This window comes from Pinus tabuliformis, chromosome Q (assembly GCF_031772625.1).
Source record: "Pinus tabuliformis cultivar Carrire ecotype Pingquan chromosome Q, CPIR1, whole genome shotgun sequence".
Classification (NCBI taxonomy): Eukaryota; Viridiplantae; Streptophyta; class Pinopsida; order Pinales; family Pinaceae; genus Pinus; species Pinus tabuliformis.
This window is the reverse complement of record NC_142296.1, coordinates 1,297,659,340-1,297,803,518: the sequence shown is the minus strand read 5'-3', so window position 1 is coordinate 1,297,803,518 and position 144,179 is coordinate 1,297,659,340. Positions and strand designations below refer to the sequence as shown.

Genomic DNA, 144,179 nt, shown 5'->3' with positions numbered 1-144,179 from the left:
TGTACCTATAGATGGATATGCCTGATCTTGTCTACACACTTTTTAGCCCTTAAGGCGTCTCTTGTAAGATATTCCCTCACTACTTCTTGTTGTCAATATGCAATGTCCAAAGGTGAAGGCAACAAATATCCAAAATAGGTTTCAAATGGGGACTTTCTTATAGAAGTGTGGACTGCTCCATTGTAAGAATGTTGTATATATACCATATTTTCATCCCAGGTCTTCAAATGCTTCTAGTTGTATCGCCTCAGAAGTTGTACCAAAGTCTTATTGACTACTTATGTCTGTGCATCTATCTGTGGATGGAATGTTATAGATCTCCTGAAATATGTGTCCATATTCTCCCACAATGTGGTCCAAAATGCATTCACAAATATCATATCCCTATCTAAAATGATGCTCCTTGGTATCCCAAACTGCACCCAGACCTGTCCAAAGAACAAGTTAGCTACTTCTTGCCCATTAATGGTATTTCTACAGCGTATCACAACGCACATCTTGTTGAACATGTCAACTAACACAAATAGGTACTCATGGCCCATCCTGGTTGTTGGTAAACCTCCCACAAAGTCCATGGAAATGCTTGCCCAAGGATAAGTGGGTACAGGTAAGGGATGATATAGAACATGTTTCTTATTTCTAGGCTTGTTGGTACACAAAGAATGCATCCTCTTATGAATCTAGCTACTTGTTCTTGCATCTTGGGCCAATACACATACCTCGACAAGTTGGCCATGATCTTCCCTACACCACAATTCCCTACAACCTTGGAGGTGTGAGCCTCTCTAATTAGTTGCAATCACTCACCTTTAGGAACACATATCTTATCCAACCTGTAGAGTAACCTATCCTGGAGATGGTAGTCAATGGTGTTGTCACCATTGTGCATATTACTCTGACTCTACAAATGTTGAAACACCTCCTTGAAGTCCTCATCCTCTGAATATGCCTCTTTGCATACATCATGGGTGAGTGGAACCATGTGCATAAGAGTTCCCAAAGTTATGATATTTGGTGTGAGTGGCCTTGAAATCATGTCATCCAACTTGTTTGTGCTTCCCTTCTTGTACTTGATCACCAAATGAAACTACCATAGGAACTCCATCCACTTGTAATTCTCGCTATGTTGTAGCTTACTCTAGGTCTACAAGTACTATAGTGGCTGGTGACTTGTGTGGATTATTGTCTCCTTTCCCATTAGATAGTGCTTCCAATTCTTTATAGTTTGCACCAGGGCATATATCTCCCTTTCGTAGGTAGGGAAGTTAAAAAATTACCTATGAAATACTTCGCAATGGTAGGAAACAAACTTCCCTCCTTGCATCAAGACCGATCCCATAGCATACCCACTCACATTTGTCTCCACTTCAAAGGGCCGTTGTACGTTTGGTAATGCTAGAACTAGTTCTTCATTGATTGTCTTCTTTAGCTCCTAAAAATCCCTTTGTTGACCCTTTCCCCACTAGAAACTCTTGCCACTTGTTGTTATGACGTGGAGCAGCGCTGCTACCATTGAAAATGATGTTATGAATTTCCTCAAGTATTATGCTACCCCCAAGAAACTCATGACCTCAGAAACATTATTAAGTACCAACAATTTCATAATGGCCTCCATCTTGGTAGGATCTATCTTCAACTCTCCTCCACCTATCACATTCTCTAGATACATCAAAGAGTATTATACAAACTCACATTTCTTGAGATTTGCTAGCAGTTGGTGCTTCTTTAATGTCTCCAATGCCTGCGTCAAATGTGAGATGTACTCTTAGAAGGTAGCAATGTATACCATTATATCATCCAAATAGATAATAAGAAATGAATCTATAAAAGGGCACAATACATCATTCATTAATCTCATAAACGTAGTTGGTGCATTATATAGGCCAAATGGCATGACTAACCACTCATATAAACCTTACCTGGTTTTGAAGGCGGTCTTCCAGGTATCTTCTTATTTGACTCGTACTTGGTGATATACAAACTTCAAGTCAAGTTTGGTGAAGTATTTTTCTTACTACAACTGATCCAATAGATCATCTATCCTGGGCAGGGCGTATATGTTCTTGAGCATGATTTTCTTCAACACCTTGTAATATATACGCATCCACCAAGTCCCATCCTTCTTTGGCATAATGATTATGGGTGACCCACATGGTGATGTACTTGGTTGAATGATACCCTATTTTAGTAGTTGTTGCTATTGTTTCTTCACCTCACTTTCTTTTATAATAGAACACCTGTACAACCCAATGTTTGGTAATGGGGAATCTAGCAAAAGTCTCATGCTCCACTTCCCTCTTAGGTGGCAGTCATTTAGGCTCTCGAAACACATCATTGTATGCATGTTGAAGCTCTTCCAATTTATGTTTATGTAGTACAACCCTCCAGGGATGTATTTCCTCTTATTAACTCTTCTACAAACTGGTTTTCTCTTAAAAACAATAAAACATACTTCTTGTTGGAACTAATCAATTTCTTGGCTTGGTTGGCACTTACCAACAAAAATGTTGACTTGATTTTGTGTTCATTGATGTTGAATGATTTTCCAACCTTGACGATTCGATACTGGTTGGATCTCTGCATGAATATTCCATCTCACATGTACACGTAGGGACTCCAAAACATGACTCCACATGCATCAAGGGGAACCACATCTAGTTCTACTTCATCAATAACATCAACATTGATGGTCAATCTAATTTTGAATTATTTTGTTACATTCAGCTCTGCATCCTTATTTACCCATCCCAGTGGATATGGGTTTGGATGATCACGGACTTCCAATCCCAGCTTCGTGACCAGCTATGTTGTAATGAGATTCACCTATGATCCTGAGTTAAACAGAGCATCAATCTCTGTCTTTTTGACTTCTATCTTTATATGGAAGAGTTTGCCCATTTCTTTCTCTTCCTGTTGTTGAATGTTACTCGGTTTCACCTCCTTCTACACTAACGTACAAAGGATCTTCTCATCCACGTCCAAACTGCTTTCAACTTGGTTACTCGAATCTATGGCCATGAGATTTTTTTTCTTTTTTTTTTTTTTGCAGGTTTAACTCTAGATTCAATTTGCAACACTTCTCCTCTATATGGCCATTGTAGTGGTTGCTTGGATCTTTTCACTGGTGTGTTGTGGCTTCTGCCTTTTATCTTTCCTCCTCTTTGCTTCTTCTTCCCCTCCTTAAAAGCATCGTATTGCTACTTATTCTTTGATCCACTTGATTGCACTCTCTCCAGGCCTATGTTCTCCAAGTATTATGCCTGTACACAAGCCTCGTCCATTAATTTGGGCTTGAACAACATCACTTGCTCCTGTAAATGGCAGTGTAGACATCTTAAATAATTGAGGAGTACAACTGGGTTTTTTAGGGAAATACTCAGCATTATGGCCATCTTTCTTAACTTTGTGGTGTACTCCTGCATTCTTTGCCTTGACTTTTGCCTAAAGTAGTGCCACTAGATCCACTAGTCCTCTATGTACCCAATAGGGTAAAAATGTGACTTAATGAGGGTTGTGAAGTCCTCCCACTTAGTCGTTGGAGGCTCTCCCTCCAACCTCAGGGTCGTCATGTGGCTTTGCTACCAAGTCGGGGCATGGTCCTCTAATTTCATTAATGCAAATGATATATTTTGTTCTTTATCAATTTGATAGACATTGAAATACACTTCTAGTTGTTTCAACCAATGATTCAACTTTAGAGTGTCGATCTCACCATGGTATTCCTTATTGACTTTTCCTTGCATTTTAAACAGGGGTTGAGATTGATTCACGGTACTCGAATTGGGTTGATCTTTTTTGGGTTCTTTCTTTAGCTAGTTCTTCGTTTCTTCCCGATCTCCTGATCCCCCCTCTCATTTTTCTTATGCGTTTGAATCCCCATCTTCTTTGAATGTCCCATTATTATCATTCAGGGTTTCCATGAGGAGATTTACATTACAGATTATATCTATGAATTGTTGTTCCAACCACAAAAACATATCCTCTGCATGATCATGAGGGTTATTCACAGTTTTGTCACTGATGATTAGGGGTTTTCCAAATTTTCTCCTAACTGATATAGATCCCCGCAAATCTACACAAAATGCCTAAAGAAACCTAATTTGATATGTAAATTGTCATGGATATTCCACTAACAATTCGTCACAACAGATCTAATAATATTATATTTAAAATATGAAATTCTATACGATTACAATTTTATTAGATTTTTGGATCTATAGATTTATTGCTAATAGTGCATGCATGTGAATGAAAGTTATGCAGAAAATAGAGAAAACAAAATAAAATACCACACACAAAGTTAACATAAGGTATGCTCTAGGAAATCCTTTCGGGAGAAAAAACCAGCTAGAAGGTGAGGTCGCTTTGCTTTCTTTCTCTAAATGGAAATATGGCTATGATTACAAAGAAGTATAGCCTGTGGCACGTGGGCTACTACAGTGCACAAATCCTCTCTGTTTGCTCTACCTCCCATCTCTCTTAGTTATTTTTGCTCAGCTATGGAACGAATGCACTCGAAATAAAGGAACCCCCTTTCCTCCTAGTGGCCCACTTATAACATAGCCTGACTACCTCCTATAATGCTTGAATACTTGTCATCATTTGATCTTTGAGTTTCAAATTTACTGTTAACAAATATAACTGTAATACATCTAGTTTTTTCATCAATTGAGTTACTTTCTCATTGCAGTTGCAATTGCAATGCCATGTACTTCAGTTGGTGCTCGTTGTGCTAGTTTGGCCTCTCCACATGGTGTTTTCCATTCGCTTCACCTTGTCCCTCAAAGTTGACAACCCTTCGGGTTCTTTCTCCTTGTAAATGAGAGTTCAAACTAGGTCTTAACTCCATGTATCCCAGAGAGGACATTTACCAATCCCCTTGTCCGGCATGTAGATCGTAATAACACTCACTTCAGGGAAACAAATTCCCTCCAAAGTAATTGTTGGTCTGCACAGATTGGGAAGTTTCTGGCACAATTGATTCAAACCAGCCTATAAGCAAGATCCTATATTTGCAACAATAGTTATCAAGCATAGCCAAAGGACTTTATTGATCCTACCTTCAACAAAATTTGAGCCTGGAGGTCACACGAAAGGCCAAGCCCAATCGGTAGTTTGAATTGACACTCCATAGGTTATTGATCAATAGTGAGAGGTTGATCGACCTCCAATCCTATATTTTTGCAAACATCCTTGCTGTTGATTTCTAGTTCATTGCCAAAGGTTGAATTTACCTTGAAATTGGACCTATCTTCAATGGACTGGGTGTCTCTAGACTTGAAATTGCTTGCTCTCCATGGGATAAACCATAGTTGACATTGTTTTTCCCCAAAATGGAGATCGATTGTGAAAGTCCCATTGAGCATTTTTCAATGAATTTCCATTGATTTATTTCCCTTTCCTCCAATCCCACATATAAGCACGATTAAATTGGCATTAACCTTCATAATGACGTGCAATTAAAGTTGGATGTGAAGGTCTTGAATTGAGACTATACTTTGACCATCAAAGCGTGCCTCGTCCTTACCATGACATCCTAATTACATTAGTTGCATGGTGTGAATGAAATCAGGGCGCCACGATAGAAGTTTAGCCCCCATCCCAATTTTGCTGAGAATTCCTTAGTATAATTTTAATCCTTTGTTGATCACCCCTTTGGTTATGAGTTATGATTTTTATGTAAGTCGTAGGGCCTAACTTGATCATATTGAATTCAATGGGGTTACGAGAGTGGCCACCACCCCAAATAGCCATTGATTTGTAATTGCACGGCCTGGAGTTGATATGATCTATTCACACTTCAATATGTCTTTAGATTTTTACTTTTGAAAATATGGAAGAAGGTCTTTGGTGGAATTTTGTTTAGTATCCCTTCTATTCTCTTCATAATATTCTCTAGGTGATTATATCTCGACCAAGTTCCTTTTTTAAAATATTAAATAGTTATGAGAGAGTCCCCCAAAATAGTGATGTATGTTACTTGTATGGTTTTGGCCAGGAGAAATTCTTGTAACAAACCCAACATTTCTGCCTGATTATTGTTCATGTGGCCGAGACCCTGTTCATACCTTTTTATCAAATTTCTCTTCAGAATATCCTCTAGGTGATTATCTCTCGACCAAGCTCCTTTGTTCAAATATCAAATAGTGATGAGAGAGTCCCATAGAATAGTGATGTTTGTTACTTGTATGGTTTTGTCCAGTAGCAATCCTTGTAACAAAACCCACATTAATGCTTGCTTATTGGTCATGTGGCCCGGACCATAGGCATGCATTTTTATCAATTTTCCATTAGGGCTATACAAGACCCCTCCCCCTTCTGCCACCCCTTTAATGTAGTATTTTTTCAAACATACACAAAACCTCCTTTTTTGTGGTTAGGAGTTATTAAATGCAATGAATAAAAATTGTAAGTTTGTTTTTCAAGCATAAATAACATGGTTATAAAGATCCAAAATCCAATTCATTTGATGATTACCATGACTTTTTTTACTTTATTAAGCTTTTTTTGTTTACTAAGTTGTGTGAATCCTAAGATGACTGCAAGCTTAACCTTTGACTTGTGAAACCGCAACCCAAGGGCATGTACGTCATCATAATCACTCGGGGATCGCACCTGGCTTGGGCCCCAATGACCCTTAACATGGATGGATTTTAGCCCACAGAGTTTCTAACCAATGACCTTCACATCACTGAGTAGCTTAACAGTACACCCATTCACTGGCTATTATACGCCCAATGGTCTTTTACTTTCTTAAATTTAAATAATGCTTTTTTGTGATAATATTTTAATGAATAAGTTAATAAGTAAATAGCTTTAATTTTTAATAAAAATAAATTAAAATGAAATAAGTTTTGTTTTGTTTTTTTTTTAATAATTTTATAATTAATCAAAATTTTATACTCTAAATGTAACACCCCAATTACTTATTCTCATGGATGCAATGTAAATATTTTTATAAATTAAAAGGCTGAGAGAGGGATACATATTTCATTGCTTAAGGTAGGATATTACTTTAGGGAATTGTTGTTTTAAATATTAGTTCTTGGTTGATTGAGTTGTTTTAAATGGAGTTGACTATGCCATAAATGAACTGAAAGAGAAAAGACAAAGGCAAGTGTCCTTAAGATTCCATGACAAGCAAGAATAGGAAGAGACATAAGGGCAGTAGGGGTTGCGATGTCCAAGGGGGAATCATACATGCACTCGGGAGGAGGTCAATCAAGAAGAAGAAGAGAGGGAGTGGTCAAAAAGAAGACAGGGAGGCACACATCGAGGAGAACAAGAGAGAGAGGGGAAATCTCTTGGCAAGTAGAGGTAGAAAAATCAAGAACAGAGCTACATTGCAAAGCTCTTAGGAGAGCAATAAACTAGATAAAGGCCCTACTGAAACTTTCATAGCATAAGTACTACAATGAGGTTTGTGACTTGCCTTAGGAATGAAGGCAGGTGTCCTAGTGTATTATGTTTAGTGATATAGTTGTTGAAGTCTTCCCTTTGAAATCACTCCACCTCAAGCTTTGGAATTTGGCTCGAGAGTGACAACTACAAGTAATAGTGGTTGTAGCTTGTCTATGGTTGGGTGGAGAGTTAGAATCCCACTCTCAGTTGGAACACTTTTGTATTGTTAAGATAAGTGATCTTATTCTTCTTACTCACAAATAAATGTATGTACATCCTGTTTGAAATAATGTTTTGAGTGCATTAGACATGTCTATGGTTACCATTACATAAAGTGGATTAATGTGTTGCATTAATGGTTGAAGGAGCTGAGATATTACATGAGAATAATAGTTAAACAAAAAACTACTCACATTAGCACTTTCTTTCTTATTGCAGAATGTTGGTTATATGGGTTACATGTTTGCATTCCATTGTTGTGTTACAGTGTAGCAAAATGGAAGATTTCCTATTTTGCTCTTATTGACCTGTATGTGGGTCTTATCCAAGCCTTGTAAATGTAGACTCTGGTGTGGGTCAACACATTCATTTTATTCAGATCTCATACCAACAGATCTATATTTTATGTTATGTAAGGCACAACCTCATTAGATAGAGCAACTCAAATTTATATTCATGCACTTCACACAATATTTCACCTATATTATGCATTCTTTACTATGAACCTCAAATGGTTAAGATCCATATCTATCACTATGTTTATGATTGTTATGTAAGAGAACATTTGTGCACAGACATGTGTGCATATGGTCATTGAGTGGCTGCAATACACGTCGAGTAGCATTGCAGCGTACAGTATGAGTATTAGAGGCTCTTCAGGAGTCACAAAGCCTACGGTGGATGACAACCATTGGTGCAAATATGCGTGGGACTCCCTATCCCTACAACAAGAGTTTTCAAAATTCCACCATCTTATCCACCACATGCATGCATATAAGCTTGATTCTTGAAGTCAAACTCAAGGGAAGGACTCCCTATTTCCTTAAGGAATGCCAATCTTCGTGTGGACCTTTTGGCATCATGAGCTTCATGGTGGCTATTATAAGCTTGCGGCGCTTAGTTGATCCTTGATGGAGATCTAAAAATTTCCAGGCCAAGATCTATATGATCTCAGGAGGACGCAAAGGACCTAAGGGACCATAAAACCATAAGGGACACAATTGACAAGTCTCTTATTTGAATGGACAAGTCCATGACCAATGTTCTTTGATATAAGCATTGTGAATTGAGAGAAGGAAGCTCTATTCTATCTAAAAAAGGATAGCACTAGTGGGTACCTTAGTAAACTTTAATGGTCATGGCGAGTTTTTGGCGCAAGTCTAGGCGTTTAAAGAACCACTGTAACCGAGCCAAGGTAGAGTTCTTTTAGGAGCGGTGCATGGTGCAGGAAGGGAGCAAGCTATTATGAAAACCACCAGATTCAAGTTCGAGTGTATGCTTGTGATCTAGTATGACCCCATAAGCAGGCCATGGAAAAGCTTTTGCGGTGATCTAGGTTGTAGCAAAGGCAGGTTAAGGCTCAATCTTATGGCCTTAGCAAAACATACCTTATCCAACAGTCTGATGAAAACCTTGTTGTGGAATTCCTGGATTGGATGCCTATATTTTGCCTTATTGTAATTAGGTGAATGGTGGGGTGACATGGCTCAAAGGCCACACCTCGGTGTAAGTTTTAACCCCGTACAGAAATTACCTACATACGAATTCTAAAACACAAAAAATAAATAATGCGAGAGCATAACACATAAAACACATATGCACAGAGATTTTCCCTTGGATCCCAAAACCGGGACTACCAGCGTGATTTTTCATTATTTTCATTTCAATATTACAATACATATTTATACATGCCGAAGCATCCAATACCATGGACCAAAAATCATCGTGTCCAAAACCATGGACTGAAAACCATCAAATCCAAAAGCATGTGCAAAAATCATGCACAAAACCATAGGTGGGTCTGCCCAACCTAACATAGGTTCCAAAACCAAAATTTTCCGAGCCGGCGCAACGAAGGGGGGGCTCTGCCCCCGCTCTAACCCCCCGATTAACTACGTGGGCTAATCGTGGAAAGAATATAACACAACCCAAAATTCTCCCACTTGTTGTTTTCTTTCCACAGGGGGCCACAAGAGAGCTTAGTCATTTATCTAGCCCTGCAACGCCCATTGTTTCTCTACACCAAGAGAACTTCTCAAAGCTCATAGATTTTGTTAATGCATCTGCAGTATTCTTCAAAGTGTCCACCTTTACCAGCAACACCTTTTTGTCTTCTATCATATCCCTCACAAAGTGATACTGAACATCAATGTGCTTTGTCTTTGAATGATATGCAGGGTTCTTTGCCAGGAAAATTGCACTTTGGCTGTCACAGTCTATCCTTATAGCTTCATGTACTAACCCCATACTTGAACACAATATCTGCAACTAGACTACTTCCTTGCTTGCATGAGTGGCTTCCATGTATTCTGCCTCTGTAATTGATAGTGCCACTACAGATTGTTTCTTACTCATCCAACTGACTGCACCTCCAAATAGGTTAAACACATACCCACTTGTAGATCTTCTCTAATCCAGATCTCCAGCCCAGTCTGCATCAACAAAGCCATGAATGTCCAACACTCTGTCCAATCTTGGTCTTCCTTGGTAGCATAAACCATAATCACGAGTGCCACGCAAATACCTAAAAACTTGCTTCACTGCTATCCAATGCTCCTTTCCTGGTTTTGACATAAACCTGCTCAATACTCCCACTACATGTGCAATGTCTAGTCTAGTACAGACCATTGCATACATCAGGGTACCGACTGCACTTGCATATGGAACACGGGACATGTCCTCTTCCTCTTCTTGTGTCTTGGGACACTGTTCAGCAGATAACTTTACACCTACAGGAATAGGAACCTTCACCGGTTTACTATCCTCCATATTAAATCTCTGCAATATTGTCTCGACATACTTCCTCTAGTTTAACCATAGCTTCCTCTTTGCCCGATCTCTTTTAATTTCCATGCCCAAAATATAGTTTGTAGCACCAAGATCTTTCATGTCGAATTTGGAGGACAATTGGGTCTTCAAATCCTGGATAATTTCTTTGTCATTTCCAACCAGCAACATATCATCCACATACAAGACCAAATAAATAACACGGTCACCAGTTAATTTAAAATACACACATTGATATGCTTTGCTTCTGGTGAAGCCAAGTCCCCGTATAAATGTATCAAATTTTTGATACCACATACTTGGTGACTATTTTAACCCATACAGAGACTTCTTTAACTTGCATACCAGTTCTTTCTTACCCTTCACGACAAAGCCTTCAGGTTGCTTCATGTAGATTTCCTCTTCCAAATCCCCGTGAAGAAATGTTGTCTTCACATCCATCTGTTCTACCTCAAAATCAAAAGCATCAACAACGGATAAAAGTAATCTAACAGAAGTTACCTTGGCAACAGGAGAAAAAATATCACCAAAATCAATTCCCGACACCGGGGAATAACCTTTTTCTACCAACCGAGTTTTATATTTCTCCATCTTTCCTTCTACATTCGTCTTCTTCTTGAACACCCATTTTCTGCCAATGGGTTTCCTTCCAGCTGGAAACTCCACCAGATCCCAAGCCTCATTTTTGTGCAAAGATGCCATTTCATCAACCATGGCCTCTTTCCAGAGTTTTACATCCTCTGAATCTACTGCTTCCTTCACAGCTCTGGGATCATCATCAGTAATAGATAAAGCAAAATTTGAATAGAAAGCATATGGACTATACCTTTCTGGCTGCCTTCTTTCTCAAATTGATCTTCTCACACTCGGAGTTTGTGGCTCTTCATCTTTTGATTCCTCCTCTGCTGTAGAGTCTGATTCTCCCTCCTTTAGCTCAAACTCTATCTTCTCAGGTTCCTTTGGTTGGACTTCATGTTTAATAACATCTTTCACCTCTATGAACACCACATCTCGGCTGTACACAACCTTCCTTGTTATTGGGTTCCAAAGCTTATAACCCTTTAAACCATCCTTATACCCAATAAAGATGCACTTTTGAGATTTATTATCCAACTTGGTTTGTTTCTCCTTTGGAACATGCACATATGCATCACATCCAAATACCCTTAGATGTGAAAGAAAGGGTTTCTTACCAATCTGTACCTATTGGGGAGTTTTATCCACCAACGCTGATGAAGGTGATCTATTGACCAGGTAACATGCTGTCTCCACCACCTCTGCCCATAATTCTTGTCCTAACCCAGCACCACTGAGCATGCTTCTTGCCCTTTCCATCATCTTGTTCATTCTTTCTGCAACTCCATTTTGCTGAGGTATATATGGAGTAGTCTTCTCTCGTGCTATACCATACTTCTTACAGAATTATTCAAATTCCTTAGTGCAAAACTCTCCACCGTTATCTGTCCTTAGCACCTTTATCTTCTTCTCTATCTGGTTTTCCAAAAGAGCCTTGAATTCTTTAAACCTGTCAAAGACTTCATATTTCTTCTTAAGGAAATATATCCATGTATTCCTTTAGAAGTTATCTATAAACAATACATAGTACACAAACTTACGCAGTGATGGAACCTTCACAGGTCCAAACACATCACTATGCACAAGCTCTAATATATGTTTCGCCCTCTTACCACCAGAGGGGAAACTCACCCGATTCTGCTTCCCATATACACAATTTTCACAAAAATCAAAATCTAGAGAGCTATTACTCATACCTTCTACCATACCTTTACCATGAAGTATTCGAAGGCCCTTCTCTCCAATATGTCTAAGCCTTTGATGCCACAGCATGGTCTTCTCTCCAAAGACCACTAGATTTTATGCTCCACTTTCAGGAACCACAAAACTGTTGCACCTATCAACAATTGTGCTACCTTGCAGCTTGTACAGAGTTCCAATCCGAATTCCCCGCGTTAATACCAGTGCTCCCTGAACCATCTTGCATGTATCCTTATCGAACACTATTTTTACACCTGCATCATCCAACTTGCTTACAAAAATTAGATTTCTGGCCAATGCAGGAATATGCAGAACACCCGGAAGTGTTCTAACCCTTCCACCTTGCAACTTCAACTTTACTTTTCCGCGACCAATGATTCTAGCCTTCCTATCATCCCCTAAGAAGACATCACCACCATCGTATTTCTCATACTCGCGGAACTACTCTCTATGGGGAGTGAATTGAAAGGATGCACCTGAGTCAATCAACCATGCCTCATGATCTACATGTGTATTTGAAGAAGCCAAGTACACATCCCCACCTTCATCTGAGGTGGTTTTCGCCTCTACAGAAGGAGCATCATCAGATCCCTTTCCTTTATCAGGAGCTTTAGATTTACAGTCCCTTTTGTAGTGCCCTTCCTTTCCGCATTTCTAGCACACCACCTTTACAGGTTTTCCTGGAGATTTAGATCTCCCTCTAGATTTAGATCTCCCACTCGATGACTTATTTTTGTTTCTGTTCTGGGACCGTCCTCATACAGACAAGGCATCACCATTCTGGCTCTCCATATTTTTTTGTCTCATCTCCTCCGTCAGCAAGGATGAAACTATTTCATCAAACTGCAAGGCAGTTGCATTGCTACCTATTGCAATAACCAGACTATCCCATGAATCTGGTAGAGAACACAACAAACTGATGCACTTATCTTCATCTAAAATTTTAATATCAACATATGCTAACTGACTTACCATAGTATTAAATGAATTCAAATTCTCTGTCACCAAGTCTCCATCTTTCATCCTCAGGTTATACAGTTTTTTCCGCAGGAACAATTTATTCACTAGAGACTTAGATTGGTACAAAGTCCCTAACTTGTCCCACAAAGCCTTCGACGTAGCTTCCCCTGATAAATTTAGCAATACTTAATCTGAGACACACAATCGTATTGTGCTTTTTTATTTTCGATCTAACTTCTTCCATTCTTCATCGGACACTCCCATTGGTTTAGTACCCGGATCTACCGCGATCCACTAATCTTTATCCACCAATAGATCCTCCATCTTGAGTTTCCACAACTCAAAACTATGACCATTAAATTTCTTGATCTCTATCTTTCCACTGCTCGCCATCTTCTTTTACCACTAGAAACGATCTCGCAGATCTCCCACTGAACAATGTCTACCACAAGCTGGAGCAAAACCCATCAGCAACAAAGGCGTCCCCTTGAAGCCAAAACAGCTTTAATACCAAATGTAGGTTTTAACCCTGTATAGAAATTACCTGCATACGAATTCTAAAACATAGAAAATAAACAATGCGAGAGCATAACACATAAAACACATATACACAGAGATTTTAACTTGGATGCCAAAACCGAGACTACCACCTTGATTTTTCATTATTTTCCTTTCAATATTACAATACATATTTATACATGCCGAAGCATCCAATACCATGGACCAAAAACCATCGCGTCCAAAACCATGGACCGAAAACCATCGCATCCAGAAACATGTGCGAAAATCATGCACAAAACCATAGGTGGGTCCACCCAACCTAACATAGGTTCCAAAACCAAAATTACCCCATAGAGTGGGGTTACTTTCACCCCTCAAACCCCCTGTGACCCCCCCCCCCCCCCTCCCCGCTACGCAATCGACACAATGAAGGGGGGGCTATGACCCCCCTCTAACCCCCTGGTTAACTACGTGGGCTAGTCGTGGAAAGAATATAACACAACCCAACACTCGCAAGCTTTCATTAGTAGCACAAAGGAATGACAAGTCTAATGAGGCGTCAGCTCGGCTAGGCTCACAATGCAGAGACAAAGAGCATTACCATTAGCTAGAGATGGAGCCCATATGATAACTTATCCCAAAGGATTATATCCCGTAAGTTTGAAGGGGAATTTTCTTCGAAGGAGCAATATGACGTGGGGTCGGGACATGGTGGCCTCCACATGATCCCAATTTCAACCACATTTGTGCAGGGCAGGCCTTGAGATAAGTCATCCTGTGAGAGTTCTCTTTGAGGTTAAATAAGAGGTGCTCGAGGAAAATCCGAGAGAACAAGACTTAGATGACTCAACGCAAGCTGTCATGGTGGAGTAAAACAGTGGACCAATCGGAACTGAGGCCACCCGAAGGAGTGGCCCACTTAGGCACCTAAGCCCATAAGTTGTTTCCAGAAGGAGTAAGGCAAGACCCCGACAACGTAGTTGCAAGGAAGCTTAAGAAATGTTAGGATGGTGTCAATGCGGGCTGACATGTCCCAAAGATTCCTTCTTGGAGGATTAATGGGTAGCAATCGAGGGAAATTGCCAGGATGGCAAGGACTAGGATGATGTGTCCCAGAAGCTTCATTCTTAGAAGGTTGAGAAGATCATTGTCGCCAATGTATCTTGGTGACATGTAATAATGGGTGTCATGTAAGGGTGTGTCAAGTGGCATAAAGAGAGTGGACCTCAGGTTTTCAACTCATTCCATGTCGGAGTTGAGTCGAAGAATTTGGTGACCTTGCAGGCCCCATCTTGTCGTGAAGCATGTTTCAACAAACCCATAAGTGGGTTTGGAAACCTAATACCGCCAACTTTGACACCCCCTACAATGATTTCAAAAAAGGTGAAGGAGGGTGTCAAAATTGGTCCTAGTCATAGATCTAGAGATGAATGGTTTTGATAAACCGCTTAATGTTCCACCCCTGCTCTTGTTAACATCTGTGCATGTTGATCCATCGGAATTCATTGATATGGAGAACGAGCATCACGGGTTGTTGATGTATTTTATATGGTTATTTCATTTATATGTATATATAGCTATAGTGGAGGGGCATCAAGTGGGAGCCACTGCGTCGATTAGATGGTGGTGAATCACAATTGGAAATCGACGACATACACATTGCCAATGTGCAATAATTATATTTGTTGGTAATGTGCAGTGCTGGCATAGGCAATTATACACACACAATTAATGAGGTATATATATATATATAACCGAGTCATAATACTTTGGTGTAGATGAAGGGTGTTAAACTTAATTAAATAATCCAAACCCTTGAAAGGAGAATTGATAAGGGAAAATGGACGTAAGAGTAAAAAAATAATATTATCCCATTTTTCTAACATTACAAGAGAAACTAGATTTGTAAGTAAACATTCTACTGAGGCAAGTGGGGTGTTTACATAGTGGTATTAGAGCATCCAGGTTCAACACTTGGACTGGATGGGTTCTATCATGGATGAGTGATGGCAGGGCTCCTGCAAAGAGGTTCATTCTAATTTTAGAAAATTAACTGAATAAGTGTTTCGATGTTAAATTTGGTCGGTGACTAACTGACTATATGCATGATTGACATGATAATGCATGAAATGATTTCAATGTATTGAAGGGTTTCTAATTAATTTCCTTAAGATTGCAGATGTCCCGGTTATTAACTTCGGTATAGAGAAAGAATTTGAATTGTTGTTTTGGTCTCGGTACAAAGACTGAGTGAAATTAATGAGTTGATATGTGCTCGTGCATGTAGAAATTCTGGTTTTAGAAAAATTATGTTGAGATGTTTATGTGCTGGGTTTTGAGACGTGTGCAGTTGTATGGCAGCATGCTTGGCATAACAGGGAAAAGAAACTGGTATATTTGTTTATATCTATTAATAAACTACCAACTGAGTGTATGTGGCAGCACATAACAAGACTCAGTGGCAGCAAAAGAAAACATGCATTGTGGCATGATGCAACATGATAGGTACCAAGTGTTAAGAAATCTAGGGCATACAATTAGGGTGTTTTATTAGATTGATTCTCTGTAATTCTTGACATTCTCTTGTGATCTATATTATAGAATTAGAATTATTATTTAGTTTTGTTCATCATCAAGACAAATTCCAATAATAATATCACAATGCAAACATAAGAACACCAGATGTAGGTTGCAAACCGGGGCCAAAACCTCTCTTAGAGAGGAAAACACACGAAAATATTTTCTTAAGAATTTCAATGAAGATTTCCAAGACCTTGACCTTAACCTTGACCAAACCCCAAGTGATGAGCCATCCAAAACCTTAAAGAATATCTTTGCACAACAAGATTGAGGAAACTCTAGTTCCTCAATCAAAAACTTGCATGTGTGAGATGGCAGATCCTGAATTTGCTTCCTTTCTTCTTTCACTGGATTCCACAAAATTTCACTCCTCCTTCCCTTCTTTGTTGGATCAAATCTCCTCTAAGTCTCTCATTGGGTCATAGATATATTACTTGTTGAATTTATATCCAAATGAGGAGCTCTTCTTGAGGATGAATTGGGTCACCTTGGGCCAACTTGAAGAAGGTTGGTTGAATCATCACTTGGAGGCTTCTAGATAATACAATTTATATTTATTATTTTTATTTCTTGATATATGAGCTCTCCAAGGGCTAGGACATCATGACATTGACCTTTTGACTTGTCAATAAGACCCCTATGGCACTCAATGGGTACTTTGACCCAAGACCACGACATGATGGGAAATAAATCCATTTCAATAATAATAATTTACTTTTACAATTAATTTTCCTTTTCCTTTTCTTTTTCTTTTGACAAGTACATCAATAATTATATCAAGTCATGACTCAAGTACAAATTATGAAGAATGACACTAGTTACATTTCAACACTCCCTCTTAACTAGGGAGGTATTCATAATTGACCATGGGTACAAGGACAATACTTCCATTGAAATATTCTCATAAGAAGATTCAGATTGGTAATCCATCTTAAGCATCAACATTATGATCAATATACAACCAGCATTGTCAACATAGCAAGGCCTTGAATAACACGCTCTATCTCTCAATAGATCATAGCACAATGTTGGGAGGTTTTATGTGGGACACCACACTACCTCTTAAGGCACATACCCCATCCAGATGTTCACAAGGTATGTCCTTATATGACTATTCCTATCTTGGATTTACACATCATCAAGGAATTTCCTCTTCGACTACTCTTACCTATTGAATTCCCTACCTCATCCTCAAAGAGTATCAGTCACCAGCATACTTCCTATTTCGGATTCCAAATCCTCAAGGAGTATCTGTCTCAAATGCTTACCCAATCCTCCGGACGCCATTCCCTCCTCATGGCCTTCACTAAGACTTATGGTTGTTAGTCCTGGTCTAGTGCATGACACATGAAGCAATGAACTATATCTGTCACTCCCTCTCAACTAGGGAAAAGATTCAATCATCAGCTACTATAGTAGCTCTCATGACTCTATTGTCATCATCACATGTGTGAGTTTTCTTTGAATCTTATAGAGCCCAACATTATCATGTTATAAATAAACTTAAAATTCTTCATTATGGAGCCATTCTTCTTCATAACCTTTTTCATACGGCATAGGCCATCTTCTACATCACTTCCCTTCAACAAACCATAATGTTGATCCAACAACCATGTCATCATTTTTATTCCTCGGAAAGTGATATTTTAGTTCACATCTAGTTATCCTTCATACAACTACCTCTTTCAAGTCATTCTTCTTTCGGGATCTTCCATCCAATCACATGAGTACTAGTTGTAGGTGAATTTCTACAACCCTCTTTCGGTAGCCCTGATTCAACTCAACCAAATGAGTTAAAAAATAAAAATGAACATCAAATTAAAGTTACCTCTTTATGATGGCTTGTTTTCATGAGCTTATCATCATCGAGTTTGAACATGATCATTAAATCATCTGAAACCTGCTATTATATCTGTCATCATGGTGTATTAAGCTCCTCAAACCAAGTAACAAGACAACAACCCATTCATATCCTTCTTAAGGAAAATATTCTTCATATAGAAGGATCATGTAGAACCTAACAATACATCATGGTCTTCCTTCAATCTTTATTAGAGTGTATAACGAAACACATCTCAACCAGTCTTCTAGTCCTGCTCCTCATTTCTAGAATGAGATTCATTGTGTTGTGACTAAACCAACAAGCTTCTTAAGAGGCCTGCTCCGAAAACATAAGGAATGGATAACAATCATCATGGTCGTTCTTCGGAGCTAAAGAATTCACCCCATGACCTTACAAAGGAGGATCCAAAAATGATCCTTATTATTTGCTTCCAACAAAATATTTATATTGGCTAGTTGATTGTTATATCATGTTTATGAATTCTATCGCACGCTGCTACTAATTCTTTTCAGGCATCCACAGTCCCATGATTATACCATGAATATATCAGAGTGCCCAAGGATCCAAGGGTCCTTACAGCTCCCCTCTTTCCATCATGCTTACCAAAACACAAGATCTACTCATCCTTCTTTCTTTACTTCTTGTACTTGCAACATTCATTGACAAGTACACCCAAGCAAAGTATACAATAAAAAAAAAACATGATGTCGATATGTAAATCTAGGGTTACCATGAGACTTAGAGGTTGAATTCCTAGGGTTTTCAAGTGTCAACCTTAGCCCAAGGGCTCCATATATAACTTATCAGCCTTATCCATGCCTACTTTACGAAGCCCTATATTGTACGCAAACCTTAAATACCAAGGGTTAGGGTTTCTTTGAGGGAACAAAGTTAGGATTTTCACATGACTATGGTTTTGCTTATGCTTTTGAAGGTTATCATATATCAATTCTCGTACTAATAATCTTAACAACGAACCATAATACCACTAACCCCACAATAGATCATGTTGGACCCTTAACAAAAATATACCATTCATACCTCAAGATTACATACCTATGTTGAAGTGACCTGCAATTTTGGATGCCATGATTTCTTCATCATATTTCCTCAAGGTGTGCATCTCATTGTTTTTATTTGCTCATATTTTCCCATGAACTTTTATAAGTTTCCAAAATGTTGACAATGACTGTCAACCAAACTTATCTCTTACTGTCAGCAATTGATGTAACAAGAACCTTCCTCCAAAGAGATGATTGTCATAACATCGTGACTTGCTTCTGGAATACTATCTTTGAGAAGTAAATAAACCTTTCCTTCTCTGTTGGCCACTTTGATATACTCAGGTTTCATAGAACCGACGGCTATAGTTGCAGCAATATTCTAAAAAGTCATTTTCAAAAATATTGACTTGCAATGCTTGTCAACAATGCAAAATTACCTTATACTAATGGTGCCACAGTCACAGTAATGTGACCTTACCTACTGTTAGAGCCAGTGTTTGCATACTGCAATTAGTGAACTAAACTCCTCTTTTATATCATATTACGGTCCCATTCTGAATATTTTGTCATTCCACCTAGGTCCTCATTCAAAAATTTACTCACTGATGGTAACCCTATGTCAAAAGCCCTACTCTCTATCAAAAATCAATATTTCTTGGCCCACCTTCATGTGTCTTATTGAGCATACATTGACATTAAAGGCTCATTTCATCATGTTTTGTGTCAGTCAAGTCCACATGGAGTCTGCTCATTCAAGGTCCCATTAGGTCACTAGGTTTCATTCTTTCAAGGTCCAATAATACTCCATTTCACTGCATAAGGCCAACAAAAAGTATGAGAGTGAACAAAATAATATAACTTTTTCATTTAAAGAGGATTTGCAAACATGTGACTATGCTTGCCCAAGTTCTAATTTTTATTTCAAGTATTAGTTCTATTTCAGATTGTAATTTTATTTCAAAGAACAGAGATGTAATATTTTTTCCCAATTTATTTAATTTTATGTTCATTTTTTTTTCCCTTAAGGAAAAAGTCGTAATTTCTATTAATAAGAAGAAATTACATTTTGTAGATGCTGGTCGCATATTCATTTGTGGCCAATGGCCAGTCTAGATACAAAAAAATTATTGAATGATCAGGACCTCCACGTAGGGAGTCTTGAAGCTTTGGCTGGATAAAAACCAACAGTTTTTATATCAAAATCCTGCTCTGCGCAAAGAGCACTATTATAGACAGTTTACTGAAAATAAAACTATACAATATGAGTACGTGTATCAAAATTGACTAAAATAGCTGTGACTGTTTATATGCGGGTCTGGGACCCATTTTTATTAAGGTCCACAAAAGGCCTGTGATAGAATTGATGGAAAGTTCCATCAATCTCCTCCTGGATCAGCCATTGATCTAGTTGGCTGTGCGCTGCTTCTTTGGAAAGTTGGTCCGCATCTGTATTCTGTTCCCTGTAAATATGACGACAGACAAAAGATTCAAAAGATGAGATCAGTCTTTTGGCTTCGTCAAGAATATGTCTCAAAGAGAAAGCATAACAATGAGATGCAGAATTCAGCCAATTGCAAACAATCTGTGAGTCTCCAAATAATTGAAGGTGTCTGCATTGTTTTTGGTGTGCAAAATGAATGATGTGTTTTGCTGTGCATAATTCAGCAAAACTGTTGGTGCCATTTTCAAGTTTGATCTGGATCTTATAGCAATGAGACTCATTGATATATAATACTACTCCACCGCCACAGCCCTCTTCTTGTGCGAAGCCATCAAAGTAGGCCCAGGGCTTTGACTTATCAATGGTAATAGGATTAATACTGCGGGTTGGGGTGTTGTAGTCTGTCTCAGGAAGCAGATTGTAATCAGCAATGGTATGACTCAGAATAGAAGGTCAGTGGGGAGCCTTATTGTTAAATATGATTTGGTTCCGAGCTATCCAGATAGCCCAGCATACCAGGAGCGGCATATTGATGGGTTTCCCAGAGTGTTCTCGTGTCCAACAGCTCCAAGCATCCAGTATGTTCGTCCCTTGCCATGCTTTAAGGGAGGTATAATAAGATGATATGCTGTGCCAGAAATCTTTAGTAGCTGAACAGAGTAAGAAAAGGTGATCTGTGCTCTCCTCATCATTACAACAGAGATGACATCTGAAAGGTCCGTGGAAAGATCTTTTCAAGAGATTTTTCCCGGTGGGAATCTTGTCAAAAATGATGTTCCACATTAACAGTCGACAGCGAGGGGCAGCTTGAAGCTTCTAGATATTTTTCCAGAGAGGGAGAATATTCGGGGGTTTATGTGGTTCCATTAACTTCAGGTACCCCATTTTAGGAGAGAATAAACCATGCTTAGCAATGGCCCAGATAAGCTCATTCGATCCTTCAGTCAATCTGATATGTGCCTGGGTGAGCGCGTCAGTAAAGCAGCGCCATTCTAACTGCCATTGTTCAGGAATTTCCAGGGTCTCCGACGAAATCCAAGCCTGTTGAAGAAAAGTGGAGTTATCACTGTCTCCAATTTGGTTTATATGTGAGATGCCCCTGCTATGTAGATGTCTGATAAGGCCTTCCGAAAGTCTGTGCATGTTACCACATCCTACCCATGGGTCCATCCCGATTCTAACATCTTGCCCACTCTTAATGCGCCAGGTAATACCATCCCACAAAAGAGGAAGGGAGAGCAAAATTGCCTTCCATATATTGGATATATAATGCCCAGGCTCATGTTGCTGACGGAACCAGTCCATGAGGTGAGATGGTCTGATGTATTATGCTTGGGCTACGCGAGACCAAAGGTTGTCTGTGGTCAGTAGCTGCCATCCGAGCTTTGCTGCTAATGCTTTTGCAAAAATATCAAGCCTCTTTATTCCCCAGCCTCCCCAACTTTTTGGTCTAGCTATGGTATCCCATTTCACCCATGCAAATATCTTCCCAGAGTGATGTCCATTCCATAGAAATCTGGAACATATACTCTGAATTCTGCTTAATACGCCACGGGGTAGCCAAGCCAGAGTCATCCAGTAGACAGGCGTAGCTTCAATGACAACTTTGATGAGAATCAGTCGACCCGCTCGAGAGAGGTATTTGTGATACCAAACCTGAAGTCTTTTCTCCACCTTGGCGATTAGCCATGTCCAGTCTGCAATTTTGTAACCGAGAGGTTTTAACCTGTACCCCAGATATTTGATACCGTCATCGAGAGTAGATGAGGTGAAGGGAAAGCGCTGAGTAGCATAAGCAGATTCATGACATGAGCAACCAACAGTCATGATAGTTGATTTACTATCATTTACCATCATCCCCGTAGCCTGCTGAAATAGTAGAAAAATATTGTGGAGAGCAGTGACTTCGCCAATGCCTCCATTTAGGAAAATGAGAATATCATCCACAAACAATAAATGCGAGAGGAAAAAATTATCTGAGATGTTAATGCCAGTTATCTGATTCCTATCCCTAGAAGAAATGATAAGTCTGCTTAGCCCTTCCATGACGAGGAGGAATAGGAGAGGGGATAGAGGGCAGCCCTGTCTGAGCCCTCTTTCCGAAGTGAAAAAAGATGTGGCCTCCCCGTTTAAAAGAACACTGTATGATACCTCCGATATACAACTCATAACCCATTTAATGAAATCGAAGGGGAAGCCAAGGTGAGTCAGGAGCAATCTGATGTAGAGCCAATTGACTCTATCAAAGGCTTTGGATAGGTCCACCTTTAGTATCATACCTTTTTGTTTTTTAATGTGGAGGGAATGAAGGAGTTCCTGAGCAGTAGCTATGGCTTCATGAATCTGACGATGATTTAGGAAAGCAAATTGTTCTGATGAAATGTGGCGAGATAAAAGAGGCTTCAGACGGTTGGCAATAATTTTAGCAATGATTTTGTATAGACAATTGCAGAGAGATATGGGTCTGAAGTCATTGAAAGATGCAGGGTGGTCAGCTTTTGGGATGAGAGCGATGAAAGTAGATTTAATGGCCGAGGAGACTCTACCGTTCTGCCTGCAAAGTTCGATAACCTTCAGGAGATCGTTTGCCAGAATGTCAAAAAAAGCAATGTAAAACTCGATGGTCCAACCATCCGGGCCAGGGCTTTTATCTTTCTTAAACCATTTGATGGTCACTTCTAGCTCTTCCATGGTCACTTCCTTAGTGAGTTCGTCATATTCCTCTTGTGAGACAAATCTGGGGAATTTTTCGGCCACCCTCATTATTTCAAGAATGTTGACCTCACGGGGAGCCTTGTAGATGCTTTTGAAATGATCAGTCGCTAGCTTAGCAAGGTGCCTCTGAGATGTAACGATATGTTCCTGATCATCCTTTAATTCCCAGATTGTGTTAATAGCCTTTCTCCCATTGGCAAATTTGTGATAGAATTTGGTGTTGTCGTCCCCCTCTGTGAGCCATATAGCTCTGCTCCGCAGCCTCCAACTTTCTTCTCTTTCTTTCAGGATCTGTGACCGCTTGGCAATAAGGGAAGTGTAAAGATCTTTTCTTTCCTGAGAAGGGAAGATGCCTCCTGCATCTTCCTCATGTGATGCTATTATCCTTTCAGCCTCCCTCAATGTGTGATCATCACGGAGTCGCTTCTGATGGGCCCAGAGCTTTGAGATTCTTTTGAGCTCCGATAATTTCCTGGTGAAGCCTTCGGTAAAGTTTTCATTGTCTCTCATAGGGTTTCTCTGCCAATACTCAGTGACCATCTGAACGTAGGAGGGGTCCTTTAACCAGGAGGAATTAAACTTGAAAGGGCTCTTAATTTTGTTGTAGATGTCAGAGATCTCCAAAAAGATTGGACGATGATCAGAAATGCCTCAGGATCCAACCCATTGCCTTATACGAGCAATTCTATTGTGGAGGGATTCTTTGATCAAAAATCTGTCTAGTCTCCTGGCTAAGCTCTGTTCACCACATCGATTGTTTGACCAGGTATGTTGTAGTTTTGCCATGGGAGTGTCTACCCAGTGGTGCTCTTCCAGCAGAGTAGATATAGTCTCCGAGAAGGGGTCAACCCGGGCCGCATGTCCCCAAGATTCACAGAATCCCATGGTGAAATTTAAGTCTCCTCCAAGTATGATGTTATCCTCTTGTAAAAGAACTGATCCCAGTAAGGAACTCCAGAAGGATGCCCTATCAGAGCAAGGGCCATATACGTTGATGAGCCGAAGATCTAAGTCCATAGAGATAACATAAGCGTCTAGACCAATAAACCCTCTTCCACCCCAAGTATTCTTAATCCTCAGCGCTCTATTATTGATCCCTATAGCCAAACCGCCAGATCTCCCGGAAGCATCTAGAGCGTGAAAGGTCCAGTTGGGCAACCAGGCCTTAAGAGTAGGAATAAGGGTATCAGCAGGACAAAGGGTCTCTTGCAGAAAAATTAAATCCGATTGTGAGAGGGAGAGTAATCTCCTGAGAGCTAGTTTCTAGGGTGTACTAGCAAACCCTCTGCAGTTATAGGATAGAATCTTCATGACGGATGGGAGGCAGGGCCTTTCTGCGCTCTAAGGGTGGTGGGCTCCAGTATTGTAGCAATAATGCTACAACTCCTGGAGCTTCCTATCTCTAATTTTATCAACCCGGTAGTTCGTACAAACTTGGAAGCGACGGTGCTGTATGCACAAGTACTAGCTCTTGTCGCAGCTGTCACTTGATCAGCTGGCACAAGTCCGCTAGGGCTCAAGCCAACTTCTATAGGCTCACAGAAGAAGCTTTATGAATGATGGACGAAATCTAACTGAAAGAAGACTAATCTAGTTGCAGAAAGGAACTGAAAGTCAACAAAGCATGAAAACCCTAGTAAACCCTAATTTGACTAGGCTAGACCCTAACTATGCAAAACTGTGGATGAAACTACTACCACTAATGCCATTACTTGCAGTGAACTGAAATACATGCATCTAAGCTACTTGCATCTGAAAAATCATGTTTTTGTATTTTTTCATTAAGTGGTTGGATTGATTGTGATGATGCTTTTGATTAGGGTTTGGTTATGCAGGAGCGGTTGGAATGGAAGGAAAGCATGAGCAAGGTCAGGATGGCTAAGGGAGGTCCCAGAGGGTCTCCAGCATCAGTCCACAGAAGCCTACCACGTTCGGATGCTCAGCAACCGAGTTTGCAGGTTTCTATAGGAAGTCTGCAGGGGATCCTACAGGGAACTCAGGGGTTTCTACAGGAAGTCTGTGCAATTCTACAGCATGTTGGCCGTGGAAGGTTTTGGTAGATGGTGAAGTGTTGGAGTGGTGTGGAAGGATAGATGAGATGGAGATGGAGCTGGTGATGGCTCAGGAGCAGAGAAATCAGATGGAGGAAGAGTGCATGTAGTGGTTTGATGGTTGGAAGGATGGGATCAACGAAAGTGTAAGTAAATGGAGCTAAGTGATTAATGGATGAGTTGGAGGGTAGATGAGTTAGACAGAGGCTGAGTAGGTGGATTGAGGAGAGATCAAGAAGAAGAAGAAGAAAGTGGAATGATAAGGAGCAGCGTAAATGAAACAAATGACTTATGCACCCAAAAACGAGAAATTCATTAACCTATGATAACTGTGCTATGAAACCTAAGAACAGCAATGGAAAACCAAGAAATGAAACTCGTGCATGGAAGTGAAATGTAGAAGTATGGTTCAATGTCAAAAGTGCATGGATGGATCTTCAACGAAAATGTCTATGTTGCAGCTTGCATGGAAGTGAGAAGAACTGCGTTTCTTTTTGGTGGTTGGTTATGGGCTGCACCCCAATCCCTAAGAGAGATGGCAGTGAGCCTTAACAACCTTTTGCTGGAGCTCCAATAATTTATAACTATCCTCCTATCGAATCTAAGCAACTGAAACAAATTCACCATAAACTAATCCTATCTAAGCTCATGAAAAAGACTAAATTAACAAACTGTAAATTCGAATTGCATGTTAAAGTAAAACTCAAAGTGCTGGAACGAAATGCAAACACATTACAACACCGAGGAGATCTATTGCTCTCAGGTTGGGCCCTAACCTGAGAGCTATAGCTCCCTTAGAAACTCAGAATGAGATCAAAATCTGCCTGCCTTTATTCATAAACGAAAGTCTGATGACATGCCAAAATTGGCTTACAAAACCGAGCTGTAGCTCGTACTTCCAAATTACAAGAGCAATACAAAAGTTCAAAAAGCTTCTATCCAAGGCTACGGCCTCAGTATTTATGCAAAATGATCATCCAACAGGTGTCCTTGATTTGAGGAGCTCGGCTGTCCAACTGAAGTTTAAACTGCTGATCCTGTAGGGCAGTCATAACTGTTGTTCCTGTAGAACAGTTATAACTGCTGTTCCTGTAGAACAGTTGGCTGCTTCTAAGCTCGGTGGGGAGATGGATTGGAGCTCGGAGCTATGGTGGGAATCACGAGGAAGGTCCCCAAGACCGTGGACATCCTCTCCTAAAAACCAGCAGTGCCACCTCATTGTCTCCTTGTCTCCTTTCTCGTGGTCTTTTCTCCCTTTTAATGCCAAAAACCTGAAAGCATCATGCATTAGTCACGTAGATAGAATGCCTACCCTTCTTCCTACAAACAACATGAATAAACCAAGAAATGAATGCATAAGCAATAAAAAATGAATGGTTTGAGCAGAGCAAGTAGGCCAAATGAGCCCAAATTGTACCAAAAATTGGGGCTCATCATCACCCCCCAGCTAAACTATTTGCTCATCCTTGAGCAACTTTGCCCTGGCTCCTCGTCTTTGGCCGAGAACTAGAGCCCGGAGCATGCTTTTCCTTTCCTGTTTTTGGTGGCCTTGCCTTTTCTACCGAGGGTGGCGCTTCTTCCTTTCCCGTTTTTGGCGGCCCTGCCTTTGCTGCCCCTGGTGGTGACGAAGGTGATGCTTCTTCCCCCTTTCCTATTTCCTTGAGCCGGGCTTCGGAAGGCGATTGGCCTATTTTTCGTGTCCAGGAAGTTATCTTTGGGCTCCCCTTCTCGGGGGTGGCTGCTGCTTTAGAGGGGGTTCTTGCACTGGGTGAAGTAGGGACATCCCCTAAAATGGTTTGGCTGCCGGGTGGAGGTTGTGGCTCGCCCGTGGTTATCCTCTTGCTTCTCCTGGCTTCAGATGGCAGAGGGGTCTCCCTCTCTCTCTTTTCCTTTGGCTTTGGAGGTGTACTGAGAGCGGCCAGCGCCGCTGCTGCCTCCTTTTCTAGAATACCAGCCTTCTCTTTCTTGCGTTTTGCTCTCTCAGAGCTCCTTGTAGAGGGCCCCTCCTTTTCAGATTTCGGGCTTCCTGTAGAAGCCCCTGCTTTGCCCACTTCCGGGCCTCCTATAGGAGATTCTTTCTTTCCCTCTTTTGGGCTTCCTGTAGAAGACCCGGCTTTAGCCACTCCCGGGCTTCCTGTGGAAGGCCCTCTCTCTGTCTTCAGGCTTCCTGTAGGAGGTTGTTTCTTAATGACTTTCGGGCTTCTTGTAGAAGCCCCTTTTTCCAATTTCGGGCTTCCTGTAGAAGCCCTTGTCTCTGTCTTCGGGCTTCCTGTAGAAGCCTGTTTTTGCAATTTCGGGCTTCCTGTAGAAGCCTTTGTCTCCGTTTTTGGGCTTCCTGTAGAAGCCTGTTCTCCAACGATTTTCGGGCTTCCTGTAGAAGCCTTGGTCTTTGCTTTTGGGCTTCCTGTAGAAGCCTTTGTCTTTGTTTTTGGGCTTCCTGTAGAAGCCTGTTTTTGCTTTCCTGTAGACACAGGTGTCTCCACCTCTGCTTGCTTGCCTGCCTGAGTTTTACTTTTTACTGTAGTTGCAGGTGCTGTTGAGGTACTTGGGCTAACGTGGACCACCTCAGCTTTGTCCATTCTGCTCTTCATCCTCTTTTCCCTTGCTGACAAGATAGGTGTGCCACCTTTTTCTTTGTCCTCCTTTTCCTCATGCTTCTTCCTTTGTTCCTTCTTCTGTACTGTTGTCGGGGTCTCTTGGCCTTCTTCTTCCTGTTCCTCGGCCACTGCTTCTTGTTCCTCACTGCTGGAGGAACCCGTTTCTTCGATCAACATTTTAATGTCCCCATCTTTTGTCAAATTCCGGAAGGATTCCCATGAGAGGGGTACCTTATATGAATGCAATGCATCCTCCACCAGAAGCTTGATCAACCCATGGTGGGCTATCTGATCTGGTATTCCCTCTTTCAGCTTTGTAGCACACTCCATTAGAGACTGCAGGAGGTAATAAGGGATGCTCAGTTTTTGTTCTACAGGAAGGTCAATTCGGTGCCTCAACTCAGTGAGCAGCCGAAAGTGATATGCATACACGATGCTGAAACGACCTTCACAAGTAATATATTTCATGATTTGCAAACTGACTTCATTCCAAGGTGGCAACAGGCTCGTTCTTCGCACCCCATTTTTGTCCTCCGAGAATTCTTCCTCGGGTGGAAAGAATTCTTTCTTTGCCTGCTGACTCAGCTTTCTCTCCTCTTTGTCCCACGGCAGACCCATAGGAAGTTCTGTGATCCGACTGATATGTTCTGGGGTGAGCTTGAGGCTTAGACCTCTGAAGTTCACTGTGGCCAGTGTCTGAGATTTAGGCTTCGGAGCCTGCAAGAATTCTTCGGCCACTTCATCATCGTAGCCCTGCAGCTTATCACAAAAGGGCATCCATTGTGCTCTGGTGAAGAGCTCTACCACTACCGGGTTTCTCCTTAGTTTAGTGGAATTAGTGGGTTCCCGTCTTATAAACCCACCCGGCATGATGAACACGGTCGTTTTGATTAAAGGTGGCAAATGCAAAAGAGATTTGGTCTATTAAGGCAGAGCATGCATATAATCCACAAAATTCAACACAGTCTACTTATACCGACATCCTGTAGAACGACAGCATAGGCACAGCAAACAACAATTCCACCAATATCTTTATGACCCGACTGTGGACGATGGTCTTGCCACTACTACTAACCAGTTGCATGAGAGTTCAGGGTTACCTCTTTAATTGGCCACCTTTTTCGTGAGGCACCCGCTTCCCTGTAGAAGACTGCGTTCCTGTAGACTGCGTTCCTGTAGAACTGCGTTCCTGTAGAAGCAGTGCGCAATTCTCGGGGAGGACTGTAGTTGGCCCGCACTTGAGGTGTGCTTTACCGGCGTTCTGGTAGCCAACAACTCGGCGTATCAAAGTGCAGAGGAGATCAGAATAGCCACCCGAGTTTGAAGTGTTGGATGATAAATGCATGCGCATGATCTAGCCGATTAGATTTTGAATCGGCGCAATCCGTGGCGCGGGGGATGAGCTGTCCCCGCCGGACCGTTGGGCGACGTCATCCATCATCCGCCTGCGTATTCACTTGCTGCCACATCCATTCCCACAGATTTGCCGCCGCCTTTTCCTGTTAAACTCATGCTCTGACGAGAGTGTTCTCACGTGCGTGCCGTTCATTCTCTTTGTCGTGGCCGCCACCCAAACATCCAATTACACTTTAACTAGCCGACGTGGCCAGTCGACTGGCCATACGGCCGCTCAACCATTTAATTTTACGCTATGCAAACAATTTCAAAGTAAGATTCATGCGATTCGATGGAAGGAAGGGTTGAGACACTTACCTGCGTGGCTGCACACGATTTTTCCAGTTCTTGGACGATGGTGAGTGGATCTACCTGCTGCATGCGACTTACACAGACCCGGAGGCTCGTGGTTACAGGCTGCCAACGATGGAGTGGATGTTTTGCTTGCATGCGCCCGCGTTTCATTTCAGATGGCGGTGCTGTGAATGGTATCCACTCGAGCAGGTTGAACTGTTACAGGATTCCCGCGAGGTGTCTCGTAACAGTCCTTTCTCCTTGGGTGCATGCTGCACGATGGAGGTTTTGGCTTTTCAATCACGATCCCGGAGCTCTTGATGCATGTGGTATGAGATCCCAGCATTTGTTTAACTTTGGAAATGGCTTTCCCGCGAGAACTCATCGATCTTCTTTGTTTGTGCAGGGACTTGGTCGCATGTCGACAAGGATGGTGGAGCATGGTGACAGCAACGTGCAAGGATGCCAACAGAGGCTTGCATGCATCCAAACCAATCCATAGTCGCTAAATCTCCTTTTAAGATGAATTCTGGCCGTCCAAAACTCCTACAGAAAGTTTCCTGTAGAACACAGAGCTTCCTGTAGAAAGTTCGGCCTTCCTGTAGAAAGTCTGCACTTTCCTGTAGAAAATCCGCGCCTTCCTGTAGAAAGACTGCACCTTCCTGTAGAAAGACAGCATCTTCCTGTAGAAGATTCAGACCATGATAAAATTGCACATACCTTGAAAAAAACATGGGTACTCTTGGAGGAGGTGTTGGTGAGGTTCCTTGACAGCATGATAAGGACCCTTGGCTGTGAGTTGAAGGGCTTCCTCTTCTCCATAGAGCATCTGCAACCTGCATGCAATTTTACCATATTTTGCTTATTGTGTTTTATTTTTTTCTTTTTTCCTTTTTTTTGAAAGATAACAGGGGCGCCTCAAAGAGGTTTTCACCCGTGCCATCTGCCCTGAGCGCCTCAGAGAGGTTTTCACTCAAGGATCTTTTTCAACCTTTTCTCTTTTTTTTTGAAAGACAATAGGGGCGCCTCAATGAGGTTTTCACCCCTACTACCTGCCTTGGGCGCCTCAGAGAGGTTTTCACCCAAGGATCTTTATTTATTTTTTATTTTTTTTTATTTTTTTTTTCATATCCCTCAGGGTATGCCAAAAGCAGAGGCAGAACCCTTCTCTATGACCAATACAGATTTCTCCATAGTTTTGATGAACTCTTGTCTTGAGAGAGGTCTCCTGTAGATCTTCAAACGATGCCCATTGACAAGTATGGGAATGGCTTCCTCATCAATGGTTCGAATGAGGACAGATCCATTGTCATGGCATTTCTCCACTGCATATGGTCCTAGCCATCTGGTTCTCAGCTTCCCCTTGAAATCTTTGTATCTTGAGTCATACAACAAAGCCCAATCTCCCGGCTGAAATTGCTTGTCATGGAGATGTTGGTCATGCCACACCTTTCTCTGAAGTTGAACCACCTCTGAGTGAAGGAGGGCCTGCATTCTGTGCTCATCCAGGCCATTCAGCTGCAGTAGCCTTTCTTGTTGTGCATGGCTGAGATCTAGATCCAGCTGAGCTGCCATCCTCAATGTGTTGTACTCAAACTCAATGGACAGCAAAGCTTTCTTCCCATAGACCAGCTCATACGGTGTGAAGCCGGTGGTGGTCTTCCAAGTGGTGTTGTAAGCCCATGTGGCTTCAACCAGGCGATCTGCCCAGTCCTTTCTGCTGCTGCTCACCACCTTAGTCAAGATCCCTTCTAATGCTCTATTGGTGACTTCCACCTGCCCATTTGCTTGAGGGTGATAAGGGGTGGAAGTCCTATGCTTGATCTTGTGATGAGCCAGGAGATCTTCAACCAGGTTGGAGGTGAACTGGCTCCCTTGATCGGTGACCAGCTCTCTTGGATAGCCAAACTTGTAGAAGATGTTTTCTCTTAGGAACTCGGCCACCTTTTCTTCTGTTGCTGCTTTGATTGCTTTGGTCTCTGCCCACTTTGTCAAATAGTCAGTACACACAATGATGTAAGTCCTTTGCCTCGAAGAGGGGTTGATTGGGCCCACAAAGTCCATGCCCCACTTCTCAAATGGCTCAAGAGTCACTTGAGGTTGGAGAGGCATCTCATCCCTTTGGGTCGGTTTCCCCATCCTTTGGCATTGGTCACACTGACTGACATATCTTCTGACATCTTGATGAAGTGTGGGCCAATAGTAGCCCGCACTGCAGGATCTTGAAGGCAGTTCTCTTTGCTGCAAAATGTCCTCCACAAGGCCCATCATGACAAGTGAGGAGGATATCAAAGACTTCCTCCTCCCTTACAAAACGCCTTAAGATCTGATCGGGGCCAAGCTTGAACAGATTGCCCCCGATCCAAGTAAATGAGGCACTTTTTCTGATGATTCTACTCTTCTCTCTGGAAGATAGGTGTGGACGGAACTGTGCTGAAACAAGATAGTTTGCTATATCAGCAAACCATGGAGAGAGTACTGAAATAGCAAACAGATGTTCATCAGGCATCTGGTCGTCCATTGTTCCATCCTCATCTGCAGACAAATCCAATCTAGACAAAAAGTCAGCAACAACATTTTCTCTACCTGGTTTGTCAACAATGGTCAAATCAAACTGCTGCAATAAAAGTAACCATCTAATAATACGAGCATTCACATCTGGTTTATTCATTAAATATCTAATAGCAGCATGGTCAGTATGTACAAAGGTCTGGTAACCCGTAATATAATGTCGGAACTTGTTCAAGGCATGGACCACAGCCAAGAATTCTTTCTCGGTTACAATGTAGTTCAGCTCAACTTTGGACAAGTTTTTGCTAACAAAGTAAATGGCATATGGAAGTTTCTGCTCAACTTGTCCTAAAGCTGCACCTATAGCTTTGTTCGAGGCATTAGTGTGGATGTGGAAAGGTAGGGCCCAGTTTGGACCTCTCAGGATTGGGGTTGACACCAACTTGTCCTTTAATTCATTTAAAGCCCTCTGACAATCGTCAGTCCAATTAAACTCCACATCTTTTGCCAACAAGGCAAACAATGGCGAGGCTAGCTTGCTGAAATCTTTAATGAATCTCCGATAGTATCCTGCTAATCCCAAGAAACTCCGGACATCCCTGACCTTTTGAGGAGGTGGAACCCTCTTGATGAGAGCAATTTTGTTAGGATCCACCTGCAATCCTTGGCAAGAAATGGTATGGCCTAGCACGGTCCCTTCAGTCATTAGGAATTCACATTTTTCAGGACTAAGGGACAAGTTCATCTCGGTGCATTTGGTTAGGACTTTTCCCAGGTTGGACAATGCTTCCTGGAAGTTGGCCCCATAAGGAGTAAAGTCATCCATATAGATTTCTACTGCATCATGGACCAGCTCCGAGAAGATGCTCAGAACAGCTCTCTGAAAGGTAGCAGGAGCATTGCATAGCCCAAAGGGAAGGACTCGATAGGCAAAGGTACCCCAAGGACAAGTGAAGGTGGTCTTATCTTGGTCTTCCGGGCTGATTTGGATTTGGTTGTACCCGCTAAACCCATCCAGGAAAGAGAAGAACTTCTTTCCTGCCAGTCCATCCAACACTTGATCTATGAAAGGTAGAGGGAAATGGTCCTTCTTGGTAGCTTTGTTCAGTTCTCGGTAGTCCACACAGATCCTCCATTTCCCATTCTTCTTGGGAACCAACACCAGAGGGGACACCCATTCACTATCTGAGATGGGGTAGATGAATCCGGCATCCAACAGTTTTTGCAATTCTTCCTTGACAATGTCCTTAAGGGCTGGATTCATTCTCCTCTAAGGTTGCCTAACCGGTTTACAGTCCTCTTTGATGTATATATGATGGGTACAGACCGAAGGATGGACTCCTTTCATCTCCTTATAGCTCCAGGCAAAAGCATCTAGGTGGTTGGCCAACAGACTACACAGCTCCTTTTCCTGGGAAGGAGATAGGGAGGAGCTGATCTTCAATGCTTTCTCAGGGCCGAACTCCACATTCTTGACTCTGGGAGTAACAGGGTTGGTTGTACAAAGATCCACTATGGTGCTAGCTTGGGCATCCTCCACCAATTTCTCTAAGGGTAATGCACTGGAAGGTGGATTCTGGATCAAGGTCTCGATCAAGTCATCCTCGGTTGGGGGGTCTCTTCTAGTGGTATCTAAGGTGCACAAAGGTGCTGAGTACACCTCGTCTTCCTCTCCTTCTTCCAACCAGAGTGGTAAGTCATGCTCTAAGGAGGGTTGGGCAGGAGGGTATAGGACTAGCTGCTTGGACATGGGACCATTTTTGATGGTCATGTTTCCCGCACGACAACTGATGTAAGCATCTGCAGTAGCTAACCAAGGCCTTCCCAAAATGAGAGGATATCCAGTGAGCTTGGCCTTTGGTTGCAGAACCAGGAAGTCTGCAGGGTATTCCCAAGAGTCAATAGAGACCAAGACATCCTCCACAATCCCTTCGGGAGTCACGGTGGAGCGATCTGCTAATTGCAGTACTGTCGAGGTCTTCCTCAAGGAACCCTGAAGATTAAGCTTAAGCATGGTATCCCTGGTCATCACATTAATGGCAGCCCCCATATCAATCAAGGTGTGAGGTATAATGGTGCCATTGATGTGAACATCTACTACAGGACTTCCAGGATCTAGGTACTTTGGGCAGATGACTTGTCCTAACATAAGGTCAGACAGTTGTCCTATGACATTGATAGTAGAGGCATCTTTCTTCCGTCTGCCTGGGTGTTTGAAACACTTCTCCTTAACCAGTTTGTTGTATATTGGCACATCCTTGATGGCTTGGAGAAGCGATATTTTTACACACAACTGCTTGAGCTCACCCAGAAGCTCATCCTCCTCTGGGTTGGGTTGTGTGGTGGCTGTTAGTCTCTCAGGAAAGGGTGGAATAGCCTTTGGTTCACTTTCCTGTTTATCTTCCTCATCCTCTGGGGGAGGAGGTTGGCGATCTGGTAGAGTCTTTCCAGATCGAAGATTGATCTCCTGGATCTCCACAGCATAGGTAGGGCATGAGGTTTCCCCAGTGTATACCTGCTGGGCCTGTCTATTGTTGGGGTTCGGGTTCGGTTGAGCAGGCATTTGAGGTTGCCTTGGAGGAGCAGGAGGTAATGGTTGAGGTTGAACTGGTGGTGGAGGCAAGATGGCAGGAGGAGTGTTGTATTGGGGCCTCCACCCCGACTGAGGTGCATTCCATTGAGGCTGTGGCTGGGCATGTGAGTGATATGAATGAGAAGTAGGTTGAGTGGGGTACTGAGGTGGATAAGACCATGGAGGAGGCATGGACCATGAAGGATGAGCAGGGGGACCCCAAGAAGGCATAGGAGTCGATTGGTTGGGGCTGTAATAAGCTTGAGATGCCCCTTGCATCCCCTGCTGATAAGGTCTAGATCCCTGTGGCCTCCTTTGGTTGAGGTAATAGAGAGGCTCTGTGGGAGCTTCTGTCCCTTGGTACATGGCTTTAAACCCAGGTAAGGTTGGACACTGATTTGTGGGATGGTCCTCCTCACAAACGAAACACACTTCAACCGAATGCAATGGGCATTCGTTCTTAGGGTGCCTCCTTGTGCACCTAGGGCAGAAGACAGCCAAGGCTCTCTCAGCCTCTTCTTTCTTTTGCTGAATCCTGAATGTGTCAAGCTGCATGGCAATGGTTTGTCTCACCTCACTCTTAAGATCTTCTAATTGATTTGCAAGCTCATGTTTGGAGAAAGGAACACTAGTTGAGAGGTGGTTTCCTCTACCTCGTTTCCGAGCTGCCCTGGAGTGGTTTCTAAACACAGTCTTGATGTCCTCATAAGGCAGTTGGTAAATGTCCCCCCCAGCTAACATGTGAAGGGTATCTAAGAGGTCTTCAGGGACTCCTCGGAGCAGGACCAACTTGAGGGATTCAGGGTCAAGTGTGCACCTGGCCCGCTTATAGCTTAGTTGGAACCTCTCCTCATAATCCTCTAAGGACTCATCATTTCCCATGGACATCCGAAAGATTTCCCCCTTTGTTTCCTTGGACCTACAGTAATCCCGGTACTTGGTATTGAAAGCTTGCTGCATCTGAGCCCAAGTAGTGATACTATTCCCAGGTAAGCCCATGAACCAGCGTAGTGCTGCATCCTTAAGAGTGGAAGGGAAAAGTTTCAACTTTTGCTCATCTTCAGTATAATCATAGGTTCTACAAAGGACAACAAACTCAAACAGGAAGGTATCCGGATCTTCAGTGGTCAGCCCATGGAAGTGAGGTAAGGCGGAGGGGCTAATGTTCTTCATTTTCATCTCTCCATTGGTCTCTCGGATGGGGAAGGCACCTTCTATTCTCTCATCTTCTCTTCTATTGTCAGCCATAGCTTCAGATGGAGTGGTCTCTAACTCTTCTTCTATTATAGGGTCTTTGGATATGTCAGGATGTTCTCCTATAGGTTCTTCTGGGTCACTGTCACCAAAGAAGAGAGAAGGGTGACTCAGTGATGTGGTGGGGGTGTTTGGTAGGAATTTGCCTGATCTATCTCGGTTCCTACGAGGCATGAAATGGAAAAGACTTTCTTTTTCTTTTGATTGCTTTTGCTTTGCTTTTCTTTTGGTACCTGCAAAACTGAGACAGATTGATCTACAACTAACTATGAAAGATGCAAAATTAAACTGAAAAGCAGGAAATAACTAATCTACTTTGCTCAAAGGAAATTGCAAGAATGGAAATGCTAGTCTACGCTTGCAGAAAGGAAATGCTAATCTAGGAAAGTAGGAAATGCTAATCTATGAAAGCAGGAAATGCTAATCTATGAAAGCAGGAAATGTCTATGCTACTTTTGTAGAATGGAAATGAAGCAAACTACTTAGCAGAAGGCAAGAGTAAGAAAATAGAAGAAAAGCAACAATTACTAATACTCTGACGCTTCCCCGGCAACGGTGCCAAAAAGATGGTGGGCTCCAGTATTGTAGCAATAATGCTACAACTCCTGGAGCTTCCTATCTCTAATTTTATCAACCCGGTAGTTCGTACAAACTTGGAAGCGACGGTGCTGTATGCACAAGTACTAGCTCTTGTCGCAGCTGTCACTTGGTCAGCTGGCACAAGTCTGCTAGGGCTCAAGCCAACTTCTATAGGCTCACAGAAGAAGCTTTATGAATGATGGACGAAATCTAACTGAAAGAAGACTAATCTAGTTGCAGAAAGGAACTGAAAGCCAACAAAGCATGAAAACCCTAGTAAACCCTAATTTGACTAGGCTAGACCCTAACTATGCAAAACTGTGAATGAAACTACTACCACTAATGCCATTACTTGCAGTGAACTGAAATACATGCATCTAAGCTACTTGCATCTGAAAAATCATGTTTTTGTATTTTTTCATTAAGTGGTTGGATTGATTGTGATGATGCTTTTGATTAGGGTTTGGTTGTGCAGGAGCAGTTGGAATGGAAGGAAAGCATGGGCAAGGTCAGGATGGCTAAGGGAGGTCCCAGAGGGTCTCCAGCATCAGTCCACAGAAGCCTACCACGTTCGGATGCTCAGCAACCGAGTTTGCAGGTTTCTACAGGAAGTCTGCAGGGGATCCTACAGGAAACTCAGGGGTTTCTACAGGAAGTCTGTGCAATTCTACAGGATGTTGGCCGTGGAAGGTTTTGGGAGATGGTGAAGTGTTGGAGTGGTGTGGAAGGATAGATGAGATGGAGATGGAGCTGGTGATGGCTCAGGAGCAGAGAAATCAGATGGAGGAAGAGTGCATGTAGTGGTTTGATGGTTGGAAGGATGGGATCAACGAAAGTGTAAGTAAATGGAGCTAAGTGATTAATGGATGAGTTGGAGGGTAGATGAGTTGGACAGAGGCTGAGTAGGTGGATTGAGGAGAGATCAAGAAGAAGAAGAAGAAAGTGGAATGATAAGGAGCAGCGTAAATGAAACAAATGACTTATGCACCCAAAAACGAGAAATTCATTAACCTATGATAACTGTGCTATGAAACCTAAGAACAGCAATGGAAAACCAAGAAATGAAACTCGTGCATGGAAGTGAAATGTAGAAGTATGGTTCAATGTCAAAAGTGCATGGATGGATCTTCAACGAAAATGTCTATGTTGCAGCTTGCACGGAAGTGAGAAGAACTGCGTTTCTCTTTGGTGGTTGGTTATGGGCTGCACCCCAATCCCTAAGAGAGATGGCAGTGAGCCTTAACAACCTTTTGTTGGAGCTCCAATAATTTATAACTATCCTCCTATCGAATCTAAGCAACTGAAACAAATTCACCATAAACTAATCCTATCTAAGCTCATGAAAAAGACTAAATTAACAAACTGTAAATTCGAATTGCATGTTAAAGTAAAACTCAAAGTGCTGGAACGAAATGCAAACACATTACAACACCGAGGAGATCTATTGCTCTCAGGTTGGGCCTTAACCTGAGAGCTATAGCTCCCTTAGAAACTCAGAATGAGATCAAAATCTGCCTGCCTTTATTCATAAACGAAAGTCTGATGACATGCCAAAATTGGCTTACAAAACCGAGCTGTAGCTCGTACTTCAAAATTACAAGAGCAATACAAAAGTTCAAAAAAGCTTCTATCCAAGGCTACGGCCTCAGTATTTATGCAAAATGATCATCCAACAAGTGTCCTTGATTTTAGGAGCTCGGCTGTCCAACTGAAGTTTAAACTGCTGATCCTGTAGGGCAGTCATAACTGTTGTTCCTGTAGAACAGTTATAACTGCTGTTCCTGTAGAACAGTTGGCTGCTTCTAAGCTCGGTTGGGAGATGGATTGGAGCTCGGAGCTATGGTGGGAATCACGAGGAAGGTCCCCAAGACCATGGACATCCTCTCCTAAAAACCAGCAGTGCCACCTCATTGTCTCCTTGTCTCCTTTCTCGTGGTCTTTTCTCCCTTTTAATGCCAAAAACCTGAAAGCATCATGCATTAGTCACGTAGATAGAATGCCTACCCTTCTTCCTACAAACAACACGAGTAAACCAAGAAATGAATGCATAAGCAATAAAAAATGAATGGTTTGAGCAGAGCAAGTAGGCCAAATGAGCCCAAATTGTACCAAAAATTGGGGCTCATCAAAGGGCCCGAAGGATGGTTTGCTATCGTCCAATGGCGACTTCAGCATCTGCAGTATGTCTAGCTTTCGATATGCGAGATGGTCTTCCCCGAGAGAGCTTATGAGAGGCAGGCACGGAATCAAGGTCAAGACCAATAGCATCCGGACCTCTGTCTTTAGATCTGGAACGGAGGGAGTATCTGGGGGGAACAGGGGGGGATGGGGCCGGGAGCGCATCAACAATAGTCAAGGGAAGAGTAGGCAGGCACGGGGATGAGACAGGTGAGGGGGCTGGGATGGAACAAATTAGCGAAGAAGGAGGTAAAGGAGCAGTGGAGGAGATGGAAGTCGTAAAAGGAGCAGAAAGAGAAGGAGGATGCGAGAAATACCGATGCACAGATGCAGAGACATCATGATCATGCAGAGGTGTTAAAACAAAAGATGAGGAAGTGACAGACATACCCGGCATATCGTCGCCCGCCGGTTCAGAGTCTTCTTGAGCGGGGGCAGGCGATGAGCGGGTAGGTTCCTCAGTCGAAGAGCCCGGAGGATTAAGAGGAGATCCGTCAACCTGCTTCAGTGCTTCCAAGGGCTCCCCTGTCGGAGGGCGAGCAGGTGGAGGGGGAGACCTAACTGGTACCTCTTCTTGAGCGCGTTCCATCCCTTTACGGAGCAAAGGGCAATCCCGGTAAAGATGCCCAACTTTGTGACATCTACGGCATCTATACGGGATCCCTTCATAATCAATGATCTGCTTCCTGGTTGAGTCCCTCCACTGTATAGTGATGTATTCCTGAAGACCTCCCCTGGTGTCCAGGTTGATGAGAAGGCGTGCGTAAGCCATCATTCCTGTGTGCAGATACAACTTGTCATAGTCCATAAAAGCGCCAATGGCGTTTCCTATTCTCCTGAAAATGTCTTCAGACCAATACTACAGGGGAAGTCTGGGAAGCCTAATCCATACTGGTCCTATCCCAGTCTGCTCAGTTTCCGGGTCAAACATAGGGGTCCATCGTTTGAGCAGGACCGGGGCGTGTTCAAAATGCCAAAATGAGGACAGGACCCAATTTGTATGGTCGGCACGAGCGAACCTTAATGCAAACCATCCTCTCACAAAGGTTTGCACGAAGGGGATGTTAGCCAGATGACGGCCCCAAACTTCAGTAGCCCAAGTCTTCAGGCGAGCTGCCGAGTAATTCCTGCCTCTGATGCGACCCACAAGGACTCTGTCAGCAAAATCCATGATTTCACCCCACTGAATGTCCTCCTCAAGCCTGAGAAATATATCCTCCGCCCTGGATTATTTTATGTTCATTATATGTAATAAGTTACTATTCCTGAGCTGTCAACTAAGAAAAATATGTGCCAACTCCATCCAAAGCAAAATCAAATGTGAAGAGTGCCAACACTCTAGCATCATCCACTTGCAAAGAAGAAAATCAGAAAGGAAATTAGCAACCATTTCAAAAAGGAGAAATCAAACATTAGAAAGTGGGGTTTTAAAGCTAATGACAATTTCACTCATGTATAAAGGCCTCCCTAGCATCTAACTTAACTCCATTTTCCTCCTATCATTGCTTGAGCAAACACCAAAGCACCATTCCTCGCAATTTTGGGTGAAATTAGCAAAACAGAGGTAGGCGCTGCGCATGGGCTGCAGGCGCTGCGCACGAGGTGCAGGCGCTGCGCGCGCACTGAAGGCATTGCACTTCATTCCCACATCACAATAAACTCCATCCCTACCCCTGAGTTGCTAAATCCATATCCCAAGTGCATTCTCCCTTAAACCCTAAGTCCTAGGCAACAAAATCCCTAGGCAACCATACTACATACCTATAATTAAATATCAAATCCTAAATCCCATACACATTTCACTCCCCTATCACTTCCCTAAGTTCCCTAATCCCTTCCTCCACTCCCTAAATTTTTCCTACCCCATTCCCACTCCTATTTCCTAATCCCTAGGGTTTCAAGCAAGAGGAAAGAAAACACATAATGGAGGAAGAAAACATAGATTTTCAGAGGAAGAAGACCAAGAAGAAAGAAAACCACACAAAGGAGGAAGAATCTTGAGGTTTGAACCTACCAACACCAGAGAGTTAATGGCCTCACCTATGACAGTCACTTCCTTCAAGCATTTGGGATGTTTTGATTTTTGTGTGATGGTACAAAGAGTCCAAAGCCATCCTGTTTTGACTAGAGTGTTCATTTCAAATCTTGAAGACAATCAAGTGACCCTTGCTGGGGTAACCTTCACCATATCCTCAGACATTATTGCTGTTGCTACTGGAATACCTAATGTGGGTGAAAGGTGGTTTAAAGCTCAAAACCTAGATCATTAGTATTATGAGCCATATTTGAAGCCTCGGTATAGAAATGAGAGAAAGAGATTCTTCCCTTTCAGCCACCTTCTTGGTACATATGCTCCCATGATGAAAATCATCATGAAGTACTTCACTTGTGAAGGCAGATTTTCCAGACTTTATTCATACCATATCAGATTGCTCATGCACTTCACAAGAGTCAGAATGCTCAATATCCCTTATTATTTGTTCAAGAGCATTGAGAAAATGGCATACACAGTTCAGGGAAAAAGGTATGAGCAGAAAATGAACAGTCTTTTCCATCACTCTCTGATCAAGATCATTGTCCTCCATCACCTTAACCAGCTGAACATTGCATGGGACACTTTCATTGCCAATCATATTTTCATTGCTCCAAAACCTCCACATGCTCAAGATATGCCATCTTCATCTCATCCCACTGCTCATCATGATGAAGACATACCCCCTCCATCTCAGCCCACTACATCTATCCCTCCATCATCTCAGCGTATTTCACCACCATCATCACCATTTCATGATCATGCAGGGTTACCTGACAGAGCTAAGGTCATCAAGCCTAAGATGGCAGATTTGAGCACATTGGCACATACTTATTGGAGAGGCCATAGGCAGGTGTTTGCCCCACAGATTGTGGGAGGGGCCTTGCCTTCTTCGTCAACAAAGTAGGTACATAAAGTTAAAGAAAATATGACAGAGGTAGAGATCCAGCAGCAGCAGCAGGACCTCCATGAGACAGAACAAGATTTTGAGCTTGTTGATCTAAGTGAGCAGGATGACTATGAGGACATAAGCATAGCCCTCAAGGGCAAGGATGCCAAGATTAGAGAACTCTAAACTAATCTTGATAGGGCCAGATTTGTCATTAACTTCTACAAGCAGGAGAATAAGCAACTTAAGACAAAGCACTTCATTAATGAAGTGAAATTCATAAAAGCACAAAGAGAGGCAGAAAAGGCTAAGGCCTTACTTGATGAAACATGTGGAGAATATGATGATGAGTTGGAAGAACAAGTGCCAAGGAAAAGGCCAAGGACCAAAGGCCTAAAAAGAGCATTGGAACTAGAAAAACAGAAGAAGCTGAACTAGCAAATGAGCTTACCCTTTGTAATAGATCTGACCTACAAATATATGAGAATAGAAATATGCCCAGAAATAACAATATCTGAATATAGAAATGCTTCACTTTATTAATCAAAACCCTTGAGGTAGGGTAACACCATACAATCACTCCTTAAGGAAGGTGAACACTCCACAAGCCATACTCTTGTCCATACAATATTCCTTAACACCTCTCAATGGGGAGTCTCTAGCCTCTATATAGGATTCATACATACAATACCATGGGTCATTACCATGGTTCTCTCAATACCATACATCAAATACCATAGGCTTATCACATTATTGCTAACTACTTGTGGTCCCTTACATGATGCAGGTTGCCACTTCATTTATTAACTATGGCCCATCCCATTATTACGTTATTCCCTTGGGTACCTCCCTCTGTACCCCATACTACCTCCCCAGGTATACTACATTCCACCCCCCTTAAACATGTTGCGTCCCCGAAACATAAGAAGAACACAAATAATAAGATCTACTCAAAAGAGTAGTCCACTGGTACCATGCACGTGCATCTAGCCATCCAAGAGAAAGGTGAACCCTCGATCTAGTTGGTGCCTCACTCACTTGAGATGGAAGTTGACCCTGGCGGCTCTTTTTTGTTGATGTGTTGTGGGTGGATTGTCGCCCCTCTCTATTTGTCATGCGGGGGTTGTTGTCCTTGTGGCTAATTTGTTGCCATCATGTTGGTTGTTTTCTTACGGGGTGATGTGGGTGGTGATATGCTGAAGTTTTAACCAACGATGTATCTTTCTTTAATTCACCACCTAATGGATCCTAATTGGTATCTGGTACATGTTGTGGTGCCTGCTGTTGTTGCTTATCTTCCAATATTACTTCAACCACAGATTGCTCATTTGATGTATCAATACCTGTAACATTTTCTGCTTTAGCCTCCTTAGACTCTACCTATTTTTCTAGTACCTGGTTTGATGTTTGTGTTTGGTTCTCGACCATCAAAGGCTCATCATCTGATGTGTCAGCATCATTAGAGCTTTGTGCTTCTGCCTCCATAGTCTCTGCTTGGGTCTTAATGGAAAGATTCTGCAATGTAATTTTCTTCTTTTTATACCAGAGCTTCAGGAATTTCTTCTGCAAATTAATATTGATAGTACCAACAGATTCCATCCAAAAGTATCCCTAAACGACATCCACATTAGCCATATCTGAAGCATAAAAATCAGAATGCAATACATACTTATCCATTTAAATCTTCAAATATTTATAAACTTGCACCCGCTCATTATTAATCTGTGTGTGCTCCATTTGTTGAGCGGGGACTTGCAATTTTTTAGCTAAATGAACATTAATAAAATTATACTTGCAACTAGGATTGATAGACACAAGTATCTTCTCTTTCTGAATAGATCTAGGAACCTGTAATAAGGAGATACCATCAGAAAGTAACCCCTTACATGTCTCATTCTCCCGTTTCCTAGCATGAGACCATTTGTCTAAAAAGACTTTTTCAAACTCTTTATCTGAAAGTTTGTACAACTTCTTGCTGTCAAGTGATCTAAACCATTTGGCAGCCTCATCCTGCAAACCAAGCCATACTAAATTTTTCCACTTTTTTCCCATATAAGAACTTTCACTGCTTATGAATTCTTCAATAGTAGGGTCATCATCTTTTATTGAAAAAACATATTGCTAGAAGCCACGAAGAGGGTTTTGAAAAAAAATCACTTACTTGATGAAAATTTAAAGTGGCCACATTTTGGTCAATATTGCTCAGAATCTTTATTATGACATGTTTTCGGACATGGAACGACCATTCTGCATCTTCCCATGTGATAGAAATCCCGATGTGGGCACTGGAATTTCCGATTTGGGCTCCAATTGTCCTGCCGTCATAAAAAAAATAAAAAATAAAAAATAAAAATAAAAAAATTGATTTTAAATCAGCGATATCTCCCTCATCCAGACTCCGATTCAACCGATTTTTTTTTTGAAATTGGGTAATTTTTCAAGAGGATCTCAGATCTATAATTATTTTCTCAAATTTCCCCACAAAAATTTAAAAAATTAATTGGATATTCGCCGTCCACAAATTTTCGTCATTTTTTTTTTGCAACACAACTGATTTTTAAATCAGCCATATCTCCCTCATCCGGACTCCGGTTCAACCAATTTTTTTCTTTTAAATTGGGTTTTCACAAAGAATCCAGATATGCAATTTTTTTCTTGAAATTTTGCACCAGAAGTTACAGGTCTGATCTGCAAACTCGTCGCCCCAAAAAATTCCTGCAAAAAAAAAAAAAAAAATCTCCGCTTTGCCCAAGAAAGTGCTCTGATACCGCTTGTAATAGATTTGACCTGCAAATATATGAGAATAGAAATATGCCCAGAAATAACAATATCTGAATATAGAAATGCTTCACTTTATTAATCAAAACCCTTGAAGTAGAGTAACACCATACAAACACTCCTTAAGGAAGGAGAACACTCAACAAGTCATATGCTTGTGCATACAATATTCCTTGACACCTCTCAATGGGGAGTCTCTAGCCTCTATATAGGATTCGTACATACAATACCATGGGTCATTACCATGGTTCTCTCAATACCATACATCTAATACCATGGGCTTATCACATTATTGCTAACTACTTGTGGTCCCTTACATGATGCGGGTTAACCACTTTATTTATTAACTATGTCCCATCCCATTATTACATTATTCCCTTGGGTATCTCCCTTTGTACCCCATACTATCCCCCCCAGGTATACTAAAAGAGCAAACGGCCATAATGATCAATGAAAATAGGGAGCATTGGTTTGAGAGGGTGAACAACCATCTTGAAAAGCTCCTAGACAAGGCTAAAAGAGACAATGACATACAAAGGAGGATGAAAAAGTACTATTGCCGAAAAAGCCAAATAGCAAGGTCCAAGCTCAAGAAAACGAAGTCAAAGCTTGACACCATAAAGGTGCAAGAGGAGAAAGGAAAGTTGGATATCCTTGTTGAGGCCTCTTTCCATGCCTAGCACACTTCATCAACAACTAATACACCAATTTTGACAAGATTTTGGGCACTTTTGACATTTTTGGGTTTTTTTTGAAACATTGGACAATTTTGGCACAGGTGAATTGTCCTATGCACAACGCCCTAGGCGTTGCGCATCTTCTAGAGGCCTCTAAATGGAAAAACAAGACCGCCATTGGATTTAGAAGGCCAAGAACATACACTTTTAACTATTTCCACACTAAATTTGGACCATTGAAAAGGGAGAAATGGCCAAAAACACCTCAAAATTCACCTTTTTGACCTCTTTTTTAGCTAGGCGCTGCGCACATAAGTAGTCTTGGGATATTGACCTTTTGGAGGGCCAAACCTTATCATTTTTCGGAACCAAGGGAATTTCTGGAAAGTAGACAGAATCTTTCCAATGAGCTATCATGAGCTCCATTTGGATATCAACAACCCCTTCAAAAATCAACTTGAAGTTGGTGTTGCGAACAGGCTTAAGACATTGCGCATAGGGTAAAATTCCCTGATTTTTTCACTGTTTTGCTCCAGTTTTGATTTTCACCTTTGGAAATCAATTTTCATTTATGTAATTGATGAAGTAAATGTAATTATCATGTTTTTACTTTTACCTAGGGTAAATACATTAGGTAAATGAACTCAATGAGGTGTAATGAATCGGTTCAGTTAAGTTAGGGATGAGTCTCTTTGAACACCCTACACTCCAACTATTAGTTCATTTTTTGGTGGAACTGCTCCTCTTCTCATGGATTCGACCCCTGAAGCTGGGAAGAGTTTGTTTGAGGCCTATATCATGTACTTTTTCATACATTCGACAAGTTGGACTCCATTGGATGTTGTATTAGTGATTCAGACTTTGGCATGGAATATATTGGATGAGTTGCAGCTATTTTGGTGGGATTCCTATGGCATGGTATTTTGACATTGTTTCTTCTTCAGTTACATGTGTGTGAATGTTTTGTATTTTCCATGATTCGTTTCACTTCTAAATATGTTTGATTTTCAAGGGTGATAAGCAAAATTCATCTTCTATGCTCTGTTTTGGGAAAATCATCATAATTTGTTTCATTTCTTCAGTTTAAAAAGAATTCATGATTTCCATGATCTTTTTAGCACCTCGTCAGTCTAAACCATTCCATCAATATACTACAAAGTGTTAAAGTAGTTGCCTACCTTGCCCCATCATATGTCTGCAATTCTTATTTTATTTTTCCTTGACCTAGTTCACTGTCTGACTTAATTCACTCATCTAGTGATTACCCCAATCAAATCAAATCAAACAACCTCTGCACTTTATACATAGCCTAAAACCCTAATCCATCCAGCCCGCTTGGTTGTGATTCTTTGGAGAGAGCACTCTCCGACTTGGTAGGGCTAGATATCAAGTCAAAAGGTTGGTTTGTGGTTACCTCAGCTGGACTCTTCCTCAGCCTTAGAGATCCGGAGGAGTGATAACACCTACTACCTATGGCTTTCCTTATCTCTAAATGTGGCAAAAATAAATTATTGGACCCTTGAATTAGGGCTTCCAAGATCATGCCAATGATTCCAATAGAAGAATTCCAAAATTATTCCAATAAAACCATTATTATTTCAAAAATAGATGTACCTTATTAATGTTACCACAGGTCGACTTACTGATTTCTGGTGGGATCAAACTGTATCTATATGTGCCAATTTGATTACGCAAATCCTTTCACACTTATATTTGTTCCTTTATTCAGGTCAGCTAGTTCTTAGCAATGGTGGTTATCCTTTCAAGATATTCATGGGGCAACTTGATCTAGGACTCCTTTGAAGAATATACTTGTAACCAACTTGCAGGAGATCTCGACTCCTCCCTATGACAATAGCCTTTAATTCGAATCCTCTAGGGTCTCTGGACTTCCCACATATATGCTTCAAAATCTTGATCTTAATTACTTGAGTGATTGTATATAGGTGTAGAGAATGGAACTTGCTTGTCCTTAGCTTCAGACCTTTGGTACTTATGACATTAGTATAGAAATAGGACTTATGCTTAGAATTCCTTTAATAAAAACTGTCTTGGACAAATTATTACAAGTGATAAGTATGCATAAAACCATAGAATTTTTGGATTATTGGTCCCTTTCTGATTGCAACATTATCATCACAGAAACCTTGATTTTGATAGAGGCTTTTCTTCCTTTTCTGTAGGAGAAGTTAATAGATAGGCTTTTGATGCCTTTCAATACTCAAAATAATTTGCAGTAGAAATAGATCATACATACTAGAGATAACTTCAAAAGTTTGGAGGTTTTTTGTAGACCTTGAAATGCTACCTTTTGACCTTTGCTTCTTATGCCAATGAGTGCGGCTTCCTTAGGGCTGCTTGCCAAGATTTTTGTACTTCAAAAAATAATGCTCCTTGTGCTCTCGCTCTTGCTACAATAGGTTTGTGACCTGATATGGTGACTAAGAGCTAATAGAGGTCCCAAAAATACTTCGATATATTTTCCAGAGAATGAGGTTTATAGAGGGATTCTCCCTTACTAAATCGATCTCCTGAAACAAGGTTGAAATGCTCTTCAAATACCTTCGCTACCTTGATAAGACCTACGACCTAAGCTCTGCAATTAAGGCTTGAAAAATTGCCCAAAACTCCTTCTATTTGCCTCAACGAATTTGGTCTAGAATTATAATCCTCCTTGAAAAGTGTTGAAGCCAAATTGGTATTCTTTTGGCCCACTGTTAAAAGCCCTAGCTCTATTACCATGTTGAGAAATTTAGGGCATATAGTTAGGATATTTTATTAAATTGATTTCTCTGCAATTCTTAACATTTTCTTATGAGCTTTATTAAAGCATTAACAATATTATTTAGTTATGTTCATCATCAAGACAAATTGCAATAAGAAGATCACAATGAAAACATAAGAACACCAGATGTAGGTTGCAAGCCAGGGCGAAAACCTCTCCTAGAGAGGAAAACCCATGAAATCTCTTCTTATAGAATTTCAATGAAGATTTCTAAGACCTTGACCTTAACCTTGACCAAACCCCAAGTGATGAGCTAACCATAACCTTAAAGAATATCTTTGCACAACAAGACTGAGAAAACCCTAGTTCCTCCTTCAAAAATTCGCACATGTGAGTAGGCTGATCCTAAATTTGCTTCCTTTCTTCTTTCACTGGATTCCAAATAACTTCACTCCTTCCCTTCTTCATTGGATCAGATCTCCTCTAATTCTCTCACTAGATCAAATATATATTACTTGTTGAATGTGTATCCAAATGAGGAGAGCGAGTTCCTTTACATAGGCTTTTATTGAGGATGAATTGGCCCACCTTGGGCCGACTTGAAGAAGGTTGGCCGACTCATCACTTGGAGGCCTATAGTCAATACAATTTATATTTATTATTTTTCTTTCTTGATACATGAGCCCTCCAAGGGCTAGGACATCATGACCTTGACATTTTGAATTGTCAACAAGAACCCTAGAGCACTCAATGGGTGATTTGACCTAGGACCACAACATGATGGGAAAGGAACCCATTTCAATAATAATAATTTTCTTTTACAAATTATTTTTCTTTTGACAAATACATCAATAATTATATCAAGCCATGACTCAAGTACAAATTATGAAGACTGACACTAGTTACATTTGAACACCAAGTCCTTCGAGAATGAGAAAGAGGGACATTCCTCCAAAGGAAGAGAACCTTTAATAATTTAGAGGTTGATCTCAATGATCCAGGTGGATATTGGTGGCCACCCACCTATTCCACTTGGACTAGCACCATTGTTTCTTTCAGTTTTTCAGTTTCCTTAATTGTAGCACAGTTTACTATTTTTTTTTTTTTTTTTTTTTTTTTGAGTCTTGAACTTCCAGAGTCGTTTTGAGGCCCTAAATGACGTTTTTTTTTTGGAAAATGGGAAAACATGAGTCTTTGACTCATGTTTGGATTTAAAGTTGTAGTCCTCAGATAAATCTTCATAACGAGGTACTGTGCATGTCAAACGGAGATCGTATGCCAAAGTTATGTCCCTGGGAAGTTGATGTACCAATTTACCCAAACAAGACCCATAGTTTTGGCGCTTCATCTCCTAGGGTTAGGTTTGTGGATGTTTATGGTTTTCCATTGTTTCTCAATAATAAATAGGCCTTCGATCCTCATTGTAACACAATTCAAAAACATGTAGCTGCCACATCTCTTCTCAGAGATAAGCTACCATCGCCCGAGCTAGTTTATTTTTATTTCTATATGTAAGCATATTTCAGTTCTTTGATATTAATGAAATGAAGTTTTATTTCTACTCAATCTTTGTGTATATGTGTATTTCTATATTTTGTTGTGTTCCTTCATATGTCCGGATCACTCAAAGACTTGGAAGATGAGCTAAAAGATCTACAGGGCAGAACTTAAAAAGCTCACCAGGAAACAACAAGAACTAGTTGAGTGGAATGTTGAGCTGCAAAAGCAGTTGCAAGAGAGGACATACCAAGCTGAATCCTCTAAAAGGAAAAATGGCACCGGTTGGAAGAGGCCCCATGAGGCAGAAAAGGAGAAGAGGAAAATATATTGTTGGTGTTGTGGAGAAGAGCACCAGAAAAGGGACTGCCCCCATAAGAACAAGAAGAAAGACGATATCCCCTATAGGCCATAGGAACACAAATCAACAATGCGGGACATCAAGAAGGAGGAGGGGGAATTCCCTTAGGCTCCATGACATACATATATATGTGTGTGTTGAAAAGATCCCCTGTGAACTTGTGGGCAATGCAATACTTCAAGGTTGTTGTGAGCCTTGTGAAGAAGTCTTGAATTGATTTTGGTATATGAATATGCATATGTACATGCATACCTATGTGCATTGTATGATGGTTGGAAGTTCCATGAACACTGAACTCAAGGGGATAAAATTTAATTCTGAAGATTGTTTTATGTTAATGCCTATAAGTGGTGGTTTTAATTTATCATTTTCATGACTGACACCATTTGAATCCCATATTTGTACATGAACATGTTGTTTTCTGTGCGTGGTTTCCTCTATGATTGCAATCATGGATTTTATTCTTTTGTGGTGTTACTTCTCATTTTGCCTCTTGCTTTGCCTATTGATATTATGACAAACCTTTGATTTACATGCTCAGTGCTTAGGGTCTTAGTCAAATTGATTGAAGGTGGCAAGGAGGCCATGAAGCTTGGAAAAAGAGAGTCAAAGAGAGCCACATGTAAGGGACATGAATAGTGATCAGTTGAACAAGTTCCAGTCAACGAGGAAATTCAAGCTAGATAGATGCACTGGAAAGAGGCTAATGCTAAAATATATTGGAGAGCTACTCTTGGACACGACAACGGGCATATGTGAAAACATAAGTGGTCGGAAATTGCCACATAACAACAATATGAAAGGAAAAAGGTAAAAAAAAAGGAATTATGTAAGAGAATTCCATTAACTAATGCATGCCTTGTTATGTACATGGAATTATCTAAACCTTGGTTCAATTGACACAATTCAATGTCTGTTACACTCATGACTGAGTGAATAACAAAAGGATGGACAGTGGCATGGTAGCCACGAGAAGGGCACAAGGGGAAGGTTTCTGACCTTAACTTTATATAAAGATACGTGAATATGTGAAGATGCCCATTATCAAGTCTGTATTTATATGCATGTGTAAATGCCATTTTGTTTGACAGGGTTTTGTTAGGGGCTCTTCTTATGGAAGAGGGATTATTTAAACTTATTTAATGCAAGTGTGGATGGCATAAAAAGGTTCGTGGTTAATGAGGAACCAAGAGGGAAAAGGTAGCCTTGATTGATATATAATTTTAATATCATGTGAACATGATTTATAAATTATGTCCATGTTATATTATGAACAGGGAATGTTGAAAGATATAACAACAAAATGGAAGTAGTATGATCTGCGACATGCAGAGAAAGACACTAGAGCCAATGTTGCCTAATGTTTGTGGATGGAGATGGTGTGGTCTCTAGATTGTCAATGTTGTTGTGTACATGTCATATCGTGTTATGTGTGTTGCATATGTGTTTTGTTGTACATGTGAATTCGTTGGGTGTATCATGTGTATGTGTATGTATTGTGGTACACTGTGTATATGTGCATGTGTTGTGTAATATTTTGGGGCAGGCAGGTATGGGAGTATCTGGGATCTTATGTTGCGTAATGTGTATGGAACAGGAAGGTATGGGAGTGTCTGGGCCCTTGTGTTGTGTAATGTGTATGGAACAAGCAGATAAGGGATTGCTTGGGCCTATGAAGGTGTGGAGTACACCTATATTCTTATTGATAGAAGACTACCGGGATTGGTAGCGCCCATATTCACAAGGTAGTGATTGGGATTATCTATACTTATTTGTTACTAAGTGCTCGCCTTGGGGCCAATGAGCCACTTAGTAAATTTGAAATAGAAGAGAAGAGAGGAGAAGAGAAGAGAAGGCATTAGGTAATTGCCAGGCTGGCAACTGATTTAGTGTGTGTACGTGGTCAAAGTGAAGAGAAGGCATTGGGTGCTTTCTAGGCTAGCAATTGATCCAGTGTGTGTACGCTGTCAAAGAGAAGAGAAGAGAAGAGAAGAGAAGAGAAGGCATTGGGTACTTGCCAGGTTGGAAACATATCCAATGTGTATACGTGGTCAAAGAGAAGAGAAGGCACTGGATGCTCTCCAGGCTAGCAACCAATCCAATGTGTGTATGGGAAAAGAAAAGGGATATTGGGTGCTTGCCGAGATGGCCAACTGATCCAATGGGTGTAAAACAAATAGCAAGGAGCAAATTAAGACAAGTATCAATATTTCATTGATCTTAAAATTTAAATTATGAATCTAAATTCAATATTCAAATTTATGATGGTTTGGGTTATGAGCTAACCTGGTTTTCTATGATAGGAATTGAAGAAGAATTATGAGTTCACCTCATGAATAAACTACTGATGAGGTATGATTTAAATTTATTTCATTTTCCTCATGACGAGTCTCATGAAATCTGTGTTCCCATGTGTAGGAAAGGATATGGGATTTCCATCCAAATGAACGAAATCGACCGTAAGGCAGAATGACAATAGTATGTTAAAGTCATGAATTTAGGAACAAAGCCATTGTGGGACACTAGTACTCAACGATGCTCACTGATCACCATGAAGCATGCCATGACCTATATGATAATTTGGGAGATAGGGATGTTCCTTGGATTTGAACTCATTTCGATATGAGGAAGCCTCGCCAAGTGATGGATTGCCCGAGGGAATGAGAAGAAAAGAAGGGGATGCCTGAACTTGGGAGGTGAGTGACTTCACGGAGAGGAGGTAACCAAAAAATAAATTGGGTTTCTTAGTCACGAGAATAATTGATTGGGGTTAGAAGCACATTGGGGGTGTGCTTAGAAACACTAAGCTGCAAACTGTTTGCTGAGGGAGAAAAGGGCTCAACATAACAACATTGGAAAAAGGAACAATCCAAGTTGGTTTGGACACATTTAAAGTATTCAAAAAATATAGGGAGAACCATTGAAAGGTGGTTGAATTCTAATTTGAGGTTTATCATATTTTGTTGTTGGTTGAAGCAAATGCATGGAACAATGTAAATGTTGTAAATAGTTAAGTCTATAAAGCTCTTTGAAATAACATGCCAGTCTTTCAAGTATGTTCATTGTATATGTGTCATTGAACATCGAGGATGGTATTCCCCTAAGGGGAAGGGGTTTGTAACACCCCAATTGATTATCCTCGTGTATGCAATGTAAATACTTTTTTAAATTAAAAGGCTAAGAGAGGGACACAAACTCCATTGCTTGAGGGAATTGTTGTTTTAAATATCAGTCCTTGATTGGTTGAGTGGTTTAAATGGGGTTGATTGTGCAATAAACGAACTGAAATAGAAAGGACAAAGGCGGGTGTCCTTAAGATTCCATTACAAGCAAGAATAGGAAGAGACATAAGGGCAACATAGGGCTACGTTGTCTAGGGGGGAAGCATACATGCACTCGAGAGGAGGGTGGTCAAGAAGAAGAAGAGAGGGAGTGGTAAAAAAGAATATGGGGTAGCACACATCAAGGAGAACATGAGAGAGGGGAGAAAACCTCTTAGCATGCAGAGGCTAGAGGAGAGGTAGAGAAAACATAATTGGAGCTACGTTGCTGAGCTTTGAGGAGAGCAATAAACCAACTAAAGGTCCTATTGAAACTTGCAGAGCATAAGTATTGAAAAGAGGTTTGTGGCTTGCATTGGGAATGAAGGTAGGGTGTCCTAGTGTGTTTTGTTTAACGATATAGTTGGGAAGTCTTCCCTCTAAAAGCACTCCACCTCAAGATTTGGAATTTGGCTCGGAGGTGACAACTACAAGTAATAGTGGTTGTAGCTTGTCTATGGTTGGGTGGAGAGTTAGAGTCCCACTCTTAGTTGGAACACTTATGTATTGTTAAGATAAGTACTCTTATTCTTCTTACTCACAAATAAATGTATGTACATCTTGTTTGAAATAATGTTATGAGTGCATTAGACATGTCTAAGTGGACTAATCTGTTGTATTAATGGTTAAAGGAACTGAGATACTGCATGAGAATAATAGTTAAGCACAAAACTACTTGCATGAGCACTTTCTTTCTTATTGCAGAATGTTGGTTATGTGGGTTGCATGTGTTGCATTTCATTTATGTGTTACAATGTAGTAATATGGAGGATTTCCTCTTTTGCTCTTATTGAACTGTATGTAGGTCTTCTCCAAGCCTTGGTAATGTAGTCTTTGGTGTGGGTCGACACATTCATTTTGTTTAGATCTCAGACCAACAAATATATATTTTGTGCTATGTAAGACACAACCTCATTAGCTAGAGCGACTTAAATTTATATTCCCGCCCTTCACACATGATTTCACCTCTACTATGCGTTCTTTGCGATGAACCTCATAGGGTTAAGAGCTATATTCGTCGCTATGTATTTGTTTGTTATGTAAGAGAACATTTATGCACATGCATGTGTGCATATGGTCACTAAGTGGTTGCAGTACACGTCGGGTAGCGCTACAACGTGCAATGTGAGTATTGGAGGCTCTTTAGGAGTCACCAAGCTCGCAACAAAGGGTGGATGCCAATCATTGGTGCAACTATGCTTGGGATTCCTTGTCCCTAAAAGGGAGTGTTCGTAAGTCCGCCATATTATCCATCATATGCATGTATATAAGCTTGATGCTTGAAGTCAGACTCAAGGGGAGGACTCCCCGTTTCCTTTTGGCACCATGTGATTCATGGTGGCTATTATAAGCTTGGGGTGCGTAGTTGGTCCTTTATGGAGAATTGAAAATTTCTAGGTTAAGATCTATTTGATCTCAGGAGGACAAAAGGACCCAAGGGTCTGTAAAATCTTAAGAGACACAATTGACAAGTCTCTGATCTGAATGGACAAGTCCCTGATCAATGTTCTTTGATACAAGCACTGTGAATTGAGAGAAGGAAGCTCCTTTGTATGCTTAGGAGGGATAGCACTAGTGAGTGCCTTAGTAAACTTTAATGGTCATGACGGGTTTCTAGCACAAGTCTAGGTGTTTAAAGAACCACTGTAGTCGAGCCATGGTAGAGTTCTTTTGAGAGCGGTGCACAGTGCAGGAAGGGAGCGTGCTCTTATGAAAGCCACCATATTCAAGATCGAGCATATGCTTGTGATTTGGTATGAGCCCATAAGTGGGCCATGGTAAAGCTCTGCGGTGATCTGTGTTGCGGTGAAGGCATGCTGAGGCTCAATCTTATGGCCTTAGCGAAACATACCTTATCCAAAATTTTGATGAAAGCCCTGGATTGGATGCCCAGATTTTGCCTTATCGTAATTGGGTGAATAGTGGGGTGACGTGGCCTGGAGGCCACACACCAAAAGCTTTAATTAGTAGCACAAATGAACGATAGGGTTGACGTGGTGCCGGACCAACTAGGCTCACAACGCAAAGGCGAAGAGCATTTCCTTTGGCTGGAGATGGAGCCCATACAACAACTCATCCCGGAGGATTATATTTAGTAAGTTTGAAGGGGAGTTTGCTTCGAAGGAGCATGTTAAATGGGGTCGGGAAATGGTGGTCTCCACGTGATCCTGGTTGCAATAACATTGGTCCAGGGTGGGCCTCGAGACAAGTCGACCCGTAAGAGTTCTCCTGGAGGTTAAATAAGAGGTGCTGAAGGAAAAGATGGGAGAACAAGACCGAGATGACTCGGCGTGGGCTGTCGTGGTGGAGTAAAATGGTGGACCAACAAGAAGCGAGGAGACTCGAAGGAGTGGCCCATTTGGACACCTAAGCCCGAAAGTTATTTCCGGAAGGTGTAAGGCAAGACCCCAATGACGTAGTTGCAAGGAAGCTTAAGAAACATTGGGATGGTGTCAACACAGGATGATGTGTCCCAAAGGATTAATGGGGAGCAATTGAGGGAAATCCTCGGGATGGCAGGGACGGGGATGACGTGTCCCAAAATCCTCATTCTCGAAAGGTCGAGAGAGTGTTGTCACCAATGTGATTTGGCAACATGTAATTGTGGGTGCCACGTAAGGGGGTGACAAGTGGCACAAAGTGGGTGGACCTCAGGTCGTCAACTCATGCCATGTTGACACTGAGCCAAAGAATTTGATGATCGTGCTGGCTCCGTGTTGTCATGAAGCATGTGTCAGCAAACCCATAAGTGGGTTTGGAAACTTGATACCGCCAATTTCGACACCCCTGGTAGTGGTTTCAAAAAAGGTGATGTAGGGTGTTAGAACTGATCTCGACCATAACTTTGAAGATGGGTGGTTTTGGTAAACTGCTTAATGTGCCACCCCTGCCCTTGTTAACATCTGTGCATGTTGACCCATCAAAATTCGCTAATCTTGAGCACGAGCATCGTGGGCTGCTAATGCAATTTATATAGTTATTTCATTTATTTGGATATATAGCTACAGAGGGAGCCACCAGGTGGGAGCCACTACGTCGATCAGACAGTGGTGAATTACCGTTGGAAATCGACGACATGCGCACTACCAATGCGCAATAATTATATTTGCTAGTAAAGTGTAGTGTTAGCATAGACTATATATAATAATAATAATAATAATGATGTTGATGAAAGGTGTTAAACTTAATTATTTAATTCAAACCCTTACAAGAAGAATTAATAAGAAAAAATGGAGATAAAATAAAAAATAAAAAAATAAATATTATCCCACTTTCTATCATACAAGGGAAATTAAATTTGTAAGTAGACATTCCACTGAGAAAAATAGAGTATTTACACTGAATTTTATTAAACAAATGGAAATGCTTGTTAAATCGCTAAAATGGCTATATGTAGTTTGATTATAATTTAAATATTTTTAATTTAATAACAATTTTTTTTCAAAATTTATACGAAAGGAACTCTTTGTAATAATACAAATAAACCCTATGTAATAATACTAATATATAACTATATATATAGAAAAAGAGAAATATAAAATTAAAATAATAAATATATATACTTTGTAACCAATTAACTATTAAATTAATATATCACTTCTGTCATTAAGTTCATTAACGATCCCAATATATTCGGACTATTATTATAAAATATTGAATATTCAGAAAATTACTTATATGTTTAAAAAGAAATGATTAATTTTATGTGAAGAGGTTGAAAAGGTTGAAGCTGGGAGTTAATTAATTATGGCATTACACCGTTTCAAAGAATATTTAGTCTTAACTACATTTCATACCATTTTAATAATAGCTTTTTAATTTTAAATGAGTCATCTTTCCATTTAACAGGATGCCATCTAAATACAAGTTAAAGAGCATAACTTAATAGTAAAAAGGTAAAAAGTGGAGAAGGAGAAAAAAACTGTCAGCGTAATTAGCCGAGTGAAATTCCTCGGAGGTCGTCGACTCCATCTAGCGTTTACTTCCGTCCATGAAACAAAAGGGAGATGTGGCATAACTTAGCTTGAAGATTAACTTATGGCCAGAAGAAACTTAAATTTTGAATGTGGTTTCTTTGATTCATGTCAGATCGCGCTGGTTTAGGGTCCACCAAACCATATGTCAGATCGCGTTGGTTTAGGGGCCACAATACCATATATCATCAGTACACAGTGTGAATTCATTACATCAACGTCCAGAGTCATTCTTACAGGCCTTCTCAAATAATTCCGTGTGCAGAACGACATACATTGCAGTGGACCCTGTGAGGACAAATTTGGGTATTCGATCAAAAGATTTCTGAGCTCCCGCTATGGCGGCACCTTCCAATATCGGTGCCACTAAGCTTTGTTCTCATTGGTAAGTTTGTTCTATTGCGCCATTTTTTCTTTTGTTAATTATCAATCGATTGCCTACAGTAGTTTTCAGAATTTTATGGGTTTCAGCAATTCAATATTTCGGTGTTAGAGAAAATTTAAAATTCACACCGAAGGCTTCTGATCGGGAGTTATCAATCTCTTATGTCTAGCAGAGCATACTATATATTACATTTCTTTTGACAGTAAAACATTTAACTTCTCTAGGGTACAATATTTGGAACCCTTATTCATTAATGTAGAATTGGAGGGTTAACGAATAGACCGTGATGATCAATAACTCGTAAGTGGCCGGTGCTGGTGCGGATCCCCAAAGCCATCCACGGCTACAACGTTGGCGCCTAAACATTGAGTTACATTGCCATGACCTTTGATAACTCAATCTGTGAAAAACGTTTGTCGGTACCAGAGGACAATTGTATCTATAAAAAGTGTATATGGGCACCCTAGGAGCAGAATGAGCATCAGAAGAGTTTATAACTTGTGGCCAATTTTCGAATCAAAGTAGTGAGTAGTTAAGGTTCATTATCAACTCCGCCAACGAATTAATTATAAAGTAATTTGGTGGTGGCAGACTAAGTCCATTCACACTATAAAGACACACACCCAGCTGGCTTATGATGAAGCCAGCTCCCTGGAGACCGGGGCTGTTACGGGACAGTCAAAACATAATCCTAGGTGAGGCTGGCGTCGGTTGACATCCATCAGGTCGATACAATAGTGTGCTCATCGGAACATGTCGATTTTAACTTCCATAAAATTTGTCAGACAAATTTGATGTTCTAGCCTTGGTTGAATGTTTGGATAATTGTTTGGAGCAGTAGCGTTACCAGACTCTTCCGACGCTGAGTTGATTTCCATGTCCGACTCTACCATTTCAAGAAATCGAGTCCCAGTTAACCTGACTTGGTCCTGAATGATATTCGTGAGTCGAAACTTACTATATTATCCGGACTTGCAAGTCAAAATGAGTCACATTAACTTGTGAGACTCGTAAGTCAGACAGTGCTAGCTGTCTATAAAAGATAGAAAGAAGTATCCATTTGATTGTTTTTATAGTCTGAAATATTTTCAGACCTGACTTGATGCCAGACCCATTTTGACCTTTGTAACCTGTGATTTGGAAAAGACAGCAAAGTCTCTGCAAATAGAATAGTATAAAAAATACACATTTTCCAGAAAAATATATATTCTTTACATTGGAATTTACATGATTGTTTCCACTATATGTAATGCAAAATTAATACATTTGGATTTTAAAATTGTATAACTAAGTACTGGATAGCCTTGAAACATGGCTTGAAGCAAATTGAAGAAACTGATTAATCATATGACATATATCTGGATTGAGGGCCAGCAGCAGGCCTTTCCCCTGCCTCTGATCTGAAAATGAGCTGTTTTATCTCAGAAACTCTAAAATAAATGCTACCCCAGCTATGAATAATTCAGCTATAAAAATGAACTCTGATGTGTGCCCTAGTTGTTTAGCCGTGTGAAAGAATCAGCGTTGAAAATGAGCTCTGAAAGTTGTTCCGTAGTTGCCCTCGTCAGTGAAAACATCAAGTTCGAAAATGATGTCCGAAAGTGTGCCCTAGCTGCCTTAGCAGTGAAGAAATGATGTCCGATTTGCTGAAAATTTGTGCCACAACTGGTTTTGAGGCTGGATTGAGTCAAAATGCTGGTTACTGTTTGAACTGGCTGGACCTAGCAACATGGACTCAATTTCAGTGCAGATAAACAGCAAACTTGAGCAATGTTGCCATATGATTATGCTTTAATTATGTTAAGATTACTCTTAAGGCAAATGTTGTGCTGCTGCATTATAATTTATCTGAAATTAGAAAAAATGCTTTTCCTGACACAAATAATATGGTAAGATGCTTAGGAAATACAATAAGTCTTCCAAGAGTAGAGCTTTGTGGTTGTTGATCAGATGGTATTTGCCTATAATGTTAGTTACCCAAATAATGCTTTTGAATTGCTTATATGTAGAGGATTCTGTTACTGCTATATATTGGCACTGCAATTTTCTCATCTGTAGAATTTTTAATGGAAGGATCCGTGTTACCTTTAATTACTTGTGAAGTGTGAAAGGATTTCATTTTGTTGACTTTCTAAAGTCTGATGCAGCGAGAGAGAAGTGCCAACTGCAAACTTTGATTTACACCATGCTCACTGTATACGAAACTTGCAGCGCTGCACTGTTTGCGGAGATATGATTCCAAAAAGTCGTTCTACGGAACACCACCGGGATACCCATGCTCCTGTATGTTTGTTTACTTTATTGGAAAATAGATATGCAGCATTTATTTTAATGCAGGTTATCATTTCAAATTTTGTTCCAATATAGGTTTCATCATTAAATTTTTTTATGTTTGAAAGCCACCTTGATACACTTTGTATTATTGGACATACATATGTGTTTTGTCTGATTTCTCCTTAATGTTCTCTAGCCAGTGTTGGTTTCTTTACAAGATATGTATTCTTTATAAACATGTGGTATATGATTTGTTTCAATCCCCTTTCTGGAACGGAAAGAGGAGGTACAAGGCTTGAGGTGAAGTCCCTCATATGTGTCATGACTCATAACTTATTGGAAATATTCCTAAGATCCTGCAAGAAGTGCATTTATTTTGCCATGCGGCTCTTCTCAAATGCATGGATGCAAGCTTCAGGACAGGCTCAAAATTGTAACGATCGTCAGAACTAAGAAAAAGATTGAACAGTCTTGCCATTTGTTTGTATGTCAGAATAAAAATATAAGGTATTCTTATATCTGATAGTGTGCCAAAATCTTGTTAGGTGTGTTGTTATTTTTGTTATTTTTATTTACTAATTCTCTCTCAAGTCCAAGAAAGAACTGATACACCATAAAAAGTTTCACTTCAGAGAAGTCTAGTCCACCATGGCTAAATAGAATCATACATATACAAAACTTTCACTTCACCATGCATGTTAAAACATAAATAGTGTTCCATTAATAGCATGCAAGTATGCATCAAATAGTTCTGCCTCTTACAATATTGGTAATTGCTGTTGTACCCTTTTACCAACTTAACAATCTGGGACAACTCTCTGATATTTAAGTTGTCAAGGATTGATCCCTATATTTTCTCAGCTTTCACTGACCTTTAAACTTCAATGACTATACTATTTTTTATTGTATATTATTTTAGCTAAACTTCTGTCCAAGTGAATTGGATTCTATCATGGAGCTCCCTATTCATCTTCAAGTCCTGTTTTATGCACTGATATGTACTATATGCTGCATCTTGATCTGATTGGCTTGTTCTCCAATTGATCTAATTCATTCATAATGTCGTTTGTTGCTCTACTATCTTAGATTTCTGCTTGAATATATTTTCAGGTATTTGCATCAACTCCTTGAAACTTAATCCCTGGATCTGCTTTGCTCCTTGCTCCTTTTTTATCCCCTTGCTTGTTACTTTCTTCATTTTCTTGGTTTTGGTTTTCTCTCTTTCTTTCTCAACATCATCTGACCTTGCTGCTCTTTCTTCTTTTTTAATCTTTTCTTGATTTGCCCTTCAATCTTCTCTCCTAGCTCCTTGGTGTTAGTTTCTGTAGCATTGTAGGTGTTATAGTCTCGAAACTTTGTGGGGAGGCTAAAACACAAGAGTTCTCCATAACCCAGAAATCGTTTCTAGAAATTCCACCTAGCAATGTCTCAATTAGATTATTAGCCTATTTTTAATTATTTCCTAAGTCTAAAATTAGGAAAAAACGTTAATCAATCAAAATTAATTGAGATAAGATATGAAATATCTAGAAACTCACATGGATTGACTCCGATATGATCTTGGCCATTGGTTAAGTTTTAATCTTAGTCGTTGGAGGTCCAACAAAAGATTATAAGAAGAAGTCAATGGGTAGATGGAGAACACACTTGTGGAGTTTGATTTCCTTGGGCAGGTCGATTTCTGAAGAGCAGCCACAGTTGCTGGAAAGCCAAAGAAGGAAGCAGAGATATTGAGGGGCAGGGACAGTGAGTCTGGAGGAAAGTTTTTCCAGATCCGGAGAGTTAGCTACAAGAGGGTTCAGTTTACTCAGTGAGGCTGCGCAAAAGTTTCAGAGGCAGAGTTCGATTTAGCCAGATAGAGGGTTGATTCAGTTGTTGGAGGCTGAGATGATTTTCAGAAGGTGCCAACAAGTCATTCTTAGAGGCTGGATTGGGTAGACAACTTGATCAGTTACAGTTCCATGCAGAACATTCTAGTGCCTGTGCAGGTTTGACGCGAAAGCTCACGCAATGGTTTCATGGAGCCCATTCAGAGCTAGTTTTGGAGCTGGATCAGTGTCGGGTGAGACAAAATTTGTCTCACTAATTTTTGTGGCCAGTTTCCCCTGTAGTGGATTGCCAGTTTGTGCGTCTAGATTATACTCAGAATTTCACTGCTGCATAATAATAAAAACCTTTTGCTGCTGCACCGATTTTCCCAAGTTGGATTTTTTCGGGGACATTTGTCCAAAAATATCTGTGTTAATTTTTGTGTGTGTGCTAGTATATTTCTCAAATTCCAACGCTATTATTTTCCCAGACTTTTAATTTTGAAGGTTGCAGTGTGATTTATACAGTATTTGTTGTAGCAAATAAATTGTTATTAAATTAATTAACAATTAGGAAGAATAATATCCAGTGGCTGCAATAGGATTTCAGACTTGGAATTTTCACATGGTATCAGAGCGTGATTGATCAACTGTGAAGCTCAGAAGCGGAAGAAGAAACTTTTATTGTTTAGAGGGAGCAACAAGATGAAATTTTCTGGTGCTGTGCAGTGCTTACCAGGCAGTATGAATTGTTGGGCAAGGTTTTGATTTTCAGTTGCAGGGTGGCAGAAAATTTGAGTTGCCCGGAATAGTGATTCCAATAGGCAAAGGGAGCAGTAGCAACTTAGATTTTCGCTGAGTAGATTCCTTGTTTGGGTGTAGAAGGGTTTGACAGTAGTTGCTAGAGCAGAAGCAATGTTGGGTGGAAGCTAAGTCACCTGACACGAGGATTCGGGACACGTAGGATTCGGGATTCGTGGTGTCGGATTCGGGACACGCTGACCCCCCGTCACAGGACACGTTATATACTAAGTCACAGGACACGTCCTCCAAGATCCCGTGTCCTGTATTTAACGTGTCGGACATGAAAACGGCCCTAAAACGCGTCGAAAACGTTTTTCATCGTGTCCTGTAAAACATAAAATGTATTCTGTCGTTTTTGTCGTGTCCTTCATCTGGAAAATGAGTATTCGGTTGATCGAAAACGTTGCCCTAACATTTTTCCTCCGGTTGAATACGTACCCCACAAAATGTGTAGTTTAAAGCCCATCTGGAACAACTTCCTCGAGTATAAGCCCAACATCATCTGGAACAACTTCCTCGAGTATAAGCCCAACATCTGAATTAGCTGCTACGCCTTCAGTTTCTGTTCAATTACCGGCTACAACATCTTCAGTTTTTGTTCAACCACAGGCTGAAACACCTTTAGTCTCTGTTCAACAAATGCCTGCAATATCTGAATCAGCAACTACGCAATCAGTTTCTGTTCAACAACCGGCACCAATGCAATCAGTTTTTGTCCAATCACTGGATGCAACGCATTCAGTTTCTGTCCACCCACCTGCTGCAAATGTGATACCCTCCTCGGACCAAACAAGTAGACATTTCTCTTTTATTTATTATACAGGTAGAAGGTTAATAATTGATAAGCATAATATAGTCGACAGTGAATTTCATCCATATCGTGATATACTTGTGTGAATACCATAGTTTATTTGAATTTGGTAGCCTCTAGGGCTATATTCTAGAAATTGAGCGTGGAGAGAGGATCATAGTTTGCATATGGCATAGAATGATCCATGAAAGTCAAGAAAAAGTTTTGATATATAGCTAGGTCAATCACTATTATATTTATAAACAAGTGCATGGAGCCATTAATATGACTATTGATCTTTAATTCTTTCTTATATTTGTGATTTATTTTAATTTTACATTTGGCATAGGTATTTCTATAACCAACCAACTAGTATTTATGTGAATGCACGTGATCATATTTCTTACTCTCTCAAACTATTGTTCTCATCACTAATTAGACACTACATTTAATTTTCCACATCACTCTTGCATTTATTTGATCCTTTACACAGTTCCTCCACATCACAAAGTGTAATAATATGGAAATATGTTGTGGTTGTGCCCTCTTTCAAACTGAAATTCCATGATACTATTAAATGCCATGCTAGTTAAACTCCAAATTGCTTCCTATACTAGTATTAATTCATTGACTAACCAATCCATTTAACTTTCAAGAGGAATCATTTCCAATGTATAATTATTTACTACCCGAAAGTGTGAGAGATACTTAGGATTTAAGGCAGATTTATACCAATTTCTTATCATTATTCTCCACATACTCATGCAAAGACACTTCTGAAAAGAGGATAGCTCTTGTATAAGCCCAACATCATCTGGAACAACTTCCTCGACTTAAGCCCACGAAATGTGAACTTTGAAGTAATTATATTTTAATTTGATTAGATAAGCTGCAGCCTGCAATTTAATATGGATAAAAAACTATATATATATATATATATATATTATTTATTAAATATATATATAAAACGTGTCCCTCGTGTCCTGTGTCCAGGTCACTGCGTTTCGTATTGAATACTCGTATTTACGTGTCCTCCGTGTCTCGTGTCCTCGTGTCATGTGACTTAGGTTATATATTATTTTATTAAAATATATATATATATATATTTATTTTTTTTTTTTTTTTTAAATATATATATATTAAAAATTAGATATTAGCATATTTCTTACACAAATTTTAATTAATGATACAAATTTATTGATTTCAAAGTTCAAACATAGATCTTGATTCTTCATCTATAGCTATTAGCATGCATAGTACATACAAAATTCAAATAAATGTCAGTGGTACTAGTCACATAAACATAAATGATAAACACACTGACAACTGTAGTTTTCTCATTAAGTCATCAAATCAAAATCTGTTACATAGGTAGGGAAGGGAAAAGCATTAGTGCCAGGTTCAGTTCTGGCACTGAAAGCCACTGATTACACATTTCAATAGGGAAGGGACATTCTGTCGTATGGTAAACATATATCTTCCTCTTCAAGATTGAACTTGAAACCCATGGAAAGCATTTCCAAACAGATCTCTTTATCTTCAAGATTGGACTTGAAACGCATGGAATGCATTTCCAATTAGAATAGGTCCATCGGACACTGTATTAAACAGAGTCTGATGGTATGAATAAGACACAGGAATCTTAAATACAACAAATTTAGCGAAAACTAAATATATGATCCATTCAGATCATTGACGTGGCTTCCGTAATAAGTAATTGGATAGTTGTTCTCTTAGGGTTTGAGCATTTGCATCTGCAAATGGGCAGAATTGTTGCTTGTAACCCGAATCATGATGATGTGATAAGGGAACATCGGCGTGCAACTCGTCACCTTGATCAATGATGATGTTATGCAATATACAGCACACAAGGATTATTCGAGGCAATTTATGTTTGTCTGGTCGCCACATCACCCCATCGATAATTCTCCATGTTCCTTTGAACCGTGCTAACGCCCGCTCTGAGCCCTCGAAACGAATCCGCAAACCAGGACTCGTCATAAAATTCGAGACACGATTTGAAAATTCGAGACACGATTTGGAAATTCGCGGCACGTTACTGGACACGACGTGTCACAAGAGGACACGACGTGCCCTGAAATCTTGACACGAATCCGCAGAGAATCGTGTCGGATTCGACCGATTCGTGATTCGTCAAGGGTTTTGGACGAATCCGGTTTCATAGGGTGGAAGAGAAAAGTGAGAGGGAGGAATTTCCATATTTTCCTAGAGGGTTTCTAGTTCCAGTTTTCTAGAGGAGATCCATAATTTTTCAATTGCAGAAGGTAATGCGAATTTGTTAGAAGTAGCCAGTTCAAGTTTTTGGGGTTACGGTTCATGTGCCAGTTTTCTAGAGGACACTTAGAAAGGCTAAGTGAGTAGTCCCAGAAAGTAGCTGAAGACAGTGCGAGGCAGACCAAGCAGTTTTGCGCATTCCAGGAGAGAGTGCGAGTTTCAGAACAACTTTGTAGAGATGGCCATATGAGATTGCCAGAGGAGGTCGTGCGAGTTAGCCAAAATGCAGATCTGGGCAGCAGATCGACTTCCAATTGCCGGAGATATGTGTCGGAGGAAGTATGAGTTATCTAGTGCGAGTGTAGAGTGAAGGGTCCCAACCAGGGACTAGGCTTGAAAGAAGATAGTTGGGCATCAAATCCAAGAGGAGGAGTATGAGACTCCAGTGTGCCAGATGGGCAGGGTCCATTGAGGTGCCCCCCTCATGGATCATTACCTTGCTAGGGGGGCCCATAATATTGAGTAGTAGGATGGATCAATGTTAGTGATGCAATTAGATTCTGGAGTGACAATTGTAGACTAGTAGCAGTCAAGTGCTGAGGAGCGCAGTGCAGTGTTGGCAGCAATGCAAAGTGGCACAATGCGGAGTTAGCAACAACACAAAGTCTTCGGTGTATAGTGCAGAAGCTAGTAGCAGTCAGGACTCGGGAGACAGATGCATCATACTAAACACAATTGATTCATTATTTAGGATGCTTCTTAGTTGTAGTTGCAACGACAACAGTTGAGAGGGAGTTGTAGTGCAAATGTAGGGTTGGCAGCAATATGGCAATGTCAGCAGCAACACAGATGCAACATCATAGTTGCGCAGTGTTTGGTGGGTAGTAGCCAAACATTAGCCATGTGACAGAGGGTGGTACAGAGACAAAGTGTTGTGGTAGAGTGTGTAACACTAGAGAGAATACCTTCCTCGCTAAGAGGGAGTGCTAATTTCTGTATCATCAGAGGTGTTCTAGTCTCACAACTTTGTGGAGAGGCTAAAACACAAGAGTTCTCCATAACCCATAAATTGTTTCTAGAAATTCCACCTAGAACTGTCTCAATTAGATTATTAGCCTATTTTTAATTATTTCCTAGGTCTAAACTTAGGAAAAGTGGTTAATTAATCAGAATTAATTAAGATAAGGTGTGAATTATTTAGAAACTCACACGAATCGACTTTGATATGATCTTGGTTCTTGATTAAGTTTTAATCTTGGCTGTTGGAGGTACTGCTACCACTCAAACCAATAGGGGGCCTAAAAGGGTTCCTAAGAGGGCAACTGCTAGGTTAAGAGCAACGGTGGAGGCTTAGCCCACTGTCACCACAGCTAAGTCTCCCTACTCTTTACGGACTTTCATCAATGGGAGGAGTCCCGGTAGTGTACGGATCACTTGTAAGGTATATGTCAAGGCCTCAAAAGCATTTGAAAATGGCGAAATATGGCGACTTGCCTTTTTATTTACATATGTTGCAATCAAGGCATAGGCCTTGTTATTCTTGTTTTTCCAAATGGCGAATTCCTTGTATGAGGTAGGCTTTGCAGGTTCATTATCTCCTTCTCCTACACAAACTCCTTTCCACAGCTCATTCAAAATAAGAGTGTGTTTGATCCTTCGAGACCACTCATGATAGTTCTCCTTCCCTGTGAGAACACTCCCACAATAGATATCAATGAATGCATTTTAAAATCTGTGTACTGTAAAAAAAATACTTCTGCTGCCAATAGACTATAAGAAATTGCAACTTTGCTAATAATATATTGTGAAAAATTTCAATTCTATTCTGGTGTATTTTTATTTTTATTTTTGGACAGAGGTATTATGTGGGGGAGGGTTATATGGGGAAGGGCATTCAACATAGGGAGCGGATAACATATAACACACATGTATTAAACAATTGGAGTGGGAGTAGTGTATATCAAACGCATGTATTAAACACACAACACACATGTATTAAACACACAACTATATATTAAAACAAAAACTGGGCATACAATGTGCGGTGGTATGGAGCACGGTGGTATGGAGCATACACATTTCGAAGCATCGTATGGAGCAACAATGTTGTGGTATGGAGCATATGCGTTTAATGCTGTGGGTATGCTATGGAGGGCCGATTGTGCAGGAGGGAGGGAGGGCTAACTGTGCAGGAGGAGCTGACTGTGGAGGAGGGGTCAATTACCACAATTATAAAGAAAACACAGTGTGGTAATATTTTGGACCAGAGGAGAGTGAAGAGACAAAGATATGCATGAATGTGGTACCGATGTGTGGGATGTGAGGCAACACCAAACACCAATTTTATATGAGTTATGGTGTGTTCACTGTAAAAAAAATCGACATACCAGCATATCACCTCAACAACAAATATGCTGCACGCATAGCCCAGTATTTGAACGCAGAGATCATGTTCAACAACAACACCATTACACGCTCTCCAAGCATAGTATTCACGATTTTGAAATGGCGAATTCCTAGCATAGCATAGCATAGAAGAATTGAATTTTGCAGAGAATATGGCAAAGAATAGAGGGACAAAATATGGCAGAGAAATCTGACAGGAGTTACACTACAAAAAACTAATTTGGGACCTGTGCTCTGATACCATGTCAGGCCAGGAGGTAACTCCTCCAAAACAAATTGTGTTTATTCATTAAGATTAATCATGGTTATATACATGAGGGAGTGACTCTTGGGCTTCACCTCCCGATGGCTCTTTATTTTCCATTATTTACTATTTACATTATTTACAAGTGTTCACCCCATCCCAATGATTAGGTGTCAACAATTTTTTTGGGCTCTTGTGGTTGAGTTTCTCAACCACACATACCATTTTTGCATGTTTGAGAGCAATCCAGTATGGTCTGAAAACATTAGTTAAAAAGTTTAAAGAACTGATCACTGATGAACAATTCTTGGTAATTTTGAAATTTATGTTGTGTTTTGTTTTTTGTGTGAGTGTCTATGTATATTGGATTCAATACGGCGAGGAAACAACAAATACTATATATTGAATCCTATATATATATATATAGAGTACTTTTATGAAAATTTGCAATATCCATTCTTCCGTCAGCCTCCATATCCATTTCAGTGCAACTTGGTAATCTAAATTTATAGAAGTGATGTAATATCGTGATCATGTCAATGTACATTTCTAGATGTTATTATTAGGCAACAATGTTACGATTTAATAATAAAGTGACTTTCACACTAATAAAGGGGGTCAAGATATACTATGTCTTAATGAGGCATTAGTAACATCTTAACATTATTCTTACGAATTGTATGTACTATGGTTGTTTGTCTTCTCCAAGAGATTGCGATGTATGTTTTTATTTTCATTAATGGAATACTGGTACTCTATCTGTTTTCTCTTTGTAACTTTATCCATACGAATTGTATGTACTAGAGTTGTTTGTGTCCTCGGAGAGACTATAATGTAATATTACCACTCTGCATTTGTTTTCTGTTTTCAACTCTGTAGATTTTCATGTATAAATCTTATATGGTACCAAATGCCAACTATAAGGAAATCTGGGAGGCTTAATGTTGTGGGAGAAATTAAGTGAGAGGCATGATGGACAAAGTACAAGCATCATGGGCACATGGGGGTGTTTTTCAGACAATGCAAGGCTTCAATTAAGTGTTCTGTAATGAATACAATATTACAAAGGTGGTAAGAACCATTTAAGGTTTGTTACTAGTAGTTATGATCCTAGCTTCCAAGAGTTCCTTCACAAGGCTTTCATTCTCAAACTTTTGAAAATTGCCATATCAGTAGGATAAACCAATGTGGGGTCTTTACTAAGGGTCAAGCTTAATAATATGTTCCCTGTCAGGTGGAAGTTTTGTTGGCATCTCTTGGATGGCCACCTTATATTTCTGGAATAGGGTACCAAGGAAATAAGTTATTAAATAACCAAAACAACATCTACTCCAATGTAGTATTCCTTTGATCTGGATTGGATCACTATATAATTTACTCTCCATCTTGATGCTTTCAGAGCGGAAAAATTGGAGGAATTACTTACATGAATAAGTTTTAGTAGTGGGACCCAGTTTGGAGAATTAGGGTATGAAACCTTCCAGGGTCGATTTGAGACCTTAAATGATGTTTTCTAGGGGTAAAACTATGCCACTCAAGAGTTGCATCTTAGAAAATCTAAAGGGCATAAATATTTTCTTATGTTGATAATTACTTTTGATATTCTTATTTTCTTATTGACTTTTTTATTTCTTCTTTTATCTTGTTTCATCAAGCAATTATCAACAGTGAAATATGAAGATCAGGGACACCGGATGTAGGCAAATAGCCAGGGCTAAAACACTTATATAGGGGAAAACGCAGTCAAGAACTCTTCCTTCAGTAATTCAAATTGAGATGGACCAAGACCCTAGACCAATAGACCTTCCTCCTCCTCCACCAAGTTAGCCTTTCAAGATGATGTAGTAGTATTCTTCTTATCTACCAACTTCTTCCCAACAATAATCTAGTAATTCGACTTCCAATTGCATAATTTCGAACTCCCAACAACAGAGTTTTGGCCTCCCAGTTATTGCAGAATTTCGGCCTCCCAGTTACTGTAGAATTTCGGCCCCCTTCCAGCAGCTGCACAACTTCACGTGTGGGAAAGAGAGAAAATTTCGACTTCTTATGCTTGTGAGAGAGCTTCTTCTCCTCTGCTATCCTTCTTCCTCTTCTTCCTTGAAATTCACACTTTTTTTGGCCCCAAAAGTTGCAGATCGAACTTGTTGTGAGTGAGTGACAAATGAGGTGGAGTTGTTGCCTTTATATAGTGATTCTACTGCCCAGTTTTAGGCCGACTTGTCTTGTTTTGAGGTCGACTTGTTGCAAGAGGGCTAGAAGACTAATTTTAATATAAAATAAATTTCTTTCTTGACAAATAATTCCCAAGAAGGGTTATTTACATTAGGACATGGACAAGGATACTTGACACAAACCCTAGAACCCTGCAATGGAAGCTTTGACCTAAAAATAATTTACCCAAGCATGAAACCCATGCTTTAATAAATCAATTTTAATAATAATAAAATTTCATATTCTTTCGTTTGACAAATACAATATATTGTGATTTAAATACATTTATGAAGACCGAATCTAGTTACATTCTTCAACACTGCTCCTATGATACTATTCTACACATAGATACCTTTTCCACGATCCAAGAGAGACGTCAATCAAAGTTTGGTTGCAAAAGTTATCCCTCTCAGAAGTTGATCTATTGTGATTGACCACCATAATTTGAGAGGATTCCACGTCATCCCCTGTGACTGATGGAAAAGGGGCTACCCACGTGGGCATTATGAAGAAGACTATGGAAAGGTCGAATTGTAACTCATGTTGAGGGTTGAATGGGTCAAATTTAACCCCTAGTTGGCTATCAAGCTATGTTATAATTGGGCCATGAGGAGGAAAAAGGGTCCCATTGTATTCGAGTGCACTTTGTTCCATAGTAGAGCAGAGTAACTAAGAGTGGATAGAGAGAGAGAGAGAGTAGAACAAAGAGGGTTTGTTTTTTGTAGTAGCCCATGGGCCACAGGTCTCAAGAACTCCATAGAGAGTGCCTTCTCCTTTGTACTTACATGTTAAAATTGGCAACTAGGGTGAAATTCCACCTTGGGACAACTCATTTGATGGAGATGATGATTGCATTAAATTACTCTTTTCAAGAAGACCAAAATTGATATAAAGATCATCTCATTTGGACAAGCAGAAGTGTGATTTTGAATTTATGCCGACACATGTGCAAATTGTCAAGGTCGGCCACATCATCATGTAAGCTTAGAAAGCCCAATGGATGTGTCACTTCACCCTCAATGACTTGTATAAATACAAGTGACCTTTCTCCTCATTTGGTATCATCATCACTCACATTCTCTCTCCTTCTCTCATTGGTTCGTACAACATTGGGCATTCTCATTGGTTCGTACAACATTGGGCATTCTCTCTCTCTCTCACACGTGTGGAACAAGGAGGACGAATTTCAGAGCTAAATTGCAGAGTCAAAAATCTCAGAAAATTTTGCAGTTTGACTAGCATTGACTTTGACCTTCCAAGGAGCGTTTGACATTATTTTTTTGGGAGATTATTTGTTTGGGGAGGCCACATATTTTGGCACACAAAGCGAGGTATTCTGAGCACTTTGCTCGTAGACCAAAATTGCAGGTTGATCGCATATTCCAGGACAATAGTTTGACCAAGTTTGACAGTTGACTTTGTCACTGTTTTGGGTTGACTTTGACCTCCTGATCAGTGGATTTTGATTGGGGAACACTGAGCTGTTTTGAGGACATCCTATTGTTGCTTTGACCATATTTGACTTTCTGGGTAGGGCTGATTTGACTGTAGATTTTGACAGGGCTGTTTTGACTTTGAATTTGGCAAGTCAATTTGACTTGTATACTCTCTCTCTATTGAATATTTGATATAATAATAAGAATATTTGATTAAAGGGGTTTCCCCATCTTGAGGTTTTTCTCTGGCATCCGCCAAATTTGGTGTTCCCTTGTCTTGGCTTGTCTTCTGCATATTGTTTCATTTTCTATCTACTTTAACTGTCAATGTGATTTCTATTGGTAATCTAAATTGGAAATTGTCATTGGGCTGCTAAAGGAACATTGAAGTAATTGTGCTAAGCATAGAATATACCATTGTTAACTAAAATTAACATGGTATCAGAGCACAGGTGAAGACAAAGCCCAAGCAAGAGAGAGAAAAGCAATCACTAAGAGAGATCTGTTGGTGAAGACTATTAATCTAGCTTCAATGGCTTATACATCTTACTTCAAATCTGAGGATAAGCTCAAGGAAAAATCCGACTATCATGCATGGAAGATGACTTTGGACTTGACTTTGGAAGAGCATGATGCCATGGACTATGTGAAGGGAAGAGTGGTGGAGCCTCCTTCAAATGCACCTATTGCTGCAAAGATGAAATACAAGAAAGGTGAGGTCAAAGCTAAAAGAATCATTATAGACTCTATTCAAAAACATTTGGTTGCTTATATTTCTGATTTAGAAACATTTGAGGAGATGTATGATACGTTGGTTGGGATGTTCAAAATGAACGATGCAAATCAAATCCTATTTCTCAAGAACAAGTTGAAGGATATCAAGATGGATAAAGGGGGGTCTATCCAATCCTACTTCACGAGGATTACAGAAATCAAGAATGACCTTCTATCTATTGGAGAAGTTGTTGCTGACAAGGAGCTCACTCTCATCGCTCTCGGAGGTCTTACAAGAGCATGGGATGTGTTTAACACCACCATTCTCAACAATAATAGGATTCCTAGTTTCACTGAATTATTGGCTAGATGCACTCAAGAAGAGACGAGGATGATGGAGAGGGACAAGCCATCAAATGGAAGTGAACCTACTGCTTTCTCTACTCATGCTATAAGAGGAAGAACAATGCTGGTCCAAAGAGACAAGGTCAAGGATTCAAGCAGGCATTAAAAGAAGGAAGAAAAGGAAGGTGCTACAATTGCAATAGGTTTGGCCATTATGCTAGAGAGTGTCCTCACAAGAAGGATACTCCAAGGGATGATGACAACAACAATTACAACAACTACAAAGGCAATGACAATCAAAAGAACAACAGGTTCAACAATAAAGGAAAAAGGAATGCTTCCGCTGCTGGAGATGGAAATGGTCGACCTCCCAAAAGGACAAGAAATTCTAGGTATGAGGAAAGTAATGTTGTAGGAAAACAAAAGGAATTTTATCTTATTTCCGCTTTATCCACTACTTCTCCTCTGGATACTTTGGATCATTGGTTGATTGATAGTGGAGCCTCAAGGCACTTCACTGGGTACAAGTAGACCCTCTCAAATCTGGTTTAAAAGAAGACTAACTTGGAAATCATACTTGGAGATAATGCCACCTATCCTGTGAAAGGAATAGGTACTGTCACTCTTCACTTGAATCAAGGTCAAACCATTCATCTACAAGAAGTGTTGTATGTGCCTGATCTAAAGAAGAACCTGGTGTTTATTTTTGTGATGGAAGATAAGGGCTTCAAGGTAGCATTCGTATGTATTTGGCAAAAAAACCCTAAAGATGCTTTTACACTTGGATTTAGGGTTGAAGGTCTCTATCAAGTTGGAGGAAGTCCTTTGGGAGCCTTGACTTGCAATACTTCTCTTCAATTTGAATTATGGCACCGAAGATTTGCTCACCTTCATTACAAAGCCTTACCTGGGGTAAGGAAGATGGTCACAGGTATGCCTGAGTTCAACATGAACCATGAAGGAGTTTGTCAGGGTTGTGCAATTGGGAAACTTACAAGGGGACCATTCCCTTCAAGTGAAAGTCAAACTACCGACATTCTTCAATTGGTCCATTCTGATCTATTTGGTATGTTGCCCGTAACATCATTAGGAGGATACTTATACTATGCAATTTTTGTGGATGACTTCTCTCGCAAAACATGGATCTACTTCTTGAAGAAGGAGGACAAAGTGTTCAAATGGTTATGTTCTTTCAAAGCCTTGGTGGAAAATCAAACGGGGAAGAAGATCAAGATATCGAGGACCGACAATGGAACTGAATATGAATCAAATGAATTCAATGACTTTTGTAGAGAAGTTGACATTAAGAAGGAGACAACCATTCCATACATTCCTGAGCAAAATGGCGTTGCTGAAAGGAAGAATCGAACAATCATGGAAGCCACCCTTGCAATGCTCCATGATCAAAGTCTATCAAATTTCTTATGGGGAGAAGCTGCTAAGATTGCCGTGTATGTTCAAAATAGGAGTCCTCATCAAGCACTAGATTTCAAGATAACCGAAGAAGTTTTCATTGGTAAGATACTCGATGTTTCTCATTTTAGAATATTTGGTTATCCTGTGTATTTCATGTGCCTAAAGAGAAAAGAAACAAGTTGGAAGCATATGTGAAGAAAGGTATATTTGTGGGCTATAGTGAAAGTTCAAAGGCATATAGAATCCATGTGCCTGGACAAAGAGGTGTGGAAGTTAGCCATGATGTCACCTTCGATGAAGATGTAACGGCCCATCTAAACTAATCCACTATATAAAGTTTTAAACTTTATAATAAAACAGATATGATGAACTTTAAATAATAAATATGATTAAGTTTTATAAATATAAGTTTAAACTTTTTAAAATATATAAGCTAAACTTTATAAAATATATAAATTAAACTTTATAAAACTAAACTATATAATAAAAATAAAGAAAATCAAAAGAAGCACCCTTATACAAAGGGGACGCTTAAAACCTGCTGGATATTTATAACCGAGCGCATATGACAGCAGGAAAATATCTGAGAGCGGTAAATGCGTGGAAGGCGTGTCGGGACGAGGGAAGGCGGTGGCTGCAGGTAGGAGGGCGGCCACCGCCAGGCTCGCAGATAAAAACCGGAGGTCTGAACCGAGAGAGGGGGGGCAAGAACGGAGTTAGAAACCAGGAGGAGGAAATTCAGCAGTGAGAGAGGTCTGCCATTGGAAGAGCTTTAATCCGTCTGAGGTTCTGGGCACGGGGGACAGTGGGCTTCTGTGAGAAGCTTGCTGGATTGAGCAGCCAGTCTCTGCTCAGTCAGGCTGGGTGGAATTGGTCTCCCTGGGTAATTGGAGCAAAACAGCAGCAGCATCATCAACTTCACGGGATCAGATAGCAGTTCAGGTAAGTGCAAATCAAATTTTTTTTATGGTTCCTGCTTTCAAAGTTTATGAGTACTACAGAAGATACTGCCCTTAGGAAGGCTCGATATCTCCCCATTCCAAGGAAGGATAATAATGATGATGCTGCGGAAAAACAGGATGAACCTCCTTCAGATGAACCTACGCTTGATGTTGAAGGCCCAGTGGATCCCATTGATCCCCCACCTAGTGATCCCTCTAATTCAAGGAAAAGACCGTTGTGGCTCAAAGATACTCTCGAAGATGCGGAGAGACATATTGCTCGAAGAGGGACTTTCTGTGAAAGCAAGAAGCCAAACAGGTATCAAGGGTACTTAGTTGCTATGAGTACTATTGTTCAATCTGAGCCATGTACGTTCGAAGAAGTCGTAAAGCACCAATTCAGAAAGGATGCAATGAATGAGGAATATGAATCTATCATGAAGAATGATGTCTGGGACGTAGTTCCTATACCCAAGGACAAGTCTGTGGTTACTTCTAAATGTCTTTACAAAATCAAACATGGAGTTGATGGGATTGTTGAAAAATATTAAGCCAGGTTCGTTGCTCAAGGCTTCTCTCAAAAGGAAGGAGTGGTCTATGACGAGATATTTGCACCGGTTGCTTGATATACCACTATCTGATCCATTATTGCTCTCCATGCCTCTCAAGGATGGGCCCTACACCAAATGGATGATAACACTGCTTTCTTACACGACTTGCTTAAGAAGGAAGTCTACGTAGAACAACCCGAGGGGTTTGAAGTACAAGATCGTGTTAATATTTCATAGGGCTATATTGTTCTTTGCTTTGATAATTGCATTTCTTCATTAACAAATTAAGTTCACCCCAAAACATCATGACATTATTCAGATTTACATCATTATTCATCATCATATGCAACTATGTAGAAAGAACAATATCATCATCATCAATGCAGTGGAACATAAAAGGAACAATAGAACAAAAGCATTCACACATAGAGACACCGGGATTGGTCGGAGACTAGGGCAAAACCCACTATGGGGAAAACCCTTGCAAATTCTTCTTCTTAGATTGTCATCAAATAATTCAACAAAAGAGAGTACAATGATCCATATCTTCATCTATGCAACTAACCAACAAAACAACTACAACATCCATGAAATGAACCCAACAATGAATATACTCAAATTTGATTTTGAAGTTTGTACTGAATTGTTAATGCTTGTAGTCAACTATCGAACCCTGCGGTCACTGAGCGAAATCTTCGGAAGACTGAGATTTCATCTTTAAGGTCCTGGTCGCACAAAGGAGGTGACATGCGAGTGACTATAACTTTCTCAGTCGTTCCCTTAAGCTTGGCATGCGAGCGACCATGGTTAGATCTGGATTGTGGAAACCCTAAACCCCTAGTCGCATGGATGGAGAGTTGTCCATGCGACTGGAAGGCTCCAGTCGCATGGATGAGCTTTTGTGTGTGTGACTATAGTCGTGTGCCTGCGGCTAGGACCCAAAACCCTAAATCAGAGATGCGAGCTTCGAACCCTGTAATTTCACCTCAGAGCGAACCTGATCCTCCATAGATGAGCCTTAGACCTGTGCGAGCCAAAAACAAGATAGAAGAGTGTCTCATCATTGTGTCCAAATGAGGTAGAGGGCACTTGTATTTATAGCCTTTCAAGGTGGTCCACTTTGCTTTAGGGCCGACCTTATCAAATGTGCACATGTGGGATTTTCTTCATAAGTACACTTTCCCTTATCCGATTTGAGTGATCTTTAGGTTGATTTTGGTCCTCTTGAAAAGAGGAATTCAATGCAATCATTATCTCTATCAGGTGAGCTGTCCAAAGTGGAATTTGACCACAGTTGCATATTTTTAACACTCCCTCTCAACTAGGGAGAATTCCACCTGCATCATGTCATGTGTATCTTGTCATCAAATCATATCCAATCTCAAGTATCTCATCATCACGTATCATCACTGATCATCTCAATTCCTCTCTTGCTCATTCCTGCTTATCTCTTGATTGTCCCTGCTCATATGTTGAATATTCTCGAATCTAGAAGAAGAATTTGTCATCGGAGGGGAGCCTAAGCTACCACCCTCTATTCATCAGGCTACTACCTAGAATCTCTTTCAGCGGTCTACTACCTGGAATCTTTGTTAGCGGGCTACTACTCGGAATATCGATCAGCGAGCTACTATCCGGAATATTTGTCAACGGGCTACTACCCGGAATATCGACAGGGAGTCAGATCTACGACCCACATCATCATTAGAGAGCATATTGTCAGGGAGCACATCTCAACTTGGAACCACATTGGGGAGCTACTAATCAACCCTGAATCTCATGGGGGAGCTACTACTATGACCCCATATCGAGCAATAGGTGATATAGGGGAGCTACTACTCAATTCATCCTATTGCCTACTGATCTTCCCAACAATGACCCTTAAGAGTCATGTTGTAGAACATCTACATCATAATCCGTGCTTGGACGAGATACCCGACTTACTAAGAGGTAAGGATCACACGCCTCCAAGCCTCCTCAACCTGTTGGTCAGACAGGGAGGGACAATCCCAACAAGCCCTGCTTATGGGTATGATGCCAATTGGGGTATACTCTATAAAGACCAAGATAGGGTGAGCTACTACTCCAACCCTATGGGTAACAGATAGGGGTGATACCCTATTGTCCAGAGTTCCCTCAACCCCAGGAGCCCTCTATCTCAATTCCACACCATGGGAGCTCAGACAGGGGGGAAAGCGTCGACTCAGTGTTCTTGATCAATCCTACTCTCTGTAGATCAGAAACATATCATCGTGCTCATATCTGGTAATCATCATGTCTCAATAGCAGTTGTCTCCTGTTCATACAGGACATCAAATCAAATATCATATTAGAACATAAATAATCATATATATCACAAAAAGGATACCATAGTCATCCTCCCTCTCAAGGAGGTGCCAACCACAAGCTTGAGCTTGTTTCGTACAACAACATTGACTCAATATATGAAGGTATCTTAGTCCCAACTATATGCGGGATTCTCTGCCAATCAGTTCCCACTTTTTGTCATCATAATGTATCCATGTCATATCTAGATCCTGCTCAGACAACTCTCTAAGGAGCCTCTTCATCTTGCCACATAGCTAGTCATGCTAGCAACATCGTACTCAACCTCGGTCATGCTATGGACCTCTTATTCAAGATATCATGGTAGCTCTGATACTAGGGCAACATCCAAATTTGCTCATCTCATCAATAATGATCCTAATCATCCTCAGTACACCCAAGTAGTCACATATCTTACGCGGATTGTCCCATGCAAATAATTTTAAGGATGTTAGGCAACAAATCAAAGTGAATGAAGCGACTAAATCATGAATCGACTTAGGTTCTATGCACATCATGTATATATACGGATGGATGTTCAAAGTGGAACATCAATGCTTCAATCATTTGTCGGTTGCCAAATCAAGTTCAACAAATATCTCTTCACAACTTCTTGAAATTCGATTGGCGTGTCCAAGGATTTGCATTTCCACTTTCCAATACTTTTTCAATAGCTTCGCAATATAGATTTTCTTTTCCCAACTTCAAAAATCGATTCATCATGCCATGATTCAGTATTTCAAGCTTCATAAGCCATCTCCCTCTTACTTAGATCATCAGAGGCTCATTTCCTTTCAAGGGTAGACCATTAGTATATAAAACCAAATTCAAAATCAAAGTCGTACCTTGGAACACTTCTGAAGTAGAGGTTTGGATCAACACATCTTCTTGTAGGCTTCACCAGATAACTGTCAATGTAGACATATCTGGATTGAGGAGCTTGCTTCAAACAATGCTCTCTGCAAATATACCACTTTACCAAACCAATATGCTCAATATTGTACAACCAAATAAACTAAGTTAGCATATCAAAGTTTAGTTGCCAGATCAAAACCAATATTAAAATCATCACAATATCACAGTATTAGATTCTTTAGATTAGGTGATAGGTAGAGCTCTCATCAAGTCATGACTTCATCTATTGTCATGCCAACAAGTTGTCATTTTTCAAATAGTATCAAGTCATCCTCATGATCATAATATAAGTCACTAGATGCAAATGCATACACCAAGAACAAGTTATGCAGGTTCCATCCATTCATTAAGAGATGGCTTGACACTGAAGCAGAACTCTCAATACTTCAACCAATCTGCTAAGAACAATGAGACCAATACAAAACCATTATCAAACACCAATATTAGCCATTGGAAGTTCATATATCATTCTCATCAAGGCAAACCATTAGTCGTCAAATCATTAGTCATCAGGTCAAATCCCAAATTCACTATCATAGAGAGATCTATAGTCCAGAACATATCTCAACATCAAGTCAAAGTTCTAAGTCATTATCAAGCATCATGTCAAAACTCCAAACACTGCTCATCTATATCAATCAGCCAAATCATGTCAAACTCTTGTAGCACAAACTTTAAACATAATGACATATCTGTATGCATGTCTCGATCACCTGCAAACACAAGTTCAGTATATATATTCATATTATAGCAAACATTCAAACTTTCCAGCTCACAGATCTTTCTGTTGTCTGCTCCACATTTGTAGGACTGACATCCTTCAGGTGAACATCTGATCTCATGCACAAAACTTCATTTTTGTGTCCAACAGGGATAGTTGCACTCATAGGCTTCCTCTGCGAGCGGTTGAGAGAATCTTAGTCGCACCCTTGACCTCTCTTCCATGCGCCTTAGACTGCAATCACATCTGTGAGCCTGCTTTTGTGTGACTGAGGCTTAGAGCAAGAGAAAACTCTCTCTCCTTAGATCAGAACTTTGTTGTAGATCAACAATGTCGGAAGTGTCTTATTCATGCCCATAAATCATACTTTATTAGTGAAGGATCTACATATAATGCAAATGATAGTAGGAGTAGGGATCTTATGGAGAGATTCTCCCTCTGAATGGGAATCCACTTCAGTCATCTTCATTCAAGTCATCAACCTGTCTATAATGCTATATCATGCATCAACAGATCTTGTTAGATCATAAAGTCAGACCATATCCCATATCATGATTATATATGTTAGCATCAACTACTTCACAATGACATCAATCTTTCATCAAGGGTCAGTGTCAAATAGCTAATAGGAGCATGATCACAACATTACTTCTTTGTCACATAACTCAACCCATTAAGTTAGGGCATTCACTTTTACCATATGACATAATCTCTAAGCACATCAAAGCATAACCATGGTCAACAAAAGTTCTTGAATATCAATCTCATTGTTAGACTTCTATCATCATGGCTACACATCAAAGCATAACCATGGTCAACAAAAGTTCTTGAATATCAATCTCACTGTTAGACTTCTATCATCGTGGCTACCATGCTTTTCACAAACAATATCAATAGTATCAAGTTACAATTTACTAGAATCAAGGTGCTAGCCTTCTTCATGGGATCAATATATCCAAAATAATGGATGTTAACCAATCATCAAGTATACCACTATATCAAAGAAGTAGCTTCATAGAATCAAGAAATTCATCATGTCTAAGAAGTGAGATACTTGTTCAATATCAAGTGCACCATTTCATCATAAGAACCAAGAATCCAAATCAATTTCATATGTATGCATGAGCCATTTGAGAATGAGGCATTCTCGTCATACCTTAGGGGGCTTACCTTGCCATCCAACATTATAGCTGAAACATAACATTGAAACAATATACCATGCATACCTTGTAGTGTTCAAATACCTGTGCATATTTTCATTTGACATAGGAAACTTGTAGCACTTTGTCGTCTTTTCATCAGGTGCCTCTTCACCTTTTCTAGCTCTAACTTTTCTTTCCTGCATCTCAAATGATCCTCAAGGAGGATCCCCTTATGACATCTCATCAAGAAGGTTAGAAACATCCAAATACTCAAATATATATGCAAGAAGTATAAGTAATGATCAAAACAATAATCAGATCCATATGTCTAAACAAAAGCAAGGATATAAAGAAGCATTATAAATCGGGAAAAACTTATCTGCAATGCGAGGTGATCCTCTCCCTCTTGAACCAACCTTCAAGAGCTCTCCATGTCCCTCTCTCAAATTTAAGTAAAAGGACATGTTCATCGCTCTTTCTCAAATTTAAGTAAAAGGACATGGAGGGATTTACAAGGTGATCTCTTTCTGGAGGGATTTACAAGGTGATCTCTTTCTGGAGGGATTTACAAGGACATGCCTCTCATTTTGGTCCTTTATGTGGATGATCTCTTTCTGGCAGGTGCATAGCCTCTTATTTCTTAATGCAAGAGGGAGTTGGCTTCCGAGTTCGAGATGAAGGACCTAGGTCTGATGCACTACTTCCTGGGCCTGGAAGTCTGGCAAAATCTAGGTGAGATTTTCCTTTCTCAAGGAAAATACATTGTGAAGCTGCTCGAGAGATGTGGGATGGTGGATTGCAAGTCTGTGTCTCCTTCGATTGAACTCAACTTCAAGAAGCTATGTGGAAGTACCGCTGGGCTCGAATTGGCAAACCCCTCTGAATATAGACAACTTGTGGGGGCCCTGATGTTCTTGGTAAACTCCTGTTCTGACATATGCTTCACTGTAAATACGTTGAGTCAATTTTTGGTCGAGCCTCATCACATATATTGGATTGCTGCTAAGAATCTCCTGAGATATCTCTGTGGCACAATCAACTATGGACTGAGATACACTGCCGAGAATTTGAGACTGCATGGATATACTGATGCTGACTGGGCTGGCAGTGTGGTGGATTGTAAGAGCACATCTGGATGTTGCTTCTCATTAGGGTTTGCTTCAATTTCTTGGATGAGCAGGAAGCAAAAATCGGTTGCTCTAAGCACCGCCGAGGCCGAATACATTGCAGCTAGTATGGTCTGTTGTGAAGCTGTTTGGTTGAGGAAGCTCTTTAGTGAGCTATTTGAGCATGTGTTGGATACGACCGCGATCTTCTGCGACAACCAAAGTGGGATTTTGCCTTTTAGAGAATATTGTGTTCCACAACCGCTCCAAGCACATTGATATCAGGTACCACTTTATTCAGGATATGGTACAGCGGGGAGCAATAAGGCTCCTACACATTAGGACTGATGAGTAGGTCGCAGACATCCTTACGAAGCCCTTAGGGAAAGTCAAATTCTTAGCCTTTCAAGAAAGACTTAGAGTTGTGGAAAGACCCTCCTATGAGAGTCCCGCTTGAGTTAGACACTGAGCTTTGGGATCTCTTGGGGGCTTGGGGTACTTCTTGGAGCTATGAGCGACCATAGGGTGAGTGGTTCACCTTCCCGTGTGATACCCATTAATGGTTGACTATGTGTAGGGTGAGTGGTTCACCTTCCCCTACGATTGACATATGGATAGGACGAGTGGTTCACCTTCTCTTGCTGATGCCCCAGCATACATCCTACCCATGTAGTTCGGGACTCATGGGAAGTACCTCTCATTTGGCCAATGATTTGGGAAACGTGGATAGGGATCATAGCACTACCGATGGACGCATCGTGTACTGTTGTACTCCCTATTTCTAGGATGCATGATGTTCAACAACTTGATTTGAGATCAAGATTGACATTTGTCAGTGGAGAGTGGTAAGGTCATGTGATTCACTCTCGATCAATTCTTCTTCATTATTCATATCAACGTTCAACAGAGCAGAGATGAGATGAGACAAAGATGGTACATGACGATAGGATGGCACCTATGTTGCATGAAACGTGGTATAGAGGTCCGTTTCCATACGGAAACGGATATGAAACGCGGAAACGCGTTTGGTACGGCCGTGAAACGCGTTTCCGGCCGTACTGCCACGTTTCCCGAAACGGAAACGTGGCCAGTATGGCCGGAAACGCGTTTCAAGGCTGTACGACCCACGTTTCCTCATTAACTTTTGTTTGTTTTTAATTTACTTTTAGGGTATGTTAGTGACTTCTTGTTGCTTCTAGATGCGTGTCTAAAGTTATAAAAGTGAATTTTTGCCCTAGTGTTGATATGCAGTTCATCAGGAAGTTTGAGGGATATGCAGTTCATGGTAATGTTAAATTCTTAAAGTAAAAGTGATATTCTTCTTTATTTTTCATTTTCATCCTTTTACTTAAATTTTTAACATTACCATGAAATGACTCAGGATGTTTGAGAGTGGTTTCGCCCTCATTGGATTTCATATGGAGAAAGTAGAATTTTATATCTCACTCAAAATCCAGCAGACTTATTTGTTTTTCAGGATTTCAGGATTGGAGGGATTGCAATGTTTCCATTGGATTTTATCATGTACTAGGGTATGGAACTTGTATTTAATCAAGAGAACCAAGCCCTTTATGCAGGGGAAACTCCCAATAATCAAGATCATGTAGGGTACTAGGGTATGAAACGTGTATTTAATCAAGAGCACTAAGGTCGTTCGACTATGTAGGAGGAGACTCCCAATACAACAGTGGTCCTTCTAAAGAATGGGATGTGGATGCAGAAAATCCTGATTTGGATCTCTCTCTTGCAGCCTTATAGTCTTTATTGTACTTGCAGCCTCATATATTAATGTAAATAAAGGCTGATTTTGAGATTTGGATATATAATAAAGATTGCTTTTGGATATTCCGATATTTTTATTTTCATTATGTGATCATTCATGAGTAAATGTGATGTAAATTAAATCTTAATGTTTAAGTGTAATAAATTATAATGTATCATTTATGCTTTATGATGGCACATATATATATATCTCTCTCTCTCTCTCTCTCTATATATATATATATATATTTAAATATTTTCAATATATATATATATATTCGCGTTTCCCTGTTTCCAAAATTTGGGGAGGTCGCGTTTCGTATCGCTTCCCGTTTCGGAAACTCGTACATGTTTCCCCGTTTTGTGCAACTTAGGATGGCACGATGATTGATGATTGGTAGGTGGAATTCTCCCTAGTTGAGAGGGGGTGTTAAAATTGGCAACTAGGGCCAAATTCCACCTTGGGACAACTCATTTGATGGAGGTGATGATTGCATTAAATTCCTCTTTTCGAGAGGACCAAAATTGATATAAAGATCATCTCATTTGGACAAGCAAAAGTGTGATTTTGAATTTATGCCCACACATGTGCAATTTGTTAAGGTCGGCCACATCATCATGTAGGCTCAGAAAGCCCAATGGATGTGTCACGTCATCCTCAACGACTTGTATAAATAAAAGTGACCTTTCTTTTCATTTGGCATCATCATCGCTCACACATTCTCTCTCCTTCTCTCATTGGTTCGTACAACATTGGGTAGTCTCTCTCTCTCACACATGTGGAACAAGGAGGATGAATTTAAAAGCTAAATTGCAAGGCCGAAAATCTCAGAAAATTTTGCAGTTTGACCAGCATTGACCAGCATTGACTTTGACCTTCCAAGGAGAGTTTGACTTTGATTTTTTGGGAGATTATCTATTTGGGCAGGCCACATCTTTTGGCACAGAAACTGGGGTATTCTAAGCACTTTAACTGCATACCAAAATTGTAGGTTGACCGTAGATTTCAGGACAACAGTTTGACCAAGTTTGATTGTTGACTTTGTCATTGTTTTGGGCTGACTTTGACCTCTTGATCAGGCCGAGTTTGACTAGGGAAGACCGAGTTGTTTTGAGGACATCCTATTGCTGCTTTGACCATCTTTGACTTTCTGGTTAGGGCTGATTTGACTGCAGATTTTGATAGGGCTGTTTTGACTTTGAATTTGGCAAGTCAATTTGACTTTTGTACTCTCTACTGAACATTTGATATAATAATAAAAAGATTTGATCAAAGGGTTTTCCCCATCTTGGGGTTTTTCCCTAGCATCCGCCAAATCTGGTGTTCTCTTGTCTTGGCTTGTCTTCTGTGTATTGTTTCATGTTCTATATACTTTTACTGTCAATGTGATTAATGGTTAATGTGATTGCTATTGGAAATCTAAATTGGAAATTGTCATTGGGCTGCTAAAGGAACATTAAAGTAATTGTGCTAAGCATAGAACATACCATTGTTAACTAAAGTTAAGATTTCATTTCCATTGTAGACAAAAGAGTGGAGAGCAGCCTCACCTTTGGGCTATGTTTTCTCTCGAATGGGTTTTCCAGACCATATCTTGGTGTTCATTGTGGTTTGTGAGTGATTGTATTTACCTATTCTCTATTGTCCACATATTATTTATTGCATGTATAAATGACAAAACAATAATAACACATGTAGAATCTAAGAGGAATTGACCCTTAATAGTATAAATTTTGATTTATTTTCATAGATCTGCTGTAACGAACTGTCCAACAAAATATCCATGGTTGTTTACAGATCATATTGGTATCAGAGCAAGTTTCTTTGGGTATTGGTGGAATGTTGCAGGGGTTTAGATTAGTTTAAACAGAAAGTCATAAAACCCTAGGCATGGCCAATAAATCAGTTAACGATAGCCCTCAAGTTCCAACAGAGGAGAGGTTTGCATCGTTGGAAGCGCAAGTCGCAGATATAAATTGTAATGTGTGCCTCCTCATGGCAGCCCTAACCAGTAAGATCAAGTTGTTTAGAGAAGATGGAGGTTCCAACATAGAGGTCAGATTAGAGGAGAAACTAGGGGATCTTGAAGAAGCAAAGGAGTCCAAGAAACCCGAAAAAGAGCAGTTGAGTTTGAGCACTATGAACCATTCACAGTCTCTCTTCAAGATGGAAAAAAAAGGTAGACATCAAGCCATATCAATGTGAGATCGATGCTTTGAAACTAAATCACTAGTTGAAGCAATTGAAGGTTTACTTTAGTGTTCTTCACATAGAGATGAGAAACAAAATTTCATTTGCTTGTTTGAAATGAGAAGGTTATACTTTGACCTGGTGGGCAAGCTGCATGGAAACCTTGAGGTTGGAGGGGGATCCTCTTGTAACTAAGTGGGACTATTGGAAAACTCTCAAAAAGTCACAATTATACCCTATTGGGTGTGCAGAGGACGAGTGGATTTAGTGGAATTACTTCAAGGAAAGAAGTGTACATGCTACATGACATAATTTCGGAAGATAGCAATAATGTTGGGTGTCTCTCCCATTAACCCAGATGTACTGCTCAAGTATCTGGGGGGTCTATAAAGCCATTTGTGAAAGCAAGTGATGCTATTCAAATCCAAAGCAATGGATGAGGTTTGTGTACAGGCACAATGCTTGGAAAACATAGGCCAAAACAAAGGGAAATAAAGTAGTTTAGAGTATAAGGAACACAAGGATGCTTCCAAGGAAGGGAAGAAGTGGAAAGGAAGAAAAGACAAGAAGACTGCAACCAAACACACCAGTGGAAAGATCCTAGCAATCAATGCAACCACTCAACATTGATGGTCACACAAAGGAGAAGTGCTAGAAATTGCATCTAGAGCTCAACTCAAAGAATCGTAGGCACACGGAAAATAAATTTCATAGCTATAGATTTGAGGGATCAGGTGGAAAGTAGCTTGGACGTGGATGAGTAGATTTGCTACACATCAATGTTAAAGGGGGTGAATTTGAGTAGCCTTCAGCAATACGAAGAGAAGGAGATGACCAAACTCTTTCATATAAAGATACAGGTCAAGAAGACAAAAAATGAGGCTTTGTTTGATGCACGATCGTAAGAGAATCTCATTGTAATAGCGCTGGTCAACAAAATGGTATTGGAGGTTCACGATCATACTCGCTCATATCCATTGGGATGGGTAAATAAGGATGTAGAAATCAAGGTAACAAAATGGTGTAAAATAAAATGTGCTATAATTGTTGATTTTATTAATGAAGTAGAATTGGATGTAGTTCCACTTGACGTATGTGGAGTTGTGTTTGGGAGTCCCTATATGTACATGCGGGATACCATCTTCATGTGGAGATACAACCAATATCACCTCATCAAGGATGGAAAATCCTTTATCATCAACACGCATAAAGGAGAGTCTAAAATTTCATTGGTAAGTGCCAACCGAGCCAAGAAATTGGGAAGTTCTAGCAAGAAGTATGTTTTACTGTTTTCAAGAGAAAATCAATTTGTCGAAGAGTCAACAAGAGCAAAGGCATTCCTAGAGGGGTGCACTAAGGAACAAAGACAACAATTGGAAAAGCTGTGACAGGCATACAAGGTGGTGTTCTAGGAGGTTAAAGGGCTACCACCCAAGAGGGAGGTGGAGCACAAGATCTAGTTGTTGCTAGACTCCACATTGTCAAACATTGGGTTGTATAAACAATCTATTTTAGAAGCAAGTGAAGTGAAGAAGCGATTGTAACTATTGTTGGAACAAGGTGTTATTTGACCAAGTACCTCACCATGTGGATCACCCATCATAATTGTGCCAAAGAAGGATGGGACTTGGCAAATGTGTATTAATTACAGGGAATTAAAAAAAATTACACTCAAGAACATGTATTCTTTGCCCATGATTGATGACCTGCTGGATTAGTTGCACCAAGCATAATATTTCATTAAGTTGGATTTATGTTAAAATTGGCAACTAGGGCCAAACTTCATGTGGGTCATTTTATTCATGGCTAATAATATTTTTATTAGATTCCTCTCGTCGAGAGGTGTAGGATTGATCTAAAGATCATCCGATTCCGATAAGTATTCATGGAGATATGAATTTCTTTTGATTATGGAATTATTATCACGCCAACCTACAACTTATGTAGGCTCAAGAAGCCCAAACGTCATGTCTATTCAACCTCTACGTTTTAGTATAAATAGAAGATGACTTCAAGTCATTTCTACACACACTTGGATCTCTTCCTCTCTCTACTTGTCTTTGGGTTTTAGGAGGAGAGATCCTAAGGTGATGCCGGTGAAGCCGATGATGCCGGTGAAGCCGATAATGCTGTTGAAGCCGATGATGCCGGTGAAGTCGATAATGTCGTTGAAGCCGATGATGCCGGTGAAGCCGATGATCCCGTTGAAGCCGATGATGCCAATGATGATGATGCCGGTTGATGCCGATGATACTGATGCCGCTGATGCCGATGATGCTGATGCTGCTGATCTAGGGTTTGCTGCTGTTGATGTAAATCAGATTTATGTACTATTTCTCTATGTTGAATTATTGAAGATAAAAGAAGATTTGATGAAAGGGTTTCCCCATATTGGGGTTTGTCCCTGGCTAGCCGCCACATCTTGTGTCTCTTGTCTTGGCTTGTTTGATGTTGATCGTTTGATGTTCTATCTGCACTTTACTTATGTACTTGTGATTGCTAATCTGTGGATAATGATAAGAAAGATAAGTAAACTGCTCTAAGCATAGAACATACCATAAAATTTAACAATTTAAAATCAGGGTATCACTAGGTTCAAGTCAAAGAATACGATTCTGGGAAAACCACCTTCAAAACTAAACAAGGTTTGTATGAGTGGTTAGTCATGCCATTTGTTCTATGCAATGCACCCACTACGTTCATGAGTTTAATGAATGATAAGATTGATTTGTTACTGTTTATTTGGATGATATAATGGTATACAGTGCTATATGGGAGGAGCACATCTCACATGTTGATGCAGGTACCAGATACATTAAAGAAATGCTAATTTCTAGCGAATTTCAAGGAGTGTGAGTTTGCACAACAATCTTTGGTGTATTTAGGGTATATGGTTAGTGGAGGGGGCTCAAGACAAACCTTGCCAAGATGGAGACCATCATGAAATGGCATGTGCCTATTGATGTTTTTGAGGTTAAAAGTTCCGTTGGGGCAACATAGTACCCGAGGAAATTCATATTTTCAGCATTAGCTACACCACTCCATGCCATAATAGCTAGTGGCAAGAGTTTCCAATGGGGGAGTGGTTAGCAAAAGGCCTTTGAGGAGATGAAGAAAATCATTCAAGCACTGGTTTTTGCATTACCAAACTTGCAATTGTCCTTTGAATCGAGACATAGGCGAGTGGATATGCTATTGGATTGGCCTTGATACAGGAAGGACAGCCTGTATGCCACCATTCTAAAAGTATTTCATAGGGTGGTTCTCAACTACCCTACCTATGACAAGGAGCTCTATGCCCTAGTACAATCTGTCAAAAAGTGGAAACGCTATTTGATGGGAAAGGAGATAATCATCCACATAGATCACAAGCCACTACAGTGCCTGCAAGCCCAAAGTAAGTTACAACAGATCGGGCATTACAAGTGATTGGGGTTCTTTAAACAGTGTTATTTAGTGATCAAGTACAAGAAGGGTAACACAAACAAGTTGGCTAACATGTTTTGAAGGCCACCCACATAAAAAATTACAACTTTGGGAACTCTGATGCACATTGAGCTTTTCACCCATGATGCATATACGGAGGATGGGGACTTCAAGGAAGTGTTTCAGTAGTTGCAATGCCATAGTCATGCAGGCATTGTAGATAACACAATTGACTATCATCTCCCAAATGGTTTACTCTATAGGTTTGACATGCTATGTGTTCCTAAGGGTGAGTGACTATAAGTAATTAGAGAGGCTTACACCTTCAAGGTTGCAGGGCATTTTGGTGTAGGGAAGACAATTTCCAATTTGCAAAGGTATGTGTACTAGCCCTGAATGCAAGAAGATGTAGCTCGGTTCATAAGAGGATGTATACTTTGTTGTACTATCAAGCCTAGTGATAGGAAACATGGTCTATACCATCTCTTACTTGTATCCATTTGTCCTTGGAAAAACATTTCCATGGACTTTGTGGGAGTTTTACCAACAACCATGAAGTGACATGACTACTTTTTTGTGGTAGTTGATAGGTTTAACAAGATGTGCGTTCTCATGCCTTATAAAAAGACCATCAACAAGCAAGAAGCTGTGTGCACTTTGGGATACCAAGGGGCATTACCTAAGATAGGGACACTAGATTTCTCAGTGCATTTTGGACTACTTTGTTGGAGAATATGGACACAAAGTTAAGGAGGTATGCAACATTTCATCCACAGATGGATGGGAAAACAAAAGTAGTCAATAGGACTTTGGTGCAATGTTTGAGGGGTTACAACCAGAAACATCTGAAGACTTGGGATGCAAATCTAGTATATACAACACTCTTATAACAGAGCAATCTAAACTTCTATTAGTAAGTCTGCATTTGAAACTTGTTGTGGATATTTTCCACCTTCACCTTTGGATATTGCATATAGACAACAAGGAGGGTGGGGGAGGATCTCACAGGGGATGCTTCAAGTGCAGAGAAATTTGATGAGAAGATCAGGCATATCCATCTGCAAGTATAGGAGACACTAAAGAAGTCATAGAAAAGTACAAGGCTAGGCGTGATCTACATAGAATAAAGAAGCTATTCAGAGTGGGAGATAAAGTATGGTTATAGTTGAACAAGGAGAGGCTATAGAGTCCTGGTAGGAAAATCAAGGCTTTGCAATGGTCATTTTGAGATACTGGAAAAGGTGGGAGATAATACCTATAGACTTAGTCTCCTCGCATCCATGCGCACTTACTTAGTGGTGAATATGGAAAATCTAAAACTCTCTGAGCCATCCATGCTAGATTAAAAAGAGGAGCAGGTACTACCTTCCATAGAGGAATTAGCTCTAGATGCTTAGGCAAAGTTGACAGAGGATACAATTTTGTAGAAGAGGTTTTGAACTACAAGACAGGGGCAACATGACCTCTAACAAATTAGGTTGAATGGACAACATCCGTGAAAGGCTCAATGGTACTCCAAGGAGAAAGTACAGGGAGAATTTCCTCACCTTATCTAGTAAAGTATTTTGTGGACCAAAAGCCTTCTAGAATGGGGAGGTATGATCTGGGTTGGATCACTATATAATTGTTATCCATCTTGCTGCTTTCAGAGTGGAAAAATTGGAGGAATCAACTTACAAAAGCAGTTTTAGTGGTGGGACTCAATTTGGAGAATTGGAATCTGAAACCTACTTCAGGCCAGTTTGAGGCCTCAAATGATGTTTTTTGGGGGTAAAACTTTTCCGCTTAAGTGCCACATTCCTTGATGCTATTCTATGCATAGAGACCTTTTCAACGGTCCAAGAAAGACATAATCAGAGTTTGGATGCAAAAGTTATGCCTCTTAGAAGTTGATCTATCATGATTGATCACCATAATTCTAGAGGATGCCACGTCAACACCTGTGATTCATGGAAAAGGAGCTAGCCCGCTGGGGACTATGAAGAAGACTCTAGAAGGATTGCATTGTAAGTCATGTTGCGAGTTAAGTGGGTCAAATCTAACCCCTAGTTGGCTATTGTGTTGTGTTATAACCAAGCCACTAGGAGGAAAAGGGGTTCTATTCCGTTCAAGTGAATTTTGTTGCATAATAGATTAGGTTTGGTTAGAGTGGATATAGAGAGGGTAGAATAGAGGGGGTTTGTGTTCTGTAGCAGCCCATGGGCCACAGGTCTCAGACAACTCCATTAAGAGTCACTGCTTTTCCTTTGTACTTGTAGCATTTCCACTCCAGACAAAACAGAGCAAGAGCAGGCTCACCTTCCAGCTGGGTTTTCTCCTGAAAGGATTTCCCAAAGCATATTTTGGTGTTCATTGTGGTTTGTGAGTGATTGTATTTACCTGTTCTCTATTTTCCACATATTATCTATTGCATGCATAAACATAAAACACAATAATAACAATTTTGGAATCTAAGAAGAATTAACCCTTCATAGTATAGATATCAATTTATTTTCACAGATTTGTTGTGACGAACTTGTCCGGTGGAATATCCATGGCAGTTTACAGATTATCCTTGTGGGGATCATCTTCCACTGTAAGTTCCAGATTATGCACCACTTTTTGTGGCTTTTGGGAGAGTATCCTTGTCTAGGTTAGATCCGAAATCTGAGTGTTGTTGATCTTTAGCCATAAAAAGCTAAGTTACCAGGACTCAAAGATGGATGTGGATCTGTCAGAGTTTTGAAAAACTAGGACATGGATACAGCAGGGAAATGGCAGGTATAAACAATATATATATATATTTTTTGTTTTTTTTGTTTTTTGTTTTTTGATTTTTAAAATAAAACTTATAAAAACAAACTATATATATATATATATATATAAAACTTATATATACATCTGCAATTTATAGTAGTTGTATGAAATAATTAATGTATACTACTTATCAATAATAATTAATCTAATACATTAATTATATTAAGTTGAATTATAAACTTATAATATAATATAGAAACTATATAAAGTTATAGAAGTAAAATGATAGATTTTTTTTTAGAAGAAAAAAGGCTTTATAGTCATAATATATATATATATTTCTGTCCAAGATGGACGGTTTTCTCCTTTAACAGTCCTTGAATAAGGATTTTCATCGCTACAAAACTGTTTTGTGCTGAAAAGCCTCTGATAACCTCTCAGTATGGTCAAACTTTGCATTCAGAATCAAAACCTGAGTCTACTGACCTGTGCTGACAGCAAAAAATACCAGTGCATACCCAGAAAATCAGACAGCGAAAACAGATATGATCCGTCCAAAAGACAGCACATGAATTATCATTTGATCCTGCTCCACACCGTCCATGATTTCCGATACCATAAAGGTCCCTACTGCCAAAGCCAGGGCCTCTTTGGATAAACCATATGCTATGTGATTAAGATCTTGGAGCACATGCTTTAAAGAGAGCCATTCAAAGGTTGGAATTGCTTCTTTATGTCCTGTAGGACCAGCTGTAAATATGTGTTTTCAATAGCTACCTTATTATTGGTCCAATTGATAACCAGTTTGGAGTCCCCCAACACTTGAAGTTTTTTAACACTTTTTAGTGAAGCAAACTAGGTTTGCAAAGCTATGAATACTGCTCTATTGTTTGCTCCATGCCCAGGAGTGTATTTGACTCAATTTTGCAAACATTGTTATCGAGATAAAATCGACAAGGGTTCGGAAAACCAAGAGATTGTCGAAATTGAGAAAATAGCGGTAAAAATCAGCAAACCTCTGCAAAATTAAGATACGACCAAAATATTGTTGATTTTTCTACAAGATGTATGGTAGATACAATTTACTGCTAGGTAATTACTTCCTAATGATTTTCAGTCTGTATTTTTTGCCTCTTCTATCATTGAAGAGTTATACTTCAGAAAAATCTCAACAATAAATGCAATGGAAACAATAAAGATCACACAAACACAGGCATGCACAATAGAAACAATAATTCTACACTGGGAAACCCAAATTCGGGAAAAAAACCCAACAACTTTTCTTTAGGATGCTAATTATAGGGGCTAGATTGTTTACTGCTGTAGATAGTTGTATTTCTAAACATTTTCAACATTTTCACATTACATTCACCGCATAACATCATATCATCATTAGCAATTATATAGAGAGAACAATAGCATCAACATTGCAACGAAACAGAGGAAGAAAAACATACACAAAAGAGACACCATGATTTAGGTCAGAGACCAGGGCAAAACCCCACAAGGGGGAAGCCCAGCCAAATTATTCTTCTTAGATATTCATCAAATGTTCAGGTGAGATACAATGTACAATAATCACAAGACATAAGTCTTGTTATCACTGAAACTAGCAGGGGTCCGTTGAGGGGATCCTATAGAGCAACTACTAGGTGAAGGGGCAACAATGAAGCAATAGCCCACTGTCACCTCAGCAAAGCCCCCTTGCCCTTTACAGACTTTCACTCATGGGAGGAGACCCGGTATGGTGTGGGGGGGGGGGGGGGAATCACTAGGAAGGATGGATCTATGAATGGATAGAGAGTGATTCCTAAGTCCTATTCACAAGAGAGGCTCAATTAGATAACTTGCTTCTTCAAAAGCAAGGTGATGGGCTCCGTAGGAAGCGTTAAGAGGATTCTCAAGCCTAGATTTGAAGGATATGACTTAACAAGGGGCTTCTTAGACCTAAGGATATCCTTATGGAGAATTGACCTTTATGATCTTCGTGAAATCAGAGTTGTAAAGTTGCAGGACCACACACGACCAAATGGATCCAAAATTAGGTCAAGGGTATGGAGTTGACCAACCAAGGAGGGGCTTGACCTAATTAGGGCAGAGAAGAGGATTAAAGGACAAAGTTTCTTTTGAATATTGAATACAATGATCAAAATGAGGACACTAGCTAATGGAAACCTAGGGCAAGAAATGGTCTCTGAGTTAGGGCTCGCTATATCTCGGGATCACACAGTCGGCATCAATTCAAATTTGGAGGGCCCTTAGAGATAACCCCAACACAGTATTGGACCAAAAATTGAGGTGTTTCAATAGCTACAATAAATTTTGTTGGATTGCCCTAGGTGACCTATTAGGGCTAGGCCTAGAAAGAGAAGGAGACAATGAGAAAGATATTCTTTTAAGTGACCACCAATGGTTGGATTAGTGCCTTTCCTTTGGGAGAGATGGAGTCAAGGTGAATTTGTGATTTGGAGAGACTATACCCAATCAAAGAGGCCTTTAGGCAACTTCGCATGGCAATTGGGGCATGAGAGTAGCTACCAAAGGACTTTATACTTCGATGTGCAATGTTTGATGACTTATCGTGTATTCAATTAAAATAACCTCTAGGAACATTCACCCATTCATACATGACACATGAAATGATGCAACGCTTCAAATGATCAAAATTCCCACATTTTCGTAGTAAATAGCAGTAAATTTCAGACCTAGATAGCGAAAATCCCAGCAACATTCATGTGATATGATAAATATAGGAATAAACATGAAAATAGATCACTTACATGTACAAAGAGTATATCCAATCATCAAATCATGACAATAATGAAGCTCCAAGACCAAGAGAATAGTATCCATACATCAAAATTCATCCATGCAATCAAACTCGTCCTCCAAAAGGGAATGCAAAATTTTCAAATAGCTACTAAACACAAATCCAAGTGATGATAAGAGAAATGAATCACCTCTCATCTATTTATATCATCTCTAATGAGTTCGATTTGCCTATTTGGCCTAATTAAGCCCCAAATAATAAACTAATGTGCAATAATAACATCCCTTGGTGACAAGCCCACCAAGATAGCTCAATAACATAAAAATAAGTCTCTCAAGAGAGTATAATGATCAATAAAATGAGTCATTGGGCCATTGAGAAGGCCTAATGAAATCCAAAATGTGCCATGGTGAAAAAAATGGACTCCAAACATAGTGGACATGGCATTGGACCCTTGTTTTTCAAGCAAGTCATTAAGGTGCTCCCAAGTGGGTGTGGGGTCACAAGGACATCCTCATGGGTCTCCAAGTGGATCGAAAATGCTTGTAAACCATCTATAAGGGCCAAGATGATGACATAAGCCCTCCCTTTATCTCTTGCAGTGAGACACATCCTCCTCTCGACCTTGGAACATTTGCCAAGTTTATGGTGCAAGTGTTGAGCCGGTTGGGCATGGTGAACCAAGTGCATCATCCTCGTCCAAAAGGTGGAACACTAGCAAACAATGAGTGATGCTGTGGATTTATGAAGTAATCTTTGCTATGGTGGAGGCCCATGGCTCTCCGTATAGGGAGACAAAACCCCGTATAGGGAGACAAAACCCCAAACGGAGACCCACTTGCAATCCTGCATAAGATTCAATGCGTCTCCTTGCCATCCAATACAACAAATCATTAGAATAATCAAGTAAAAGAGCTTACAAGTCATGGAATTAATGGGGGGGCACTTCATGGTGGCATGCCCTTCCATAGTAGGATTTGGCATGTGCAAGTGTCTCCAAGCTCAATAAGGGGGTTATTCAACAACCATGTTAGGTGGTTTCAACCTTTAAAGGGGGTGACATGTCCATGGTACATCCATCAAGTGGTAGGTGGCAAATGATATAGTGATGGGACAGAGTGGGGATCAAGGGGATGCTCCAAGCCACATGCCATGGCACAAAGGTAGCTATAATAAGGGAAGCCCACACCTGGGTATATGAGTGTAGGAGGGAGCACATTGTGGTACATGAGTTACTCTAGCCTTTGTTTTTCCACCCTTCTTCATGTGCCTTTTGCCTTTGATTGATTTTTCTTCATAACTGCTCGGGCCCCCCAGGGATGAGAGCAAGATGTGTAGGATGTAGCAGTGCTGTAGTAGGTACCCCCTTTTGAGGTGGGGCATTTCATTGCCCACCAGGGGTTGGGACAATCACGAGCTCCTTAAGGTGGAGGGGGCCATCTACGACCCATAGGAACCAGGGTGATGGCCATAAATAAGGGGTAGAGGCTAGAGCTCATGTTTGTCTTTGGCCACGTGCTAAGTTTGTATGTCTTGACCATCTTTTGAATTTTGTGGTACATTTCTTGTTGAGAGTGGCCAAATTATGCTTTTTCTTTTATTTTTAGTTGCATCAACCTTTGGGGCATCGTTCTAGGCCCGACCCAAGGTGTGGACAAGGGGAGGGGGAGGCTAACCCTATGTGGACCTAGTGGACACATGTGGACCCAAATGGAAAAAATGATGAACGGGGGTAGAATGAGTGGAAAGGAGTGATGTATGGTGTCGGGATGCGGGACCATGCAACCAAAGTCGGTGTTTCCCATGTAGTGACAACCCTAAAGCTAATGGCTAGTAAAGAAGATCCCACGGGACTAGGATACAAAGGTAATCACGAAATCTAGCGGAGGAGACAAGAGTACAAACCTAGCCCACTCTTTCTGCTGAATCCTCCCACCAATCCATGCCCCAAAGTGCCCATGATAAGTAAGGAAAATTACTCAACTATACTAATGAAAAGCCATACCTTTGGGGTCGGGAGGCCCACCTTCAAACATACGATCATAACAGATGGGCAAGGGACCACATGGTTGGCTTAGGTGGTGGAGATAATGGCACATCGAGCTATCTGGTGGCTGCAAGGGGCTGCTGACTGCCGACTGAGGACCATCTAGGAGAAAAAATTTCTCCTATGCATACTACCCACAGGTAGTGGGTAACCATTGGCTCCAACTGGGACATGAGCTTTCAGAAAGGTGCACAAGGCTACTTGAATGGGAGGTCATGAGAACACCAACTATCTCTTGGTACCACAAACTTGTTACCTGCACATATCAAAGGCCAAACACATGGGGCGACATGTTTTTGTGGTGTCTTATGGTCAACCATACTTGGTATTAGGCCACAAAATCAACAAGAAATGAAAATGCAAATTTAATCTAAATGCAAATACTCTATCATGAAAATATCATATGATGTTAGTTCTAATGGGAAAATTAGCATGTAATGCATTCTAGTCTACCATGCATGTTACATTATGCAAATGCTAAGTGTAATTATATAGTCAATGTAACCAACATATTATTAAATCAATATAAAGACATTTTCCCTTATGAATCATCATGAGGTAGGGGACCTAAATATCACTCTTACCATTGCAAGCTTTGCTTCATGAATGGTAAGGGTGGCGGGGTAGGAACACTTGAGGACAATGCATCAAGGGTCATGGATGAGGAGGGAGGATACAAATCTAACTTGTGCAACCTTTCTTGCAACGAGCATATGGAGAACTCAAGAACCAAACTCATAAATTTTCGATGAATAGCAAGCTCGTGCATATCCTCCTCATGGCACGAAGAGCTAGAAGGCTCATACACATCCATAATCACATCATCTTGTTTATCAGGGGAGGAACAAGGTGGACCGCAATCATCATATCTTAGGAAGAACCACAACCCCCTTTCAGGGCATTGGGAAGGCTCCTCAATTTCATGGCTCCCAAGAGATTCATCAAGAGGGGAATCAAACTCCTCATGACCATCGGGTCGAGGGTCATCATCTTGAAACATATAAAATAGTCTTCTCCAATAATCCATTTATTTCCATGTAAATTTTTATAAGACTCTAGATTTGGAGGCTCCAGGGTGAACTTGAAATGCTTGATAGATGCTTGCTTCACCCTACAAGCATTGACTTTGAAGTTCGATAAAGAACTAGGGCTTCGTTCTTCTAATGGAGTCGCCAAAAGGATATATCAGTAGTGTCTTATGGGAACAAGACACACGTCTTGTGTACCCGACAATGACGCCAAAAATGTTACCGCTCAAACTAGCAGGGGTCCAATGAGGGGATCTTATAGAGCAGCTACTAGGTCAAGGGGTAACAATGGAGAGATAGCCCACTGTCACCTTAGCTAAGCCTCCCTGCTCTTTACAAGCTTTAATTGATGGGAGGAGACCCAGTATAGGGGGGGGGATCACTAGGAAGGATGGATCTATGAATGGATAGAGAGTGATTCCTAAGGCCTATTCACAAGAGAGGCTCAATTAGATAGCTTGCTTGTTTCAAAAGCAAGTTGATGGGCTCTTTGGGAAGGGTTAAGAGGATTCTTAAGCCTAGGTTTGGAGGATATGCCTTAACAAGGGGCTTCCTAGACCTAAGGATCCTAATGGAGAATTGGGCTCTTTGTGAAATTAGAGTTGTAAAGTTGTTGGACCACACAACCAAGTGGACCCAAAATTAGGTCAAGGGTATGGAGTTGACCAAGGAGGGGCTTGACCTAATTAGGGAAGAAAAGAGGATCAAATGACAAATTTTCTTTTGAGGAATGAATACAATGATCCAAATGAGGACAATAGCCAAGGGAAACCTAGGGCAAGAAATGGTCTCTCAATTAGGGCTTGCTATATCTCGGGATCACACCATCAGAATCGCTTCAAATTTGGGGGGCCCTTAGAGATAACCCCGACGCAGTAGTGGACCAAAAATTGAGGTGTTTCGATGGCTACAATAAATTTCGTTGGATGCCCTAGGTGACCTATTAGGGCTAGGCCTAGAAAGAGAAGGAGAAGGTGAGAAATATATTCTTTTAAGTGACCGCCAAGGGTTGGATTAGTGCCTTGCCTTTGGGAGAGATGGAGTCAAGGTGAATTTGTGATTTGGAGAGACTATACCCAATCAAGGAGGCCTTTAGGCAACTTCACATGGCAATTGGGCATGAGAGTAGCTACCTAAACACTTTATACTTTGATGTGCAATGTTTGATGACTTATCAAGGCATATTCAAATAAAATAACCTCTAGGAACATTCACCCATTCATACATGACACATGAAATGATGTAATGCTTCAAAGGATCAAAATTCCCACATTTTCGTAGTAAATAGTAGTAAATTTCAGACCTAGTTAGCGAAAACCCCAACAACATTCATGTGATATGATAAATATAGGAATAAACATGAAAATAGATCACTTACATGTACAAAGAGTATATCTAATCATCAAATCATGACAATAATGAAGCTCGAAGACCAAGAGAATAGTATCCATACATCGAAATTCATCCATGCAAACAAACTCGTCCTCCAAAAGGGAATGCGAAATTCTTCAAGTAGCTACTAAACACAAATCCAAGTGGTGATCAGAGAAATGAATCACCTCTCATCTATTTATACCATCTCTAATGAGTTCGATTTGCCTATTTGGCCTAATTAAGCCCCAAATAATAAAATAATGTGCATAATAACATCCCTTCGTGACATCCCACGAAGATAGCTCAATAACATAAAAATAAGCCTCTCAAGAGGGTAGAATGATCAATAAAATGCGTTGTTGGGCCATTGAGAAGGCCTAATGAAGTCCAAAATGTGCCATGATAAAAAAAATGGACTCCAAACATGGTGGACAAGGGGTTGGCCCCTTGTTTTTCAAGTAAGTCACTGAGGTGCTCCCAGGTGGGTGTGGGGGCACAAGGACATCCTCATGGGTCTCCAAGTGGATCGAAAATGCTTGTAAACCATCTGTAAGGGCCAGGATGATGACATAAGCTCTCCCTTTGTGTCTTGCAGTGAGACGCAACCTCATCTGGACCCTGGAACATCTGCCAAGTGTGTGGTGCAAGTGTGGAGCTAGCTGGGCATGGTGAACCAGGTGCATCATCCTTAACCAAAAGGTGGAACACAAGCAATCAATGAGCGGTGCTAGGGATCCATGAAGTAATCTCTGCTATGGTGGAGGCCCATGGCTCTCGAGTCTCAACACTGACCCTATAAGTGCCAACGTGGCCCTTTGGAGGGCTAGGACCCCGTATAGGGAGACCAAACCCCAAATGGAGACCCACCTGCAACTGCATAAGATCCAATGCATCCTCTTGCCCTCCAATACAACAAATCATTAGAATAAGCAAGTAAAAGAGCTTGCTAGTCATGGAATCAATGGGGCACTTCATGGTGGCATGCCCTTCCATAGTGGGCTTTGGCATGTGCAAGTGTCTCCAAGCTCAATAAGGGGTTTAATCAAGGACCTTGTTAGATGGTTTCAACCTTTAAAAGGGGTGACATGTCCATGGTATATCCATTAAGTGGTAGGTGGCAAATGATATAGTGATGGAACAATGTGGGAATCAAGGGGATGCTCCAAGCCACATGCCATGGCACAAGGGTAGGTATAATAAGGGAAGCCCATACCTTGGTATATGAGTGGAGGGAGCAAATTGTGGTACATGAGTTACTTTGACCTTTGTTTTTCCATCCTTCTTCATGTGACTTTTGCCTTTGATTGATTTTTCTTCATAATTGGTCGGGGCTCCAAGGGATGAGAGCATGATGTGTAGGATGTAGCAATAGGTACCCACTTTTGAGGTGGGGCATTTGGGGCATTTCATTGCCCACTTGGGGTTGGAACAATCATGGGTTCTTTAATGTGGTGGGGGTTCATCTAGGGCCTATAGGAACCAGGGTAATGGCCATAAATAAGGAGTAGAGCTCATGTTTGACTTTTGCCCACATGCTAAATTTGTATGTCCCGACCATCTTTTGCATTTTGTGGTACATTCCCTGTTGAGAGTGGCCAAATTATGCTTTTTCTTTTCTTTTTAGCCGCATCAAGCTTTGGGGCATTGTTCCAAGCCCGACCTAAGTTGTAGACGAGGGGAGGGGGAGGCTAACCCTATGTGGACCTAGCGGACACATGTGGACCCGAATGGGAAAATGATGAATGTGGGTAGAAGAGCGGAAAGGAGTGTGATGTATATGGTGTCGGGAAGCGCGACCACACAACCAAAGTCGAGGTTTCCTATGTAGTGCCAACCCTAAAGCTAATGGCCAGTAAAGGAGATCCCATGGGACTAGGATACAAGGGTAACCACCAAATCTAGCGGAGGAGACAAGAGTACAAACCTAGCCCACTTTTTTTGCCGAATCCCCCCACCAATCTATGCCCCAAAGTGTCCATGATAAGTAAGGAAAGTTACTCAACTATACTAATGAAAAGCCATACCTTTGGGGTCGGGAGGCCCACCTTCAAACATACAATCATAATAGACGGGCGAGGGACCACATGGTTGGCTCATGTGGTGAAGATAATGGCACATCAAGCTGTCTGGTGGCTGCAAGGGGCTGTTGGCTACCAACTGAGGACCATCTAGGAGAAAAAAATTCTCCTATGCATACTACCCAGAGGTAGTGGGTAACAAGTCTTACATCACATTAGGCCACCTAGGGCCAAACATGGATCATACATGATCCTCATATGTCAAGCAAAGAGACCACTAGAAGGGATGTCTCCAAATCATTGTAGATTCCGTAGATCTCTGCCTCAAGTGGCATTGACAACACAACCATAAGTATCATTGTCTTCAATGTCATATAACTGTCATATACAAGGACAAGTAACATTGCCATGCACTGCCATTACCGTACACTGTCATAAACCACATCACTATAACAAGGTCACTACCATATCAAGGGTCACTGTTATCACTATAATATCAAAGGTCACTGCCATATCAAAGATCATTGTTATACCAAGTTCATTGTCATATCGAAGGTCATTGCCATACATAGTCATTGACTCACTGCCATTTCAAAGATCACTGTTATACCAAGTTCATTGTCATATCATTGCCATTTCAAAGATCACTATTATACCAAGGTCATTGTCATATCGAAGGTCATTGCCATGCATAGTCACTGCCATATCAAAGGTATCTCTGTCAAAACCACTGCCATAGATCGTGTCCCTCACCGCTGTCATTATCATTATCAAGGGAGTGAACATCACACAAAAATAATGATGGGAACCATAGAGAAACAAATCAAGCCACAAAAATAATGATGTAAGCCACAAAGAGTTACAGGCCACAAAAATAGAGGGTTACGTGCCACAAAGAGTTGGGAGTCATAGAATAATGTGATCCACAGAATGAAAGCGAGTTGCCCAAGATAATAATGCGAGCCATAATAAATGATGCGAGCCATAGTAAATTGCAAGCTATAAAGAAACAAAATGAACCACAAAAATAATTATGCGAACCATTGAGAATTATGAGCCATCAAATTGAGCCACAAAAATAAGCGAGCCATAGAGAAAAGAGAATACGAGCCACTGAATATATGCGAACTACAACATAAATGCGAGCCACTAAATAAGAGTAATGCGAGCCACTGAGATATGGATGCGTGCCTCATAAAATGATGCGGGCTATTGAAATAGATAGCGAGCCACAAAGAAATATAAATGCGAACCATAGAAAAATATACGATCTATAAAGAATATGAACCACTGTTGCCATCAAAATCTCAGATTTTAGTTAATGATCTTGTCCATTCGATATGCCTTGAATAAACTTCAATAGATCCTTATTTATACTAATCATGAGGTGCAACGACTAGCCCTAGCTAGGGCATTTCTCACTCAAGCCAACTTGATCTTTTCATTATTTTTGCCAATGACATATTAACAAAAATCCTTTTAAATTTACCAAGTTGCTTTCCCAAATAATTTTGTCATATCAATTAATATTTATAATATATCTTTACCCACTTTCGAATTTTCTCTTTTTGGGGCAAGATGGGCTTCATTTCAGGTATTTGGGAAATTTGTCCCATAACTGTCCAAATTTCAACGTAGGAGAAATTATTCTTTAACAAGGTTTACAAATCAATTTGTCTAGAAATATCTGCCAATAATCCAAGTCAAATACCAGTGAAACTTGGTCAAACTCATGCTAGTCAACCTTGGTCAACTCTATCAAAAATCACTTTTGAACTTTGCAGTCAAACTGGTCAAACTCCATGGTTAACTATAGTCAATATTGACTATATGAATTTTAGTCAAACTTGGTCAAACCCAAAGTTAAAAGTATAGCGAAAGTCTCGGTCAACTATAGTATGAACTTTGGTCAAACTGTAGTCAAAGTCTGCAGTCAACTGTGGCCCTGGGGTTAACTGCGGTCTTGATCAATGCCTAGTCAAACTCAGTCAATTGTGGTCAACTTGGCCCAAAACGAAAACCAACTTGTTTGTAAAAAAATCTTCCTTCTTCTAACACGTGCGTCTATCCAAGAGAAATAAGAGTGATAGAGAAAACTTGCTCTTCATTAGTGTTGAAATGAGGCATCACAATGTCTATATATACAAGTCAAATGGAGGTAAAATAGCCCAAGGGACATGTCCCTTCACCTTCCTGGGCCGACTTGTCACTCCAAAAAATAAATTTTATCATAATTCAGCTAGGCCAACTTGGAGACCATTAGCCATACGGGAATACCTCTCGATGCTACACAAAAATCAACACTGCCTCTTAGTGAAGGAGGTATTCTCCTTAGCCGCAAACATATTTCCGCTTAGCTAAAATTTCTCCTCCACAAGAAAAGTTCATGAGCTTGCTATGTTGATGTAGTATCTCCTCACATGCATGCCTATAGATATAGATCACTCCATCCTAGAGGAGGCAATGTGAGTATCCTAGGCCATTTGCCCTTGGGCATATCAACATTGCTTCTCAGGTAAATGTATCAATCTCCTCTTGTCAATTCAGCATGACCCAGCCAAATCAACATGACTTCTTAGGAGAAGTTATGCCCCTTGGCCATTCACCCCTGATCAAATCAACATGGCTTCTCAGGTGAACACATCAATATCTCCTGGTCAAATAAGCATGACCCAGCCAAATCAACATGGCTTCTCAAGAGAAGGTATGCCCTTGGGCCATTCACCCCTGGCCAAATCAGCATGGCCCAGCCAAATCAACATGGCTTCTCAAGTGAATGTATCATTCCCCCACTAGTCCAAGCAACATGACTTTGTGGGAGAATATTTGCCCAATCTTACAAAGACATCAACATTCACTCTCAATGAGGGAGACATTCTGCATCATGCCGAGCTTGCCTCTGAAGTATACAAACTTCATTGTAAATAGACGCTTGGTGAGAATAACCACAATCTTATCGTTTGTGGATATGTACTGGAGCTTTAATGCTCCCTTTTGTACCATGTCTCAGATGAAGTGACGTGTTCAAATAGTGCTGCAAGAAGCTTTCGAAGCCACATTGCTTCATGACTTGCGACACTGGCTACGATATAGTTCGCCTCTACTGTACTGAATGCGACAAAAGTCTGCTTCTGCTAAACCAAGATATCATAGCTAATCCCAAGTTGAATCAACACCCCGAGGTGCTCTTTTTGTCCTCCGCACTGCCAACCCTTCTCTATATCATCTCTTAGCCTTATGAAATTTGAAACCTGAAGCCTTATATATGATTCCCATTGTACCTTCTCTTAGCCATTTAGTCCTAGAAACATGTCGGATTTCTATCTAACACAACCCCATTCTTGTTGATTTTGTGCCTTGGTGTTAGCTAGTACATAATACCCTGCTTGATGAAGGCATTCAATAAGGACATTTGATAGTTTGAAATTCTCCCCATCCCAAGCCAAGGGTCCAAGCCCAACTTTATCTTTGATTCGTTTGCAATGTGCCAAATAGTCCAATCTCCAATGGGGAGGAAAGCAAGAACAAGAGCTTTCCAAACGTTGGAGCCCTTTGACAATTTTTGATAATGCTTGAACCAATCTTCAAAGGATAAGGCAGGAAGATATTTATAATTTTTTCTTTAAGGACCCTCCCCATAGTGAAGTATTGTGCACAAAATCCCACAGGCTACGCATGGCCAAGGTTTTGCTGAAAAGAAATATGTTTTTGAAACCCCAGCGTCCCGATTTCTTTGGGAGGGCGATGTTGTCCCATTTGACTAGAAGGATGCCGCCAGATTGCCTTGAATCAACCCATAGGAAATGAGAGCAAGTTTTGTGGATTCTTGAGAGAATTCTTTTAGGGAAATAGGCAATCGAACACCAATACACTGGGATACTTTCAAGGACTGCTTTGATCATAATCACTCTACCTCCTCTAGATAAGAGCTTGTTTACCCAAATGGAGATCCATGGTTCAATCTTCTTATATAGCCATAAACAATCAACGAACCTATAGCCATTAGGCTCTAAGAAAAAATCGTATTTGATTCTCTCATCCAAAGAGACTTGAGGGAAGGGGCAGTAAAGACCCACCTGGGTGGCAATCGGCTCCGGTCAAGAGTGGGGTCTAAAGCAAGATTTGTCTACATTGACTTGCATTCCAGTAGCTGAACAAAAGAAGTCAATGATGTTTATTAAAACTGACAACTCACCCAAATCATTTGCAGAGAAGATAAGAATATTGTCCATGAATAAAATATGAGAAAGATGGTGATTTGTGGCCACTTCAATTCCCTTAAAGATTGTCCTAGAAATTGCCTCATGGATTATTTTGTTGAGTACTTCTGCAACCAATAGAAAAAGTAGCAGAGAGAGTGGGCAACCTTGTCTTAGACTGTGAGAAGCCTTGAAAAAAGGGGAAGGAGCTCCGTTAACGAGGACAACAAAGGAAGCCGACTGAATGCATCCCATAATCTAGTTAACATTGGCTAGACCCATACCCAGGTTTAGCAAAACCAAACAGAGGAAGGTCCAATTAACCCTGCCAAAAGCTTTTGATAAGTCAAGCTTGAGTGCGATTGCTGAAATGTTTTGGGATTTGATTGAATGAATTGCGTCCTAGGATAAGTTGACACCACTGTGAATCTGTCTACCATGTAGTAAACCAAACTGCTCATCTGATATTATATGACTGAAAATTGGGTTAAGGCGATGGGCTACAATTTTGGAGTTGATCTTATAAATTACATCGCAATAGGATATCAGCTTAAAGTCTTCAAATGTTTCCCCATCCTGCTTTTTTGGAATGAGTGCGAGACACATTGAATTTATAGCTTCTAACACCTTGGCTTGCTGGGATTCCAAAATGACCTTTAGAATGTCCTCTTTGAGGAAATAAAAAAAAATATAAATTCAATTGAGAGACCATCTAAACTAGGGATTTCCCCTTTTCCATGGAGAAAATAGCTATTCTTACCTCATTTTTTGTAACTTCCTCTTCCAAGGCTAGGTTCATTTCCTCAGTGAAGACATGGTCAAACTTGGATATCACCTCAAGGATTTTCTGTGTAGGATAGCCTATGGGCTCCTCTAAGAGAACCATGAAATGATTGATCCCTGCTAACATTTTGTCTTTGATTGAATGTACCATAGTGCCATCACTTTTTTGGATTTCCCAAATTGAATTTTTGTTCCTTCAATAGGATGCAAACTGGTGAAAGAACTTGGTGTTGTTATCCCCTTTCTTGATCCAAATGGATCTACTTTTTAATCTCCAATCTGTTTCCTCCTTTTCTAACAAAGCTTGTCTTTCCTACCCCAGAGTTCAGGGAGTTGAAATATTTTCCTTTGAGAAGTCCCCATAAGAGGTTTCATAGAGGGATTTTATGTCCTGTTCTATTGCCTTTAGTCGAGCTTGTTGTCTTTCCTTGTAGAGGAAGGACTGGTGCTTTGTGGCTGCCTTGAGCCTTGAGATGTTCACTGCAAATTGAACCAAGTAAGAATTAGGATGTGAAGCATATATATGTATCCAAGAGTCCACTAATTTTTTGAAGTCCTCTTCATGGAACTAGGAGTGATTAAATCTAAGTGGGAGAGGAGGCCTCTCTTAGTCTAACACCATAGGAAGGAGAACAGGTAGGTGATCAGATATGCCTCCAGTGGATACCCATGATTAGTGATTATCCTGGAGTTTATTAGATCTGTGGAAACCAAAAATCTATCTAGCCTTTTTGACACAACATCATGATTTGCACGAAAGTTTTGCCAACTAGGAGAAATTTTAATAGGTTCAGGGTCCACCAGGTGATGATGCTTGAAGAAGGTTGTAAAGAAGCCACTGAGGGTGTCAGGCCATGGATTTGTCCCCTAGAGCTCTCTAAGAGAAAGGGTGAGGTTTGAATCTCCCTTAGTGATGAGATTTTGGTTTGAAAGAGTGCCAGAAACAAGAAGTCCATCCCAAAATGGGTTTCTGTTTAAGGATTGTAAATGTTGAGGACCAATAATTCAATTCCAAGCTCCTTTATCATTAGTCTAACAAAATTTGCATTATTATAGGCTGTGGAATCCAACGTCCTGAACTCCGAGTTCCAACTGGTGAGAAGTCCACTAGAGAGCCCTACTGCATCTAAAGTAACAAAGGACTAGCTCTTTAACCAGGTCTCTATGCTCGCTCTGGCTGTAGCTACTTCCACCATAGTTTCTTGAAAAAAAATAATGTCTAGATTGTGAGTTTGGATTAGTCGTTTGAGGGAAAGAATTTTGTGGGAACCCATCCCTTTGGCATATTATGAGAGAATAATCATGATTGAGTGGAATTAAGGGCTAACCTTGCTCTAGGGGCTGCCTTAGATAGTAATGTTATACAAGTCATAAAATTACTTATATATCGATTAAAAGTTTAAACGATGGGTCAAATTGTGTCATATTAAAACGATTAAGTTAATATAAGTCAATAAACTTCTAACTTTTATCTTAATTAAAATTTTATTCACAGTAGGTTGAATAAAGTTCATAGACAATGGGTATTATCTTGTGAACAATAAAATGATTTGAATAATTTGCCAAGATGGCTGGCTATGAGAGAATGCAAGATAAAAGAAGGGTAAGCAAAGGGATGAATGAAGGATGAATTTTGCATTGATCAGGATCAGATGAGGGATTGATAAATTAATATACACATCCATTGCTGATGTCATTCCAATCTCTAGAGGGAACAAATCAAATTGCCGGTGGGAATGGTGACCCCATTATTTATTTATTTTGCTTTGAAAATAATATTTTGTTATGAACATAAATTTGTATAAAATAATAATAATAATTATGAAAGGACATGTCTCAAGGGACATGATAGTTCGTGAAAGAGAATCCCACCTAGTTATATAGATGGGGCCTTCATTTGTATCATCATATCATTTGTACTTAAACATTTTATATATTATTATTCATCCTCATGGATATTTCATATTCCAGATATTCTGAATATTTGGTGTATGAGCAAACTTTGTTTGTCTCACTGGGTATTAGAGCCAAGTTTGATTCAGGCCTTTGGCCACTAGACCTTTGGGTAAGAGAATTTTTTGTTTCCCTTGGAAATGCAATTGTGGGCATTTTGGACCACATAATTTTTCAGGGTTCTCTGTTCTTAGCCCTTGAGCTTTTGCAATTAGAAATCTGGTTTAGAAAAAATTGCTCACTCCAAATTTGTAGAAGGATTTAAAAGAAAAAAGAAAAAATTAATAAATAAGAGTGAGAGCAAAGTGTTTCAGGCGTTGCCATTGTACATCCATCATACTGCCTGCTGCAACTGTACCAATTGCAGCCATCCAAACTCGCTCTACCACAGCCAACACCCCTATTGTAGCAACTGTTGTTGCCCACCATCCCTATCATACATCATCCATTTGTCGTACATTTGATTATGCCATGCAGTTATTTAATTAAAGTGTCGTGCAATTATTGAAGGCAATACAAATCAATACGCACCATTCCATTCATTCATAATTGAATTCTGAACCGACATTTTCATACACTGTACAATTACAATTGAATTAATGCTTGTCCATGACATTAATTAAATTGCAGAAAAATCGTTGTTCATACCCCATCACTGCCACCATTTAGTTCCATCATTGTTCATACCCTATTGCTACTGCCATTTAACTCCATTCGTACAACCAAATTGAATTCCTAATATGTACTTTTGTTTCACTAATGTTACAACCACCAACTAATGATTCATATATGTAAATGAAAGTTTGCCGTCATTTTTCAAAGGGTGCAATTTTATTTAGTGGAAGCACACAAACAATTAAAAAGTTATTTAAAAAGGGCCAATTTAAAAAAAAGACTTTACAAAAGTTATTGTAGTGTAAAGGGATATTATATTATTTATGTTTGAGTACATTTAAGTGAAGGAAATATAAGTGGAAAGTTATTATAAGTAGAATTATACAAGGGAATTATTATAAAGGTGAACTTGTGATTTTTGAGTTAATTAAAAATTAAAAAGTTCCAAGGTTTGGAAAAATTGAAGGATTATAATTGAAGATGAAGGAAGGAAGGGTTTTTTAATTGCAAATTGCAGATTATTTACATTAGAAGGGAATATCCAAGGAAAATAGATTAATATCATTATTAGCGTGAGTGAGAAGGAAAATTACAACAATATTAATTTGAAAAGTCAATTATCTGTTCCAGAACCAAATATAGGTGAAAGGAAAGATGTTTTTCACAAGAAACATTATGAAATTAAGAACTTACAAGTGACAATTGATGATTATAAATATATATCTCAATTTAGTGTCATAACTATGTTTGAAGAGAATATCAACATAATTCTTGGTTTACCCTGGTTTGAAAAGCTGGGTACCTTCATATGATACACAAAGAGAAATTTTTGACTTTTCTCGATAAGAAGAAGAAGATGATACTTTAGGACATTATATTGAATTCAGATTTGATATTACCTTCATCCAAGGACTTGAAAGATATACCAAAGGTAATTAGTCAGGAAAGTCAAAAGTCAATATAAAAGATGCAAAAGAATATAATGAAGTCCTCACAGATAAAAATGAAGAAATTTCTCGCTTAAAAGATCACAATTAGAAATTACTTGCACAAATGAAGAAGTCCAAGGCAATGAAGCAAAAATTAGAAATAGAAAAGGAAGTTCTTGAGAAGAAATTCAATGGTGGTCTATCAAAACAAGATGAAGATAATTCTCACTTATAGACTTTAATAAAAAATTGTTGGAACAATTTAAAATATTAAAAAATGAGAAACATAGGTATCAAAACATTAAAAATAAAATCGATGAATTAGAAGCTGAAGGACTTTCTTTTTCCAGAGGAAAAATTGAACTTTCTATTAAGGCAATAAAAAGTTACATCGTATATGCCCTGAAGCATTCTGTAAACTGTATGTTTATCATCTAAACATAGAGTATTAAGCTGAGCTGGTAAGCAACAAAAATACTTTCCCATCACAATGTATGCAAAAATAGGCACTGATTCGAATTCCCGGGCCTCTTCATATGAGGAAAACAGCCCAAACAGGAAGAGGAATCAGCAACCATTCAGTTATAATGTTTTCCACTGTTTCAAAAACAAGCAGTAAAAGGTAAGCACACAGGAATGATTGTCTGCATTATCCCTGTTGACATTTTCCGAATAAACCCAAAACACTGTGGTCCAAAAGCGACAAAAAACGAAAGCCTGAAAGACCAGGGGCTAGAACTGATATGTACTTCAAGGCACAAAAGGAGGATGGTCTGACACACGGATCACATCATGTTCTATTTCTCTTGTGCTCCAACTGTCCATAACCTGTTGTAAACCCTCCTTAGATAGGAGGTCTGCAACCGTGTTCCATTCCTTGTAAATATGGCACACAGTAATAGAATTAAAATGTTGTTTAAGATTTAAGGCTTCTTCTAACAAAGGAGTTAACATATAGTTTTGACATCTGTACTCTCCATTAAACCATTTGATGACATTCTGAGAGTCACCGAAAATCTGAACCGATCTTAATCCCAGGTGTATAAGCCAGCAAAGAAGTAGTTTTAAGGTTTGTAGTTCTGCATAATTGCTTGTTCCTGCTCCTAGCCCCACCGAGGCTTTAACATTTATGTGCATTTAGTGGATTACAATTCCTGCCCCACAGATGTTCCTCTGATCAGAGGCCCCGTCAAAAAAAGCCCAAGGAATATCACCCCTAATCTGTTCCTCCCTTTTCCCCCTCACATTTGATTTAGGGATTGGTACTGGTATGCTTTCATAGATAGCTGCACATTCAATCGCAATGTGTTCATGAGATGGGTTCTGATCCTTGAAAATTCTCCTGTTCCGGGCCAACCATGTGCCCCATGCTATTATTAGAGGTAAATTTTGCATGTTTTCCTCCGAGGTGTCCATCCACTAGTTTTGCCACACCTCCCTAATTATTTCTCCATCCCATCTCTGAGTTTTCTTTGTCAGCCTCAAAGTCTCGAGCCATACACCTCTGTTGAAAGGACACTTTAGGAATAAATGTTGGATTGATTCTTCTTCTTTTCTGCACAAAGAACACCAGCCTGGTCCCATCTTAGATCTCTTCTGGAGATTGTCCCATGTTGGAACCTTATTCCTTAGTATACACCAGAAAAACATTCTTGCTTTGGCTGGACATTTTAGTTTCCAGATAGGTTTTTCCCACCACTCCGGATTTTCCCATCCCTTCTTAGACATAAGATAGTTATAACCATACTTTGGGGAGTAACTGCTTGTGGGAGCATGAACCCATCACAGGGTGTCTGGTCTATTTCTGAGGCGTACATTCGACCTTTGAAGTTCCATAGTAAAATGCTGCCATTCCTCCTCCCATTGGGGTTCAAGGTTTAACTCCCCTCCGGATAACCAGGCTTGATGCCAGATTGTTGAGTGTCCAACCTTCTCTATCTGACTCAAATTATATACCCCTCTTGCTTTCAAGTGGTCGATGATTCTCGCAGAGAGGGCGAAACCCTTGTTACAACCCACCCAGGGGTCCTACCCCACCCTTACATGCTCTTCGTTACCCACCTGCCAGGAGAGCCCTTGTTCGATTATCTTGATTGAGTCCAGAGTTGCTTTCCACACCATAGACGCTTGAGAGTTTTTCTTGTCTGGCTTTCTGATCCACTCTTCCATTGGAGTTGGATCAATGTATTTTCTTTTTACCACCGACGTCCATAGATTTTCCATTGATAACAACCTCCATCCCAATTTTGCTGCTAGAGATGGTCTGAAAGTTGTGAGGTCTTTTATACCCCACCCTCCCCATTCCTTCGGTCTTGCCACTTTCTCCCATGCCACCCATGGGAGGACAGAGTCCTCTTTTGAGCCAGCCCACAAGAATCTACTGCAGGCTTTTCTTACTCTTGCAAGAATTCCTTTGGGCACCCATGTTAGTGCCGACCAGTAGACAGGGATTGCCATGATGACGGACTTGATCAAAACTAGCCTTCCGGCTGGCGATAACCATTTGTAACTCCAATGCTTTATCCTGTTCTCGATTTTCGCCACCAAACAGAACCAATCCTGATTCCTATATGAGTTGGGCTTTAAATGGAACCCTAGGTATTTGAAATTGTCCCAGCCGCTTCATGACCTCTGTTGAAATGAGGTTCTTTTGGCTCCCACTGTCAACAATGAATTGCAGCGGTGAACCCTTCACCCACATCTGTGAGTGGAAAAGACACTCCCCCTCTTCTGGATCTTCGGGCTCATTCTTCTGGACCTTGGCGGTGGCAACGGTGGCGCTGGGCTCTACATCAATGATTTACTTCCCTTTGTCATTCCCCTTGTCGGGTTCTGACTTAGGGTCGGAACATGCATCTGATTCTGATGCCTTCAACTCGGCCACCAACGACTGCTTGGTCCGACACTCACTTGTGTTATGAGTAGGGCTCTTATGAAACTCACAACACTTTCCGGTGTCCTTCTTTGGCTTCGTGGTGTTGTTTTTTTCTTGCGGCTTCGACGGGTTGTCTTGGGTCACCTCGCCTTGGCTTTTTCCTTTGTTCTTCGGATTCGCAAATCCAAAGTCTTGCTTCTTTTATTTAAACGTCTGCTCGATCTTGACAGCGTATCGGTATGCTGTGCCGAGTGAGGAGATGTTCAAGAACTCCATCTCGTCCTGGATGTATCTATGTAGGCAGCCACGGTATTTGAGTACCAAATGTAGCTCATAATCCTTGATACCCAACTTTGTGCGAAGGGTATGAAAAATATTTGTGAACTCCGACACTTCTTGGTCCTTTCCCTGTCGCAGTGTGGTCCACTTTACGTATTTATCCTCATAGCTCTTGACAGGGTAGTACTGCTCCTTAATGGCATCCCAGAATGAATTCCAAGTGGGTGAGACTGAAAATAGTGAGCTTGTATTTTCATCCTTCTGTTCGCAGTGGGTTTCCCACAAGTCCTTGATGTGGGGGGCTGCTTTGAGAAGAACGAAAGTAATCTTTTCTCGGCCGGAAAAATCATGAACAAAAATACCATTCTAGCAGATTTAACCATCTATCTACATCGTCTGCATCTATCTGACCCTCAAATATGGGAATTCAAAGTTAATTTGTATCTTAAAGGGTGTGGTGCTTCCAGAGTCGCTGTTGGAAGTAGATGTGTCGCCCCTGGGTAGCTGCTGAAGGATTTGGGCAAAGTTGTCCATCATCGCTTTCCTTTGTCACTCAAGGGCCTTTTTGAGCAAGATTTTGATAGGATCTCCTGCCCCCTTGTCTTTCTTTTCATTCGCCATGGGAGGCCGCCGGGATTTGCGAGGCTGGTCTTGCAAAGGTTCGACCAGTTCATTCCCTAACTCCTTATATTTCGACCTCGTTGGGGACATGCAAAGAAAAACAGAGAAAGAGCAGACTGCTCTGATACCACTGATCCAGATTCAAATAGGTACGCTACAAATTGTAGAAATAACCATAAATACAGAGATACAATAGAAATAATACTTCATTTCATTAATGTAAAATACTGAAATATGCTTACAAACAGAAATGGAAATAAACTAGCTCGGGCGATGGTAGCTTATCTCTGAGGAGAGATGTGGCGGCTACATGCCTCTGAATTGTCTTACAATGAGGCTCAAAGGCCTATTTATTGTTGAGAAACAATGAAAACCCTAAATATCCAAAAACCTAACCCTAAGAGATGAAGTGCCAAAACTGTGGGCCCCATTTGGGTAAATTGGTACATCAACTTCCTGGTGTCGTAACTTTTGCATACGATCTCCGTTTACCTCGTTTTGAAGATCTCGAAGAGAAGGCCAAAAACAAATAGGCAAGTTCGTTTGGGACATTTCTAGTCTCTCCGTTTTCCCTAAAAATGCCGTTTAGGGCCTAAAAACGGCTCCGGAAGTTCAAGACCCGAAAAATTGCTAAAAATAGTAAATTGTGCTACACTTAAGGAAAAGAAACTGAAAAGATGAAAGAGACAGTTGTGGGGGTCCAAGTGGGATAAGTGCGTGGCCACCAACATCCACCTGGATCCCTTGCTTCCCCTGTTCTCCTATACCTCCACGTTGGCTTGGGCTTGATCAGGTTGATGTCCATCAGTTTTCTGGAACTGATCTTATTCATGAAGAAATCAATCAAGGGGTCGACATGTGCTGATGGTCCCTAGGTTTCTGATAGGCCCAGAGAGAAATTCAATTGCCCCCCTATAACCAAATTCAGATTCTCCATGAATGATTTTGAGAACAAATTGTTCCAGTAATTTGCCCTGTCCTGACAGGGCCCATAAATGTTTAGAATTAAGGGATTGGTGCAAAGCTCTAAAGAGTAAACCTTTACGCCTAGAGTTTGATAAACTCCCCATGTGGTAAGGACCTTCAACATTCCTTCTTTCAGTCTTGTAGCCAAACCCCCAGATCTGCCTTTAGCATCCAGTGACTGAAATGCCCACTCATGCAACATTTTGTGTAAGGCTCTACTAATATCCTCACCCGGTCCAAGGGTTTCTGAGGAGAGATGTAGCGGCGACATGCCTCGGAACTGTCTTACAATGAGGCTCGAAGGCCTATTTATTGTTGAGAAACAATGGAAAACCCTAGACATCCAAAAACCTAACCCTAGGAGATGAAGCGCCAAAACTGTGGGCCCCGTTTGGGTAAATTGGTACATCAACTTCCTGGGGTCGTAACTTTGGCATACGATCTCCGTTCGGCTATCATAATACCTCGTTTCAAAGATCTCTAAAAGAAAGCCAAAAACAATGAGGCAAGTCGATTTGGGACGTTTTTGGTCTCTCTGTTTTCCCTAAAAACACCGTTTAGGGCCTCAAAACGGCTCCGGAAGTTCAGGACCCGAAAAACTGGTAAAAATAGTAAATTGTGCTACACTTAAGAAAACTGAAAAACTGAAAGAGACAGTTGTGGGGGTCCAAGTGGGATAGGTGGGTGGACACCAACATCCACCTGGATCATTCATCCCCCTTTAGGAAGCAATGGTCCCCATTGCGTTGAGTTCCTCCCTGAGATGAGGAAACTTCTGTTGAACTTGGTCCCTGGTGAGCTGTTCTGCAACCTTTGATGTGTCCAGTAATGGTGGGAAGCATGGTCGATGGCGGTCCACATTGAACACTCGGTGCAAGCGAAGGAATGGGGGAATACTGTGCTCCAAAGCATTGTTTCCCACAACCTTGGTAATGGTGTAAGGACCATATCAGAGTGGTCTGAGCTTCTGATGGGCTCTTGTAAGGCGTTCTTTTTGCAGATGCAACAAGACTTTGTCGCCCACTTGAAACTTGTGTGGTACCTGACGCTGATCATGTTGTTGCTTATACTTGGCATTTTCTAGAATGGAGTGGCGATGTATCGGCTAGTTGGGTAGAGGTGCTCCGGGAGTCGGATTGAATGAATGCTTCACCTAACAATGCAATGGTACCCCTGTGGGTGAGGAGAAGATGTCCCTATATTCTTTCATGATCGTATCCACCTGCTTCTGCTGCGTGGAGGAACCCTTCCCGGGGGCCATGGATGTGGCTATGATCTTCCCCTTACTTTGAGAGCAAACCAAACAAAATGAATGTCCTAGTCTGGGACATGATCTTACTGCCTTTCTTAGCAGAGATCAAAGAAGTGGCGGTAGGTGCGGCTGCCTCCGGTATCCTGTATAATGTATTACACAAAGAAATAATAACAACGCAAGGCCTTGACTCGTACACAGCATGTCGCTTCCACAAGTATGGTTGGCCTAATATCACAAACATCAAGTGGTGCAACATCACACAATACCTCATCTGTGAAGGGCTTGATGTTGTAGGGAAGGCGACACTGCTGGTGGACTCAGAGATCTCGTCCTTAGGGAAGCCACCCAACGCTGTATGGTTGTGGGTGTGGTATGGTTGGTAGTCCCAGCCGCTTCACGACCTCTACTGAAATGAGGTTCTTTTGGCTCCCACTGTCAATAATGAATTGCAGCGGTGAACCCTTCACCCACATCTGTGAGTGGAAAAGACGCTCCCCCTCCTCTGGATCTTCGGGCTCATTCTTCTGGACCTTGGCGGTGGCAACAGTGGCACTGGGCTCCGCATCAATGATTTTCTTCACTTTGTCATTCCCCTTGTCGGGTTTTGACTTAGGGTTGGAACATGCATCTGATTCTGAAGCCTTCAACTCGGCCACCAGCCACTGCTTGGTCCGACACTCACTTGTGTTATGAGTGGGGCTCTTATGGAACTCACACCACTTTCCTGTGTCCTTCTTTGACTTCGTGGTGTTGTTCTTTTCTTGCGGCTTCGACGGGTTGTCTTGGGTCACCTCGCCTTGACTTTGTCCTTTGTTCTTCGGATTCACAAATCCAAAGTCTCGTTTCTTTTGTTTAAGCTTCTGCTCGATCTTGACATTGTATCGGTATGCCGTGTTGAACGAGGAGATGTTCAGGAACTCCATCTCGTCCTGGATGTATCTATGTAGGCAGTCGCGGTATTTGAGTACCAAATGCAGCTCAGAATCCTTGATACCTAACTTTGTGCGAAGGGCATGAAAAATATTTGTGAACTCTGGCACATCTTGGTCCCTTCCCTGCCGCAACGTGGTCCACTTTATGTATTTGTCCTCAGAGCTCTTGATAGGGTAGTACTGCTCCTTGATGGCATCCTGGAATGAATTCCAAGTGGGTGCGGCTAAAAATAGTGAGCCCATACTTTCATCCTTCTGCTTGCAGTAGGTTTCCCACCACTCCTTGACGTGGGGGCTGCTTTGGGAAGAGCGAAAGTAATAGTTTCCCGATCAGAAAAATCATGAACAGAAAAATACCCTTCTAGCAGATTTAAAATTTTTATCTACAACGTTTGCATCTATTTGACCCTCAAATATGGGAATGTCAAAGTTAATTTGTATCTTAAAGGGTGTGGCGCTTTTAGAGTAGCTGCTGGAAGTAGATGTGTCGCCCCTGGGTAGCCGCTGAAGGATCTGGGCAAGGTTGTCCATCATCGCGTTCCCTTGTCACTCGAGGGCCTCTTCGAGCAAGATTTTGATAGGATCTCTTGCCCCTTCGTCTTTCTTTTCATCTGCCATGGGAGGCTGTTAGGATTTGCGAGGCTGGTTTTGCAAAGGTTCGACCAATTCAAGCCCTAACTCCTTATATCCCGACCTCGTTGGGGACATGCAATGAAACCCAAAGAAAGAACAGACCACTCTGATATCACTGATCCCATTGATCCAGATTCAAACATGAACGCAACAAATTACAGAAATAACCATAAATATAGAGATACAACAGAAATAATACTTCATTTCATTAATGTAAAATACTGAAAGATGCTTACAAATAGAAATGGAAATAAACTAGCTCGGGCGATGGTGGCTTATCCCTGAGGAGAGATGTGGCGGCTACATGCCTCTGAACTGTCTTACAATGAGGCTCAAAGGCCTATTTATTGTTGAGAAACAATGAAAAACCCTAAACGTCCAAAACCTAACCATAGGAGATGAAGCGCCAAAACTGTGGGCCCCGTTTGGGTAAATTGGTACATCAAATTCCCGGGGTCTTAACTTTGGCATACGCTCTCTGTTTGGCTACCATAATACCTCGTTTTGAAGATCTCAAAGAGAAGGCCGAAAACAAACAAGCGGACCGCTTTGGGACGTTTCCGGTCTCTCTGTTTTCCCTAAAAACGCCGTTTAGGGCCTCAAAAAGGCTTTGGAAGTTCAGGACCCGAAAAACTACTAAAAATAGTAAATTGTGCTACACTTAAGGAAACTGAAAAACTGAAAGACGCAATTGTGGGAGTCCAAGTGGGATAGGTGGGTGGCCACCAACATCCACCTGGATCATTCCTCCCCCCTTGGGAAGCAATGGTCCCCATTGCGTTGAGTTCCTTCTTGAGATGAGGAAACTTCTGCTGAACTTGGTCCTTGGTGAGCTGTTCTACAACCTCTGATGTGTCCAGTAATGGTGGGAAGCATGGTCACATTGAACACTCGGTGCAAGCGAAGGAATGGGGAATGATGTGCTCCAAAGCATTGTTTCCCACAACCTTGGTAATGGTGTAAGGACGATATCAGAGTGGTCCGAGCTTCTGATGGGCTCTTGTAAGGCGTCCTTTCTGTAGATGCAACCAGATTTTGTCGGCCACTTGAAACTTGTGTGGTACCTGATGCTGATCATGTTGCTGCTTGTATTTGGCATTTTACAGAATGGAGCGGCGATATATCAACCTGTTGGGTAGAGGCGCTCCGGGAGTCGGAGCAAATAAATGCCTGACCTGAAAATGCAACGGTACCTCTGTGGGTGAGGAGAAGATGTCCCTGTATTCTTTCATGACTGTATCCACCTGCTTCTGTTGCGTGGATGAACCCTTCCCGGGGACCATGGATGTGGCTACGATCTTCCCCTTACTTTGAGAGCGAACCAAACAAAAAATAAATTTCCTAGTCTGAGAGATGATCTTACTGCCTTTCTTAGTAGAGATCAAAGAAGTGGCGGTAGGTGGGGCTACCTCCAGTATCCTGTATAATGTATTACACAAAGAAATAATAACAGCTTGAGGCCTTGATGTTGGAAATAATACTGAGAGGGGGGGGTGAATCAGTATTATCAAATCAATATAACTTTTTCATTTCCAGAGTCATATATGCTGCTTCAGTTAAGAATACCCACGTATATTCAGTAAACTTATGATTCAGTTAATTGATCTTCAATGAGTGCATTAGAACATTATCAACCATATTAACAGTAAACAGGTGCGGTAAAATAGAACAGATCATCACACATAAGCCACACACATGAACACCATGATATAAGGTGGAAACCCAATGTGGGAGAAAACCACTTGCTGCAAGTCATCTCAATCTTCTTCTTAATAAGAAAATCCTTTTACAATATTTCTATACTGGTGCAGTCTTGTACCAGTACGCAGGCTTCTACCTGTAGAGAGCTACAACCCTCTCTCGTTTTCCAGTCTCTCCTAGAAGGGAGCTACAACACCCATAGTTCTTGTACTAGCCGATCCATTTACTAGTACGTAGGCTGCTACCTGCTACAATGCTCCAATGTTTTCAACTGCTACTGAAAGGGAGCTGCCACCCCCTTAGCTCTTGTACTAGCTAAGATACTAGTACGTAGGTGCTGGCCTACAATCTTCTCTCCTCCGGGTACCACGTTTCATACATTTTCAGACTGGATACACCTGAAGCACAACACATAATTTGAAAGGCCATGTTTCATCCAATTTTCATACTGGACCCATAAATATCATTGAAGCACATAATCAATCAATCTTCTGAATCACCCAATCACCAGATCAATACATATACAAGGATAATATGTGTGTTAGCAATCAGATCTAGTCCATCAGATCATATAAGGATAAGTCATTATGAACATAATCAATCAATCAATCACTTCTCAGAATGCTGTTATCAGAACACAGTACCAGTACCTAGACATCACTTCAGATCCCAGAATACTGCAATAATAAACAGCAGCAGCTAAATAGATTTCATGAGAAATCCGCAACTTCACCAATAGAAAACCTGCGTACATCCGCACCTTCTCCTGCTACTTTCCTGCGTACCTCCGCACCTGCAGCGCTTCTGGGCCTGCGAACCTCCGCACCTGTGGTGCTTCTGGGCCTGCGAACCTCCGCACCTGCTGCTGCAAACCGCCTGCGGACCTCCGCACCTGATCTGTGCCTGGACTGCGGTCCTCCGCACCTGCAGCCGTGTCGCACCTGCGGTCCTGCAGGTATAGATCAATTTTTCAGACTTTACTCATACCCCAGACTATCAGATCTACAGATCTGATCATGCGCCAAGGAGATCTCGACCCATCAGTAGATCCGCCTTATAAAGCTCAGGTTCCTTCTTTATTCAGATCTAGATCTGCACCATAACCCAATCACCGTATTCCAGATCTAGCACTTTATCAGATATTCAATTAATTAGAAGATGCCTTGCCAAATGATCTCCTTCCTCTTTTATAGCCTTAGGCCTTTCACAATACCACGGACCAAAAACCATAACAATTCAATACCATGGACCCAATACTTGGGATCAACACTTTTGGATGCAATACCACGGACCAAAACCATAACAATTCAATACCATGGACCCAATACTTGGGATCAACACTTTTGGATGCAATACCACGGACCAAAACCATAGGATCAAAAACTGTCGGACGAATACCATGAACCAACCATGAAAGTGCGTGAACTTTTCTCTGCATGAAAGTGCGTGGACTTTTCTCTTCATGAAAGAAATTTTTCTCTGCATGAAAGTGCGTGAACTTTTCTCTACATGAAAGAAACTTTTCTCTGCATGAAAGTGCGTGAACTTTTCTCTACATGAAAGAAACTTTTCTCTGCATGAAAGTGCGTGAAATTTTCTCTACATGAAAGAAACTTTTCTCTGCATGAAAGTGTGTGAACTTGAAAATAACTTTGCTGCACTATAATTTATCATCTGTGTGATTTGCCATCAAGGACAACACTTGTCTCATAATGCCAACAATCTCCCCCTTTGGACTTGATGGCAAAGCTAACTTGTCATACTGAGAATTGTCATCTGATTCCTTTGAGCTGTCCTGCATCCTATGTATTCTGTCACATCTGATATCTCTTCCGTAGATTCATCTAGATATATATAAGTGAGTTGATCTTCTACGAGTTGGTTGCCATCAAGTACAACACATGCATCATAATGCCAACAATCTCCCCCTTTGGACTTGATGGCAACAATACGAAATCACTCTCCCCCTTTGACATCAAGGGCAAAGGGCGGACCGAGATATTCTCTTCCTTTGCTGTCCATACTCCCCTGAGTGCCTGCTGAAATTTCTGAATGAGCTCCCCCTTTGTATATGCCAAGGTGTACCAATCTGTCCATGCTCCCCCTGAGTACATGCTGAGTCTCTGCACTGCTGAAGTGTGCTGTTCATGCTCCTCCTGACTGTAGGCAAGATCTGCAAAAAGATGTTCTACAAGAAGAACGTGACTCTATCTTAAATGACCTTCCTATCACCAAAGACTCATACATTCGTCTCTCAACCAAGTGAGGATATACAAATATTGACTCATCCACCCATCCAAGTGGGCTTACACCAGAAGTTTTACTCATGATAAACAAGTACATTACATTATTCATCCCAGGGATAGTGGGGAAACCAAAATAGGCCGTTACATGACCTTGATAACAAAAGACATATATGACATAGAGACGAAATATCTAGAGCAAGACTATGAAAGTTATCAATAACTAATATCAGCAGCATCTGTCAATCACTATTCAGATCAGCAACCTGTAAATGTCTTGTAGCAAGGTATGTCTGCCTATAGATATTAACTCATCCTCTTGAAAGACATCATAGCCATCTCATCAAGATCTGCATGATCTTATATATCATCCATGTATCATCAATCGGGGACATCTGTATCAATCAACATATGTAAGTATCAACCTATCAACATGTAGGTAAGAACTCATCATCATCATGTCTCCAACAATGCAACTTAGAGTAATCATTCATGTATCCAGCACTATGTATCTTGAGCTCAAGATCTTTTGTCAATATCATCAACATCAACAATCCTCATCCACATGAGCACCAAGAACTATAGGAATCCTGCATCATAACTGTATTAGATGATCTTTATGCACATGATGACATCAGCATATGAGAGACTCATCATCAAGTAATGAAGTTGTGTATTCAAGCTTTGTACTTTTCCTTATCCTTATGAAGATCACCATGTAAGCATCATATATGCACCATCTGAGAATCAATCCACAAATATGATTTGAACATCTACTATGTAACCTCAAGAATCATATGAGATTTTATCATGGACAACTCATAGCAAGATATATCATTTAGCCATATAAACATCATCACCAAGGACTATTAACCATAATGCCAACAATGCATTGTTAAAGGCATATGCTTCCCCTCAACCTGTGCCATCTATTAGATCTGATCATGCATATATCAGCAATAAGCATCAAGACATCATCATCATCAAGTTAGGATCAAAACACTTCTAAACATCTTACAAGTATCAAAACATTTCCACACATCCTCAGCACATTGTAACTATTAACCAATAGAGCAAATAATAGACTGAATCATATCAGACCCTTTTTCTGAGCTTGTCCCCACTGCTTTTCCTCAGACTGACATATACGCGACTTTGCAGTTTCTAATTCGCGTATATACGCGACTTCCCTTTAAGAAACTTGCGTATGAGATTCAGGACACTGAAGTTTTACACTTTCAGCTCCCCCCTGAGTCTGTTATGTCTGTGCTGTGCTGTGTCTGATTATATTGTGCTGTGCCACATCTTTCTCACTGTACTTCCTTCTTCTTCCATATCTTCAAGCGTGATGATGTTTTCTTCTTTTGGTATGGTGCCCGTAATTTGTTTCTGCATTCCTTTGCTGTATGTCCAAGCTTGTTGCATTCATAACATCTTACATGTTTCATATTCCTTCTGTAGCAATCAGTAACTTTGTGCCCAAACATATTGCAGGCAAAGCAATATCCATTAAAGTACCTGGAATGTGATGATCTTTCTGTGTGATGATTTTGAACCATTCTTCTTCTACATCTAGCTGCAACATGTCCAAGATTATGACATACATAACATTCAACATTATGCATTGGAGGAGTAAAATATTTCCTTTGAAGAATTTCTTTCCTTGGCTGTTGATGGGGTTTTCTTCTCATCTCTTCGTTGTGCATTTCAGATTTCTCATTAGAGTTTCTTGCCTTTCCATGTGAACTAGATTCACCTTCAATAGATTCATGAAAACCAAGGCCAATCTTGATAGCAGGAGACCTTTGACTACTAAGAATATCATCCAAGGCTTTAGTACTATCTTGAAATCGTAACAGTTTATCCTTTTCTTCTAATTTACCTTTTAAGATATTTACCTCAATCTGAAGTTGTTCTTCCTTTTCCAGACATTGCTTCTTCAAAATTTCTTCAGACTTTCTTCCTTCTTCCATTTGTTGCCTTAGTTTGAGAATCTCCTTTTCTTGTTCTTCATTTAGATCCTGCTGCATTTGATGAATTCTGAAGGCACATTCCAGCTGAGATTTTAAGCTGATAAATTCATTTTCCTGTTTTTCAATAGCTTGGAGTAGATCTTTATTCTGCTTCTTTGATTCTTCAAGATCTTCTTTTAGTGAGAGGATCGTAGCTTCAAGCCTTTCATAATAACTAGATCTATCTCTGAGTTTCTTGATTGTTGTGCTCTTTTCATTGACTTCATTTCTTAGAGATGTTACTTCATCCTGCAACTTTTGATATTTATCCTTGAATAACTTCCTTACCTTGCTTCCTTCCTCACGTTGAGCCTTTAGTCTGGTAGCTACTTCTTTGAAGGCACCATCCTTTATGTTCAATAGATCTTCTTGATCTCTAATTTTGTCCGTCAGCCTCTTAAATTCTGCCTCTATTTGATATCCTTCTTGCTCACCCATAACAACACATTCAGTTGTTTTGTTATCACTTACATCACCTTCAAATGGATAGATAGCTGGAACATCAGAGAATAACAAATTCATACCTGATAGTTCATCTTCATTCTGAATCTGATTCTGAATCTGAAGTGCTTCTTCCACATAATCCCCAATCGATTCTCCCACTGTCATAGTTCTTCTGAGATGTCTTCTTCTGCTTAGGCGCTTTCTTCTTAAGCTTCTTTCCCATTGTTCCACGGATCTCCTTCAAGCGATCAAGCTTCTACCAAAGGACCTGCTCTGATACCAATTGTTGGAAATAATACTGAGAGGGGGGGGGGTGAATCAGTATTATCAAATCAATATAACTTTTTCATTTCCAGAGTCTGAGTCATATATGCTGCTTCAGTTAAGAATACCCACATATATTCAGTAAACTTATGATTCAGTTAATTGATCTTCAATGAGTGCATTAGAACATTATCAACCATATTAACAGTAAACAGGTGCGGTAAAATAGAACAGATCATCACACATAAGCCACACACATGAACACCATGATATAAGGTGGAAACCCAATGTGGGAGAAAACCACTCGCTGCAAGTCATCTCAATCTTCTTCTTAATAAGAAAATCCTTTTACAATATTTCTGTATTGGTGCAGTCTTGTACCAGTACGCAGGCTTCTACCTGCAGGGAGCTACAACCCTCTCTCGTTTTCCAGTCTCTCCTGGAAGGGAGCTACAACCCCCATAGTTCTTGTACTAGCCAATCCATTTACTATTACGTAGGCTGCTACCTGCTACAATGCTCCAATGTTTTCAACTGCTACTGAAAGGGAGCTGCCACCCCCTTAGCTCTTGTACTAGCTAAGATACTAGTACGTAGGTGCCGGCCTACAATCTTCTCTCCTACGGGTACCACGTTTCATACATTTTCAGACTGGATACACTTGAAACACAACACATAATCTGAAAGGCCATGTTTCATCCAATTTTCGTACTGGACCCATAAATATCATTGAAGCACATAATCAATCAATCTTCTGAATCACCCAATCACCAAATCAATACATATACAAGGATAATATGTGTCTTAGCAATCAGATCTAGTCCATCAGATCATATAAGGATAAGTCATTATGAACATAATCAATCAGTCAATCACTTCTCAGAATGCTGTTATCAGAACACAGTACCAGTACCCAGACATCACTTCAGATCCCACAATACTGCAATAATAAACAGGAGCAGCTAAATAGATTTCATGAAAAATCCGCAACTTCACCAATAGAAAACCTGCGTACATCCGCACCTTCTCCTGCTGCTTGCCTGCGCACCTCCGCACCTGCAGCGCTTCTGGGCCTGCGAACCTCCGCACCTATGGTGCTTCTGGGTCTGCGAAACTCCGCACCTGTGGTGCTTCTGGGCCTGCGAACCTCCGCACCTGCTGCTGCAAACCGCCTGTGGACCTCCGCACCTGATCTGTGCCTGGACTGCAGTCCTCCGCACCTGCAGCCGTGTCGCACCTGCGGTCCTACAGGTATAGATCATTTTTTCAAACTTTACTCATACCCCAGACTATCAGATCTACATATCTGATCATGCGCCAAGGAGATCTCGACCCATCAGTAGATCCGCCTTATAAAGCTCAGGTTCCTTCTTTATTCAGATCTAGATCTGCACCATAACCCAATCACCGTATTCCAGATCTAGCACTTTATCAGATATTCAATTAATCAGAAGATGCCTTGCCAAATGATCTCCTTCCTCTTTTATAGCCTTAGGCCTTTCACAATACCACGGACCAAAAACCATAACAATTCAATACCATGGACCCAATACTTGGGATCAACACTTTTGGATGCAATACCACGGACCAAAACCATAACAATTCAATACCATGGACCCAATACTTGGGATCAACACTTTTGGATGCAATACCACGGACCAAAACCATAGGATCAAAAACTGTCGGACTAATACCATGAACCAACCATGAAAGTGCGTGAACTTTTCTCTGCATGAAAGGAACTTTTCTCTGCATGAAAGTGCGTGAACTTTTCTCTTCATGAAAGGAACTTTTCTCTGCATGAAAGTGCGTGAAATTTTCTCTACATGAAAGAAACTTTTCTCTGCATGAAAGTGCGTGAATTTTTCTCTACATGAAAGAAACTTTTCTCTGCATGAAAGTGTGTGAACTTTTCTCTACATGAAAGAAACTTTTCTCTGCATGAAAGTGCATGAACTTTTCTCTACATGAAAGAAACTTTTCTTTGCATGAAAGTGCATGAACATGAAAATAACTTTGCCGCACTATAATTTATCATCTGTGTGATTTGCCATCAAGGACAACACTTGTCTCATAATGCCAACACTTGACTCATACACAACATGTCGCTTCCACAAGTATGGTTGGCCTAATAATACATCACAAACATCAAGCGGTGCAACATCACACAATACCTCATCTGTGAAGGGCTTGATGCTGTAGGGAAGGCGACACTGCTGGCGGACTCGGAGATCTCGTCCTTGGTGAAGCCACCCGATGTTGTATGGTTGCGGGTGTGGTATGGTTGGTAGTCCCAGTCGCTTCATGACCTCTGCTGAAATGAGGTTCTTTTGGCTCCCACTGTCAACAATGAATTGCAACGATGAACCCTTCACCCACATCTGTGAGTGGAAAAGACGCTCCCCCTCCTCTGGATCTTCGGGCTCATTCTTCTGGACCTTGGCGGTGGCAACAGTGGCGCTGGGCTCTGCATCAATGATTTGCTTCCCTTTGTCATTCCCCTTGTCGGGTTTTGACTCAGGGTTGGAACATGCATCTGATTTTGAAGCCTTCAACTCGGCCACCAATGACTGCTTGGTTCGACACTCACTTGTGTTATGAGTGAGGCTCTTATGGAAATCACACCACTTTCCCGTGTCCTTCTTTGACTTCGTGGTGTTGTTCTTTTCTTGCGGCTTCGACAAGTTGCCCTGGGTCACCTCGCCTTGTCTTTGTCCTTTGTTCTTTGGATTTGCAGATCCAAAGTCTCGCTTCTTATATTTAAACTTCTGCTCGATCATGACAGCGTATCGATATGCCGTACTGAGCGAGGAGATGTTCAAGAACTCCATCTCGTCTTGGATGTATCTATGTAGGCAACCGCAGTATTTGAGTACCAAATACAGCTCATAATCCTTGATACCCAACTTTGTGCGAAGGGTATGAAAAATATTTCTGAACTCTGGCACATCTTGGTCCCTTCCCTGCCGCAGCGTGGTCCACTTTATGTATTTGTCCTCATAGCTCTTGACAGGGTAGTACTGCTCCTTGATGGCATCCTAGAATGAATTCCAGGTGGGTGCGGCTGAAAATAGTGAGCTCGTACTCTCATCCTTCTGCTCGCAGTAGGTTTCCCACCAGTCCTTGACGTGGGGGGCTGCTTTGAGAAGAGCGAAAGTAATCTTTTCCCGGCCGGAAAAATCATGAACAGAAAAATACACTTCTAGCACATTTAACCATTTATCTACAGCGTCTGCATCTATCTGACCCTCAAATGTGGGAATGTCAAAGTTAATTTGTACCTTAGAGTCGCTGCTGGAAGTAGATGTGTCGCTCTTGGGTAGCCGCTGAAGGATCTGGGCAAAGTTGTCAATCATTGCGTTCCTTTGTCATTCAAGGGCCTCTTGAAGCAAGATTTTGATAGGATCTCCTGCCCCCTCGTCTTTCTTTTCATCCGCCATGGGAGGTCGTCAGAATTTGCGAGGATGGTCTTGCAAAGGTTCGACCAGTTCAAGCCCTAACTCCTTATATCCCGACCTCGTTGGGGACATGCAAAGAAAAACAGAGAAAGAGCAGACCGCTCTGATACCACTGATCCCACTGATCCAGATTCAAACAGGAACACAACACATTACAGAAATAATCATAAATACAAAGATATAACAAAAATAATACTTCATTTCATTAATGTAAAATACTAAAATATGCTTACAAACAGAAATGGAAATAAACTAGCTCGAGCGATGGTAGCTTATCTCTGAGGAGAGATGTGGCGGCTACATGCCTCTGAATTGTCTTACAATGAGGCTCAAAGGCCTATTTATTGTTGAGAAACAATGGAAAACCCTAAACATCCAAAAACCTAACCCTAAGAGATGAAGTGCCAAAACTGTGGGCTCCGTTTGTGTAAATTGGTACATCAACTTCCTGGTGTCGTAACTTTTGCATACGATCTCTGTTTACCTCGTTTCGAAGATCTCGAAGAGAAGGCCAAAAACAAATAGGCAAGTTCGTTTGGGACATTTCTAATCTCTCCGTTTTCCCTAAAAACGCCGTTTAGGGCCTAAAAACGGCTCCGGAAGTTTAAGACCCAAAAATTGCTAAAAATAGTAAATTGTGCTACACTTAAGGAAAGGAAACTGAAAAAATGAAAGAGACAGTTGTGGGGTCCAAGTGGGATAAGTGCGTGGCCACCAACATCCACCTGGATCACTTGCTTCCCCTGTTCTCCTATTCCTCCACGTTGGCTTGGGCTTGATCAGGTTGATGTCCATCAGTTTTCTGGAATTGATCTTATTCATGAAGAAATCAGTCAAGGGGTCGACATGTGCTGATGGTCCCTAGGTTTCTGATAGGCCCAGAGAGAAATTCAAATCCCCCCCTATAACCAAATTCAGATTCTCCATGAATGATTTTGAGAACAAATTGTTCCAGTAAATCGCCCTGTCCTGACAGGGCCCATAAATGTTTAGAATTAAGAGATTGGTGCAAAGCTCTAAAGAGTAAACCTCTACGCCTAGAGCTTGATCAACTCCCCATGTGGTAAGGACCTTCAACCTTCCTTCTTTCACTCTTGTAGCCAAACCCCCAGATCTGCCTTTAGCATCCAGTGACTGAAATGCCCACCCAGGCAACATTTTGTGTAAAGCTCTACTAATATCCTCACCCGATCCAAGGGTTTCTTGCAACAGAAGCACATCCGAATTATAGGAATTTATGAGAGCCTTCAAGGCCAATTTTTTAGGGGTACTAGCTAACCCTCTACAGTTGAAGGACAAAATGATCATTTGGAAACAAGGGAGGGGTTCTGCGCTGCTCTAAGCACCCCTAAAATGGATAGTTGTTTCCCGTCGGCTATGTCGATCTTTGCTCTTAGTTGAGCCTTTGAAATGTTTGTCTTCCTTCCTTTGGATTTTCGAGGTCCAATCGATATAGGTTGTGACCCCAACCCCCCCACCGCATCCCAAGGGATAATTTTCTTTTCACGAGGTCTGAGGTTATAATGGGGCATCACTGAACAAGCACAGGGCATACTAGAAGTCTCGACACTTGACCCAGGACTACGGTTCAGAAGAATCTCAGGGATGGAGGTGATGATACAATCTAGTGTTTCATTTACATTTTTAACATGGAGATTTTCTGAGTTCAACAGCCTGGAAGGACCAGGCTTTGACATAGAATTGAGAAAAGACAACAAGGAAGTATTAAAAGAAGTGATAGGTTCCAGAGCTGTACCCTCCCACTGATGAACAAAAACCAATCCTTCTCCCTCTTTTGTCTCTGCCCGAATTGTCTCCCCCTGAAGCTCTTGCTCTCGGCCTGGTCTCTCCTCAATCTGCATTTCCTTTGTTTCCTCAGCATCCACCTGCATCTTGTCCTCTTCCATCCTTTCCCCCTTGCTTCTGGGATGTCCTTTTTCTGTTCCTCCTCCCCTTGGTTTTCTTTTGTTCCCCCCTCCTTTCTCTGCCTTCTTCTTCTAAATCCCAGAGGGCATTCTCTTGCCAAGTGTCCGTATTTATGACACCGATGGCAATGAAATGGCAGTTGTTCGTAGTCAATCATCTAAGTATAAGAGAAGTCCTTGTATTTGAGATTGATTTCCTCTGCCAACCCTTCCCTAGGATTTAGACTTACCAGTATTCTGGCTAGTCCTTTTTCACCAGTGTGCACAAACGACATGTCGGCTTCCAAGAATTGTCCCAAGTTATTCCCGATTGCCCTGAACACTAAATCCACCCAGAAAAAAGGAGGAAGTCCTGGAAGTCTTACCCATATCGGGATTTCATCCACCTTCTCTCTCTGAGCGTCAAATAAAGGGTTCCACCTTTAAATAAGATTGGACTTTTCCCAAAACTCCAGTTTCTTTCCAACACCCATTCCAGTGCTTCCTTTCTGACGAATTTAATCATGAACCAACCCTTAGCTAGGGTTGATACCTCATAGGTTTTGTCTGGCGCCTCCTGCCAACATTTAACTGTCCATTCCTGAATGTAGTTTGCTGAATACTTTTTCCCCTTTCCCCTACCGACCAAGGTTAACTCAGCTGCCTCCATAACTTTGACAATCTGGAGATCGACTCTTAGAACCAGATTTGCGGTTATCTCTTTTTTCCTTATTAACTTATTTTTCTTCTGCTTCTCCCCTATCTTCCTATGCCACCCCCTTCCCCAAACCCTGGTGAGTTCTCCTCCGCATTGATAGCTACTACTTGGAGTGGCTCTGAACGCCCCTTCGACCAAGTGTTTATGAGGCTGTTTAGACCTCCTTCCCCTGCTTGACCTTCCTCTCCCACCAGATGTGGTGTCTCTCTTGCTTTTGAACAACCCTCTGCCCCAATAAAACCTTCCCGGTCCGTTGATATGGGAGGAGCAAGAGAAACCCCCTGTTGGTCACAGATTCCCCCCTCCCCGCCTCAAAAGTCTTCCGAACCCCACTCAGAGTCGTCCCCTGTCCATTTAACCTTGGAAACTCCAAGAATGGGCTCACATCTTGGCTGAGGGTTTCTCCTCTTTGTACATGCAGAGGGCTTCTGCATGCAATTGTGCTATCCAATCGAAACCCTCTTACGGCTCTTGTCGATCCCAAATCTTCCACAAGGAAAGATTTCAACCCTTCCTGCCCCTTAAACCCACAACTGATAACAATGTCTTCTAACCCTCCCGAGTAAAAATCTTTGAGCGGGCTAGAGAGATGGTTACTTACTTGGAAGACGCTCGCTTCTCCCACTGTGCAGCCTATCACTGGAAGTAATTCCCCCTGCCTCCCTTCTAGCTCCTTTTCTGTTCCCCAACTCTCCTGTTTAGTCAGACAAAGGCTTTCCTCCAGAAGCCCTAAAGTTTTCCCTTGTCTCCATCCCTCACCCGAGCCACATCTCTTCCCGCCTAGCAGTCCAGCTGGATGAATATACTTCTCAATGTTTTGGTCCATGACTTCCAATCCCCACACCGACAGAATATCCACAGACTTGGGGTACAGATCAACAACATCTCGTTGGTTGACCATGTTTCCTTCCGGTGTTCGCAGTTTTTCAACTCTCCAGATCCCGGAATACAAATATTCCTTTTGCGGGCATGTGCAGACTCTTACTGTCGCAACGCAGCGGTGAAAAAAACTCAAATGACTAAACCTGCCTCCATCCTCCCAAGTCCCTAAACCCCCGTTTCCCCTTTTCACCATTCCTAACGCTTTCTATCCTCGTGACAACTCCCCTCCAGGTGCCCTCCCTACCCTGACACTCAACTCCGTGCGTCGCCAGCTGTGGAGCGTACGGCCTCCTTGCTGTAGCTATCACCATCCCTAAACCTGCTGCACCCTTCCCACTACCCAGGTCATCTATTCAGAAAGGCAAGTTCAGCTGAAGGACTTTCACTTCGGCATCATAATCGAAATCTACTTACAAAAGTTAAGAAACTTAAAAATGATAAGGAATCATTGGAGAACAAATTGGAACTTATCACAAAAGAAGCATCGATGTCTTTAGAAGTAATTGCCCAAGTTGATGAAAAGAGAACAGATATTGATCCTTGATCCTGATAATATCACAATCAGTTTTGTGAAAATCGCGATTAAATCGCGCGATTTTTTCCTTCTACTGATCAAATCGCGATAAATATACGAAAAAATCGCCGGTTTTTTTTTGCTGATTTTCACTGAAAAAATCGCGATAAAAACGAAAAAATCGCGATTTTTTCTTAAAAAATCGCCGGGGGTCGCGACAGCATGGTTTTATAATGTTTTTTTTGGGTTTTTCATGCGCTCATTTGGACAGTCGCGCGCGGAGGGAGGAGGAGCTCTTGGAGACCAAGCTGAAGAGGGTTTTTAGCCAAATCTAAGTGCTTAGAGGAGAAAATCAAGAGGAGACCACCGATTTCTCCATAGAAACGGTATGAGGATTAATTTTTTTTTGTTTTCATTGTTTAAAAACATTGTTTTTGGTTGGGAAACTTGGTATGGGCACCATTTTTCTTTTGTTTTCATTGTTTTTAAAGAATTTTTTGTATTTCTTCATTGTTTTGGGTTGGGTAACTTGGTATGACTATGGGAACCAATTTTTTTTTTGTTTTCATTTTTTTTAAACATTGTTTATGTTTTTTTCATTGTTTTTGCCATTTGGTTGGGTAACTTGGGTTTGGAATGGTTGGGTAATTTGTGCTTGAAACTTTGAACTTTGGAATGGTTGTTTTAGGTTGGGTTACGGGTAACTTGGATTTTCATTGTACAATCATCAATGTAAAAATTAAAAATTAAAAATTAAAATACTAAATTGTAATTTGTAAATTTGTAACTTGTAATTTTGTAAATGCTAAATTGTAATCCTAATCCTTATTTTCCCATAGGTTCACAACTGCACCAAAACACCATTCAAGACTTCAAGTTTGCAACTTCAAAGTTCAAAAACAAACATGCCAAGGAAATTGGATCCTTTCTGGGAATATGTTGTACCTGATGCTCTGAATGATAGACAAAACTTGAGTTGCAAGTTGTGTGGAAAGGAGATGTCTGGGGGGGTGTACAGGTTGAAGTTTCACCTTGCACAAATCCCTGGACATGATGTGGAGCCTTGTACAAATACAACTGCTGAACTTATCCAAAGAGCCATGAGAGCATTGGAAACTTTAGAGTAGAATAGAGAGGCCAAAGAAGAACTCAAAAGGCAACTAAAAAGGTCAGCTGAAGGAAGTGGGCCAAGTGGCATTGGTTCTACTGCAGCATCAGCCAATCCGGTAGTTGCATCATCATTTTTTGTTCCTCGAATCACACCTGGTTCACAGCCATCTATCAGTTCAATGCTAAAAAGAACTGAGAAAGAACAAGCTGACAAGTTGATGGCAAAATTTCTCCTCTGGAGTGATATTCCTTTCAGCGTTGTAAGGAATAATCCATTTTTCCAACCTACTGTTGATGCTATTGCCAGTGTTGGCTCGGGGTACAAAATCCCTTCTTATCATGATTTCAAAGGCCGGATTCTTAAAAATGAAAAGCGTGACTGCACCCAAAGATTGGAGGATTTTAGGGCATCATGGGCACAAACAGGATGCACTGTTATGTCAGATGGTTGGACTGACCAAAAGGGGAGAACTCTTATAAACTTCTTGGTTAGTTGTCCCAAGGGGACTATGTTTATCAAATCTGTTGATGCATCTGCACAAATCAAAGATGCAAGAACTTTATGTGATTTGCTGGATGTGTTTATTTTGGAGGTGGGTGAACAACATGTTGTCCAAGTCATAACGGACAATGCTGCAAATTATGTTGTTGTTGGTAGGATGCTTATGGACAAGCATCCTACTTTATTTTGGACACCTTGTGCTGCCCATTGTATTGATTTGATGTTAGAGGACATAGGGAAAATTCCCTTTGTCAAAGATATTGTTGACTCATAAAAAAGCATTACAAAATTTATATATAATCATACATCTGTGCTTAGCTTGATGAGAAGATTCACCAACAACAAAGAGTTGGTGCTCCCCGCCATTACACGGTTTGCCACCAGTTTCATATCTCTTCAATCCCTCTTGATTTCTATGTGGGATGTGAAGAGAATGTTTCTTTCAGATGAGTGGCGTGCTTTGCCAATGAGCCGCAAACCAGAAGGAGAGGCCGTATGCAGACTAGTTTCATATCAGGAAGACTTCTGGGCGGGAGTGCGGAGGTGTGCACCGTTACTGAACCTTTGGTAAAGGTTCTTCGGTTGGTTGATGGTGAGAAGCTCGCAATGGGCTATTTGTATGAAGCCATGGACAGGGCCAAAGAAGCCATTCGGACCTACTATGATGATAAGGGAGATGATGGGTTTCAGAAACAACTCCTTCTATGGGGAGTGATTGATGAGCGATGGAACAACACACTCCATCGTCCCATTCATGCTGCTGGGCTTTTCCTGAACCCTGCATTTTCTTATGCATGTGAGTTTGATTTTGATGCTGAGATCATGGATGGATTCTTATCCTGTGTCCAGAAGATGGTGCGATCTCCAGAACAACGTATAGAGATCTCTAAACAAATTGAGACATATAGGATGGCAGGTGGCACATTTGGCTTTGAGATGGCTATCATTGATAGGACGATTAAAATGCCAGGTATTTTTTAGTTTGTAACTTTGTTTCAAATTTCATTCTCTTCAAATTCCTTTTTTTTTTCTTATGTTTATTTAAAATTTTATTTGTAATTTTGTTGTAGATGCATGGTGGCAGGGTACCCCTTCTGCAAAAGCTTGCCATTCGCATCCTTAGCCAAACATGCAGCTCCTTAGGATGTGAGCGCAACTGGAGTGTATTTGAAAAAATACACAACAAGAAGCACAATAGGGTAACACTTAAGAATTTAAAATATTGCAAATTTCCAAATAAATTTTTGAATTCATTAAACAATATTTTTTTTTTTATAGTTATTAATTATTATTTCATGATCTTTGTACAGGTTGGAGTCCCAGCGACTTAATGACATGGTCTACGTCTACTAAAATCTTCGATTGTGGGCGAGGCAACTCATTGGATGGGATTGACACCACTGCTGCATGGAGGGTTGAGGCCGAGAGGCCTCTCATGGATTCTGCTGATGATTGGTTAGTGTAGGATGTAGTGGAGGGGGAGGAGGAGCAGGAGCAGGTGGAGGAGGAGGAGGAGGAGGAACAGGAGGAGGAGGTGACACTGCCTGCCCGGGCTACCACTGCCACCAGTGGAGGATGTGGTCTACCTCCTATAGCTCCTACTTCTAGTTCTTCAGCTTCTAGAGCACATCAGACTCCACTGCCATTTCCACCAGCACGGGCACCAGCATCTACATCTAGAGGGAAAGGGAAAGCTGTGGCATTTTCTCGCAAGAGGGGCAGAGGAAATCAATAGGATTAGACTTTCATTTTATTGTATATGACATTATGACATGATGAGATACATTATCATATTTTTTGTTGATATTTTGAGGCTGAGTTGGGACTCAGGAGTCGGGACTTACTATTTAGGACATGATTCAATGTTATGTGTGATTTTAGCGCTAGAAATGATATTAAACATCTTTTTTATATTAGTTTTTTTATCATATTTATGTGTCAATGTATTTATTTTATGTTGTAGATGGTTTAGATATTAAAAAAATTGAAAAAAAATGAATATATTTGTACCAAACGATTTTTTCCCGATTTTTTCCGATTTGTTCCCTGCGCCGATTTAATCCCGATCATGATTTTCACAACATTGATCACAATTCAGAAGAATCCCAATCTAATTGAAATGAAAACATGCTTGAATGCTATAGTTCAAACAATGGAAATTCCAAGTGAAGATCCAACGATCAATGAAGCAACATCAATGCTTGAAGGAAATCATATACCTGAAGTAAATCAAGAAATCATTACAAGCAGGATAAGGGAAAATCAGGTCACAAGAACTCCTTAATCGACATCCATATCATAAGAGAAAACATCTCAAATGGTTAGTGTATCCATCTAACTCAGGATAGAAACAACTGACTTATGTTCCCAAGAGTATTGATGTCAGCACAACTGAGTCTTATAATAACAATTCATCTTGGATATCAAATAAGTGCAAAGTTCATTAGAGGATCGAATTGGGATAGTTAGATCATTTTTCAGTTTGACATTTTTGTTTAGCACTCGGAGATTTGTATCGCCTTGTATCATCGAAGATGACAACTCCAAGAAAAGATATCAAGACAAAGATGCAAAGACATTACAAGATAAAGAAAAAGATATTAAGCCTTTTCATCAATATGCTTTCAGGACAAACCATTTCTAAAGGGAGAATGCAATGTTATGGACATAAATATATATAAAATAATAATAAGTATAAAGGGTGCTGCTCTTGTACACCTGCTTTTCCTTTGTGGGCTTCTCTTGAAGAATGTAACTAGTTCCTTGGACCTAGTGGCCATCAATATGAATATTAGTTTCAGTTTCTCACTTTTAATGTGCTTCACCTTTACAGGTATCTTGTTCACAGTGTGGCGAATCCGTTGAACGTGAATTACTAGTCATCCATGAACGTGACAAGTGTCTTCATAGAATTGTCGCATGTGGTTATTGCGAGTTTCCACTGCCAGCTGTTGATCTTGATAAACATCTGGTAAGGTCTATTTCATTGATATGCCAACAGGTAAATTCAGTATCAAATTGGATTTCTAAAAGAACTATGTGGAGACCTTTTCAGGATTGACAGGCTTAATATTTTGTGTACATGTTTATTACAGAACATCTGTGGGAATAGAACAGAGTATTGTAATCCGTGCAGCAAGTATGTGAGATTGTGTGAAAAGCTAGCTCATGATTTACAGTTCCATGAAGGAAATTCTGATGACACTGGGGATTCTTCAAGGTAAATAATTTTTTTTGAAGCTTAGGGGATGTTTAGGGGACAGTTTTATGTTTTTACTCTTATGATCCATACTTTGGTAACTGAAACAAATAGGGAAATTTGATATATAGTTCATTCTCTGGGTGAATCTTCACTCACCAACCATGATATCACGGTTTCCTTTAAATTGGTGGAGAGTTCCATTTTGACGTATAGGTAATTAGTGGAGCAAAGTGAAACGAGCCTTTGAGGTTTGTAGCATATAAACTTCCTAAGGGGGAAGCTAAACTAACCAAAACTGTGATATCAGCAAGGGGAGGCCTGCAATTTCTCCTCATACCAGGCCACCTTTTAACTGATTTATCAATTGAAAATAATTTTTTCACTGGGAGAATACAGATAAAGTTCTGAAGCCATATTGGTTGCACTTAAAGACTTTGATCCAATGTGATTCCTTTCTGAACTAAAGCAAGAAAAAACCTTTAGAAAATTCCTAACACCAACATGTCTGCTGTGAGGTTCCCAATTATATCTTTTGCTCAGTTTTTAATGATGGCCTAGCTACTAGTGTATGTTTATATAGCCTATCTACAGCTAGAGTATAAGCATTCTTAGAAAGACAAATATCAATGTTTCTCTCAAAAGGTGGAAGGTCAAAATTAGATTCTGAAGCATTACATCTAGTTAAATGTCCATGCAAACTTTCAAACTCATATGAGTGCCATGATCTCCTCACAGCCTGCAATAATAGTTTGAACTTTGTAGGTTTATTCATTAAGGATATTTTATACTGCCCCTATTGGCTGAAGTAATCATGCTGAAGGCTGAAAATTAGAAAGGTTTAAAGAGAATCCTTGGATCATAAGAGATTTCATATTCCTTCAAATTCATTACATCTGCCATAGTATATAAGAGCAAAAGCGCTTCAGGAAACATGCTCGAAGGAGATGCACTGCAAGGAGTGGAATTCGTTTGGCTGTGGTGCCAGATCTAAGGGTTATCTGTTCTGCCAAAATTGCACAGGACTTTCACCTGGTCTTCATACTGTTGAGACTCATGCCATATGGGTGGGGCAGAACATATGAAAGTTTAACACTCCATTGACCTCAGTAGAGAACTAATGCCCTGCTGGCAATGTGTAAAATTTTTCATAGTAACATAACCGAAATTAGAAAAGTCTGGTAAATTTGTTATGTATATCTTTAAAAATTGTAATTCCATCCAGGATATTTAAGGATGAGTCTAAATGTTCTATGATTTGGACTTTTTTCTGGCAATTTCAGCAGAATCCGGCAATACTTCATTGCTGGATTTGCACTTTTTTTGCAAAAGTGGATTCACTACCCTAAAAAATCTTCAGTGCACCCAGATTGTGCTATCTCAATAATTGAAATATGCTATTATAGCAATTTTAGCCGGAATTTGGCAAAAATGGTTGGAAAAGGATGATCGTAAAAGGTTCAAATCATAGCATGTTTAGACTACTCTGACATCTACTACTGACCTTATCAGAGAAATAAACCTACCAAAGGCTAAAAATAAAAGAGGATTAAACAGTATCCTGAGTGGCCAATGTATGTGAGGGCCCCAGTATATATAGATTTTAGACTATCCTTGTCACATGCCCTCATCATTGTGAATTTTTGCAGTCCGTGCAATTTTAATCAAGCTTCTGCAGTAAATAATTTTTTTCATTCCAACTGTTTTGTCACTGATGTAATCTGCTGTACTGGATTCACCTATGAGTTGTACTTGGCCACAACTCTGCTGTCTTGAGTGGAGTCTGTAATGTCCCCTATGGATTAATTGCCCACGGGAGGATGGAATAGCCTATCCAACCCCGTAGGCTATAGTCTTTAATAAAGGGGGGAACCCAATTATCCAATGTTTTGGGGCAACATTGGGTAAATTTTGGGGTAGCTGGGGCAAAAAGCCCAAATTGGGGGTTGCACTTGCAACCCCTCACATTTGAGGAACCCCATGAGGAAATCTATAAATAAAGGAGAATTGAAATCACATTTTCATCATCGATTTGGATTGGAATATCTCTGATTTTCTTGAGCTGAGGCTCTGAGGGTTTTAAGACCCCTTCTTCTTGATTAGTTTCGGTGGAGGTGATCCCACCCTAGCTAATCCCTTGTCTAGTTTCAATGGAGCTGATCCCACCCTACCTAGACACCTCTTTTCTTTGTTCTGGCACAACAAATCAGCTTGAAGTACTTCGAAGTTAGGACCGACCTTGGAGGCATCTTTCTAAGTCATTCATCTGGTCAACGAGTTTCTCTCAAACAACGAAGAACTGGGTTCATCAGAGGTTCGGTTAAGGAGGATTGAGCCGTAGTAGGGCCTCCTTGAGGCACCCAAGCCAAACAACAAAGGTCGCAGACCACTAGGAGTCTTGTTTGAGTTGTACTAAGGCACTGAAGCTAGCTAGGGCTAGTGAGGGACCTTTCCACAGTTTATAGGGCATTTCTTAAGGGTATACGAGCTCTGATGAGGTCAACGAAGGCACTATAAGAGACATAAACAGGATGACATCAGTCTGAGATTAATTTTGGAGGTCGCAACCTTGAATTCGACCCTCTTAGGGCTGCAAGTAACCACAGTAGGGCAACTGCACCCTACAACATTCACCTCCCTCATTTCAACATCCATTTTGTAACTGTATCTTGACAACAAGCTATGGGTACAATCAGAAATGGCAGTCGGGCCCCTGTTCACTAAGCCTATGGATTATTCTAGGACAGCCGGACCCGTGACACAGTAAGTAGAATCAACACATTAGGTAGTGAAGTAGTATAGAAGCGTTTAGATTGAATGTTATCACATAGTTATAGTTAAATGTTGGCTTGCTAAATTGTGATATTGCAGGGAAGTATTGAACTGGTGGGTGCTGGCCCTAACTTTGGTAGTTTTGTTGAAGAGTCATAATTACTGTCAAAAATATAGTTGTAGTAAACTGTGCATCATTGGTTGAGTATATTCTTTGTTTCATTGGGTAGTTAGCCCTAAGTCTGTGTGATTCCATTGAAGAATTGTAATGTTGTTGCATCTTTATATTGATGCCTGCATACTGTTATGAATGTGCACCACTGTTGATAATTTTCTGAAGGAAACCCTAGCCATAATAGAAACCCTAAGGCCAAAGAGTCCCTTAGGATATTACAATGGTATCAGAGCCGTGCATCCTGCCAACTTGTGAAGGCATGAGTCTTGTATGTTTCCTAGAGATATATTCAATGTTACAGTAAGAAGAAAGAGGATCACCCACCTTTCAACTATGGGGGATAGGGAAGGATGAGGAGGACTTGGTACTAATGAACACTTGCATGTGCTAATCTATGGGCAGACAATAATAACCAATCTGCTAGTGCAAGGGCAACAATGGATGGCCCATGGGAAACAACAAATGATGCAACTCATCCAAACTATAAACAATCTGAGTGACAATGTTGCTAATGGTTTGAATGTTGGTAACAAAACTAGTGATGAAGGGAGCAACAACCATAATCCTGGCCCCTTCAATACTTTTGCACAGTCTAATGCTAGGGCGACCCACAAAAGTAATCATAGGCCCTTATTTTCTCAATTTCTAGACAGCCAGTGGGTGTTGATTTTTGTGTAGCATCGGGAAGTATTCCCGCATGACCAGAGGGTCTCCAAGTCGGCCCTAGGAAAATTTATGTAAACTTTATTTTTATTGAGACAGTTGGCCCAGGAAAAGGTCAAGTTAGCCAGCCTGTGAAGGGACATGTCCCTTGGGTTGCCACAACCCCTGAACGAGTATAAATAAGATGTTAAGACACCTCATTTGGAGACCAATGTAGAGCAAGTCTCAATTTCTTCATCATTTCTATTCATCTTCTTGAGGCCGCATGTGTGAGCATGATTTTGACCAGCAAGTTTGATCTCTGGTTGGCCGAACTTTGACTAGAGTTGACTTAGCTGTTTGTAGACTGAGTTGAACAGAGTTGACCAAGCTCCAGTTGACCGCAGGAGGGCCGCACATGTAGACTGTTGCCACAGATTGCAGGGTTGATCGTAGAGCTGAAGTTTGACCAGGTCAAGTTGACCAGTGTTGGATTTCTGATTTTTCGCTGGTTTGACCAGTGTTGATCAACATATGTTTTGACCAGGTTTGACTGGTTGATTTGGATTATTGGCACATATTTCTAGACAAATTGCTGATTTGTAAACCTTGCTGAAGAATAATTTATCCTAAGAAAAATTGTTAGGTTTCCTCCCAGGGTTGGATTTCCCATGGTAAAAATATTGTCTTTTTTTGCATGACTGTCTTTATGTGATCTTTACCATTTCCGTTGCATTTAATGTTGACATTTTCCTAAGTGTAATTATTCAATGATAGCAGTGGCATAAAATACTGGTTTAAAATCATTAGGAAGTAATTACCTAGCCGAAAATTGTACTCTACTGCACTAGCCTTAGAATTTCAACAGGATCTAGGAGCTGGAAAACTAATCTTGGGCATAGAAATACACAGAGATGGGAAAAATGTTAAGCTTAGGTTATTTCAACAGAAGTACATGGAGAGAATACTTGTGAAATTCGGTATGAATAGTGTGAAACTTGTAAATATCTCTTTAGCTTCTCATTTTAAGCTTTCTTCAAGTTTATGTCTTGGAAGTGAAGAAGAAAATGATTAAATGCCCTGTGTTCCATATGCTAGTACAATAGGAAGTTCAATGTATGCGATGATATGTATTGGACCAGATATTTCACATGCAGTTGGTGTTGTGAATAGATACATGGCAAATCCATGAAAAGAGGATTGGAAAACAGTGAAATGGGTATTTCGGTATCTTAGAGGCACAAACGATTATTGCATTGCCTTTAACAGTTGTAGTGATTATGTTGATTTAGATTTTGTAGGTGATTTGGACAAGAGATCTACTTTAGGTAATGTGTTTACTCTTGTAGGAGGATCTATTAGTTTGATGTCAAAGCTTCAAGAAATAGTTGCTTTATCCACTACTGAGGCAAAATCTATTAATGCCTCGCATGCATGCAAGGAAACAATTTGGTTAAAGGGTTTTTTGGGCAATTTTGAAAGAATGCAAAAAATTGTGAATGTGTTCTGTGATAGTCAAAGTGCTATTCATTTGGCTACCAATACAGCGTATCATAGAAGACTAAACATATTGATATTAAATTATATTTTGTAAGACAAGCTATTGATGGAGATGGATTAGCTCTTAAGAAAGTCCATACTCAAGGAACATTGTGCAAACATGTTTACAAACCTGTACTGTTAGAGACTCTGGTGGCATTTGGCTCAGGCAAGATATCAAGTAGATTTTTGTCCAGGTGGAGATTGTTGAAATTGTGACAACAATCTAAAGAAAATTATATTGTAAAAACCAAAATTTACTTGCAAATTTTTTGGTAGTTTGTATAACGGTGGTGGTTCATGTAACATTTGTAACAGTACAAAGTTTGATATAGATCTATGGTCCTGAAAGAGTGAACGTGTTCTAAGTTTGATTGTAATATTGTTTTTTGAACAATAAAAATACCGAAACCTTGCTCCGTGGATGTTTTGTTGACACACTATCAGGGTTTTGCAATGTAAATATTTGCTTTATCTGAGTGTGTCCGTGTTATCTTGTGTCATTATTTCTCTGCAATTAATATTTTGTTCCGGCTTGTAATTATCAACGACTATAACAAGAATGGTCTGAAACTAATTTGTCTAATTAATTTCATCCCGCTGATTCAGTAGATTAATTCTTTCACAATAATAGTGCAACACACATTTTGTTATTTTCTATGATTTTGTTTAATTAAATAGTTAACGACTACCAGGTTCAGAAGTGATTAATGGATTTGAGGATGATATTTTTGATTTGATTTTTATATAAGAAAATGTTTCTTATGGTTAGATCCTATAAATTTTCGATCTTTATGTTTCCATTATTTATTTGTGGCTTCAGAGAGCAGCATGGGGAAAATAATCACAGCTCACCAGCAGCAGAACTGTCTCGGAGAGTTCCTAGGGAACAGCCACGAGATACCTCGCAGCGTCGTTGGCTTGTCACATTAGCAATCACAGGAATTGCCATAATTATAGGATCATTTGTTCTTCAAAGACGCAATCCTAGTCAACAACAATAATATGTATTTTTACACTACTGTATATGCTTATGCTTAATGTGATGGTGCATATGATGTGACCGAAAAATAAACTTTGTTTTGTCCAATTAGACTGGCTGTATATGTCTGGAGTCGTATCCTTGAAAATTGGACTTGTTTCCCATCGCACAAATTGGTTTTGGGAAGTATTCTAGATTATTTGGCTCAGTTCATTATTGAAATTGAAATACATAAACTATAATTCATATATGAAATCACAGCAGGGAGGACATCACTTTGTTATTCTCATATTTCCAAAGCTTTTCAATAATGGAAGTTCTTGTCTACGGAACTTGAATCGCTTTGATGTAAAACTTGATCAAACTGTTGTATGGGTGCAGTCCTCAAACATGTGGCTTAGCTATTTTAGGTACTTTTAAGTTATCCCTTGATGGATTTTGCATGATGTGACGGAAATTTATGTTATTCATCAATGATTCTATTTCCTAATATATAGAACTAGTGTTCAAATAGTTTATGAAAATAAATCACAACACGTCGTTCTTTCTACTGGTGATACACAGTCTCCTAAAGAATTTCTCACAAACAGCTTCTATTACAAAAGAACATTACTACTATGCTTTCCCGTCGTAAACCATACTATTACAAGCATCTATTGCAAGAACCATGTTGCTGCAGTAGAATCTTAGTAGCACATGGAGTTGGAAAGTCCAACACGCTGAAAGTTGACTGTTTGACTTATTCACTGGGATACGTCACACCATTTTGTGAAACAATAACATCATAGCTTGAGCCACTGAAACATAGGCCCTGTTACATGAAGATTTTATTTACATTGTATTAGAATTAACTTCAATACATGTTCATAGTCCCATTATTCAGTACTATTTATTTATTGCATTGAAAGAAAATCGTTAGTAACTAAGAGAAAACTAAGGCAGCCCAGACAGGTTGTCAGTTTTCGATCCCAGGTGGTGACAGTTTAATGTTGTCTTCCATTTCCAATTTTTGGAGTTGCCTGGGAAAGATATTAATGATGTGTTAAGTGGTTCTCTTAGTCCCTGGAGTTTTCAGTCGTCGTGGTGATTACAGCGGTGTTCTTTACTCGGAGCATTCCGTTGCTGGGAAAAGGTACATTTGAAGCAACCTCAGTTCCAAAAGTTACCGTCAAAGAAATTCAAACGCTTTCCAACTGTTAAAGGCACAATGTTTGAAGAGGGTTTTGAGTTTTTTTTCATAGGTTGTAATGCTTCTGTGGGGAATACATTTTTGTAACGTGGAATCATTATTATTTGCATCATCGCCTGTATTGTCTTTGCATCTTCTTGGAGGTGCTTGTAGATTTCTTGGATAACAAGGTGCACGTTGAGGACCAACTGTTTTTAGAAGTTCCGATATCTATGTATTGGATATAAGTAGTGCTATGTCATATTTCACTATATGTATTGGATATAAGTAGTGTATCTCAAATGACTATATAATTCAGGTTAGGTGAAATCTCTTTATGAATTCTTATAATATTGTAGATATAAATATTTTTTAAAATGTTTTTTTCTTTTCTTTTCATGTTTGAATAATATAGGTTAAGAATTATTTTCAAAATTATCTTATTAGGGTGTATTTTCAAAATTATCTTATTTGAATATACGATTTAGGTTTTGATGAAATTTCTTCATAAATTCATTGAAATATTTTCATATGCTTTAAATTTAAAGATGTAATTTTTTTTTTACTGTTTATCCATTCATAGGAATATACCTACTTGATGAAATTTCTTCATGAATTCATTGAAGCATTTTCATATGCTTTAAATTTAAAGACGTACCCCTTTTTTTATACTATTTATCCATTCATAGGAGTATAGCTACTTGATGTTGATTTACATGTTTGCATGTATTCATAGGAGTATAGCTACTTGATGTTGATTTACATGTTTGCATGTGTTTGAATGTATAGTTATATGGTGATTATGAGTTATAATATTTTAGATATTTTTTTTTTAAATGATTTTTTCTATATTTGAATAATATATGTTAAGGTTTA

General features: G+C 40.4%; 1 protein-coding gene across 1 annotated transcript; it reads left to right on the top strand.

Annotated features, from left to right (window-relative positions):
• The first annotated feature begins 56,861 nt into the window (after window positions 1-56,861).
• On the top strand, window positions 56,862-142,424 carry LOC149224569 (TRAF-type zinc finger-like protein). Its single transcript, XM_089386162.1, has 5 exons — window positions 56,862-57,296; window positions 59,444-59,579; window positions 135,660-135,797; window positions 135,922-136,046; window positions 141,977-142,424. The coding sequence occupies exons 1-5, from the start codon at window positions 57,250-57,252 to the stop codon at window positions 142,155-142,157; spliced, it is 627 nt and encodes a 208-aa protein (XP_089242288.1). The 5' UTR covers window positions 56,862-57,249; the 3' UTR covers window positions 142,158-142,424.
• The last annotated feature ends 1,755 nt before the right edge of the window (window positions 142,425-144,179 follow it).

Bases quoted from the DNA above. Each gene is read 5' to 3' on its own strand.
- LOC149224569 (XM_089386162.1), top strand. From the start codon at position 57,250: ATGGCGGCACCTTCCAATATCGGTGCCACTAAGCTTTGTTCTCATTG. The intron at 57,297-59,443 runs GTAAGTTTGTTC...AGTCTGATGCAG, and splicing joins ACTAAGCTTTGTTCTCATTG to CGAGAGAGAAGTGCCAACTG. The intron at 135,798-135,921 runs GTAAGGTCTATT...TGTTTATTACAG, and splicing joins TTGATCTTGATAAACATCTG to AACATCTGTGGGAATAGAAC.